General features: G+C 40.6%; 1 protein-coding gene across 1 annotated transcript; it reads right to left on the reverse strand.

The window, feature by feature from the left end:
- Nucleotides 1–20,151: 20,151 nt before the first annotated feature.
- DCUN1D4 (defective in cullin neddylation 1 domain containing 4) lies at nt 20,152–118,072 on the reverse strand. The gene is given in 12 exon segments (XM_049886258.1): nt 20,152–22,030; nt 22,141–22,243; nt 24,373–24,477; nt 41,843–41,951; nt 49,618–49,709; nt 61,197–61,267; nt 69,875–69,966; nt 73,757–73,871; nt 88,362–88,401; nt 88,582–88,652; nt 117,929–118,000; nt 118,003–118,072. Coding segments are annotated over 12 exon segments (996 nt in total). The 3' UTR covers nt 20,152–21,974.
- Nucleotides 118,073–144,179: the final 26,107 nt, after the last annotated feature.

Genomic DNA, 144,179 nt, shown 5'->3' on the forward strand with positions numbered 1-144,179 from the left:
AACTCATGCTGGTAAGTAAAACTTGCTTAAGTTTTGAGTCTTCATAAAGTTGTTTCTTATAAATGGCCTTAATGATTTATTTTGTTGGGCTCTTGGCCCAGGGAAGCCATTTTAACTCTGGCCTCTATAAAATTTTAACAACCCTGGTGGCATAGTGGTTAAGAGCTACGTCTGCTAACCAAAAGGTTGGGAGTTCGAATCTACCAGGTGCTCCTTGGAAACTCTATGGGGCAGTTCTATTCTGTCCTATAGGGTCACTATGAGTCGGAATAGACTCTACGACAACAGTTTTGTTTTTTTGGTTTGTTTATAGTAGATCCTACACAAACACATTATGAACTTGAGTCTCTGTCATGGATTAAACTGCATCCCCCTCAAAATGTGTCATCTTGGGTAGTCCGTGATTCCCAGTATTGTGTGACTGTCCACCATTTTGTCATCTGATGTAATTTTTCTACGTGTTGTAAAGCCTGCCTCTATGATGTTAATGAGGTGGAATTAATGGCAGTTATGTTAATTAGGCAGGACTCAATCTATAAGATTTGGTTGTGTTTTAAGTCAATATCTTTTGAGATATAAAAGAGAGAAGCAACCAGAGACACGGGGACCTCTTACCATTAAGAAACAAGAACCTGGAGAATAGCAGGTCCTTTGGACCTGGTGCCCCTGCACCCTAGAAACTCCTAGACCAGGGGAAGATTGATTACAAGGACCTTCCTCCAGAGCTGACAGAGAGCTTCCCTTGCAGCTGGCACCCTGAATTCAGACTTAGACTATGACAGAATAAATTTCTCCTTGTTAAAGCCATTCGCTTTTGGTATTTCTGTTATAGCAGCACTAGGTGACTAGGACAGTCTCTGAAAATCTGTTGGCAGGTGAATTTAGTTCCTGCTTTCCTAGAACTGTCCAGCATGAGTCCTATCTTCTGTATCTCAGCCCAGCTTGCACCTGTCTTGCCCCACTAGGGGCCCCCCTCCACTAAATCTCATTCTCCGTGTAATACTGACTGACCCTTCTCACATGCCAGCACCTTGCCTTCCCACTCCTTCAGAATCTTTGGAGTCTTCCTCCCACGGGCTGTCTTCCTCTCTTACTTCCAATATGCCTGACAGCTGGGCCTGGAGATGTTTCTTGAAAACTGGCCTGCATTCACTCAGCCCTGTGGTGAACGTGCTGGAGTGTTCTGTGCCCATTACTTCCATGGTAAGTGGGCAGGCTTATGGCCAAAGTATCCAGACAGCAGCAGAAGGTACACTCCCCCCCCACCCCCACCGTAAGAAGTGTAAAAAGACCATCTCATTCCGGGTGCAATCCTCATACAGCGTGGGTGGCTTCATCCCCTAGTCGAACGTCTCCATAATGAACTGTGGGTATCTGGGAGCAGTTCTGTTGCTGAACTTGGGAAGGTGGTTCCTTGTCTGGCACCTCAGACTTGCCACTGATCTGGACACCGGTCTTTGAGAAAGTGACTTTATGGCAATGCGCAGAGCATGGAGCCAGGAGGAAATTCCTCAGATCTGACTCCTCGAGCTATGGAAAGCAGGGCTTATATGTGATTTGTGCAGCAAGATGGCAGCCATGCAGGCATACCAGGGAGTGTAAATTCTAGAAGGAATTCATAGGGAAGACTTTGTAGGAATTATAGTGGCCAGGAAATAGGAGGTGACGTGGTTCTTGTTGGGGCTTTTGCTTCGGAATGGGTCCAGGTGATGATTTTCCTTCTGATTCGTTCCACCTGTTGCTGCATCCTCTGTTGAGGTCAATTAACGGTCACAGCTAGACCTGCTGCTCACGAGAGGCAGGCCAAATCTGGCTTGGGCTAGTTTAAGGCAGTTGTCTTAGTCATCTAGTGCTGCCATAACAGAAATACCACAAGTGGATGGCTTTAACAAAGAGAAATCTATTTTCTCACATCTAGTAGATTTCAAGTCCAAATTCAGGGTGTCAGCTCCAGGCGAAGGCTTTCTCTCTCTGTCAGCTCTGGAAAAAGGCTCCCACTGATCGAGGAGTTTCTCAAGTGGAGGGACCCCGTGTCCAAAGAACGTGCTCTGCTCCTGTTGCTGCTTTCTTGGTGGTATGAGGTCCCCAACTCTCCACTTGCTTCCCTTTCCTTTTATCTCTTGAGAGAGAAAAGGTAGTGCAGGCCACACCCCAGGGAAACTCCCTCTACCTTGGATCAGGGAGGTGACCTGAGTAAGAGTGGTATTACAATCGTACCGTAATCCTCTTAACATAACATTAAAATCACAAAGTGGCGGACAACCACACAATACTGGGAATCATGGCCTAACCAAGTTGACACACGTACTTTTGGGGGGACATATTTCAATCTGTGACAGCAGTCTTTTCTGATAGTGGAAATTTACCGGCATTCATAGGGTCAGGTTACAATTCCCCCTTGAGCTGTAGCAATTTCTTAATCTTAAGGGATAAGTGTTGGCAACTCACATGGCTACTTTCTGCAGACATGGGGTGGAGTTTCAGGAAACTAGGTTGAATTTTCCTGGGGGTAGCAGGTAAAGACAACTTCTACTAGCACAAAGAGGTACATGTGGGTCACTTACCAGTAAGTTGTCTTAAGTCTTCTAGAGCCTTGCACTCCCACTTTTATTTTAAGGGTTCTGGGAGTTGGCTGTCTTTGTGGTCCCATGAATAGTCTGCACTTTGGTGACCAATGCTGGTAGGTGAAATTTTACAGGGCTCGTCTGGAGCAGTGGGCATGTACTTCATCCTGGTGTAGTGGATCCAAGGCTAGAGTTCAGCTACCTTCACCAAGGAGTGAGTGACTAGAAGAACTTTGTAAGGACCAGTCCACTTGGGTTGAAGCTGGCTGTAAGGATGATGGTCACCTCACTTCTTGTTAAGGTGAAGAGGGATATGTGTGAGAAAGAACATATGACTGGAAGCAAATGGTTAACAACTTTCAGAGTTACACCTAGGAACCTAAGATACCTGGAAACACTAAGTTCCTGGACTATTTGAGGGTCATCTGAAGCATGACATCCCCAGGCTGCCTTAAGGAAAGGTCTCCCGTACAGCATTTCATAGGGGCTCAATTGGAGCCTGCTTCTAGGGGCCACCCAGACTCTCAACAGGGCAACGTGTAGCAGCTTGATCCAGGGCAGGTTAGTCTCTTGGGAGAGCAGCCTGTCTGTTTCCAGTTGACTGTGGCCTCCAGGAAGTGTGTAATTTCCACCGGATTCCTAAATGCCCTGAAACTTCTTGGGTAACCCTGGATACAAAAGCTTCTCCATTATTGCTTTGAATTGAGGACAGCTTTGGTTACCTCAGATGCATTTTGTGTTCAGCAGTGGAAGACTTCTAGCCACCCAGTGAAGGTATCTACAAACTAAAAGATACTTGAAACCTCCTGTAGCCATTGGCACAACTGAAGTCCACTTGCTAGTCTTCTCTGGGTCTGGTCCCATGGACTTGTAGCCCAGGCATAGGAGGTGGTGGGTCTGTTTTTGGATTGTTCTTGGCACAGGTGACACATTGTTGCACTACTTTCTGGATAGTCTTTTGCATATTAGGCCCTTTAATTATATTGGTCAGCCAGTGGAACATAGCATCTCTACCATAATGTGTGTTCTCATGAGCTGCCTTTATCATTTATTATTATTATCATTTATTATTCTGGCACTAGCACCTGTCATTGGGAATTGTACAACCATTCATCCATCTTTCGACATGTCATTGTTTAAAAACTCCATTCACCAGGTCTGTTCATATCACACTCAGTGTACTTAGGGTTTCAAGCATGGCAGGTGGCAGGGGTTTTTGTCCTGGTGGCTTGTTTGACCACCTAATCCTTTAATTATGTGAGACTGTCCTATCTGGTGTCCAGGGCAGTGTATAACTGCCACTTCTGTTGGTAAATTTACTGCTTCTAGAAGGGCTAGAACCTCCTCTACACGTTTTTGTTCTTACCTGAAGTTAGGAGCCCTCTTTCTTTCCACATGGCTCTATATGCATGAAGTACTGAATCGGTAGACCTGGAAACTGTATATATATTGTTTGGAGCTCAATTGGAGGGCTTGGGTTAAAGCAATGAGTTCTGCCTTTTGAGCGGAGGTTCCAGGGGCAGCGCCTTGCCTTCCTTGGTCTCACGAAGAGTGACCACAGCATAGCCAGCTTTTTGAACTCCTTGTTCTACAAAGCTGCTTCCATTGGTAAACAGCTCCGAATCAGAGTCAGTGAGGGGCTGGTCAGACAGGTCAGGCCTGCTGGAATACACTTAGTCAACCTGCTGAGAAGGTGACTTGCCCAAAATGGGAATAGGGCATTCAGATACATACAGAAAGCTGGGAGTCAGTTCTGCACCTCTGACTTGACAGCCCATAAGTTGTTTACTGGCAGGTTTTCCAGACATTTCAGTAATACTCATGTTTCTTTTAGAACAAGGACACTTCAGGATGGTTAAAACCAATTAGGTTGCACCTGGGACCACTAAAAACTCAGTAAATTGTCCGCTGACAGTCACTGTAACCCGGAGCTCCTCATGGGAGATGGGGGTTGGCTGAGCAGGCTACAGGGGAGCTGTTGGGGCCCATCAATCCCAGTCATTGGCTGACGGCTGTGGGAGCTGTGTCATAGATTTCTTCTTTAGTTCCTGCTCGGATTAGGTTGGCCTCGAGGGGTGCTCCTGTTTCCAGTGCCCCTCTTGTTTGCAGTAGGCACACGGCCTGGGGCCTAGCTTTTAGGGACCTTGGGTTGGCCCACGAGGACTTACCCCGCATGAGGTCTGCCTGGGTGTCAGGTTACCTCTGAGAGCTGCTGCCCAGGGAATGCAGCCAGTTGTTGTTTCATTTTTTTATTTTCCTTTTTTTCTTGTACCTGGTCCCAATTATTGAAGGCCTTAAAGGCAATCTCAACAAACTGTGAAGTATTTATTCCTAGACCTCCAACTTTGAAGTTTCCGCCTGATGTTGGGGGCGCTTTGGCTGATGAAAGTCCTATTGATCAACCTAGCATTCTCTGGGTCTTCTGGGTTTTATCAGTAAACTGATGGTATGCTTCCTATACCCATTCTAGGAAGCTGGAGGGGTTTTCCTTGAGGCCTTGTTGTATATCCTGAACTTTTCTAAGGCCCTTCTGTTTTGGTACCCCTTGGTGTAAACCAACAATCAAACAGTTTTTATAGTGTTCTAACTGTCTGCCCCAAGCCTATCATTTGGGTCCCAGTGTGGATCTATGGCAGGTACAGCTTGGGCTGCAAGGAGCCTAATACCATTCTTTTTTTTTTTTTTTAGTTGTACTTTAGGTGAAGGTTTACAGAACAAACTAGTTTCTTATCAAACAGCCAGTATACACATTGTTCTATGACATTGGTTAACAACCCCAAAACATGTCAACACTCTCCCTTCTCCACCCTGGGTTCCCCATTACCAGCTTTCCTGTTCCCTCCTGCCTTCTAGTCTTTGCCCCTGGACAGTTGTAACCCCTTTAGTCTAGTTTTGTTTTATGGGCCTCTTCAATTTTTGGCTGAAGGGTGAACCTCAGGAGTGACCTCATTACTGAGCTGAAAGAGTGTCTGGGGGCCATACTCTCAGGGTTTCTCCAATCTCTGTCAGGCTAGCAATTCTAGTCTTTCTTTTTGAGTTAGAATGTTGTTCTACATTGTTCTCCAGCTCTGTCCAGGACCCTCTCTTGTGATCCCTAGTCATAGCAGTCAGTTGTGTTAGCTGGGCATCATCTTGTTGTTCTGGACTCAGTCTGGTGGAAGCTGTGGTAGATGTGATCCATTAGTCCTTTGGACTAATCTTTCCCTTGTATCTTTAGTTTTCTTCATTCTTTCTTGCTCCCAAAGGGGCGAGACCAGCGGAGTACTCTAGATGGCTGCTCACAGTCTTTTGAGATCCCAGACGCTACTCACTAAAGTAGAATGTAGAAGATATTCTTTATGAACTCTGTTATGCCAACTGAGCTAGATGTTCTCCGAGACCATGGTCCCCACAGCCCTCAGCCCAGCAATTCCGTCCCTCAGGGAGTTTGGATGTGTCAACAGAGCTGCCGTGACCTTGCCTTGTACATGTTGTGCTGGCTTCCCCAGTATTGTGTACTGTCTTACCCTTCACCAAATTTTCCCCTTATCTATTGTCTAGTAAGTGTTTTTCCATCCCCACCCCTGCCCTATCTCATAACCATCAAACATTGTTTTCTTTTTGTATGTAAACATTTTCATGAGTGTTTAGAGTAGTGGTCTCATACAATATTTGTCCTTTTGTGACTAACTTATTTCATTCAGCATAATGTCCTCCAGATGCATCCATGTTATGCTTCACAGATTCATCATTGTTCTTTATCATTGCATAATACTCCATTGTGTGTATGTACTACAGTTTGTTTACCCATTCATCTGTTGATGGGCATCTAGGCTGTCTCCATCTTTTTGCTATCATGAACAATGCTGCAGTGAACATGGGTGTGCATGTGTCTGTGTGACGATTCTTATTTCTCTAGGATATATTCCTAGGAGTGGGATTGCTGGATCACATGGTATTTCTATTTCTAGCTTTCTAAGGAAGCGCCATATTGTTTTCCAATAAGGTTGTATCATTTTGCATTCCCACCAGCAGTGCACAAGAGTTCCGATCTCCCCGCAGCCTCTCCAACATGTTGTGTCCTATTTTACTGATCCGTGCCAGTAACACCAGGATGAGATGGTATCTCATTGTGGTTTTGATTTGCATTTCTCTAACGGCTAGAGATCGTGAGCATTTCCTCCACCCATTTTTTAATTGTATTATTTGTCTTTTGTTCTAGAGGTGTTGGATTTTCTTGTACATATTAGAGATTAGACCTTTGTCTGATTTGTAATAGCCAAATTTTTTTTCCCAGTCTGTAGGTTCTTTTTTTACTCTTTTGGTGAAGTCCTTTGATGGGCATAAGTGTTTAATTTTCAGAAGATCCCAGTTATCTAGCTTATCTTCTGGAGTTTGCGTGTTGTTGGTTGCGGTTTGTATCATGTTAATGCTGTGTATTAGGGCCTCTAGCATTGATCCTATTTTTTCTTCTATGAACTTCACGGTTTTTGGCTTTATATTTAGGTCTTTGATCCATTTTGAGTTAGTTTTTGTATATGGTATGAGGTATGGGTCCTGTTTCATTTTTCTGCAGATGGACATCCAGTTTTGCCAGTACTATACATTAAAAAGACTGTCTTTTCCCCCATTTGATGGACTTTGGGCCCTTGTCGAAGATCAGGTGACCACAGGTGGCTGGATTTACATCTGGGTTCTTAATTCTGTTCCATTGGTCAATGTATCTGTCGTTTTACCAGTACCAGGCTGTTTTCACTACCATAGCTGTATAGTAGGTGCTGAGGTCAGGTAGTGCAAGTCCAGCTTTATTATTCTTCTTCAATAGTGCTTTACTTATCTGGGGCCTCTTCCCTTTCCCTATAAAGTTAATGATAATTTTTTCCATCTCTTTAAAGAATGTTGTTGGTATTTGGATTGGTATTGCATTGTATTTGTAAATCGCTTTGGGTAGAATTGTCATTTTCACAATGTTGAGTCTACCTATTCATGAGCATGGCATGTTTTTCCTTTTATGTAGATATTTTTTGGTTTCTTGCAGTAGTGTTTTATAGCTTTCTTTGTATAGGACTTTTACATCCCTGGTTAGATTTATTTAATTTTTTTTAGGGGCTATTTTAAATGGTATTGTTTTCCTGATTTCCTTTTCATTGTTCTCTTTATTGGTTTATAGGAATCCAACTGGTTTTTGTATGTTTATCTTGTATCCTGCTAATCTGTTGAATCTATTAGTTCCAGTAGTTTTCCTGTGGAGTCTTTTGGGTTTTCTATGTATAGCATATCATCTGTAAATAAGGAGAGTTTAACTTCTTCATTACCAATTTGGATGCCCTTTATTTCTGTTTCTTGCCTTACTACTCTAGCTAGGGCTTCCAATACAATGTTAAATAGGAGTGGTGATAACGGGCATCCTTGTCTTGTTCCTGTTCTCAAGGGGAATGTTTTCAGCCTCTCTCCATTAAGAATGATGTTGGCCATTGGTTTTACGTAGATGCCCTTTATTATGCTGAGAAACTTTTCTTCTACGCATATTTTATTGAGAGTTCCTATCAGGAATGGGTGTTGGACTTTGTTGAATGCCTTTTCTGCATTGATTGAGATGATCATGTGATTCTTTTCATTTATGTGGTGGATTACATTGATTGGTTTTCTAGTGTTGAACCATCCTTGCATAAAAAAAAATTTTTTTGTATGAATCCTACTTGGTCGTGGTGTATTATTTTTTTGTAATTTCTACTTTGATGGCATTGTGGTCAGAGGAGATAACTTTATTATCTCAATGTTTTAGATTTTCTTGAGGGTTGCTCTGTGGCCTAAGATGTGGTCTGTTCTGGAGAACTTTCCATGTGCACTGGAAAAGAATGTGTACTTTGCAGCGGTTGGGTGGAGTGTTCTATATATGTCTATGAGGTCAAGTTGGCTAATTGTGCTCTTTAGTTCTTCTGCATCTTTGCTGAGTTTCTTTCTAGATGTTCTGTCCTTTACCGAGAGTGGTGTGTTGAAGTCTCCTACTATTATTGTGGGACTGTCAATTTCTCTTTTCAGTGCTGTTAGAGTTTGTTTTATGTATCTTAGAGCCCTGTCACTGGGTGCGTAGATGTTTATTGTGGTTACATCTTCATGATGGACTGTGACTTTAGTCATTGTATAGTGCCCTTCTTTGTCTTTTACGGTGGATTTTGTTTTAAAGTCTATTTTGTCTGAGATTAGTATTGCCACTTCTGCTCTTTTTTGGTAGTTATTTGCTTGATATATATTTTTAATAAATTTGTGTCTTTGTTTTTGGTTTTTGATTGTTAATAAATTTGCATCTTTGATTTTTAATAAATTTGCGTCTTTGATTTTTAATAAATTTGCGTCTTTGTTTCTAAGGTGTGCCTCTTGTAGACAGCATATTAATGGATCCTTTTTTTTTTTATCCACTTTGTCACTCTGTGTCTCTTTATGGGTGCGTTTAGGCCATTTACATTCAGTGTAATTATTAATAGGTGTGAGTTTACTGCTGTCACTTTGTAGCGCTTTTTTTTTGTGGGGGCTAATGTTTTCTTTGTTCCTCTTATTACTCTCCTGTGCTGAGTTCCTTTTGTTTGTGGATTTCTTCTTCATTTCTTTTGTTTTTATTGAGACTTTATGTTTTTCCTCTTTATTTTGATAAGTAAGTTTGTTAACTTTCTTTGTGGTTACCTTGCAATTTACCCTAGGTTTGAACCAGCCTATTATTACTTGATATTGCCTTGCCTTCCTCTCCAGTAGAAAGTTCTACTGTTTATTCCCTCTTTTATTGTCCTAACGTTGTTTTCATTTACAGATTAACCTCTCTGGTTCCCTGGTGCAATTCTTTTGGTTTTAAATAGTCCTTGAGAGTTCATTTCCTACGTTGATATCTGGCTGGTGCAATCTTGCATCCTAGATTCAGGCTGTGGTCTGATGTTGTTTGTTCTCAGACCAAAGGACTCCCTTTAATAATTCTCGTACATTTGGTTTGGTAGTTACTGTTAATCTGGAAATGTCCTAATTTCACCATTGTATTTGAACGAAAGTTTTGCCAGGTATATTATTTGTGGTTGGCAATGTTTTTTTTTCAAGGTTTTATATATATCATCCCATTGCCTTCTTGACTGCATGGTTTCTGCCAAATAATCAGAGCTTAGTCTTATTGCTTCTCCTCTGTATGTGACTTTTTGTTTTTCTCGAGCTGCTTGCAGGATTTCCTGTCTTTGGGTTTTAGTGAATGTGATTATGATATGCCTAGGTGTTTTTCTTTTGGGGTCTATCCTGTATGGGTTTTGTTGAGCTTCTTAGATGGTCAGCTTTTCACTATCCATGATATTAGGGAAGTTTTCTGTTAGTAATTCTTTAATGATCCTCTCTGTGTTTTCCATTTTCTCTCCCTGTTCTGGAACTCTGGTCACTTGAAAATTTTTGCTTTTGATTGTACCCCACATAATTGTCAGGGTTTCCTCATTTTTCTGCGTTCTCTTTTCTGATTTCTCCTCAAACAGGGTTGTAGCCAAGTGTTTGTCTTCAATTTCACTGAATCTGTCTTCCATCATTTCAGACCTGCTCCTCAGCCCTTCTATGACACTGTCCATTTCTGAAATCTTGTTTAACTTTTGGATTTCTAATTGTTGTTTTTTTATGATTTCTAGTTGTCAATTTATTTTGTCATTTTGTTCCTATATTATTTTCCTGAATTCTTCCATTTTGTTGTACTTTCCATGAATTTGTGTGCCTTTTCCATAAATGTGTCTATTTTTCTCTCATTTTTGTCTGCTTTTTGCTTCAACTCTTGGATAGCTCTGAATGTTAGAGATTTGAATTCCCCGTTAGGTAGTTGTAGTGCCTTTTCTTCTACTGGAAAGTCATCTGGTGTTTTATTTTGGATGCCTACTGGAACCATCCTCTCCCATCTTTTTTTTTTTTAATATGTTTTGACATTGTTGTCTTCAGGACATTCAGTAGTTATTTTGTTTCTTGATTGTAGATTTGTTTCATCCTGGTTTTTTTGTTTTATTTGGTTATGTCTGAGCAGGCGGGCTGTGCATTCATTGTTGTTTGCTTGTCTGAAGTCACAATACTTTTCACCTCCTTGTCCAGTGGGCTGGGCCAGTCACTCACCTATAGTGCAGTAGGGCAGGTCCAGCTGAAGGGGAGGGGCTGGGATGGGTTGTCTGTGGCACATACTAGGGCCGAAAGGGCAGGCCAGGAATCAGTGCCAGGCAGGTTCCAGTAGGCCATGCCTGTGTTGCTCAAAAGTATGATGCTCAGTGCATGGTGCAGTTAGGCTGGCAAGAGGGAGGAGGTTTGATATATGGAACTAGTATGGGAGTAAGACAAAAGAGAAACAGGAGCCAAAAACAAAGAAAGGAAAACAACACCCCTGCCTCACACAAAAAAAAAAAAGAGTGCAAAGGGACCTTGCCCTTTGAGTGGAGAGATGAGAATACAAAAAGTGGGGAGAAGCAAAAAGGAAGAAGAAAAAAAAATTAGGTACAAATTTGGAAAAGAAAAAAAAAGTAGAAAAGAAAAGCCCCCAAAGGTCCCACCAGTGCAGCTGCGAAGACCAGGGAAGTCTCCCAGGTTGCACAGTATAGCCCGGCTAGAGAGGGTATAGATATCACCCAGCACCAGGTATTCAGAAGACTGGAAAAGAAGGTAGATACAGACAGATGAGAACTGAGAAATGAAGAATGACAAAAAGGGAAAAAGAGAGAAGTAAGAAAAAGAAAGGAAAAAAAAAAGAAATATCCCCAGGGATCCCACCTATGTGGCTGCGCAGATTGGGGGCGTGGCTCCTAGGCCATGCAGTGTAGCCTGGCTAGAAGGAGCTCTCAAGTGCGAAAAGAGAAAGAAAACAAACAAACAAAAGAGAACAAAGCAAAACAAAACAAGAAAAAAAAAAAAGCCCCAGGGATCCCACCAGCACGGTATCATGGGCCAGGGGAGTGGATCCCCAGTCGAGCAGGACTTTACAGCCTTTCAAGAAGAAGCAAAGATGGCACACGGAGCCAGGTGTTCGAGAGAAAGGAGGAGGAGGTGGTGGGAGGCACGGGAGAAACCAAAAGAGACAGAAAGAAACTTCACCAGCTCAGGGACCTGGCTGGTGTGGATGGGATGAATCCAAGCAGCCTGGAGCGGAAGCAGTTGCCTCCTGGCTAAGAGACTGTGGCTGGTGGGAAGCAGAGGAGGCCAAAGGGGGAGGGGAAGAAGGTCAGAGGCTAGGAGAGCGTCTATCACTTGTTACCAGGTGCTCCATCTCCTGCTGGGGACTTCGTGAAGCTGCTTTCCCATACTCCCTGTCCACTGATCTGCAATGTGAGTGGGATGAATCCAAGTGGCACGGCCGCTGCACTTCTGGCCAGCTGAGCCATTCCAGCCAGCCAGGAAACTCAGAGGTAGAGCAGCAGGAAGACGATGGGGGGTGGGAAAGCACGTATTGCTGGTTACCGGGTGCTCTGTCTCTTGCCGGAAGTTCTGTGAAGCTGCTTTCCCAAGTTCCCTGTCAGCTGATCTCTGACAGGAGTCCAAGATGGCGAATCCCTGCTGTGTTAGCTGATAAGGAACCTCGGCAAGTATCTCTCCTATGCTCTCAGTCCTCTGTCAGTTTCTTATCCCATTTGGGGTTTGGCTGAGTTTTTTATCTCTTCTTTTGACACTTCGAGTATCAGGAATAATGTCTGTCTCTGTTTTACTTAGTTTTTAGGGTCTTTGCTGTGGAGGGACGGCGTGGTGCTTCTATAGCGCCATGTTGGCTGGAAGTCTCTAGTACCATTCTGAAGATTGAGGTTATGCAACCTGTTGCTCCTTGGCATGCCTTTTCTAAGACCATCTCTCCGTTCCTCTGGAGTTAAAAGAATATTTAGGAGTGACTGACAATCAGCTCAATTAGGGTGATGTGTGGCAAAGATGGACACAAACAAAGTTTCTGTGCTTTTTGGGTTATCTTTATATGCTGGGAGATTCTTCTTACAATTATACAGGTCAGAGGTGGAGAATGGCATAAGGGCCTAGATAGGTTGGCCGTTGTGATCCAGTTCGGCAGGCGTTTGTCTCAGCAGAAATTTCCCTGGGGAGACTTGGGTGGATCCCTGGCCAAACTGCACCCCACTACAGGTGTGTGCTGGGGAAGATTATTCCAGGGCAGGACCAGGAGTTTCGGACTCATTAGGGGCTGGCGAGCAATTCGTCGCATGGGTGGTGGAGGGTTCCACCAAAGGGGTAGCAGCTGCCACTGCTGCAGTGGGCACAAGGGGTGCCAGGGTCGGCGGACCCTCCAGGTGGACCAACCTAAGCCCCCACTCTATACACAGGGCTACTGGCTTGAAACAAAAAGCCTGTGTTTCTCCCATGCAAATCCTAGTTCCCCTTCTAGCATATCCAATTAAGTATTGGCTGATGCCAGTTACACGCTCTCTGTAATCTATAATACCTGATATTTATTTCTGTCATACATTTAGGTCTGAAACATTCAATATCCATAATAAAACCCCAAAAACACCCAATGCCGTCGACTCAATTCCGACTCATAGCGACCCTATATGCCAGAACATTCAGATAAATGTATAATACTAAACACATAACCCTTTTAAAACATTCCAGTTTAGTCTTCCCTACACCTTAACTATCTTTCCATTCATATGCATATGGCCTTGGACCTCTGGCTGGATGGAACTGGAAGACCCTGACCCCCCATGCATCATTTTGCTTATCTGGCCTGGCTTTGGCCCCAGGCCTTTCCAGGTGGGCCTTTTCTCCCCTACCTTTTTCCCCTACTGCCAGCACCATTCCAAAAAAAAAAAAAAAAAAGCCCAGTGTGGTCGAGTCCATTCTGACTCATAGCGACCCTATAGGACAGAGTAGAACTGCCCATACAGTTTCCAAGGAGCACCTGGTGGATTCGAACTGCCGACCCTTGGGTTAGCAGTCGTAGCACTTAACCACCATGCCACCGGCCTGCACCATTAGCTTACACTATTTTTGTAGGTTTTTATTTTGCCAGAGAGATATAGGGATTTCATCCCATTTTCCCTCTCTTTTGCAAAACAGATCTAACTGTAAGATGGTCCTGGGGCCAGGAAGTATTACGAAAGGAAATACAGTTGTCTTTCTTCATAGCCTCGTAACTAAAGCAGGACCAGTTTTTAAGTATGCAACCTAAGGGAAACTTTTGGGGACACTTTAGTTCCCCTTAACTCTCTCTCACACACACTCTAACTCAGGACCAGAACCAGAACCTAAACCTGACCAAGGTCAACCAGAAACGACGGTGCCCATTCTCTGCTGTTGGCTAAGGGGGAGTGTCGGGGCAAGTAAGGAGGATGTACAAGCAGGGCTTCAATCCTTGTTAATGGGGATGTCTTAGTCTTACTTTCAATCCTCCAGATACCTCCCCACCTCCAAATTTCACTCACACATGCTGACTTAGCAGCTGGGGGGGCGGGGTGGCGGAGCAAGTAATGAGGGTGCTTTAGCAGGGCTTCAATCTCCCTTAGTCCTACTTTCAACCCTCCAGATACCGCCCCACCTCCAATCCCAAGCACTTGTACTTAAAGATAGAGTGGTGGGGCAAAAAAGGAGGATGTCTTACAGGTCTTTAATCCCCCTTAATGGGGATGTCTTAGTCCTACTTTCAATCTTCCAGGTATCTCCCCACCTCAGAACCAGAACCTGGACCATGGTCAAACAGAAACTAGGGTGCCCATTCTCTGCTGTCGGCTAGGGGGAGTGGTGGAGCAAGTAACAAAGATGTCTTAGAAGGGCTTCAGTCCCCCTTAATGGGGATGTCATAGTCCTATTTTCAATCCTCCAGATACCTCCCCATCTCCAATCCCAAGCACTTAACGTTTAAAACGAAAAATTTCGAGGGCACTTACCTCGTGGACTTCCATACCCAAGTTAGTTTCTCTAATTCTCAAAGTAAAAGCACCTTGGGCTGGTTGCCACCTCGGTTGTGGTTAGGAGACCCATCCGATCCTCCCAAACAAGAGGCTCAGTGTGCGCTAAGGGTCGGTAGAGGTTCTGCTCACAGTTCAGGGGTGCCGGGGCTCCAGATGGAGGGCCTGTGCAACTCTCAAGCCCCGTGTTTGGGTGCCAAAATTGTTGCCGAACCCGGAAGGTGAATCCTTGTCCTGCACACTCAGACTTGGCATTGATCTGGACACCAGTCTTTGAGTAAGAGAAAGTAACTTTATTGCAATGCACAGTGCAAGTAGCCAGGAGGAAGTACTTCAGATCCAACTCCCGAGGCTACAGGGAAGCAGGGCTTGTCTGTGATTTGGGCAGCAAGAGGGCGACTGCGCAAGCATACCAGGGAGGGAAAATTCTAAAAGAAATACGTAAGGATGTTGCAGGAATTACGGCAGCCAGGAAACAGGAGGTGATGTGGTTCTTTTTGCTTCAGAATGGGGTTGGTTAATGATTTTCATTCTGATTGGTTCTACCTGTTGCTCCGTTCGCTGTTGAGGGCAATTAATGGTCACAGCTGGCCCTTCTGTACGTGCAGAGTGGACCAAATCTGGCTGGGGCTAGTTTAAGGCAGTCTTTTCTGACTAATGGAAATTTACTTGCATTCGCTGGGTCAGGTTACAGTTCCTCCACCGGGGAGCATGCTTTGTTACCTCCTGCATTATGGAGATGCCTCAATACTTTATGGTATCTTTTATCATTACGGTTTCTATTCTTTGCGTTGGCATCTTTTTAATCAATTACATCACTGTCTCTTGGTAACAACCACACACTCTTCTACCCCAGAAGTCTGACCACTTTGCCTCCTCTGGAAACCTTGGTGGTGTAGTGGTTAAGTGCTACCACTGCTAACCAAAAGGTTGGCAGTTCGAATCTGCCAGGCGGTCCTTAGAAACTCTACGGGGCAGTTCTACTTTGTCCTATAGGGTCATTAAGTCGGAATCGACTTAATGGGTTTTTTGGATTGCTACCCTTGCCTACACTGCTAGACCTCGCTAATGAAAGCCCTACACTAACCCAACCTATGACTTTAGTGCCTGACTCTCCACAAAGAACTCTCAGCTCCAAGAGAGTTACTTTCTGGTTCATCATTTATAAGCAGCATAAGACCAATGGGTATAAGACCACCCTTAGCCAGAGGCCCCTTCTGGTTCTTCATCTGTTGATTTTCTTTCCATTCATCTGTCCTCTCTGCACGTTAATAATGTTAACGCCTGTGTTACCAATCTCACTTAGGAATTCTGCCTAACACACATGGTTTGTTAATACAGGCAATGATTATACGGACTCTGAAAATCAATCTTGATGTAGGTGGAATAAGGACACGAAGGATATATGGGCATTTGGAGACATACAGAATAGGTTGCTAAAAGGCATTTGTTATTTTATTCAATGATTTTGGGAGTATCTGTAAGAGGATTATAGTCCTTGTTCAGTTCCTACTCTCAAGATGGAATACGTCAGAGCTACCACAGGTAATGAAGCAAAACTAACAACGAAGTAGAGACAAAGAAAATGCAGCCCAAAATTTTTTAGTGAGTTAGTTCCCTGGTAATGAGTACAGCTGCAGCTCTGTCACCATACATTTATCCCAAGATTCTAGAGAACACTGGTTTGCCATTTCAGATATATGCAAATTTAGGGAGTTCTGAGCTGTCTTGGCTGGAAAGTGTCAGAGGAGAAAACAGTCTTCAGCTTGCTCTCTTCACAGCCCAAATTCTTCACAATCCACATTCTTCACACAGTGATTGCAAAGGAATTTCTTCCAAAGGACTGAATAAATTTCTTCATAAAAGAGATTTACATTTTAAATGTTTTTAAAATTTCCATTTAACCACTATAAACCATTTGTTTTTCAGTTTCTAATTATTCTCTGCAAGCCTACTTACTTACTCACCATGATTTCTAAGCAAGTACATCCATATATTGGATGATTTTATTTTTGTTAAAGCAACTGGAGATAAATACTAAGAACAAATTCAGGAGAAAAAATATGTATGTGTGAACATGCCTTATTTTGGATCACCTTTTTTTTTTTATGCCCTAAAAACCTACCTAGCTTGACAGGGCTGGAAAGCTTGATGAATTTCCCCACTTGGCAGCCACCTCCCCTTCCCCCTCCACAGTGTAACTAAAGGTTATTCTTCACACAAAAATTTGGGGGATGGTGTTCAAATTAGTCATTTTGGTATACTGTAACACACTTTATGGGGCCCTGGTGGTAAAGTGGTTAAGAGCTCAGCTACTAGAGCTACTTGGAAGCCCCATGGCGCAGCTCTACTCTGTTCTATAGGGTTGCTACGAGTTGAAATCGACTTGACGGCAACAGGTTTGGTTTTCTGGTTTTAACACACTTTAGAGCAACCATGCAAAGTTTCCAAACTTTGTGTTGGTTCAGACAAATCAAGAAAATTGTCATCCAGAGGTAGCTCGTTATTAATTTTCCTCATTTTGGTGGTCCTGGGACTGACCTAATAATCTCCCATTTTTTCTGTGGATAACATTCTTCATTTTTTCAGTTCACTTTCCTCTCCACCCCATTATTTCAAATAGCTATTTTTAAAAATGCCCTTTCTTTAAGGTAATCTTCTTTTTTTTCCTTCGTGGGTGTGTCTGCAACATACCTCAGCTGGATTTTCATCGTGTTTTTTAGGCACTAGTGATTTATTCTTATCCCTAGTCTATCTTGTTTCCAAGTACACTGCCGTAGATCTTTATTTCAATTACCGTTTATTTACATGTTAACTACTAGTATTGCCCAGTAGAGCGCATCGTCTTCCTACTTTCTATTACTGGATAAGGTGCTTCAAGACTTTCTACTGTTTGCCAGTGTCCCAGTTTAAGAATTCCCTGTTCTAAGGTTTGTTACCACCCACTCCTTTCCATCAATTTAGACTTAAGTTTTTCATTTCCACCCACCACCCCCTCTCTTTCTGGGTGTTAGGAAGAATAGGTATTTTCTTGGTTTGAGCCTCAGCTTTTGGCCCAAATTACAGTTGAGAGAACCATCTATAAGATCAATTTAAACAGTGTGTACCTGGATTCTGGGTTTGCTTTTTAGGCATCTTGTTTTCTATCCCCTCTCGTTTTCAAGCATATCCCAAAAATCTTAAAATCTGTCAGTTCTTCCTGGATTCTCTAATCTTAACATGAGGTTACGTCTTGACAGCTCTTGCCCTACAGTGGGAACTCAGTTCCTTGCTTTCGTCTACATACATTTATTGAGCATCCACTCTGTGCTGTACATCCTGCCCTCAAAGAGCTGACATTCTAGTTTAAGATGGTTTTGGAGTGGTAACCTGGGCTGATAGAGGCTGTTACAGCATAACTCTGTGGGACCCTCGGGGGTAATAAAAATGGTAACTTCTGCTTGGCTTCTGGCATATAGTAGGCATTCAATTATTAGCTGAGTGTTTAGAAAAATACACATCATATGCTAGTGACTTTTTTAAAATGATCATTTGGCTGAGTAGTGTTTGCATTGTCTTTAATCAAAACATTTAAAATACTGTATCTTAGACCATTCTAAATTAAAAGGGACTAAAGAGGCATCGCAACTAAATACAATGCTTACATCTGGAATAAAAATAAAATAGCTGTTAAGGAAATCATTGGTACAAATTAGGAAATTTTAATTTGGACTGCAGACACCCTGGGCGGTGCAATCAGTTAAGTGCTCGACTAACCAAAAGGTTGGCAGTTTGAACCCACCAAGAAGTGCCTGGGAAGAAAGGCCCAGGGTCTGCTTAGGAAAGGTCCCAGCCTTGAAAACCTGTGGAGCATAGTTCTGCTCTGCAACATTGGGTCACCATGAGTTAGAACAGGGTTGACGGCAATTGGTTTGTTTTTTTGGTATGCTAGAGAATAGTACTGCCTAATTCCTAGTACGATCATTTTATCATGGTTATTGCAGAATGTCCCTGTTTTGAAATACTAGGTTTTAAGTGTTATGATGTTGTGATTTACTCTCAAATGATTCAGGAAGAAGTTAATCTATAGAAAGAAGTATGCACACACACATGGACACACACACTTGGTCGGGAGGTAAACATGGCAAAATGGTAACAAGTAGAAAATCTAGGTGGTAGGTAGGTATAGTCTTGCATTTTTTTCCCCGTAGCTTTGAAATTTTGCAATAAAGTGGGGAAAAATAAAAAAGGACAAAAAATATAAGATACCATAAAGACCACCTGGGATGGTTTTTGAAGAAAAAGAAAGAATTCACAAATCAGTTCTGAAACCAAACACAATACTTTTTATTTGTGGGATATCATTTTACATCAATTCCATTAATTAAAACCTAAAACCAGTTTGCTGTACTCAAGTTAGGTGGCATAACAGTATTTTAGTTAAGCTGGGAGTCACAGGACTTGCATACTTTTATGGATGTAATGCAAATACTGACGACATGAAGCATTCACAGTTACAGGTTAGTTGCTGTTCATTTAACAGTAACCCCGAATAGAAATTATTGTATGAAAAAAAGCAACCCATGTTTTGGTCTCATTTACAGACACCCAACATTTTAGTTGGTCAATGAAGTCTATACATTTATTATACAACATTTGAAAGGATAAAGGATAAGGCTTACAGAGGTATTTCAGCAGTTGTAAGAATTAAAATCAAGGGAACAAACTAATCTTTAAAGCTTTTGGGTATAAACTTCAAAAGTTCTGTTAAAATGGAGACAGAGGCAACAGAAATCTGTTATTGAACCAGAATCTAGAGATCTGTCTACTCAGATTTATAAAACCTTAATTCATAGTTCATGCTTCAAAAAAGATGCACGTAACATTAGCGGGTGCTTGTGGCAAATCAAATAATGAGATTTCTGACCTACCGCAGCAGTAAACATCTAAGAATGGTATTCTGTTATCACAGAGTATTGCAACGTGGAGTTCAAAATACAAGGGAAGGGGAGAAAAAGGGAGGTGACTTAGCTCGGTACTAAAGAAAACGCAGACGAAGGGATCCTAACGTATTTAACATTAGCCAGTAAATAAATGCTTGATGATTGTTCACCAATTCTGTGTAACAAGGAGACAGTTTTAAGAAAAATTATAATTGTCTGATCCCTTTTTTCTCCCTTTAAAGTTAACTACACAAAATCAAGAAAACCAAAGGCAAACACTCTGTAACCCAGTAGTCACAGAGCTTAATTTAAGGGAGTTTAAAGATTATCTGAAGTTTTCTAAGGATGCAAGATTACCCCTCTGGAATACTTCATCTTATGCACCATGAAACAGTTTTTACTTGGGTTTTCTACTCTATCATCAAAACGCTGATTGTGTATGAAATGCAACATCTCCCCTTGCAACAATCCTTTTATTTGAGAATTAACTCTGCTTAGTGTTTCAAAAATTCACTTGTTAAACAATTTCATCTCTGATTTCTATTTGCCTTAAGCAAAACTGCAGTTGATCAAATTTAAGAACTGCTGCTTTGAAAGTGTGATTTGTTAACTTTGTTAACTTTATGGGATCCGTCTGAAAAATGAATTAAGTTCTCCACATGTCCAAGTCCGCCTCTGGCCAATCACCACTCGAATCCATACACATCCATGGAGCCCCTTTCAACACAGTGGTCTTAATAACTGCTGCTGGCTGTAAACATTTTCCATTCTTTTCAGATAGTAATTTGTACAAACTAGTATTAATCTGTAAGGTGGGTCTACAAGCAAGGAATGATTAAGTATGCTTAGTCACTACAGAGCATTTGAAACGTCCTATTTCACAGCAAACCAAACCTTTCTACTTGGTTTGAAGAAAGGAAGTAGTTGCATTCTGCCATACCATGATTTTGCTTATGCACACACACTCTATCTACATACAAAAGCTCTGTCTTTGGTGGTTCAGTGAGGAAAAAAATAAGCTGAAAACCTGAACACTGTTCACAAAGCAACTGTGAAATAATGGTCAGGGGTAGCATTGTGTGCTTTACTCACGGAATGCCATTTAAAGGTTCACATTTAATCTACAGGACTTTTGGGGCAGATTTCTAAATAATCCAATCCTCTTCCAATCCTTACATGTTCAATCATGCATCGTGTTCACAACTATAGCTTTCACTTGTTCAAATGCATCGTTAGCTTTTTACTTGGTTAAATCATTAGATTTTTGTGTTTTCACAAAACTTTAGGGACTGGAATAGTCATTCAATAGCACCAGATAGTTGGGGGAAAAAACATGTTATCTATAGATCTTCTAAAGAAGAATAAGGAAAAAAAAAAAAGACATAAAATACAAGCCTAAAAATATCAACATGCTTCCTCATTCACATAAATAATGGCTATAACCTTTCTGCACAAATTACTCAGGTAATGACAAGCGGCCCCTCCCCAAAAAGGTCCTATCGTCTATTAGACTTAACTCAATGCTGGTGGTTTCGTGTCCACTGCCTGCAATGGACATTCTGGCAGGAGAAGCCTAGCATGAGAGAGACAAACAAGAAAAAAAAAAAAGGAAAACAAAAATCTCTCACTTATGGTATATTTCTTTTTCCAAAAAACCTAGGAAATTAGACATCATGGAAGTTTAACTAAAAATTCAATCCACAACTAAAAGTGCTCTGTAGTTACAAATTGCCTGCAAACCATTAGGTTTTCACGGGGGAAGCAAAATAAATTTTACTTAGAATGGCATAGAAAGCAACAGTAGACCAAACACTGACTAGAAGAATGCAAAAGGAAAAAAAAAAAACAAAACAAAAACCGCTAAGGACATTTTAGAATTTAAACCCTGTTAAGGAAAAAAAAAAAAGGTGCAATTTTAATTTGTTCATCTGTACCTGTATCCAAACTACTATAGTTTTAACATTACAAAATAAAAAACTGTACCTTGCAGAGTGGAAATGATTTATATAGCATGGTACACATCTCTGTGTTCAAATAATTACAGCTCTCATCATTTTACTTTTGTTAAGAAAACCAAATGACATTTGGCATATGCTGCTGAGAAGTTATAACTCCCTCCTCCCTCCAAAAATTGGCCTCTTAAAGCAATAAGGTTAATTCTGGCAATGTTTGCTCACGGTAACAGTTGTTTTGTCTTTTCTTCTGAAATGCTACATTTGAGACCAAATAAAATATAACAGGTTCATTTGAAAAAAGGGACTAGAAATATGCCACAAAATTATTTTTACAATTCATTTTTGCAGAAATAATCTCTAGGTGAAGCATTTTCTTTTTATACACATATACAAAATTTAAACAGCAATATACACATAATCACAGTGAGGACGTTGGCAAATTCACCATCTGTAGTGTAAATACAAACTGCAAAGCAGCCTTCCAAGAGAACAATGCCACACAGCAAGCAGAGCTGGCCCATTCAATAGCAAACACCAAAACGTCCCTACAAAAGGGAGACAGTGCAAGAAAAGCCGCATGCGCTTTGATACAAACAGCAATTTATGGCTAATGGTTGACAGAACTGTGGTAACAGTGACTCTCTCGCTGCTATGCATAAAGTCCTATGACATCTGCTTGTCTTTATACCATTCCACAAACTCGTCCAACAAAACTGGCCCTGAAGAGAAAGAGAGAAAACATCGTGGCTGTGAGGCTTTTCCTGAGGAGCAGGATGTGTGACCGCACACAGATGGGGAGGACTGAGCGACGCCCAGCACCGGTACTTACATGCTCCATCTTCGTCGTAGTTGCTGAGGTCAAGATTAATTGTTCTGCTGAACTCCAGCACATTGCACCACTGGTCTTTGTTAATGACTTTATATTTTGATTGCTGATGGAGGAAAAAGTAGTATGAATTACTGACACTTAAAATCAACGAATGGGAGGGTTTCAAGCACTGTATGAATCAAAACTTAATCAAGTTCATGTAAGGTTGACTCTTCCATTGAAGGTGTGCTAAGCACCAAGTGAGGAGGATGGTGAGGGACAGCAAGAGCAGAATTTAAGATGACAATGTGTCATTACAATAATTTTATGGGGACTCAAAATAAAATGGCAAGCACATCAAAGAAACATGATTTTATGTCCTTACAAGTGAAAGTTTTAGGCTGCAAAAGCCTTATGGGGATAATATCTACTTCATAGAGGTTGCAAGGATTAAAACAGATCATTTATGTAATTTATGTAAAGCACTTCATTCAGTGTTTGGTGCGAAGTGAGTTCTAAATAAAGGATAGCTCCCATCCATAATCCCCGATGTGATTAGCACTGCTCACTGCTGAGTCGTCAGCTTCAGGTAAGCGCCGCAGAGGGTCATTCGACAGGAAATCACTAAGCGGTGCGAGTGGTCTCAGAACCTGGTGCTCTTGCCATGGAAGAAAATTACTGTTCTAATAATTCAAGACTTGAATCTGATCATAAAAGAAACCAGAATTGCCACAACGTAGTTCTTCTATTCCTCTCAGAGAAGAAATATGCAATATGTATATTTTAAAATACAATATCCCTGGACAAAAATTTAAAAATAAAATTCAGAACTAACAATTTTTAAACCCTCAAATCACTAAAATCAGGAACATAATAAAACAGTACAAGTACATGAAAAGCAAAGAGAGTTGAGCCAATGGTTTTCAGGATGCAAACAAGGAAAAGCTGAAATCAAGAAGCTAAAGGATTACTGTCCCCTTTTAAAAGAAAAATGCAAACTAACATAAGTAACTAGAAAGAGAAAGAGAACAAAGCACAGATCACAAGTTTAATTTTCTAAGCAACTAAATGCAAAAACCAATAATTGAAACAGTCAACGATGCTCCTGAATTGTGCGAAGTCAAATTTGCTCAAGGCAAGGCCTTTCCACCAAAGAACCCTCCATACTCAAATCCTGCTAAACTCTGAGAATAAGAATCTATTTTCAAATAGAGCTCACATACCTCATGGGCTTCTCAGAGACACTGGAACAGTTCATTTTCATTTTTAGATATGGACTATCGTGTATGTAAATACTTATATTAAGGCTGGTTTTTATGCCTTTCCTGAGAAGTCCCAGTTAGTAACGTTAAAAGCAAGTTCTAATAACAGTCCTCAAAGAATCAGATTTGTTGTCAGTTTTTCTAGACCATTACTTAAATAGTAAAGTTTATTTCAAGAGTGAAGCTGGAGTCAAGGTAGGGCCCAGGATCTTCCAAAGACCCAACACCTTCATCCTTGCAAGCAAAGGACATTATTAAAAAAGGGTTCGAGACGGGGGAGGGCAATGAGGATGCCACATATGATAACCCAAGTAAATCAAACTTACGTCTGAAATACTTCCAGTGTTACATTTCATCAAAAACAGCTGCTAATAACCAGTGGCTCGAAAGTTTTGATCGTCAGTGCTTAAAGCAACCAACCAACCAACAATGACGGAATAAAGTATTGGGCTGTTTCCAATACAGATCCGAAAAAAAGTTAAGCTGAAGGATATACTGCCATTTTGCCTAATATTTAAATTGATAGAAGGTCTCCAAGTCAGTTGGAGATAAGAGTCAGTAAGAGTAGATTATAAACTTGTAACACCCTATAATAACGTCAGTAACAAGGCAGATGGCTCTTTTTTTTGTTTTTAACTTTTGCTTAATAAAAATGGAAATTCATCTAAAGCCACAAGAGAAAAGAAATCTATTGCTATAAAGAGCAGTAAATTTCAACAAAAGTAAAGCTCTTAAAATGGGAAGGAGAAAGGACAGAAAGGACACAGCTGTGGCTGTTTCTGAAGCGTCTAACACAGAATGATGTAACACAATGTAAAACACATACGCAGACATACTCAGAAAACAGGTAGCTGCTCACTGACCACTCTGTCGCCATAATTCCTACAGGCAGAAAAGTACAGCAAACGAAAATTGTATAATATGGTTAAATAAATATATTTGGTAGTTCTAAGCAAACAAACATACATTTCATAAAATAACAATTTGGTACCTCTAAGAATTGGTGAAAAACTGGAAAAAGGGGCCAGATTTTTCCTAATAACAGTCCCAACATGCACTTGGCAGTGTTTATGTCTAGGCTGCGCTGGTCCTTTTCCTGTTTAATAAACAAAAACAAGGATGAGCCGGATGCCCCCAAATAATAAATTCCAGTAATCCAAATTTTGTATTTAACTTCAATGACAAATTAGTAAATAGCTCATTTATCATATACCATAAAAACTCTGAATTGGGACTAAGGCCAGGAGAGGGGAGGTAGCCAAAGACAATGGAAGGTCCCATCATTTTAGATACTATATAAATTCACTGTGGGAAAGACTTATGTCAATTGAATGATCACCCTAACACAAAATCAATTAATTATATAGCAGCAGTATCCAAAGTATTTCATGGTATAAGTCAAAATCTGTAACTCAATCGCTTGCTTATTTGACATTTACGATAATTATCAAAATCATAATTGTTGACCCCAAAGCCTGTAACTTAACTCAATGGAGTTTAAAAGACTTCAATTTCCATGCTTAGGAGTCAAGTTTCCTTAGTAAGAGCCACTTTTCAACAATTCTACTTCATTAGTAAATATTTTTCTTATACCGAAACATGTTGAAATTAAATTTGGCTCAAGATAAAATCTTGGAGCTCTGGATTATCCCTCCAAATAAGAGGATGCATTCGTCCACCCTCTTTGTGGGAAAGTAGCGTGTCTATCTCTGCAGTCCTCCTTACCTTAGATTTGTTAGACGTGAATCTCCTAGCAGAATAGTCCTGACTAGTAGCCAAGTGAAAGACAACACTCCACAAGGAAATCAGAAAAGAGATAGTACGTGAACTTGAATATGAGAAGATTACGTTCATTCCCACTATATTTGCAGTCGAGGATCCTAATTTCTCATTCCTATCCTTCTGATAGGTTTTCACTCTGGAACTGTAAGTGGTAATCTTACATAGTCAAAGCTAGCCTCCATGTGGTATCTTTAACTATAGTGGGAATTTGCAAAAGTGCTTTTCTACAAAGGGAGAAAATGCCTGACATATCCAGTTTTGGGCGGAACATAAATGTTTACCAAGTCAAGGGACGATGCTGTGACTACCACTGTCAGTCACATATGCAGCCATACACATACCTCCTGAAAAGTAACGTTACCTCCATGGCTCTAACAGAGAAGTGCTCTTTAGAACATAAAGAATTTCTGATCATGGCACTGAATCTAAAAGCGTAGGAGTTAATACTCAACAACAGCAAACAAAGTAGATGAAGATATGGAAACTTGCTGCGAAGGAAGATGTGCAATAGGTCTGTTTTTTGGTCCCAGCCATAAAACAAGCATTCATGAAGAGACCAGGCTAGATGGCTCCATGTCACCCTTCTCCGTTAAAGGCCACACAACTTAAGTCTGATGATGGTGGGGGTGGGGGGTGAGGGTGGGAACTCCAATTCCACAGCTCTATGCAATCAGACCCAGTGGTAAGAGCTTGGCTGCTAACCAAAAGATTGGCAGTTTGAATCCACCAGGTGCTCCCTGGAAACCCTAAGGAGCAGTTTTACTCTGTCCTATAGCATTGCATGAGTTGGAATCGACTGGACAGCAACAGATTATGCAAACAGGTGGGGCCTTCTTTCCACAGCGTTCTATTTGCTTGTCCCCTGGCCATGTATAGCATGCTGCTCAGGGCTGCAGCACCCACTCCCGGTGGAGAAGAGGATGGTACAAAAGGTGCTGTAGCAATCGTCCACCTTTCACCAACTCAACCTCATTGGTTTGTTGTATTTCAAGGGCTTACGCTTCTGCAATACACTGTGCAAGCAAATGGAAAACTTCCTCTTACCCTGTATCGTAAGTGTGACAGACAGCAACAGCACATCACACTATGAAGCAATCCAAAAGAAAAATGAGTAAACTGTTGAGAAACACATGTGGCCCTGCAGAACTGGGCCACAGTCCATTTGTTGAACAACAGATCTGCAGCACTAGGCTGACAACACTGTTGCTCTGGAACAGTTTTCCCTCTGGGGAGTTTGAATCATTCACTGAACCCAAAATATCTAGTCTTGCCTTGATATATATTGTGCCTTGTTTCAACATCATCAATGCCTATGTCCCCATCACAATGGACATACACTAAGGTGACAAAAAAAAAAAAAAAAGGTACAAAGGACCTGGACAGACTCTTTGCAACAATATAATCATCTGACAAACTGATGATCATGAAGGATTTCAATGCATGTGTTTGGCAGTGGTGCCAAAACATGGAGGAAAGGCATTAGACTCACAGGGTTGGAAAGCTGAACAGCACTCACTTACTCCTGCTCTGCAAAGGTGCCAGACAGCAGCTCGCAATCACTAACACCATCTTCTGCCTAGCAAACAAGAGAAAGATATTATAGATGCACTCACAATCCGAATAGTGGCATCTCAACTGATCACCAACATTGCCTGTAGGTGGACTTGAGGCTATGTGCAAACGAGCAAAACCAGAAACACTCAAAATTCCTGGGAGCCACACAGTCAGAAACACCACAGCAAACATCTGCTACACATCAAAGTAGAGACACTCTCAGACGGCTCCCTGACAATGACCATAATAGCATTCTCTGCAAAGGGATCCCCAGTTAAAAATGAAACAAGTTCCCAGATTGCTATATGGTAGCCATCAACGTTATGGGCTTTTTTTTTTTCCCCTTAATAATCACCTTAACAAATTCTAGGAGTACAGCAAAGACACTCAGAAGCTCCTGGCAAGGGATTTAATAGTACAATGTCAACACCGACCACTCCTGTGACCCTCTGCCCATGGAGTGCCAAGGAGCAGGGGCAGACCAATAGATTCCTGTGTCCTAAGGTTGGAATCTAAGCAGAAGTACCTTGAGATGGCCTGTCAAGGGGTCAACCAGCATCCCCAGAAGGCTTGTCAAAATTTAAGGAGAAAGAAATGGGAACTGTCCTACCTGTCCATTTCCTATCCCAAGATGAGTAGGTATGCATAAACTTTAAAGTTAATTTTGTTTTATTTTCAAATAATAGAAGCTGAATAGGTTCTATACAACAAGGATGTACCCACCCCACACAGTACACAACTAGAATCTACCTCCTTAAATATAGATTAAAAACAGCAGTTACAGAACAAAATCAGGCCTCTAATAATACAGCTGCAAAACCAAAAGATCTTATTGCAAATGTTCCAGGAAGTTAGGTTTTACATATAGCATAAATGCATTCCCTAAACAGGTAATATACAGTAGAGAAGAACAGCAGTTTTATTAAGGACTGATTTGGAGTCCTAACATCAAAGGAGTTTTTGTTTATGTAAGACTGTTACAGTATACATCTTCCCATTAAAATGTGAAAAGTATTTTTTCTTGTGACACAAAACAATTAGGTAGTTAACCAACATGTAAATATGATTATTACAAAGTAAGTTTTCAAACACCTAGGTATTAGATATGGTTTATCAGAGGCCCCCAACTGTTTCCAATTTCCATGAAGTATTAATAGCTCAGGAGTTGTATGTGAAGAGCAATCTTGAATTATTAAACTTACAAAGAAAAATATTTTTAACAGGGGGGAAAAATTATGAGGATTTTCAAGAGATTAGTCAGGACTCAAGAAACAACACACAAGCAACCACGATTCACAAACGTAAATGGCGACAGTCGAGTCAGAAGTCGGTGTGTGAAATAAAAAGGCCTAAACTGAAGACCTGTAACATATATCACATCATCTGAGACCACAGGCATTACAAAAACGGATAAAAAGAAAAGGCAGTCAGTCCTCTCTAACATAGCTACCCAAGTAAAAAGAACACAGGATAGAGAACTCAAATCTTAAACATCGTGGTTCAGATTAGGAAGCTGAAAATATAGGAAATAAGTTTTCTGAATGAGGATTTAAAAAAAAAAAAACACACATTAAAAAAGCAAAGTCAGAAAACTCGAGAGTGCCATCACATTGGGAAAAACAAACCTGAAATAATTATGCTCTTAGAACCCAGCCAGCATTAGTTTACAGATAACAATGTTTACAAACCAATTACTTAAGCTCAACTCTTGACAATTCCTTTAAAACAAAAAGGGGGAAAAAAAATCTGCACCGTAGTCACAGTTCTTCCTTGTCATTTTATATGGCACAATCATATTCTATCACCGTAAGCACTATTCTCAGGAAATAAGCCATTATTTCAAACTTGAGGTTTATAGACACCTAAGTAATGTCAGCAAAGAATGGTTCAATTATGTATTCTGAACCAGGAACTGAGAATCATGACCCAGCCAAGCTGACATACAACCATAACCATAACCATCCCAATGTTCAAGGTAGACGTTTCTTACCAGTTAAGCTAAACTATTGTTTGGTTTTAAGAAAACTTCAGGTTTAAAGTTTAAAGATTGTATCAGGGAGATAGTTTCAGTAGTTCATTCAACCTTCACGGCTCCAGGAAGTCTGGAGTCCATGAGAATTTGAAATTTTGTTCTACACTTTCCCCCTTTTGATTAGTGCTCTCCTATAGAATTTTTGATTAAAATGTTCAGTAATAGTAGCTGGGCACCATCCAGTTTTTCTTATCTTATGGTAAAGGAGACAGTTGTTCATGGAGGCAATTAGCCACACATTCCATATCCTCCTGTCCCTAACTCTGTTGTTCCAAGTGAATAAAGACCAATTGTGCCTTGGATGGCCAGCTTGTAAGCTTTTAAGACCCAAGACGCTACACATCGAACTAGGAGGTAGAACAGAGGTACTAAGCTGGTTATTAAGCCAATTAACCAGGATGTCCAAGCCAAGAAATCAAATCCCACGAAGTTTTTGGTTGTACATAATCAGCCTCAGCAGCTACTCTTTCTTTTTTCTGTCATTGTTGTAAATATAGCTATCACACAACTTTTGCAGTCCAACTTTTTATGGGTGTACAACTTACTGACAGCAATTAAAATAATCAGCGGTGCAACTCTACCCTCAATCAACGCATTATCTCCATCACCGTTAACCCCCCCCCTTCCTCCCCTGGTAACCACCAATAAACTTTGTTCTGCATTGTTGTTGTTGTTAGGTGCTGTCGAGTTGGTTCCAACTCACAGCAACCTTATGTACAACAGAATGAAACACTGCCCAGTCCTGCGCCACCCTCACAATCGTTACTATGTTTGAGCCCACTGTTGTAGCCACTGTGTCAATCCATCTCCCTGAGGGTCTTCCTCTTTTTCACTGACCATCTATATTACCAAGTATGATGTCCTTTCCCAGGGAGCGGCCCCTCCTAATAACATGTCCAAGTACGTGAGACAAAATCTCACCATCCTCGCTTCGAAGGAGCACTCTGGATGTACTTCTTCCAAGACTCATTTGTTCTTCCAGCAGTTCATGGTATATTTGATATTCTCTACACACTTGTCTTTTTTTTTTGTAAGTGAGGTCATACAGTATTTGTCCTTTTGCGACTTACTTCACTCATCATAATGTCTTCCAACTCCATTCATAACGTGGCATGTATCAAGGCTTCATTTCTCCTACTGACTAAGTAGTATTCCATTATATGCATGTACCACATTTTGTTTACCCATTCATCTGCTGATGAGCATGTAAGTTGTTTCTACCTTTTTGCTGTTGTGAATAATGCTGCAATGAACACTGGTGAGTCAGTCTCTATTTGAGTCTCTGCTTTCAAGTCTTTTGGATGCGTACCTAGGAATGAAATTGCTGGATCATATACCATGAGTTGGAATCGACTTGACGGCCCCGGGTTTGGTTGTTTGGTTTATGGTAGTTCTGGAAACCTTGGTGGCATAGTGGTTAAGAGCTACAGCTGCTAACCAAATGGTTAGCAGTTCAAATCCACCAGGTGCTCCTTGGAAACCCTATGGGGGCAGTTCTAGTCTGTGCTATAGGATTGCTATGAGTCAGAATCAACTCGATGGCAACAGGTTTGGTTTTTGGTTTGGATGGTAGTTCTATTTTTAGTTTTTTTGAGGAACCACTAAACTGTTTTCCACAATGGCTATACCATTTAGCATTCCCACCAGCAATGGGTAAGGGTTTCAATTTCTCCACATCTTTGCCAACATTTGCTATTTTCTGGTTTTTTTTTTTTTTTAATCTATTTTAGTCATCCTAGTGGGAGTGAAATGGTGTCTCATTGTGGTTTTGATTGGCAACTCTCCAGTGGCTAATGACACTGAGCATCTTTTCATGTGTTTGGTGGCCATTTGAATGTCCTCTTTGGTAAAGATGCCTATGCAAGTCCTTCACCCATTTTACGATTGGGTTATTTGTCTTTTTGTTGTTAAGCTGCCCAAGTTTTATATGTATTTTGGCTATTAGGTTCTTGTTGGCTATATGGTTTCTGAAGATATTCTCCTCCAGTAGGTAGCTTGTCTTTTCATTTTTTTTGGTGAAGTCTTTTGATGAACTAAAGTTTTTAATTTTTATTAGGTCCCATTTATTTATTTTGTCTTTTGCGGTATGTGCTTGTTATATTAGCTAATCCATTGTTAAAGGCTAGGCCTGACTGACAGCGTTGTCCCTGCTTTTCCTTCTAAGAATTTTATTGTTTTAGTTCACATATTTAGGTCCTTAATTCATTTTGAATTTGTTTTTGTGCATGGTGTGAGGAATGGATCCTATTTTATTTTTCTAATCTGGAAATCCAATTTTCCCAGCATCGTTTATTGAAGACTCTTCTTTCAATGGACTTAGCACTCTTGTCAAAAATCAAATGACTCATTACAACTTCTTAAAGGTTTATTTTTTAAGTAGGAATGCAAGGGTTTTTTTCTCCCCTCAGAGAAACCTCTCATTCTGACCTTGAAGGTTTCCCTTTCCCTCTTTCTAGCAACTTTTCTCTAACTTCATGTCCTTCCCAAGTCCATCTGGAATCACATCAGTCCCTCTAGGACAGCTCCTCTCAGTTACCTTCTGTCCTCTCAGCCCATAAACTTCTCACTCTGAATCTGTCCCACTGTATTAATCTCTTTTTTTTTCTGCATCAAGACTGAAACTTTGTGTTAGAAAAAATCCTACTGCTAAGGAGAACAGCAACACTGTCAATTCAGCCTCCACTCCCAGCAAGGCCCTCAAGGCTGTTGCTGATCAGTGCTTCGCTTATCCCAATCTTTTCTTAAATTCTAAGTGTCAACTCTCTACATGACCTTCAGCGTAATAGCTTGCCTCTACCAGAGAGAATGTAGAAAAATCGTATTTATTGATATTTAGTAACTATTCTCAGATGTGTGGAAAAATTAGTGTATTTAGTCTTTTACACCCATTGCCGTCGAGTCGATTCCAACTCATAGTGACCGGAGAGGACAGAGTAGAACTGCCCCATAGAGTTTCCAACTAGCGCCTGATGGATTCGAACTGCCAACCTCGTTTGCAAGACGTAGCTCCTAACCACTACACCACCAGGGTTTCCTTAGTCTTTTATACCATTCTCTTTATCTAATTGTATTGTTCTCACTAGGCCCTTTTTAAAAGAGGAATTAAAAAAAGGCTATTATATTTAAAGTAATCCAGATAATATTATTTGCTTTTACAATAAATAAAAATTGCATTGGGAAAAAAATTCCCTATGCATAAAAATGCTGTTGTTGCTGTCAGGTGACGTCAAGTTGGTTCCAACTTGAGCAACCCTGTACCACAAAGCGAAACGCTGCCTGGTCCTGTGCGATCCTCACAATTATCATTATGTTTGAGCCCACTGTTGCAGCCACTGTGTCAGTCCATCTTGTTGAGGGTCTTCCTCTTTTTTGATGACACTCTACCAAGCACGATGTCCTTCTCCAGGGACTGGTCTCTCCTGATAACATGTCCAAAGTATGTGAGATATAGTCTTGCCACCCTCACTTCTAATGAGCTTTCTGTCTGTACTTCTTCAAAGACAGATTATTCATTCTTCTGGCAGTCCATGCTATGTCCAATATTCTTTGCCAACACTGTAATTCAAAGGTATCAATTCTTCTTCTGTCTTCCTTATTCACTGTCCAGCTTTCACACACAAATGAAGTGACTGAAAACACCACAGCTCGGGGTCAGGTGCACCTTAGTCCCTAAAGTGACATCTTTACTTTCTGACACTTTAAAGAGGTCTTTTGGAGCAGGTTTGTCTACTGCAATGTGTTGCTTGATTTCTTGACTGCTGCTTCTGTGTGTGCTGACTGTGGATCCAAGTAAAAGGAAATCCTTTACAACTTCAATACACTGAAATACTGAGACAAAATCCACTTGTATGAGAGAATCGGCTGTGGTTTACACATTAATACCTTACCAACTTCCTCTAAAGGAGCTCAGGTGGCGCAGTTCGAACCCACCTGATGCTCCATGGGAGAAGGATGTGGCAGTATGCTTCCGTAAAGACTGGAAACCCTATAGGGTAGTTCTACTCTGTCCTATAGGGTCACTATAAGTCAGAATTGACTCAACGGCGACGGATTTAGCTTCAAGAAGATGCCATAGGATGGTGATGGTCAGGGAAAATGGTGTGACTCTGTAGAGAGGACACTGGCCTGCAAAACCCTGGGGTCTCATGCTGCCTCAACCTCTCTTGCTCTCAGTTTCATCCTCTGCATAATGACAAGACCAAAGACTAGACCAGATGGCCTCTTAAGGTTTCTTTCAGCCCTTAAGTTCCATGACTCTATGATATCTGTAAAACTGTAAGTTCAAGTCAAAGAAACACTAGGAGAAAAATAATAGAACTTTATAGCCAAATACTACTTTTAATTGACTACAAGGCTGGAAGATGGGGAATGAAACTGTCACACCCTTGGGACTGCAATTTCTGTTGAGAGATGCTATAGGAACTATTTTACCTTTATTTCTGGTATTGTATTATAATTTATTTCCTGATATATTGTGATGGGCAAGGTTGTGTGTCAACTTGGCTGGTCCATGATTCTGAGTGGTTTGGCAGTTATGATGTAGTTTGGCAGTAGTATGATGTTGTGATCATTTCCATGATGAGATTTCATATAACATGATCACCTCTATGATGGGATCTGCTATGAGTAGCCATTCAGTTGCAAGGGAGTTTCACTGGGCATGTGGCCTGCACTGAATATAAGCAGGCATTCTGGCAAGGTTCATGGGCTTTTGCTTGCTCTGGATCCTACAGCTGGCTCCTGTTTGTCTGACCTCAGGCTCTTGGGACTTGAGCTAGCAGCTTGCCTGCAGTCTTGCCTGTCGATCTTGGGATCTGTCAATCTTCACAGCCTGTGAGCAAGAGCCCTCTCTGACCTGCTGATCTTGGGTTCACAGGCCCCTGTAGCTACATGGATCAGGAGGAGCCTCTATCGTGACCCATGGACGTTTTAGCCTCTACAACCACATGAGCCATTTCCTTGATGGAAATGTCTCTCTGTATGTATTTATATGCTTGGTTGGTTTTGTTTCTCTGAAGAACCCAGACTAAGGCATATATTAAAGTATAACTCAGAATACTGAATGCACTACATGCCACTGTTATTTGGGATATAATACTTAGGATATTACAATTGTATGAGGAAATTTAATGTCTATTAAAAGTGTGATTTTACATTCTTTGATGGTTACGAGGGAGGGGAGGGAGGAAGAGGGGTATTCTCTAACTAGACGGTAGATAAGAATTACCTTAGGTGAAGGGAAAGAGAGCACACAATACAGTGGGAGTCACCACAACTGGACTAAACCCAAAGCTAAGAAGTTTCCTGAATATAACCAAACACTTTGAAGGACAGAGTAGCAGGGGTGGAAGTATGGGGACCACAGTTTCAGAAGACATCCAGGTCAATTGGCATGACAAAGTTGATTAAGGAAATGTTCTGCATCCCACTTTGAAGAGTGGCGTCTGGGGTCTTAAAAGGTAGTGAGTGGCCATCTAAGATACATCGATTGGTCCCAACCCATCTGGAGCAAAGGAGAATGAAGAACACCAAAGACACAAGGAAAATATTAGCCTAAGAAATAGAAAGAACCACATAAACTAGAGACTCCATCAGCCTGAGACTAGAACTAAATGGTGTCCAGCTACCACCAATGACTGCCCTAACAGGGAACACAACAGAGGGTGCCTGATGGAGCAGGAGACAAGTGGGGTGCAGAACTCAAATTCTAGTAAGAAGACCAGACTTAACAGTCTGACTAAGACTGGAGGGTCCCCAGAAGATATAGCACCTAGACTCTGTTAGCCCAGGACTGAAACCATTTCCAAAGCCAACTCTTTAGACAAAGATTAGACTTGACTGTAAGACATGAGATGATACTTGTGAAGAGAATGCTTCTTAGCTCAAGTAGATACGTAAGACTAAATGGGCAGCTCCTATCCAGAGGCAAGATGAGAAGGCAAAAAGGGACAGGAGCTGGTTGAATGGACACAGAAAATCCGGGGCAGAAAGGAGGAGTATGCTGTCACATTACAGGGAGAGCGACTAGGGTCACGTAACTGTGTGTAGATCTTTGCATGCGAAACTAACTCGAACTATAAACTTTCACTTAAAGCACAGTTAAAAAAAAAAAAAAAGGTGATTTTAACAGGTCTGCTGTGTTAATATATTATCACCAAGAGCTTCTGTAGTAGAAAAAATAAGAGTTGAATAAAAGGGGGAGGGGGAGGCCGGATATGCCCTTTTGCTTCCCATAATCAGAAAACTGGACAAAATATGTGAAATGATGGTTTTCACACACTGCACCACAGGCAATGGAGGACCGTGATCCCTGAGAGAAGGGAAAAAGAGAGTCCTATGATCATACCGCTTACTGCGTGGAGGCAGTTTTCAGACTATCGCACAGACAGAAGGAACCCAAACAGAGCCCAGCTAAGTTGAAGGGGAACAGAGTTTGGAGTTTGGAGAGGTTATAATTTGTGGGGCAAAATACCAGCAAGGAGAAAGCTGCACAGAGGACGAACTGGAGATCTGTGAATGGTCTACTCAAGTCTTTGGTTGAATATTTATCTGTACATGAGGCTACTACCCGAGTCAGAAAAGAAATGAAAATAAATAAGCAGAAATTCCCCAAGCCTATACAGGGCTGGGAATAATCTGTACTCCCGAAAGCCAGAGTGGAGAGATCCCTTAATACACAGGACGCTGGGTAAAACTCTAAATTTGTTTCAAAGAATCGAACTGATTCCAGGTAATTTTATGTACCAGGAAAAAATCCAACACTATTTAAGGGAATACAACAAGATCAAGCAAACAACAAAATAAAATTCACAATATCCAATATCTAATAAAAGAAACTACTAGGCATGCAAAGCAGCTGGATAATACGATGGAACTAGAAGCCAACACTGTTAAAATACCTATTATAAACATGGTCTAGATGTTCAAGGAGGTGGAAGAAAACATCACTATGAGAAAAGAGTGGAAGAAATAAGAGAGACCCAAATGGACCTTCCAGGGATGAAAAATACAGTATCTAAAATGAAAAATATACTGACTGGGAATAACAGTAGATTAGATGCTACAAAGGAAAAGATTAAATTTGAAAATAGTAAATAGAAACTACCTATGAAACAGAGAGGTGAAAAAAAGTTTGGTTTAAAAAAAACCAAAAAACACAGCATCAGTGACTTGCGGGACAATACCAAACAGGCTAACAAATATAACTGTAGTGCCAGAAGGAGAACAGAGGGGGAAAGAAAAAAATATTTGATGAAATAAAAGCTGAAAAATTTTCAAATTTAATATAAACTATAGGGAGCCCTGGTAGCGCAGTGCTTAAGAGCCTGGCTGCTAACCAAAAGGTTAGCAGTTTGCATCCACCAGCTGCTCCTTGGAAACCCTATGGGGCGGTTCTACTCTGTCCCATAGGGTTGCTATGAGTAGGAATCAACTCAACGGCAATGGGTTTGGTTTGGTTTTTGGTTATATACCTACAAATCTAAAAAGCTCAGTTAACTCCAAGCAGAATAAAACATAAGCGAAATTATGCCAAGCCACATCATAATCAACTGAATGGAAAAGAGAATAAAAGCAGTCAGAAAACATAACAAAACAAAAAGACATTATAATAATAGGAAAAAAAAAAAAAAAAGATATAAGTATGACATCAGACTTACCAAAAACTACACAAGACAGAAAACAATGAAGACATTAAAAGTACTGTAAGAATAAACTATCAATCTACAATTGTTTACCCAGAGAAATATCTTTCTAAATAAAAAGCAAAATAAAAGCTTAAGAGAATTCATCACTAGCAGATCTGAATGGTAAGAAATGTTAAATGAAATTTTTTAGGCAGAAGGAAAATGATACCTCATGGAAAACTGGATCTAACCAAAAGGAAACACAGAAATGATAAATATTTAAGTAAATATATAAAGGCATTTTGCTTACATTTTAATCTCCTTAAAAGAGATTTTTTTTAATTTCATGTAAATAATGATAACGATTCTTTGTGAGATTTATAGCATATGCAGAAGTCACATGTATAACAAAAATAGTATAAAAGATGAGAAGAAAAAATGAACGTATACTGTTGTAAAAAGGTTTCTGGAGCATACATAAAGTGGTATAATATTACTGAAGTGAGATTATGAAAATTTAAAGATGTATACTGTAAAGCCTAGAGCAACAACTAGAAAAATAAAACAGATATAGCTAATCAGGCAATAGTGGAAATAAAACGGAATCATTTAAAACAAAAACAAAACCTCAATCCAAAAGAAGATATGAGGAGAGGAAAAAGAAACAAATTGCAGATGGAATAGGTGGAAAAAAAAAAAAAAGAAAGATAGATGTAAACCTAACCATATCATTATATTAAATTTAAATGGTTTAAGCAACTCAAGACAGATATTGTGAGACTCAATTATATGCTATGTACAAAAAACCCACTTTAAATATAAAGACACAAATAGGTTAAAATTAAAAGCGTGGGAAAAGATACCCTGCAGAATTTAATTAAAAGAAAGCTGGAGTGGCTCTATATCAAACAAAGGAGACTACAGAACAAGTAATATTATCAGGGATAAAGAGGCATTTCAAAATGTTAAAAGGGTCAGTTCATCAAGCGGACATTACAATACTAAAATGTGTACAAAACTAGTATCAGAGCTTCAAAATACATGAAATAAGAACTGATAGAAGTGACAGGATAAGTAACTATAGCTGGAGAGTTCAACGTTCCTCTCTCAGTAATTGATAGAACAAGCAGAAAGAAAATCAATAAGGAGATGGAAGACCTGAACTCACTATCAACCAACTTGACCTAACTGACATTTACTGAACTCTCCAGCAAACAAGACCAGAATATTCATTTTCTTCAAGTGTAAAACGAGATTCACAGCAGACCACATTCTGGAGTGAAGCCTCCATAAATTTAAGTAGACTGAAATTATACAGGGTATGTTCTCTGATCACAACAGAATTAAACTAGTTATAGATAAAAGAGATATCTGGAAAATCCACAAATACTTGAAAAATAAACAACATACTTTTAAAAAACCAATGTGCCAAAAAAAGAAGCCACAATGTGGAAAATATTTTGAACTGAATGTAAACAGAAATACAACATATCAAAATTTGTGAGAGCTGAGGAAGGATTCACTAAACAAACCCCTAGCAGAGTTTAGCTGAACCAAATCTATTTGGTCATTAAATAATGATTAAATATGGTGGTTGTTATTCATCATTACAGAAAAATGCTTCATTTACCAACATTTATTGAGACCCTCCTTAACAGCAAAGAACTGTGCTGGCTACTATTGAGGCTAAGAAGAAAGAAAAGGCATACTCCGTTTATCTGCCAGGTAAAATTAAGGCCTGTACCCAAACGTCAAAGCCGAGATGGAGGAGATACCAAGGCTATGTAAGTGAGGGCAGCAAGATCCCTCTCAGACAGGATAATCCCAGGAGGCGGCCTGAAAGAGGAAGCATCTGGCCTGGGCCCAGAAGCTGGCAGTGGATAGAGCTATGAGAGTAGAAATAGGGTTCCAGACAGGGATACAGTTTGAGCAAAGGCAGAAAGGACAAAAGAGCAGGTGGCAAGTTTAGGGAAAAATAGCTAATTCAGTTTCACCATAACACAGAAGACACGTGGGTCAGGAAGCTGGGGACTCCACTGTGAGGGCTTGGAGTGACTTGCAGACTGGACTTGGAGTCAGAAGATGTAGGTTTGAGACCTGGATCTACAAAACAGTAGATGTGACCATGGTCAAATTTCTCCATTTCTCTAAGGCCCATTTTATTCCCTTGTAAAGCAGGCTGAAACCATCCCTGTCTGCCATTCAGCTGCTATGGAAGCAACTGCACTATACATACCATGAAGCGCCATATTAACATAAAGGCGATGGAAGGTACTTAAGGCTCTGGTGAGCAGAGAGGTGACCAAGGGGCACAGGGACTGAAGGAAGATGACACCATAATGATGTGAATGTCAGAGAAGTAAAATAATGTGGAAAAAAGGTTACTATAAGAGTGCACACGAAGAATTAACAAGGGACTCAGCCAGTGTGCTGCAGTGGCAGCCAAAGGAACCCTTGTGAGATGAGACAGGTGACTAATGGGAATGGGGTAATCAGGGAGGATAAAATGGAACAAGATGTGAAATGGGGTATCAGGAAAATTCCAACCCCTGAACAGAGAAGTGAGAAAACAGGGATGATTTTGGTGTAGAAGGTACAATGCTTCTAAATGAATTTTATCCACACTACAGCTGACTTTTAGGAGGAAAAGCTGCCATGTAATAAAATATTTAATGATAGAAACTATGCATCTATTCTAAAAGCATCTGCCACGTAACTTCTACATACTATTACACAAATGCTAATCAGTAAAACACTGCATCTGAATTTTGCCTTATCATTTCTATAATATTTTACAAAGTACTATAATGAAATGTGCAAAAACCTAGAGTTGGAAAAACAAAAGGGAAGAACATGCTCAGCATTTCTCAAGCTGAAAGAACTGAAGAAAAAATTCAAGCCTCAAGTTGCAATATTAAAGGATCTTATGGATAAAATATTGAACGATGCAGAAAACATCAAAAGAAGATGGAAGGAATACAGAGTCACTGAAACAAAAAGAACTGGTCGATGTTCAACCATTTCAGGAGGGAGTATATGATCAAGAGCCGATGATACTGAACGTGGAAGTCCAAACTGCACTAAAGGCTTCAGGAATTGATGGAATACCAACTGACACGTTTCAACAAATAGATGCAATGCTGGACGTGCTATCTCATCTATGTCAAGAAATTTGGAAGACAGCTACCTGGCCAACCAACTGGAAGAGATCAATATTTGCGCTCGTTCCACAAGAAGGTGATCCGATAGAATGCGGAAATTATCAAACAATATCATTAATACCACACGCAAGTAAAATTCTGCTGAAGATCATTCAAGTACGGTGTAGCAGTACATCAACAGGAACTGCCAGAAATTCAAACCAGATTCAGAAGTGGACCTGGAACAAGGAGTATCATTGCTGATGTCCGATGGATCTTTGCTGAAACTAAAGAATGCCTGAAAGATGTTTACCTGTCTTTTATTGACTATGCAAAGGCATTCAACTGTGTGGATCATAACAAATTATGGATAGCATTGCAAAGAATGGGAATTCTGGAACACTTAATTGTGCTCATGTGGATCCTGTACATAGACCAAGAAGCAGTTGTTTGAACAAAACAAAGGGATATTGAGTGGTTTAAAATCAGGAAAGGTGTACATTAGGAGGGTTGTATCCTTTCACCATATTTACTCAATCTGTATGCTGAACAAATAATCTGAGAAGCTGGACTATATGATGAAGAACACAGCATTCGGTCTGGAGGAAGACTCATTAACAACCTGCGTTATGCAGATGACACAACCTTTCTTGCTGAAAGTGAAGAGCGCTTGAAGCACTTACTGACGAGGATCAAAGACTACAGCTTTCAGTATGGATTATACCTCAAAATAAAGAAAACAAAAATCCTCACAACTGAACCAACAAGCAACGCCATGATAAATGGAGAAAAGACTGAAGTTGTTACGTGTTTCATCTTACTTGGATCCGCAATCAACGCCCACCAAAGCAGCAGTCAAGAAATCAAAGGATATACTGCACTGGACAAATCTGTGCAGAAGACCTCTTTAAAGTGTTAAAAAGCAAAGATGTTACTTTGAGGACTATGGTACACTTTACCCAAGCCATGGTATTTTCAGTTGCCTCATATGCATGATAAAGCTTTGAATTATGGTGTTGGCGAAGAACACTGAATATACTATGGACTGTCAGAAGAACAAACAAATCTATCTTTAAAGAAGTATAGCCAGAATGCTCCTTAGAAGTGAGGACAGTAAGACTTCGTCTCACTTACTTTTTGACATGTTATCAGGAGAGACCAAACTCTAGAAAAGGACGCATGCTCGGTAATGCAGAGGGTCAACAAAAGCAGACGACCTTCAATGAGATGGACTGACACAGTGGCTGCAACAATGGGCTCAAACATAGCAACGACTGTGAGGATGGCGCAAGACTGGGCAGTGTTTTGTTCTGTTGTACACAGGGTCGGAACCTAAGTCTTTATGCATGTTTGTTTTTATTACAAGGTTGCAATAATGCAAAAAACATGAAGGAGGGCACTACTGAAAACTGCTACTGTGTTCTTGCAGATGCATTAGAATTCATCACCAAATACATCTCTGGGGCTGAACCGGCAGAGCCAAAGGGGGTAAAAAAGTAAAAAAGATCAGTATGATGGCAGGAAAAAAGAAAAGAATCATTTATCACCTAGTTCCCTGTTTTTTTTTTTAAAAAAAAAAACATTAAAAATGCAGTCCTTTTAAGAAAGCTTAGTCACCTGACTCCACCAGGCTTGCGGACAAAATAGAAAACACCATTCCTGAATAAAGTATAATTGTATGGGCTGTGACTTGTGTTTGGATGAATACAATGCCAACTGCTGTTTCAGAGTTCACTACCTATGACGATCAGGCTGAAAAGTAAGACTTATTTCAGTCGGATATAACCACTCTCCTGTACTTGGGCCTGGCTCGCTATGGGACAAACAGATGACCACATTTCAAAATGATGATTAGAAGAATACATTTGAATAATGTTAACTACAACTGGCTTAAATTTGAAATTTAAATGATTTCCAAATACAGTGATAATACTTAATGTGAACCTGAACTAGCATGTTTAGCTTATTCCAATAAACTCAGTTGGCAAAGGTTTGTTTTGTGTGAACTGAAACAGCAAAACCTTTCCAAGTTGATCTAACAGACATTTATTTAGAACAGTATCTATCACATGCCCATTTATAAGCTACTTTTAAGCCAATCACAAGAGCTATTAGATATCTTCCACTACAGCTTTGTGCTACCATACTAAATTTTTGCCCAGAACCAGGGTTAGTTTAAAAGTGTACATGTAGGAAGAAATGCTAACTAGCAACCTGGGAGTAACTGATTCAACTTTTTTGCTGTGGAATGAAAAAACAAACCTCAAAAGGCAATAAAAAGACGAGTGGGGGAGGAGGGAATAGCTGGATAGGCTCCAGAGAACTCACCCGTGCAAAGTCAAATGCATATCTGTAAATAAGTTTAAAGTTTGTAGAATCATTTAATAATGATCTTAAGTAATCCAAAGTATTTCTTAGCTTTTCTGTTGTATCACATCTAGAAAAACAGAATAAAGGCAAATTATAACCTGAGTTTTTTCTTAATTGGGACAGTAATATATAAAACACAATAGCAAAAGGAAAGAATAAAAACCCTAAAATTGGAACACATCCATGCTAACCCGTTTTTCTACACTTAAATTTTTTTCAAATATACAGAAGAGCTAAAATAGTAAATAAGCACCCATATACCCAACCCCTCGATCACCCAAGGAACATTCTGTCACATTTGTGTCCACTTTCTCTCATATATATGTGCTAATTTTTCTCAACTATTTGGAAGTTGAAGACATTATGACACTTCATTCCTCAACACTTTAACACCCCCAAATACAAAGGTGTTTTCCTACTTAATCACAATAGTAGCATCACTCTTAAAAAGTGTCCTAATGTTGACTTTCTTATCTAACGTACAATCCATACACCAATTTCCCAACTGTCCCCAAAATTTCCTTTATAGTCATTTCTTTTCAATCCAGGATCTAATCAAAGATCACACATTGCTTTTGAGCTGTCCTATCTCATCACAGAAGAATGTCTCCTCTTTATCTTTCTTGATATGGAAATTTTTTGAAGGGTACAGACCAGGTGCTTTGTAGAATCTCATTTTGCCAGATGAATTTCCCATGACCATATTTAGGTTACACCCTTTTCATAGGAACACTACATGTGATGGTGTGTCCTTCTCAGTGCATCCCATCAGGAGGCTCATGACATCAGTCTATTCCATTATTGGTAATAGTATGTTGGCTCATTTGGTTCAGGTGGTGCCCACCAGATCCCCCATTTTAAACGTACTTGTTCCCCCTTTGAAAAAAGTAAGTAAACTGTGGGATGGCATCTTGAGAATGTGAATGTGCTGTTCCTCAATGACTTTTCATACCCAAAGGTTTTAGCATCCACTGATGATATCTGCCCAATTACTACATTGGTAATGCAAAATGGTGATTTCCAAATTCTAATATCCCTTCAACATTTATTAGCTGGAATTATTTTGTGAAGAGTTCTGTCCACCACCTTTTTTATTTCCTGGATTTTAGTTTTTAATTCAGTATGTTATAATCTGTTACTGTATAATACTTTTTTGATGTACAAACTGTCCCAATTTGTGCTGTGGTCCTTCAAGCTGGCTCCAGTGTCCTTCTGACATGTCCCCGTCAGTCTTTACGTAATTCCTTGCTTTCTGGAATGAGATGTTCCTGCTCACTTTATACTTTCTCTGCCCCCGATTTGAGATTAGCCATTTCTCCAGGGAGCCATGGTGATGCTAACCTATTTTTAACAGTAAATGACACATTGTTTACTTTTTATAAGGAAGTAGGCTAACTGGTTATTTTTACAAATTAGTTTTCTGTTTGCAGTATCTAGCCCTTAAAAATAAGTACCAAGAGTCACCATTTTTGCGAACAATATGAAAGGCTTTCCAATGATGGATCTTCCCTCATGTTCCCCTGTAGAGCGTTTACTTACTAAGTATAGATAATACATATTGCAAGTAAAATCAACATAAATATAACTTATAAACTAAGATATTATTCATAATAAAGTACACTGGCTTATTTTTCAGCAATAAAGTTGTGAAAAGCTCCTTTTTTTGTATCTAACTACAAATAAGTTCCCGTGATCTCTCTACTGAGATGAGAAACCACTTAGAAGCCTGAAAGTAAACATTTAATTTCTATGGGTCCAGAACAGTTTACAACGTTCTTTATTTCCTTCTGATGTGTAATAATAAAAAAGATAAGTCAGAAACGGTTTCTTCAAGGAATGACACATAAGCTGAGAACTGGAAGGTAAGTATAGATTCTGGGGGAGGAAGAAGGGTTATCCAGATATAAGATGCAGCACTGCAAAGGACCAGTGGCAGAAGGGAGCATGGCCAAGTCCAAAGGACTAAAGAAAACCATTATGGCTAGAGTGGAAAAAATAAGAAGAAAAGTGAAAGATGAGACTGAGAGGGAGCTGGGCCCAGGCCATAAAGCGCTTCTGCGGTCCACCGTTAAAAACAAACCCGTTGCCGTTGAGTCGGTTCTGACTCATAGTGACCCTATAGGACAGAACAGAACTGCCCCATAGGGTTTCCAAGGAGTGCCTGGTGGATTGGAATTGCCGATCTTCTGGTTAGCAACTGTTATGCCACATGGTTTTTCCACCCAGGTTTTGTGGTCCACAGAGAGTGATTTTTTTATTGAATCCTAGAAACAATGGAAGCCGTTTCCCATTGCAGGAGAAAACGTGATCGGACTTGCATCTTGAAAAGCTCTCTCTGGCTCTCCGTGGAGAAGGGCTTGGCAAAGAAGAGATTCCAACAGCCCAGTTACAGACCTAGTGACAAAACCCAAATGACACACATAAAATGACGAGTGGGAGTCTGGGAGGCAGGAATGGGAGCAGGGCTTACTTTCCATTCGGTGTGCTACTGTATTTTTTTTTTTTAACCATGTGTGTATAAGTAATTAATAATAATAATTATTAATAATAACGATGATGGGAGAGGGTCAACGAAGAGGGAAATCAACTAATCCCAAAACACATAAAGCCCAGTTCCTTGCCCTTCACTGGAAAGGAAGGTCAAGACTAAAGTCACAGTAAATCTGCCAGATTTTGGCTAAGGTTTAGCTTAATTCTGCCTAGTGAGGGGAAGAAGAGCAGATGTTTGTTTTAATAGATTCAGGAGTAGAAACCACCCATTAAGAGAACTACTGTATCCAAACCAAAAAAACCAAACCCAGTGCCATCGAGTCGATTTCAACTCATAGCGACCCTATAGGACAGAGTAGAACTGCCTCATAGAGTTTCCAAGGAGCGCCTGGCAGATTCAAACTGCCGACCCTTTGATTAGCAGCCGTAGCACTTAACTACTATGCCACCAGGGTTTCCAACTACTGTATAATAAATAAATAAATAAAGTAGCTGCGAGTCTTTGGGCAGAGCGTCAAGGCCCAATGGGAAATTCTGCAGCATGTCTGGGAGCAAGTCCAGCCACCCTGGCAAAAAAGATGTCCCTATGATTGAAAGATACCCTAGAGGCCTTCGCCACAGTGCAGAAAACTAACAGTTCTCTTATTTTAAGTATAAAATGCACAATGTACTACTGCCATTTCATTTATTAAGGATGGTTACATGGGTCTGAGCTAATATTGTCAATATAGAGTTTAATCTGCTTTAACTGGACCTTGTCCCACAGAGCCTCTGGACTAACCTCCATTAGGGAAACAGGCTGAGTCACCGGATCAGGAAGGAGCCACAGGCTGCCATCTAGTGGCCTCTCCACAAGAACGTTGGCTACCACTACTATCAACTGCTGTTAAGTCGATTCTGACTCGTAGCAACCCTATAGGACAGAGTAGAACTGCCCCACAGGGTTTCCAAGGCTGTAAATCTTCATGGAAGCAGGCTGCCACATCTTTCTTCTACAGAGCGGCTGATGGGTTTGAACCACCAACCTTCCAGTCAGCAGCCGAGTGCTTAACCGCTGTGCCACTAGGGCTCAGAATGTTTTCAGAGGAACTCAATGTTGGTGGCGCAGTGGTTAAGAGCTCAGACTGCTAACCAAAAGGTCAGCAGTTCAAATCCACCAGTCACTCCTTGGAAACCCTGTGGGGCAGCTCTACTCTTAACCTGTAGGGTAGCTATGAGTCGGAATTGACTCAACTGGCAATGAATTTGGTTTTTGGGGTTTTTTTTTTTTGGCTTTGCGACGAAACAGGCTTGGGAAGTTCAAGTAACTAACTTAAGACTTATTACAAAGTAGCCATATCTTAAACCCCAGTTTCTCCCCATGGTAATGTGCAATAGAACTCGTCACAGACTAACAGTGCCATACCTCTCAGAAGCATCACTTCCCAAAACTAGGCACATAATGTGAAATCGTTTGAGTTTTGCAATTGTAACAGATTCAGAAGTGACAACAATCCCCAAAGGTTATAAAATCAGACCCCTACACATTAGCAAAGTCAACTTACTGTTAGGCATTTTATGTCAAACTTTTTCAGCTTTATGCCTTTGAGGCTCGCAAGAACTGCCTTTATATAATTCCCACACAGTGACAGTTGTTGCTCCTGACAGACCACCAGGCAGCACGCGGAAAGGAGGAAGCGCGTTAGTGAAACTGAGCTCTGAGGTAGCACTCCTCCATTACCAGGGGAACGGCCTTGGTCCTGTCACTCAGTCAACCCAAGGGTATTTTTGCAGTCTATCATCAGTTCTATGCAAAGTTAGCTACAACTCTAACACATCTTTTATTTTCAGCTTCAACATCTCTATTAGCTTAATTCATCAGGATAACCTGAAACCTGAGTGGTGGAATAGGCAACAAATAAAACAGTCAATCAAAATAAGAGCTGTGTGTTCTCTGACAGAAATGGATCCAGGGACCTTCAGGATGGATGTTCCCTAGCGGCTGTTCTCATTTCTCCCAATACTCCCACAAAACAGTGCCTGTTCCAGACTGATGGGCCTTATGGAGACCATGTACACAGTTCCTCTGGAGAGTATCAAGGAGATGAATTTCTGAGTACCCAGGTGTGAGCCCCATTTCATCACTTAGCCTATGGAGACACTCAGTGGCAGACACTAAGCAAGTGGCAGAACTAATTCAAAACCCTCTCTGGTTCCAAAACCCACGGACTTTCTATTTCTGGAACACTCCCACCGTACAGTAACAATTTTTTTAACTTTGCATTTTGACTAAATATATTAATATATATAAATACAGGTTTTGTCATATAACGCTTACTCCAATTTGAGTTCAAAACATTTCATTGGACAGGTTTAATAAAACTAAAAATGAGCAGGGGAAAAAAATCCAAAATAGGAGACAAAGCAGATTCATAAAAAAGACAGACTCCTTTCATCTTTAGAGCATGTAAATAATTCTCCTGAGTTTTCTTATTTACTGAGTGTATAAACCTTAAAAATATAGTACTAAGTAGTTAATTTAAATGGCATGAAGAGAAGAGTCTTATGACTTTTAGATCTTTTACTTGAACATGTTTTCCAAGTCCCTACCCTTCATGGACTTGATCTTGGTCATGGCTTGTTTTCCCAGGACCTGGAATACTGTGCTTGGCACATTACCGTCATTTCAATATTTATTGAACAAATGACTAATCTAGGGAGGATGGAAAGGAATGTCTTAAAACTTGAAATTGAACTATTCTGAACTACAGAAGAACCTTAAAGATTATTTTGATGAAGAAACCAACCTCAGGGCCTCATGTCACAAAAAGAACTGCAAAAACCAAGCAGTAGCATTTTATAGGAATCTACTCGCCCTGCCTATGTCACATGCAAAATGGCCAGCAGAGTTCCCAACGAAGAGCCTCATGGAGCTCCTCCTCCCACCCAGCTCTTAGACTGCTTCTAGAAAATTACCGCTCACTTCTCAGGAGAATGTGACCCTCAAGACATAAAACACATGGGCAAGGCTTGGCATCCTGGAACATTACTATGTAAAAACAAAAAACCCAGTGCTGTCGATTCGAAAAGCACCTAGAACTGTACAAAATGTATACTACAACATTTTAGGACAAATTAAAGTGTGCCTAAAAAAAGGTTGGAAACCCTGGTGGCGTAGTGGTTAAGTGCTACAGTGGCGAACCAAAGGGTCGGCAGTTCGAATCCACCAGGTGCTCCTTGGAAACTATATGGGGCAGTTCTACTCTGTCCTATAGGGTCACTATGAGTCGGAATCGACTCAACAGCACTGGGTTTGGTTTTTGTTTCTGAAAAAAAAAAAAAAAAACGATGGTATCCTGTTCTTCGACATTGAAATAAAATACTGCTATTGCCATGCGTTCATCATCACAGGGAAACTTAAACTAGAGCAGCCACCATAGGTTTTATTTGGAAATCAACAAAGAAAGGCAGCAAGGAGAATAACGCAAGAACCAGTAGGCTTAAAAATATAAAGAGATGTTCCCCAAAATGACAAACACAATTTTAAAGAGACTCTAGACTTAACCTGAGAATTCTAGAGCATGGCAAAAGGAAAGTGTATTTGTGAAAGAATGCTTTGGCTTTTACTTAAAACTCATTTGCCATGAGGCAACAGGTGTTAAAGGAACATGACTTAAGGATCAGAAGCCTTGAGTTTCTACTTTCACAAGTCATGTCTCCCCTCTAAGCCTTGGTTTTCTCATCTGTAAAACGTGCAAGATAAAGCCTGATCTGTCTTCCTCACAAAGCAGGTGTGAGGCACAAATGGAAGAACGGTGAAAAGCCTTCATAAACTACTAAAGCACAACGCAAATAATGCACTGTTAATCATACCGAATGGATGATGACATTAATTGACAAACTTCAAAATTTCTTAAATAAAAGCACAAACTCATTTCTACTCCAATTTCAATCTAGTGAAAACTAAAGTTTATTATTCCTAAAGTAAAAAATGAAAAGTTATTCCAAGTACTTAAGATCAAAGTTACACTGTTAAGAAATAGCACTGTAACTTTCAATGCCATTTCACATGTCTAGTCACTCACCTCAACTGAATTTTTCAATGTATAATATGGAATAACAATTTGTTTACTTGAGAGAAACTCAGCAAACACACACACACATGCACAAACACACACAAACTGAACATACAAAGCCACTGATGTTTTTCTTATTCTGGACCAAGTAACACAAGCAGAGTAGCAGTATTTTTCAATCACTAGAGCAATGAAGTTCTATTTTACCCAAAGTTAAAATCAGGATACATAAACTAGCATACATCAAATATTTTCACTTATGAGTTATTCGTTACTCCAAACTTTTTCTCACTGACTGTAAACCAGATGCTAATTAATGAACCTTTTTTTTTTATTGTACTTTAGATCATGGTTTATAGAACAAACTAGCTTCTCATGAGCCTTCGCGCTTTTTTAAACTCTGTACTTACGCTATCCAAATTGACAGCTACTAGGCACGTGTGAAGGAGCCCTGGCGGCTGCTAATCAAAAAGCCGGCAGTTCGAACCCACCAGCTGCTCCTTGGGAGAAAGATGTGGCAGTCTGCTTCCGTAAAATTTACAGCCTTGGAAAGCCTATGCGGCAGTTCTACTCTGTCCTGTAGGGTCGCCATGAGTCGGAATCGACTCGACGGCAGTGGGTTTGGTTTTAGTTTAGTAGGTATAGGTGACTATGAGCACCTGAAATGTGGCTAATGTGAGCTAAGTGTGCCCTAAGTGTGAAACACACATCAGATTTTGAAGACTCAGTATGAACTAAAGAAGGTAAAATATTTCATTAATAGTTTTTTATATTACATGTCAAAATGATATTTTGCCTGTATTAAGTTTTTAAAATATATTATTAAAACTAAATCCACTTGTTTCTTTTCCTTTTTGAATGCAGCTATTTTTTAGTAAAATCACATATGTGGCTCACATATGTGAGAAGAGGTTGGTCTGCTTCTATTTGACAGAGTTGCTCTAGAAGAAATTCATGAAATAAACAATACACATACACATTGTATGAAAACTTCCACTGATAAAAATTCATCCATAATAGTTCTCCTCATCACATAAAAACAGGCTGTGGTCTTTACATCTTTGGACACTTGCCCCAACCACCTGATTTTCTTCCACTCACCCAACCCAGGCTCCCTGAGATCCCAGGGAGGAGGCAACCACCACCTGGAGAGAGCAGCGCCCCCATTAGTGCAGCCTCAGGACTTACTGGAGAGAAGTCATTCCTTTTAACCATTCCTGTAGAGTAAAATAACCCATGTTTTGTGCATCCAATTTCCAGGCTAGGACAAGCATAACTACCTGTTTGGGGGGGTGAGAAGGAAAGGGGGGAAAGACAGATCAGATCGGAATAACAACTCTCAGCAATTGAAACATGATAAATACGTGAACATCTTGCCAAATCTGTTCATGGGAGTTTAGTTACTGAAATATGAACACAGTAAATCTTCAGAAATAGGCTTCAGTTTGGCAAACATCTAAAAGTCTGATGATACACTCTGCTGACAAGGGTCTGGAGAAACATGAACACTTACTATGTACGATGGTACAAGTATACAGTTCATAACCTCTCCACAGGGCAATCTGGCAGTATCTATCAAAACTAAGGAAACCCTGGTGGCACAGTGGTTAAATGCTATGGCTGCTAACCAAAAGGTCGGCAGTTCAAATCCACAAGACACTCCTTGGAAACCCTATGGGGCAGTTCTACCCTGTCCTATAGGGTTGCTATGAGTCGGAATCGACTCAATGGCAAAGGGTTTGGTTTTTTTCAGGGTTTTATCAAAACTAAAAGCAGGTATTGACTCAGAAATTCCACCTATGGAAAGTTGTCTTATAAACACATTTGTACATGTACACAAAGATAAATATACAACAGTATTTACTGCAGCACTATTTGTAATGGCAAAAAATGAGACAACCAAGAATAAGGGAATAGCTAATACTTCTTTGCTGAATACACTCTGTACAAAGGAACACTATGCCAACAATTAAACAAAATACAACTCTTTGTACAAATATGGAACAATCTCTAAGATTTATTATGTGAAAAAAGCAAGGTACAGATCAGTGTATAAAATATAGAAAGACAGGTGCTAGGAGATACACAGTGGAGTTGTATCTCATGTATATCAACATTTGTGAATTTAACTACATACACTGAGGGGAAATTATTTTAAAGTAACCAAACATTCCATTTAAATAATGCTGTGCCTGGAATGAGACCGGGATGAGTGTCATAGGGGTCTGTACTCCAACACGTATTTTGGGGGGACACAATTCAATCCATAATATTCTACTCTTCGCCCCCCCCCCCCAAAATTCATGTCCTTCCCACATGCAAAACACTCGCCCTATCACATCATCTCAAAAGTCTTATCCCAGCCCAGCCTCAACTCTAAGCCCAAAATTCATCTTCTGAAGATCTAAATCAAGTATAACTCTGGGTATGTTCTATCCTGGGGCAAAATTCCTCTCCATCTGTGAGCCTGTAAAACCTAAAATACAAATTATCTGCTTCCAAAGTACAACGGTGGAACAGGTACAAAGTAGACATTTCCATCACAAATGGGAGAAATGCCAGAGTGCTCCTTGGAAGCGAGGACGGCAAGGATTCATCTCACGTACTTTGGATGTGTTATCAGGAGGGACCAGTTCCTGGAGAAGGACACCATGCTTGGTAAGGTAGACGAAGACCCTCAGGGAGAGATGGATTGATACAGTGGCTCCAACGATGGGCTCAAACATAGCAATAATTATGAGGATGGTGTGGGATCAGGCAGTGTTTAGTTCTATTGTACACAGGGTCACTATGAATTGGAACAACCGACTCGACAGCACCTAACAACAAGAAGCAAGTCCACAATCCAGAAGAGCAAATTTCATTAGCGCTCAAGGATTGAAAATAATCCTCTCTTCTCCAGAACCATCTGGGCAATGTGGCTCCGTCCTCCAGACTCTGGGTATTGGCCATGGTCTCTGGATTCTGGAGGCACCTCGGCCCAGGGAGTCGGCCCTGCTTTTCAGGCTCACCGGGATGGCAACCCCGCTCCACTGGCTTTCAGCATCCCATTCTCCAGGTCTATTTGAGTTGTGACCCCACTGCCTCAGCCCCCTGTGGCTCCATTTTCCCCACTCCCTCAGCTTTGGGCAGCAGCCCTATACTCTTGGCCCACATGTATAGCAGGCCCACTCCAGCACAGAGGTGGTGGAGAGCTGACTCTGAAACCTAGGAGGTGGTTTTTCTGCCCCTTGAATCGGAGGAGGTGGTTCCACCCATGAAGACAGCCTTGCCTGCTACGGTCCCTCCAACAGTTTTGCCAATCTCCAAACTGTTCCTGGGATGGTACCCTCCCTTCCCCGAAGGACAACGGGTGTTTGCAACCAAGTTGCTCCACTGGCCCATTTCCTGCCAGTACGAATCCAGGAGGTGAGCAACTTTCCTTCATTTTGTATTCTTTTTCTCTTTCAGACAGAATCTCTGCTGCAGTGATTGATTACATCTATCAGGCACAGGCTTCATCTCTTGAACAAAAAGACTGAACAGCCACTCCCTTGGTGAACATTCTCCCAGGCCACGTTTCCTTAGTCTGTACAACAGAATTTTCCAAGTTTTAAAATTCTGGTTTCCTTTGGCACAGTTCATTTTAAGTCTATCTCTTTCCTCTTGTATTTTACTATTAGCAGCAAGAAGAAGTCATACAGCCCCCTCGAGGTTTTACTTAGAAATCTCCTCAGCCAAACATCCAAGTTCATCGCTTTTAAGTTCTACATTCCACAAAACATTTGAACATAATTCAGACAAGTTCTTTGCCACTGCATAAAAAACATCACCTTCCTTTCCGTGTCCAATAACATGTTCACCATTTCTTTTGAAAGCCTCGCCAGAAGCACATTGATCATTCATACTTCCAGCAACGTTCTGTTCACCACAATAGAAGCTTTCATCACAGCTCAGTTTTCTGAGCTCTCTCAGAATTGCCCCTAAGGTCCATAATTCTACCAAGAGTCTCTTCAAGGCAAACTAGGGATTTACTATGAAGCACATCAAAATTCCTTCAGATTCTACACATTACCTAATTCTAAAACCACTTCCACATTTTAGTACTTGTTAGAGCAGCGTCCCCAATTCTCAGTACCAATTTGTCTTAGTTTCTTAGTGCTGCTATAACAGAAATATCCTAAGTGGGTAGCTTTAATGAATAGGAATTATTTTCTCATATGCACTCCTTGGAAACCATATGGGGCAGTTCTACTCTGCCCTATAGGGTCGTTATGAGTCAGAATTGACTCGACAGCAATGGGTTTGGTTTTTTGGTTTAGTTTAGGAAGCTAGAAGTCTAAATCCAGGGCACCAGCTCTACATAAACGCTTTCTCTCTCTGTCAGCTCTGGGGTAAGGTCCTTGTCTTTTTTCAGCTTCCATTCCTCGGTTCCTTGGTGATCTTCATGTGGTGTGGCATCTATCTCCCCCATCTGTTCTTTTTATATCTCCAAAGTAATTGGGTTTAAGGCACACCCTACACTGATATGGCTTCATTAATATAACAAAGAAAATTCTATTCCCAAATGGGCTTATATCCACAGGTAGAGGGGCTAGATTCCAATACATATTTTGGGGACACAGAATTCAGTCCATGACGTGTGCCAACTTCTGAACCGAACTTTGTTCACTGTGTGTTATCTGGGGGAGCTTAGGGGGCTATAAAATAAAGTAAAATAGGTGCATAAATAAAATAAACGACAGTCTGAGAATGTCTTGCACATAACCATTTCAAAGATGAGTCCAGAGCACCTGTGAAGACTATTAACAAATAGTCAATTTACCAACTAGCTGCATGTTAAGAGTCCATTTGCCAAGAGGTTATTGTTTTTATGAAAAAATACATTCTAATGTTTAAAATGATGACTGTTGCTAGATCATCCCACAATAGGATGATTAATTTAAAATGTAGTATTATATACTAAGAAGAGCCAAAGCACTGAGCCCAAGACACAAGAACTGAGTGGAACAAAGGGAACCAACACAAAGCCATTCGGCACTGAGCCAGGTGCCAGCGATACACCCTATCCGTGTTCTCATAGAACTCAAAATCTGGCTGGGGCCACAGATGTTGAATAAATAAAAATAATTTCATATAAATGTTTTCAGGAAAGGGAAGGCTGCAGGCAGACTGAATAACAGGGACATGGGGGAAAGAGGTATCACAGAACCCTCTGGTGAAGCAGCAACATTTAAGCTGACGGGTAAAGAATAAGTAGGAGTTGTCCAGGTGAAAAAGATCGCCGGATGAGTCCAAAAAAGCTTTACTATCAGCATGTTGGAGAAAAAGAGTGCCTGGGAGCAGAGGTTGAGGGGGGACCCCAGCCAGAAGAGGAAGTAAGTAGAGGCTATTCACAAATGGTCATTTTAACATGAAGACAACAAGGGTTTATAAGTTAGCAAGAGTCTACGTGATCCATTTACTCACTGATTCCTGATCTCATTTCGAAATTAAGCACGGTAGCATTACCTTGACTTACATTTTCATATTAAAAAAAAAAAACTTGACATTTTTTCCTAAACTGAGCGTTCCCTACTCTACTCTGTTAGAGGCTCTTTGTAAATAAAGTAGCAGGAATGCACAGCACCAAAGGAAACATAAGAAGCGAACAAATGTCTACTTTTCTACAAAAACTTTGAAACACCTGTACTTGACAAGAATTGTGGTTGTAAGATACTTTTAATATAAAAAAAACTATAATTATGAACAGAAAAACAGGACCCCCCCAAAAAAAAAGACCTAACAAAAATGAGAATAAAGAATCAAATGTTGATAAAGCATCAGGTCCTGCCACTATTCTGTTTTATTAACCTTTTTTCCTCCTTAATAACCAAAGCAAAATGCCACTGACAAGATGTCAAACTAATGGCTATTAGTGTTGGACCTGAAAGTTTTGATTTCTGAAGTTTAATTTTATTTCTCTCATAGTATAGACTAAAAAAGTTGAAACATATATAAAAACAAAGTACCTGTTTCTTTTTTTAACGATGAAGTCTGCTATCATGAAAGAAAGAGAAACTACCTTTCAGGGATGCTGTGCTAACCTCTATATAGTGTCTGCCAAAAGAAGAACGAGTAATAGTAGTATCTGAAATGGGCAAACAGTTTTTCAGATTTACCAATATCCATCAGACCCCGCTCCATTATGAAGCCCCATATTGACATTTATAAAAAATGCCTACATGTTAATTGCTTTCATTGGATCCCTACTAATACAGGGTTCCACCAAAATCTAAAAATAATTTAAACACTTAGTGCTAAGGTAGCATTTTAAGTAATAGCTGATTAAAGGTAACTTTTTTCTTTCCAATAGAAGCACATCATCAAAACATTTCATTCTGTGTATACACAGCTAGCCATTCCACCTTGTTAACGATATTATTCAAATCCTCTGTGTCCTTATTTCTGGTCTCTTGAACCATCTTAATGCTCAGCTGTCAGTGATACTTGAGCCAGGATGTGCTTGAAATGTAGAGTTTGGTAACCTTACTCACCAAGCCCTCCCACAGTCTCTATACTGAATTCATGTCCACTAATTTACGAGCGATGAGAACACTCCTTGAGAAAAAAAGTAAGTAAAACTAGAACTGTACATGTCTGGAACTAGGAAGGTCTAGAACTAGGAAGGCTCAGCAGAAGACAAATTTCAAGGACGAATTGAAAGGCTCCTTGCAAGAGAATTCACTCCAAAAGAAAAAAAGTCAGGTAAGAACAAAAAGCACAGGGGCTGGGGGTGGGAGCGTGGGCACTGTGTAGGCATGGATACTTCAACCTCTTCCACCCCAGGCCCCTGAAGAATGTTTCTGCGGTAGCCTGGTTTCCAAAACAGCGGGCAGCTCGCTTAGCAGTAGCCGGGATGAGCATGAAACTTACACCAGGATGAGGGAAACAGTAGAGGATGGAAAAAGCTCGGGGTTTGGAATCAGACACTCTTTAAATATGAAATCTAGAAATTCTGCTCAAACCAGCTTTTTGACTTTTCTGTAAATTAATGAAATTTTCTGAGTTTTGCTGTTCTCATCTATAAAATAGGGGTAAAAATACCTCCCTCTCAGAGTTACGAAAATAAGTGAAACTAAATGAAAATGCAATTAGGAGCTAAGTTGATATTTGTTACTTTCTTTTTTTAAATTCTTCTTTATGAAAGCTATACTGTATCTTAAAGAATTCAAACAGAAAAATACTTTAGGAAGTATCAGGAGAGAAACTATGACAACTGGTTTATGCCGCTGCTTCTCACTTTTTCATTTAGCTGCTTTGGAGAAAAGATGGCACAGATATACCAAAGGTGAGTTGTAATAAATACCTGAAGGTATGAAGATAAATGTACATTTCAAAAGCATGTCCAGCCTCAAGCTATCCAGGGCCTTGCACAGGGACAGACTGAAGCCATACAGGACTGGGGGGAGAGGAAGAAAGCTTCCCTCACAACTACCTCAAAGATTCAAGATGCGGAGCCAAAGTAACTAAAAAGGAAAAGTATGTCAGTCCTAGAAAGGCAAAGAAAAAGGAAAAAACCAACAGCATTGAGGGGCAGGGCCTTCCTAAGACTACCCTGCTACTCTGCAGGGCTAGCTGTCACTGGACAGTCACTCATACATAAACCCACTGCTGTTGAGTTGATTCTGACTCATAGTGACCCTGTAGGACAGTGCACAACTGCCCCATAGGGTTTCCAATCTTTATGGAAGCAGACTACCACATCTTTAACTGCCGACCTTTTGTTTAGCAGCTGAGTGCTTTAACCACTGTACCACCAAGTTCCTTATTCATATATAAGGAACACACAAGTCCTTTTTGGGGATCATGCATACACTGTTGATGTGCTCAGCTTCATTTGTTATAACAAAAAAATGCAGTGGGAAGAAAATAAAAGGTGTTTCTATACTACATGTGGCCCAGGAGTAGCATACCAGCCACATTTGGCAGTTAATTTTGACTTTTTTTAAACACAGGACCTAAGGCTTCATTTCAGCTACTATAAAAACTGTCGAACCATCCATATGCCCAACCGGATCAGATGATGGTGATGAAAGGAACTGGGATATATAAACATGAAATAATGAGGCAACCAATCACTTAGAAATCATTTTAAATGTTTTAATGAGCCTCCCAGAACCAAACCATACACTAAAAACTCCCAGTCAAGAGTATTTAGGAGTTCAGGTTTGTCCTCCTTTTATCTGTTTGCCAATAAGCTAAACTGCAGACTACAAATTACCAGCTTTGCCTAATTTATAAGGTAAGTGTGAATGAAAAGCTTTTGCCTTGAAGCTAACTCCATCACTTCAGAAATGAACATCTGGGAAAACCCACTCAATTTTTAGGACCTTTCATCAAATATCAATTAAATCAGTGCATACCTATTTTTTTTTAAAAAGTCGTTAAGTTTTTTAGATTTAAAAAAAAAAGCTAGATTACTAGGAAGATTACTAGAACTGATCAGTAAACCAATTTTTCTACATATTATACACATTATCACAAAATAAGATTATTAAAACAGGTTAAAATTGGTGACTTAGAGACCAATGAACTACTAAGAAAAACTTCCCAAACTGAAGGGGTTCATGTTCCTCAAACTATTCACATATTAGTGGACTTTCCCCATCTCATACCTCTGCCTTTCTTAGAATTCTGACTCCTGTATGTCCATTTACCAATAAATGAATTGTGAACTAACCCACAATTTTTAATGCAAACTATGTACGTGTGTTCCTCAAAACCTATCTATACTCATTTGTCTGTTGTTGTTGTTGCTGTTGTTAGATGCTGTCGAGTCGGTTCCAACTCATAGCAACCCTGCGCATAACAGAACAAAACACTGCCCAGTCCTGAGCCATCCTCACAACCATTGTTATGCTTGAGCTCATTGTTGCAGCCACTGTGTCAATCCACCTCGTTGAGGGTCTTCCTCTTCTCCACTGACCCTGTACTCTGCCAAGCATGATGTCCTTCTCCAGGGACTGATCCCTCCTGACAACAAGTCCAAAGGACGTAAGACACAGTCTCACCATCCTTGCCTCTAAGGAGCATTCTGGCTGTACTTCTTCCAAGACAGATTTGTTCGTTCTTTTGGCAGTCCATGGTATATTCAATATTCTTCGCCAACACCACAATTCAAAGATGTCAATTCTTTTTCAGTCTTCCTTATTTATTGTCCAGCTTTCGCATGCATATTATGCGATTGAAAATACTACGGCTTGGGTCAGGCACACCTTAGTCTTCGAGGTGACATCTTTGCTCTTCAACACTTTGAAGAGGTCCTTTGCAGCAGATTTACCCAATGCAATGCATCTTTTGATCTCTTGACTGCTGCTTCCACGGCTGTTGATTATGGATCCAAGTAAAATGAAATCCTTGACAACTTCGATCTTTTCTCCAGTTATCATGATGTTGCTCACTGGTCCAGTTGTGAGGATTTTTGTTTTCTTTATGTTGAGGTGCAATCCATACTGAAGGCTGTGGTCTTTGATCTTTATTAGTAAGTGCTTCAAGTCCTCTTCACTTCAAGGAAGTACGGTTGTGTCATCTGCATAACGCAGGTTGTTAATGAGTCTTCCTCCAATCCTGTTGCCCTCTTCTTCTTCATACAGTCCAGCTTCTCGGATTATTTTCTCAGCATACAGATTGGGTATGGTGAAAGAATACAACCCTGACACACACCTTTCCTGACCTTAAACCAATCAGTATCCCCTTGTTCTGTCCGAACAACTGCCTCTTGATCTATGCAAAGGTTCCTCATGAGCACAATTAAGTGTTCTGGAATTCCCGTTCTCCGCAATGTTATCCATAATTTGTTATGATCCACACAGTAGAATGCCTTTGCATAATCAATAAAACACAGGTAAACATCCTTCTGCTATTCTCTGCTTTCAGCCAGGATCCATCTGACATCAGCATTGATATCCCTGGTTCCACGTCCTCTTCTGAAACCGGCCTGAATTTCTGGCAATTCCCTGTCAATATGCTGCTGCAGCCGTTTTTGAATGATCTTCAGCAAAATTTTGCTTGTGTGTGATATTACTGATATTATTCTATAATTTCCACATTCAGTTGGATCACCTTTCTTGAGTATAGGCATAAATATGGATCTCTTCCAGTCAGTTGGCCAGGAAGCTGTCTTCCATATTTCTTGGCATAGACAAGTGAGCACCTCCACCACTGCATCCATTTGTTGAAACATCTCCATTGATATTCCATCAATTCCTAGAGCCTTGTTTTTCACCAATGTCTTCAGAGCAGCTTGGACTTCTTCCTTCAGTACCATCGGTTCCTGATCATATGCCACCTCTCAAAATGGTTGAACATCGACTAATTCTTTTTGGTATAATGACTCTGTGTATTCCTTCCATTGTCTTTTGATGCTTCCTGCATCGTTTAATACCTTCCCCATAGAATCCTTCACTACTGCAATTCGAGGCTTGAATTTTTTCTTCAGTTCTTTCAGCTTGAGAAATGCCGAGCGTGTCCTTCACTTTTGGTTTTCCATCTCCAGCTCTTTCCACATGTTATTATAATAGTATACTTTGTCTTCTCGAGATGCCCTTTGAAATCTTCTGCTCAGTTCTTTTATTTCATCAATTCTTCCTTTTGCTTTAGCTGCTCGACACTCGAAAGCAAGTTTCAGAGTCTCCTCTGACATCCATTTGGTCTTTTCTTTCTTTCCTGTCTTTTCAATGACCTCTTGCTTTCTTCATGGATGATGTCCTTGATGTCATTCCACAACTCGTCTGGTCTTCGGTCACTAGTGTTCAATGCATCAAATCTATTCTTCAGATGGTCTCTAAATTCAGATGGGATATACTCAAGGTCATATTTTGGCTCTCGTGGACTTGCTCTGATTTTCTTCAGTGTCAACTTGAACTTGCATATGAGCAACTGATGGTGTGTTCCACAGTTGGCCCCTGGCCTTGTTCTGACTAATGATATTGAGCTTTTCCATCGTCTCTTTCCACAGACAAGTTAAAGATGCCACATACTTATTAAAAAAAAAAAAAAGATGATTTAGACAAAGGAAACCATGATGGTGTAGTGCGTAAGTGCTACGGCTGCTAACCAAAAGGTGAGCAATTCGAATCCACCAGGCGCTCCTTGGAAATCCTATGGGGCAGTTCTACTCTGTCTTATAGGGTCACTACGAATTGGAATCGACTTGACAGCAATGGGTTTGGGTTTTTTTGGTTATATGTATATTATATATACACATATGAAAAAAGTCCATGTAAGAAGTTAGAAGATATTCCAAAGACTCATTAGAAAATTTAAAGTGTATGGGGGAGGGGTACAAAGGCCCAGAAATGGTAAGCATAAGAAAATTTAAAGAAAACAGTGTTAAGTCTCAATTCCTAGTATTCTTCAAAGGCATGACACGTGCACGTGTATCAGATGACTTGGAAACAGGCTGAACGAAGGGAAAGAACTCTTGAGATCGCTTCCAGGTCATAAATTCACTAGGGATCTAGGACAATCTTGTTAAATTAGTGGCTAACGTAATATTAAACTGCATAGTTAATGAGCCAGATCACTTGTATGGGCATAATTTTTCATCTTAGCATTACAAGAGACATGTGAATGGGGAAAAAAATTCAACAATAACAAGGTGCTAAGAATTAAGCAAAAATAATTAAGCTATATAAAATAGCTTCTAGTTTTTTTTTTAAAGGAAATAGTATCTACACTAAAGAGTAATCACTTTTGAAGCTACAGGCAAATGAAAGCAAAAGAGGTATGAAAAATTCTTGATAACTACAACTCAAAGCCCTCATGTATAATTATTCAAAGTCCTGGACAAACTCTGCATTCAGCTCAAACAACTACTGAGGGAGACAAAGTTAAACAGGACACTGTGACTCGGTCCCCCCAGCTGATCTGTCACTGTAGGTACACATATCCAAAGTACTTTTTAAATACCTAGTTTAATTACTTTATCCTGCACCATTGCTTTCTTTTCCTTTTAGATATAAGAAGTAAAACGAGAGAAGAAATGACTGTAGTTATACCACCCAATCACAAAATATTTTGCTTACAAATCAAATTATAATTAGGACTTATTTTGTAGACTGCCTCATAAAAACTAACACTCTTTCACTTCTTCATTATTGCTTTATTTGTCAAGGGACAAAAGATCTAAGGAAAAAAAAAAAAAGAACCGATTCACCAATTTGTTCTTTTTATATTTACTTTTATAACAAATGAACATCCACTATTATCTTGCAATTAAGAATTTAACCCTTTCAGAGTCCTTACAGGAAAATTCTGAAACTCACCAAATCTTACATCCCAAACATATTATTTAATTGTACGCAATATTAAAAACCGAAAGAATTAGAAAAGTTTTCTTGTCGTAAAAAAGTAATCCCACCAAGAAATATATTCCATAAAACAAAATCCATCAAGAGATTGATGCATTTTCTAAAAGCACTCCTCTCCTCAGAATTGAAAAATTAGTATGTCATGTCATTCTAGCATAATACTCTGTATTAAAAAAAAAAAAAAAAACTTTCGATGCCTTCACATTTGAAAGATGTGTGCCAAAGTGGCAAATGACTTTGTTTAAACCTACTATAGATGAGAAATTATGCAGACCAAATGTAAATAAAAAAACATCTATTACTATATACCTTGTCACATTTTCTAAGAGTTCATTAGTTTGACATTAGAGCTTTTAATACTTGGTTAGGTGATAAAAACCATGTACTCATTTCATTGTTGAAGCTTAAGCAAAAATTGTTTTAAATTAGACTTACATTTTCTGGTTCAACACCAATGTCTTCACAAAATTTCTCCATGCCTTCAGGACCTACAACATCATCAGTACCTGCAAATGAAATGCCATTTTACATCAGTCAAGTCCAACCATGTACACTGTACTGTGATAGCCTTATACTGTCAAAATACTTATTATCAAACTAAAACCAAGTAAAACTTAAAGGCCATAACTCCTTTTATTATCTTCTTGAGGTAAAAAATATATAACACTTGCTATTTAATCATTTTAAGTGTATAATTCAATGACATTGTATTCACAATGTAGTGCAATAATCACCACTATTTATTTCCAAAACTTTTTCATCACCCCAAATAGAAACTCTGTACGTTTTAAGCAGCAACTTCCCATTTTTCACCCCCTCCCCCAGTACCTGATAATCTCTAATCTACTTCCTGTTTCTATGAAAGATTTAAGAAGAATCATACAATAGCTGTCCTTTTGTGTCAGGTTTATTTTACTTAGCATAATGTTTTCAAGGTTCATCCACGTTGTAGCATGTATCAGGACTTCATTTCTCTTTACGGCTGAGTAATGTTCCATTGTAGGTATGTACCACATTTTGTTTGTCCATTCATGTCAACAGGCACTTGAATTGTTTCCACTTTTTGGCTATTGTGAATAATACTGCAATGAACATTGGTGTACAAGTATCTGTTTGAGTCCCTGTTTTCAGTTCTTTGAGTATATATCTAGGAGTGGAATTGCTGGTCATATGGTCAATTCTATGTTCAACTTTTTGAAGAACTGTCAAAATGTTTTCCACTGAGGCTGAACCATTTTTCATTCCCATCAGCAATGCATGAGGGTTCAAATTTTTCTCCACATCCTCCCTAACACTTGGTATTTTCCTTTTTTTTTTTTTTAAATAATAGCCACCCTAGCAGGTGTGAAGTGTATCTCACTGTGGTTTTGAGTTGCATTTCCCTAATAACTAATGATGCTGAACATCTTTCCATGTGCTTATCAGCCATTTGTGTATCTTCTTTGGAGAAATATCTATTCAAGTCCTTTGTAGAGACCATAATTCCTTTCTGAAGAAAAAAATCCACACTTCAAGTATAAATGGAAAAATATTCCAGAATTTCAGTTATATTTTTTTAAGTATTCTATTCTGCTCATTTAAAGGAATACATAGGTATGTGCTTCAACCTCTGGACGTGGGATATACATCTTATCATTTATGCCCAAAACTAAGGCTACCTAAATTCAATTCCTGCTTTTTAAAGTGGATTAAAGCTCTATTTTTATTTTGGTAGTAATTTCAATACATACATTAATTTTTGGAAATATGGTCAGCAAAGAACCACATAATATTCTTTATAAAATTAGGAAATAACATAAATATTTCTTTTACATGGAAAAAATTCAAATAGTGTTTTTGTTCTTGATAAAGATAATAAACCCTGCTTCTTCCTGCTCTGGCTTTAGCTCTGTTTCTTCCTGAAAGAACTGTCGAAAAGTTTTGTCTCTGCTTTACCTCCCATTCATTCTTCACCCACTCCGATTTGGTTCGTTCCTATCTCTCCATTGAAACTCGTCTTGCCAAAGTCACCAATAGCTTCCTAATTGTCAAATCTATTAGACATGTTCAGTCCTTATTTTATTTGACCTCTCTGGGACATTTGAAAATCTGAAGCAAGTCTTTCTTCATAAAAATGTTTCCCCTCATGGCTTCTGGAAACACCCTCTTTCATCTGGTTTTCCTATCTCTACTCTTTTGGCTTCTTAATGGGTCCCTTTCCTTCCTCCAACTCCTTAAATTTCATGTGCAGAGTTCCATCCTTAATCCTCTTCTAGTCCATTCTATATACTCTCCTAATGATATTTCAACCATACGCAAAGCTTCAGACACTACCCAGATCTTTTTCTAGTCCATATTTTCCCCCTTACTTTTGGACTGTCTACCACACATCACCACCTGGCTATCCCACTTGCCACCTCCTGTTCAACTGCCATAACTAAACTTATCTTCTGCTCCAAACCTACTACTGCATTTCACATGTTCAAACTCCACCTCACAAAAACTGAGTCAATCATTTCTCCATGCCAAGCCTGCATATCCTCCTGTAGTCCTAACTGGTGGTGCCACCAGAAATAAAAACCTAGAAGTCACCCTGGATTCTCCCTTCTCCAGCAATCCAACAGCTAGTCAATCATCAGGTGTGCTACCAACTTTACCTTCTAAATATTTCTTAACTGAGTCTTACATTTCTTGACTGCGTCAACAAATGTTTGCTGAATGAATATACATTAAAGAAATGCCTACTTACCTGTGGTTTTGCTCCACACACACATCCTAAGACATATCCAACACCATATTACTCTGTGGCCTCCGATGATCTTCCTCTCATTCCCTTCCACATCCTCTTCCCCATCTTACCTGGCTAACTCCCTCTGAAACCAGACAGTGTACCAGACAGGAAATCCTCCCAATCTCCCACCCCATCTGCAGAGGCTGGGTCAGGCATCCCTTCTCCATAACTCCACTAAATGCTAGGAACGGTTCTCTCGCATATAGCACGCTGCCTTAAAATTTCCTCTAAGCTCCTAAAGTGAAAGAGCCAATGTCCTCCTACAACCTCAGCATACCATCTGGCAAGAGTAGTTGCTCAATAAAGGTTTACTGAATGAGTGAACAAATACTAGAATACAGAAATTACTCAACAATCTTCCCATAGCTTCTGGACCCAGCAAGTTGCCAAGTCCAGCAGAATCCACCTTGATACATTTACTCAACACATCCCTGGGACTACACATGGGGGTAGTTTCCAAGGGTACAAAACCAAACCCAAACCAAACCCAGTGCTGTCGAGTCAATTCCGACTCATAGCGACCCTACAGGACAGAGTAGAACTGGCCCATGGAGTTTCCAAGGAGCGCCTGGCGAATATGAACTGCCGACCTTTTGGTTAGCAGCCGTAGCACTTAACTGCTACACCACCAGGGTTTCCCCAAAGGGTACAAAGATGAATAAAATATGGTCTCTGTCTGCCATGAGCTTACGGTCTCAGAAAGAGAGCTAATGCATACAAGTGATAATAGCACTATAAAAGCATGTATAAGGTAGCTGTTCACCTGAAAAGCTTGTTTGAAAGTCTTATGTCACATCTCTGCTTCAAACCCTTTAATTATATATTAGATATATAATGGCTCCCCTAAAGTCACCCAACTCATGCCCTTCCTCATAATCTAGCCAAAGCCATTAAAAAAAAAATTCCTTTTAATCACAAGTGTGTTATATAAAGTGCTTTGTTTTATATATTCAAATATAAATATATACATATATGTATAAGTAGTCTAGGATTTCTTTTTCCCCTTTTATCTTCTTGGACTTTTTTCCTGTTTATTCCTATTTTTCTTAACCTGATTCTTTTTTTTAGGGAGAAATAAATTTTTTTTTTTAATTTAGTCGTTTTTTTGCTATATTAATGTATGAACATGATAAAAAATTTTCATTTAAAAGTAGAAGTAAATAAATGTTTTGGAAAGCGAATGTTCCCCTCTAACTCATCCCCTACTTCCAAAGACAACTATTTATAAAGATCTTTAAGTATCCTTCCCCAAATATTCCATCTATAGAATCCCTAAATATGGAATATATATATATTTACTTAGGGTTTCTAAGTTTGTCCAGGTAATGCTCTTTGGTTTTACAGGTATACAATCACTTTTAATCATTTCATTTTCATGCAATGATCATCTTTGTCTCCTGCTTTCCAATATTTACGCCCCTTATTTCTTTCTCTTGTCTAACAGCAACGGCAACAAGAGGAGTGAGAATGGGCACCCTCATCTCATTCCTCACTCAAATGAGAATGCATTTAGCACTTCATCATTTGTTATGTCGCTAGCTTTGGGTCTGACAGTGCACATAGCCACACGTGCATAGGCAAGTATATCACCCGAGCAATACAATAATATAGTCTCATTGCAAATAATTCTAAAATACAGAAGGTGTAGGGTAAAATAAACAGTAAAACGGAAGAAAACCCTCCTTCTCCCTTTTCTTACCAGTTACGCATGTATTTTCCCTGATCTTTTTTGCTATGTATATATGTATATGCAAATATATAATGAAAGGCAGTTTATTTGTTTACACACATGGGTTCATGCTGAACCTATAACTCTATACCTTGTTTTTTCACTTAAGGTATTGACTAATCTTCCAGTGAGAGCGCCTATACATCTACTTTATTCTTTTTAATTGATACATTTTACATTACTGTATGCACATATACATGTGTATACATGCATGTACCTGCATGTACCATGGTTCTTTTCCCCATTCCACTACTATAAGGTATTTAAATTGTGATATTAAAAAGTAATTACTCTGATAAGGAAATATCCAATTATTCCTATTCTGCTAAGAGGTTTTGTTTGTTTTTAAAATCAGGAACAGACAGCTTTTTGCTATCTACTGATATAACTCACTGGATGTGGTTGCATAGAGCTGGAGAAAAAAAGTTACTTTATCATTTTTTTTTGATTCTTCTGTAGTTGGTTTCTAGCCTTCCTGATTTAATAAGGCTCTTTCTCTACACCCTATACTTGAGCGTACCAAACCACGTGGCTTCCTCATGCCTTTGCCCACAGCTTGGTTGTCTCCCAGCTTGCTCTTCCCTCTCGCACTCTCTAACCTGGCTACTGCCTCCCTTTTCTTACAATATCCATTGTAAGATGCTTCTTGATTTATATGTGAGTTTGCCATGCCAGATAATGAACTCTGAGCATAGTGACTCTGTTGTCTACATTCCAGAGCCTGGCACATAGTGAGCCCTCAAGAAAGGTTTACTGAAATACACTTTGCAGTGGTAACATTAAGTTATCCATTTTTTTTCCTTCTTCCAAATTCTGTACAATGATGTTATTATATTATGTATACAAACACCCATGTGTGTTCGTAGAGTATGATTTGCAATGGCATTGCTCTACCAAAAGTAATATTTCATTCTCAAAATGGTAAAATATAGCTTGCTTATAAACCTTATTTAAAAGTTACCCATAATCCCTCCACCTAACACAACTTTTTCTTTTTTTTTCATTACCTTTTCCACGCACACATTTAGATCTAGTTGTAATATACCGTTTGTTTGGATTTTGATTGTATTTACATTAAATTGATTCCCTTGCAAAATTCAGACAATAAACTTTGTCAAGCAAGATAACAAATACACCACTAGGTAACACAAAGTATTAGTCCCTAAAGTCCAAAATCAGGTCCTTCCTCACAAGCTAGCCAAAGCAAATACTTTTTCCTCATGCCCATTATTTTCCTTTTAACCACAAATGTGCTAAACAAAATGCTTTGTTTTATACATTCAAATATAAATATATACATGTGTGTGCACTCCAGAATGTTTGCATGCTCGAATGTGTTAAGAGAAGGCTGCAGAGGAGGGCTGTAGTTAACTGGTCAGACAGAAGCTGGAGCTTGAGGGAGACAGTTTTGCAAAACAAAACACAACAAATTTACCTAAAATAATAAGCTATGGAACGTCCAGGATGACAAGGTACTGGAGCTACACTTGGAAACACAGCTATACCGACATCTACCATCTTAAGCAGAAGCCCCTAACTAAACATGTTTAACCTTTTCATGGTGGCCCACGAACCTCACACTAAAGTTTCCAGAATTACATTGTACTGCGTCACTGAAGCAAATGGGCCCCCACATTGTCTCCTGTGGTAGTCTTTTAATACCTTTTCCCTCACTGTCTATTTTGTCACCTTTTGTAACTGTCCATGCCTAACTCCAGCACCTGTTCCTGGTCCCTAATCTGATTGTGGGAAACCAAGGAACAATTCTGTTATATAACTGAATCCAAAAGAAAGAGTAAGGACCTACAGCCATGGCTTGTGGAACTCTTACGACCTATGAATATGAGCTTTAGCGCAGTAACTCTGTGAAATCAATTTTGGCACCTACGTGGCTGAATTCCTTACTCTTAGATATATTTCAGAAAGTGGGAATCATTAAATTATTTATGTAAAACTGATTATTTAATGCTAAGTGAAAAGAAATGGGATTCCACTTTCAGGTGGAAGTCTAAATGACACATCTGACTCTTGTCCTTTCTAAATCACAGAGAACTATAAGTGCCAAAAAGAAGTAAACCTATAACCACAAAGAACAGGAGGAAGAGCCCCCAAAGTAGGAAGTTTTATTTATTAAATTTCTGGGAGTCAGAATTTGAGTTGGCAGGGATAAAAAAAAAAAAAAAAAAAAGGTGAGAGGCTGCATTTTAGAATGTGCTATGAGAAGGCTGCAAAGGAGGCCTGTAGTTAACTGGTCAGACAGAAGCTGGGGAAGAGCTGGGCTCAGGCAGCAGATGCCATGGAGAGCAGACAGCAGGAGAGAGAGGTGAAACTGAAAACCCTGGGAAAAACCAAAGCTCCATCCATCTGAAACCAGACCCCTACTCCCTCCTGCCCCCACTCCAGATTAAAGCATGGGCAGTCAACATTTATACTGAGCAAAGACCAGGTGGCTTTCTCCTAGGGAGGATGAACACACCGCAGCTACTGAGTGGGTGTTAAAGCCCTCCTCACTCTAGTATCTAGGGGGCCTGTGGCCTCACAGCCTACTCCCAAGGACTCATCCTATAGCACAACCTGTCAGTCGCCCTGGTTCTTCTCACATTTAGTTTTCCTGATTAATGCTGACCTACAAGTTTTGATTCATGTGGTTGGGATATTCAAAATGACAGCAGATACCAGTTGGGACCTTCAGTTATAACCAGTTTCAAGCCATTTTCCTTCCTGATGAAAATACACGAAAAGTATGCACAAAAAGTGGGGAGGAGGAAAAAATGGGGAAAGCCAGACAAACTCCTTGCAGGTATGAATTACAAGGAACCAGCCAGCAGGGATCTTGAAGAACCTAAATCATGTGGCTTAATCTTTATTCCCAAAACGTCATCTTTTGCCCAAGAGGGTCAAACAAGTTGGAAAATTGTACCCTGCTGTCTTAAAAAACAAAAACTGTGGCTTATACTATGGAAAAACTTATGTTTGCTTATAGAGGAAGACACACACACACATCAAAACAGCTGTTTTATGATCACAGAATTAAATGTATTTTTCTCTGTTTAGAATTTACTTTTTATAATATTATTACTGTAATAATAAATGTGAACCAATATAGAAAAGCAGAAGATCACCATAATCAAAGCGATAAGAATATGATAAACTCCTCATTCATTCAGCACCTGTTTACTAAACACCTGGTAAAGTGCCAACCACTTTTGCTAGGAAGTAGGAATACAAAACATCTTCAAGAGAAATACACTCTAATGAAGTAGACATGAAAACAAACTCTAATACTATATAAGTGTTTGTTCTAGTGTCCATGGCCTGTGAACAAAATCCAGTGCAAACTAGCTAAAGGAAGGATAGTTCATTAGAAAGACAGTGAGGTGGCTTACACAGCTCCAGAGAACTGCTGAATTAGGATAGCATCCTTTCAACCCCACCACCAGAAAGGGAAGATGCTCTTCTCCCAACTTCAATCTGAAAGCCCCCAGAGATTTTGTCTCACTGGTCTGGCCTGGGTTACCTGCCAGCCCCTTGGACCAATCTCTGGGACCAAAGGGGCAAGGCTGTTATTAGAAGGGGGGTGGGGGGGAGAGCAAAATCAGGACACAGGGGTAATCCTAGTTTTGAGACTCAATAAGAAGGTACCAAAACAAGGTATAAACACTGTCCTGTGGGAGTACAATGAGGACTATTAAGTTAACTAAGGTGCTTAAGAAATACATGGCAGCTTATCAGACGGAAAAGTAAAGAAAAGTACTCCAGACAAAGGGACAGCAAGTTAGTTGTCCTTTTATCCTCTAGGTAGCAGAGATTTTAAAGCTGGGGGAGGGGACAGTGGATTATTAGGAATGATATGACCTGTTTTGTGTGTTTTATTAAAGGAAGATAACAGGAGGCACATGAAACCTGGTTGAGAATAGAGAGAGACGGACGGCAGGAAAATTGTTTCAAAGGGTGTGGAATACTCAAGTTCATATGTTGTGGAAGGGCCTGAAATAAGGAGGGGAAGAGAAAAGGTAAAAAGAGAAAAGAGCCTTTAGCTCAAACTTAGGTGAAAATTTTTCTTTCCTTTTTTTTTGTACACCACGCACAGCCACAATAACATCCAACCAACTATAATTAGGTTGCAAAAATGGGACAGAATTTAAGACATTTTAAATGACAAAACAAGCCTTCTCTGCCAAATATCAAAAGAGGCACTTAATTAAAAAAAAAAAAATCCCATTGTGCTACGTACGGGTTCAAAACAGCAAAGCTTATTTTAACTTTAGTACTTAAACCAAATAATCACTCATTATCGGCATTCTAAATAGGTTTCCTAGCAATCCAAAGTATTTTTCTTCCAAGTGCATTTCATCTTTTCAGTTTCCTTCTAGTGTTCCAAATTCTTTGGCTTAGCTTCTGGCTATAAATAGGACATTTGATGATTTGTTTCAACCATGCCCCCACCCTCTTCTCTTCCTTACACAGGGACACAAACACACATATATACACACACATGCACATACCAAACTCTAAAAGTACATATTCATTCATTCTTTAATCTCCTCTAAGGTACTCCTTGATTTTCATAAAAATCGGTCTTGGATGATATAAATGAGTAAAAAAAAAACCTACCTGCATATTCATAGAACCACTCTAAGCATCGCTTGCTTGAAAAGGCTTCTTCTTCAGTCTTTATTCTAGTTGAATCATATTTTCTATACATGCTAGAAATGGAGAAGGCAGTTTTGTTATTTAAAATACAGGTACTGAGTCCTTTTAAGTAGCAGATAATTCTTATTCTTTTACTTATACCAGACATCTATTCAATCACCATTTTAAGTATAAACATTTTATTTCCTGCATTTGGAAGTCTCTGCTTTTATAACTACAGTTTTTAAAAACAGTCACACCTAATATAGAATTAAATGGTAAGCACTTAACATGAGTTATTCTCTGATTAACAAATGATCAGTAAGAACTGAACAGAACAGGTATTTGAAGTACTCCCTTCTACTTCACTAGCCCGAACAAATATGGCCCTAGAGGCATTGCTCATGCCTCTCCATTAAGCTCTCCTGGCTTCTGTGTCTTACGTGTCAGGCTGGACACAGAGCACAGTCTATGGAAGAGCTTGTCAATACTGGATAACTGAGGAGAACATTAAGCAAATGAAAAGAAACATCAAATCATGCCTAACCTTCTAGGAAAAAAATAAAGCCAGCTGTAAGGTTGATGAGAGAAAGCCCCTTGGAGGGTTTCTTGATTAGTAAAACCTTAAAAACCTAAGGGAAGAGAAGTACAGAGAAGTCCTGGCTTCTGCCATTCTCTTGAAATTTCGGCACAAGCTGGAGAAGTGACTCAGCAAGCAGAGCCACTCCTCCTGCCACACTGATCTCCTGCAGAAATTCCTTATTTCATGGTAACCAGGGCTGACGACCAAGGTATTGTTCACATGGGGAGGGGAGAGGAGGCATTATCTTTAAAATGTGATTAAAAAAAAAAAACTTGTTGCCATTGAGTTGATTCCAACTCATAGCAACCCTATAGAACAGAGTAGAACTGCCCCACAGGGTTTCCAAGGAGCCGCTAGTGGATTTGAATTGCTGACCTTCGGGTTAGCAGCCACAGGTCTTAACCACTGTGCAACCAGGGCTCCAAAATGATGATAAGCATATAAAAATTATGAGCATACACATTTTATATCCCTTATTTATATATGTAAGATCCCTGAATGGCGTAAATGGCTTGCACTTGACTACTAACCTAAAGGTTGGCAGTTTGAATCCACCCAGCTGCACTGCGGAAAGTCTGCCGATTGCTTCTGTAAAGATTATAGCCAAGAAAACCCTATATAGCATTTCTACTCTGTAACACATGGGGTCACCATGAGTCAGAATCGACTTGATGGCAATGGGTTGTTGGGTTTTTATTTACATACATATAAACTGCCTATATTGTTATCCCACCTATATTGTTATGCATATAAATATTTATGAGTATGGTTTTTACTTACATAAATTAAAATACAGTGTATAGGATATAAGAATATAAAAATCATATGTAATTTTTTTTAAGGAGCATTTTTTCATGACCTAAACATTCACCAGAATATCTGCATAAACCTCTGATTGGAGGTCCTGGGTTTTAAGACCAAAAAAGATCACAGTTACAGGGTGCTGAGGTATTGACATTGCAAGCCATCAGTTTTGTATTTCTCCTATAGAAAGTACCATACCAAAACCAAAACCAAACCCACTGCCGTCGAGTCCATTCCAACTCATACCGGCCCTACAGGACAGAGCAGAACTGCCCCATAGAGTTTCCAAGGAGCGCCTGGCAGATTTGAACTGCCGACCTCTTAGTTAGCAGCCAAAGCACTTAACCACTACGCCACCAGGGTTTCCTACTGGCTGGAAATGAAGACGAGTATGGTCCCAAGCATTCAGATACACTCTAATCCTGGCACACACACGCCCTTCTCAGCTCACAGTCTAATTGGTCAATAATCTGCAGACTTACATGTGACACTGAAAAATCTGAATTACTTAAAAATAATCTACATAAAAAAGGACAAAGACCATACAATGGAGTACTATTCAACAATAGAAGGTAACAAAATACTTACACATACTACTGTATTAATGAACCTCAAAATCATTATGCTAAGTGAAAGAAGCCCAAGACCACACAAATGGCAATAAAAAGAAATGAAATACTGATACATACTACTATATGAATGAACCTCAAAATCATTATGCTTAGTGAAAGAAGACCCTGTACATGAAATGTTCAGAAAAAGCAAATCTACAGAGACAGATAGTGGTTGCCTGGGATGGGAACAGGGATTGAATGTAAATGTAAACGGGCACCAGAAATCTAATTAGAGTGATGGCGATATTCTAAAACTGATTTGTGATGGTTGGCAAATTTAACGAAAATCACTGAATCATACACCTAAAATGCGTAAACTTTGTGATGTATAAATAAAGTCATATGGGGAAAAAAAAAAGACCAAGAATGATAGCTCAGAAAATGTTATGGCTCTCCATCCCTTATATGACTACTGAAATGCTACCAATTAGGGTACCTCATCCTTTTGCAACTCAATGGCCAGTTTTTAAATTGGCTTCACATACTAAACTGCAGTGAAAAAACAGTAAATGCTATAAAGTCACAAAATGCTATGTGATGATTAGCATTTAACAATTCCCTGATGATAACATCTATACCAAAGTGGCCTATCATCTGCTATCTTCTAAATTAGGAGGCCTGGTGGTACAATGGTTAAGAGCTAGAGCTGCTAACCAAAAGGTCAGCAGTTCAAATCCACCAGCAGCTCCTTGGAAACCCTACGGGGCAGTTCTGCTGTCCTTTAGGATCGCTATGAGTTGGAATTGGCTCGATGGCAATGGGCTTGGTTTTTTTTTTTTTTTTATCTCCTAACTTGTGTATGTCTTCTTTTAGCTAGTATTTTCTATTCATTTGAGATGTAAACAGCAATGCTATTTTCATATTCTGCCCCTTCTGTCCCTCCAACTGAGTTGTGGCACATGAAGTATCACAGCAAGAAACAGAAAAATCTCATCCAATCCCCTGGATCTACAGGTGTGGAAATTCAGACCCATTAGTGAAGTGACCTGCAGAGCCAGAAGGGGAAAGGTAGAATAAGGCAGAAAAGATTTAACTGCAACGTTTGCTCATTGACAAAATCAGTGTGAAACAACAGAGAGGCCTAAAACAAACAAATTCAATCTTTGGAGTTACCAAAGTTAACAGTTCACTTGTCTGACAGAGAAGTGGTTTAAACGGTCTTTTTTTTTTCTTCAAGTTTTCTAACAAATTCTCACCCATTAGAATAAATGTCAGCACAGCTGATACTCCATGCAGGCTTACAGCGTTCAGTACAGGAAGCTCTCTCCAACCATTTGGCCCAGGTCCCTTACAAGGGCAATTACAGAACTCCCCGTGGCTGTATTAGTGAGTGAGACACTCTTAAAGAACAGATACTAATTCTGTGGTCCTCAACAGGTACAGATGACAAAACTTTAAAATGAAAGAAAGAAACTCTATACCAGTGTTGGCGGATCAGTGGACTAAGGCAGAATTTTAATTTCTAAGAACTCCAATTAGCTAATTTGTTTTTTATGCTTTATAAACCTAGACATAAAGTTAAAAAAAAAGAAACCCAAACCCATTGCCACTGAGTCAATTCTGACTCATAGCAACCCTACAGGACACAGCAGAATTGCCCCATACGGTTTTCAAAGAGCCACTGGTAGATTCGAACTGCTGACCTTTTAGTCAGCAGCCAAGCTCTTAACCTCTGCACCACCAGGGTTCCTAGGCATAAAATAAGTATCATTAAGTAATTACACTTTGAAAGATCATCTGGCAGAACCAAAACAGTATTCAAGTTAGCATACGCAGACTTATAAGACCCATAATGGACTGGGTAGAAACCTGCATCTTCGATGTGTATGCCAATGATTTTGATCGACTGTCTCTACAACATACCTATCATGCCTACTTTTCTTGGCAGACAAATCATCTCCAGAAGCAGGTCTTCTCTTTTTCCTTGGTGGCATCACTTTACTAAAGCAGTCCGAAGAACTGCAAGACCGCAGACTTCCTATAAAACAAATAGCCAAAGAGCACAAAATTAAGGTAATACACATTAAAACACTTCCAAAGAATATTATCACTAAGTTACAAACATACATGGCTTTGTATTACAAAGGGTTTTGAGATTATCTGTAAATTCTATAAAGTGAGAAAATGGTTTTCGGGTCCTCTTTGAGAAAAAGTTATAGTCAAGAAACAAACCTAAAAATGGCACAAGTTAATACTTTCTCCTCAAAATCATCCCAGAAATCGAAGTTCAATTTAGTCTTCAAAAATACTAATATAAATCATCTAAGCTTTCAGCTACTCCTACGTATCAATGTTCTTTCAAAAGGAATTGCAGTGGTATCTCATTTCTGCATTTCTGGCACTGGCCGGCTAAACTAGTAACCATGAGTCAAAAATACACACAAGCAAAGTAGTCCCAACACTCTTAAGCTTTAAAGGATATGTGATAAAAAACAGGATTTGGATTTTTGAAAACAGAAGTCTGACGTGACCTTGAACAAAATTTCCATAATACTTCTTTCTGCCGCTTGAAGAAGATTCTGCTACTTTCAGTCAGGGTTTTCAGAAGCGTAACTTTCATTTGGTAAAAGATACTAAACTGTAATAACAGACAAGGGTAACATCAAACACTTTTTGAGAGGTTTTTGTGCAGCAGGTCCTGTTCTGAACCCTTGCATGTATTCATTTAACCTCATAACAAGGCTCTGAAAAAAAGAATCATCATTATTGCCTTTTACTGATGAGAAAATGGAGGCAGAGAGGCTAGATAAGTGGCTAAACAGGGATTCAAACCCAGTCTTTCGCTTCAGACTCCCTTAAACCATTATATATTACAAAACAATTATATAGGCATTATAATGCCCCATCTGTAGTATCTACCTCTCAGGATTTTTATGAGGAAAAAACAACCATTTAATAAGTGCTTGAGTGCCAAGCATTGTACTTAGAACACTGGGGATACAAAGGAACATGCTCCCAGTGTCATAATGGAAGTACCTATACTGTGCTCATGCTTGTCCACCATGTCCATTCAATCCCCACAACAACCCTGATGCAGGTATTGCTATTCCCCTCATTTTTACTAATGAGGAAACTGAAGCAGAGAGAGATTAAGTAACAGCTGGAAAGCAGTACATGAAGCCAAGGTTCAAACCCAAGCAGGCCAGAAGCAAAGCCCAAGCTCTCAGCCCCTGTCTGCTGTTGAATCTCTACAAGCTGAGGCTATAAAAGGGTGCATACACTGAAAACTGGGTTCTGGGTACACCGAAAACCAGAAACTAAGGACAGAGCCCTATAAAGCATCAATACTCAAGGGGCTGAGAAAAAGGTAAAAACCAGGGCCAGGAGAAAACCTAGGACAATGTGATGTCCTAGAAGCCAAGGAGGAGAGAGTGTTTCCAGGAGGGAGTGGTTAACTGCAGCAAATGAGGCACAGAGGTCAACTAAGGTAAGGAGTTGAGGCCCATGCTGGATTTAGCAACCAAGTGCATCAGTGGGGGTGGAAGCCAGACTGCAGGGAGCTGGGGATGGATGTGAAGTGAGGAAGCGGACACAGTCAATGTACACAGCTCATTCAAGAAACCAGCTCTAAAGGAAGGGAGAGAGTTGTAAGTGGCTAGTTGCCACTACCTGGGAAGAGCAATGATGAGAACTGGAACCCAAATCCCAATTCCTTATTTAGCACTCTACCACTGTACCAAATTCCCAGGGAGATGTGCTTCAGGAAAATACCAGTCAAAAGTACCATCTCGGTTATTAACCAGGACTATATACGGTTGCTATGAGTCAGAATCTGTTTGACAGCAATGGTTGGGTTTTTTTTTTTTAAGTGGTGCAACTGGTTAATGCACTTGGCTGCTAATCAAAAGGTTGGACGGTTTAAGTCCATTAATGGTGCCTAGGAAGAAAGGCCTGGTGATCTACTTCTGAAAAATCAGCCATTAAAATCCTATGAAGCACAGTTTTACTCTGACACACATGGCTGCACCATGAGTCAAAATCGAATCCAGCACAACTGTACTTTTTTTACAGCCTAAATCAGCCTTCTGCTTGGTGCCCAATACTAGAAAACTCCTAAGTTCAAAGATCCTGCTGACCCCTTTAGCACAGAGCTAGACTCCAAAAAGGCCTAAACAGATGGCTCTCAGCCACCTTATCTCAGGGCCCAGCCTGATCCTGTCCTTCTAAGGGTGGGAGTAGAGGGTTCTGTAGGGACACACGGCACACCTACACCTCCCTTCCCACTGTATTAGAGAGAACTGAGGGGAGAAAGAAAGAGTCAGAGAAAGTGCTGCCCCCCAGCACGCACAATTTATTTGTCTTCCTTGTACAATATCGTTGTTAGGTGCTGACCAGTCAGTTCCGACTCACAGCAATCCCATCCACGTACAACAAAATGAAACACTGCCTGGTCCTGCACCATCCTCACTATCATTGCTCTGTTTCAGCACATTGTTGCAGCCACTGTGTCATTCCGCCTCACTGAGGGTCCTCCTCTTTTTTGCGGGCCCTCCACTTTACCAAGGATGATGTTCCTCTCCAGGGACTGGACCCTTTCTGATAACATGTCCAAAGTATGGGAGACGAAATCTCGCTATTCCGGCTGTACTTCTTCCAAGACAGATCTGTTTGTTCTTGTGGCAGTCCATGGTATACACAATATTCTTCACTACCACCATAATTCAAAGGCATCAATTCTTCTTCGATGTTTCCTATTCATTGTCCGGCTTTTGCATGCATATGGGGTGATTGAAAATGCGGCTTGGTCAGGTGAGCCTTAGCCCTCAAGGTGACTCTTCTGCTTTTTAACACTTTAAAGAGGTCTTCTGCAGTACATTTGCCCAAGGCAAGAAATACATCTTTGAAATCCCTGACAACTTCAATATTTCCTCTGTTTATCATGATGCTGCTTATTGGTCCAAGTGAGGATTTTTGTTTTCTTTATGTTGAGGTGTTATCCACACTGAAGGCTGAAGTCTTTGATCTTCATCAGTAAGTGCTTCAAGTCCTCTTCACTTTTAGCAAGCAAGGTTGTGTCATGTGCACAGCACAGGTTGTTAATGAGTCTTTCTCCGATTCTGATGACCCATTCTTCCTCATATAGTCCAGATTCTTGGGTTTGCTCAGCATACAGATGGAATATGTATGGTGAAAGGATACAGCCCTGACGCACACCTTTCTTGACTTTAAACCATGCCGTATCCCCTTGTTCTGTTCGAACAACTGCCTCTTCATCTATGTGCAGTTTCTGCATGAATACAATTAAGTATTCTGGAATTTCCATTTTTCACGTTATTCATAATTTGCATAGTCAGTAAAAGACAGGTAAACGCCTTTCTGGTATTCTCTGCTTTCAGTCATGATCCATCTGACATCAGCAATGCTACCCTCATTCTACATCCTCTTCTGAATCTGTCTTAAATTTCTGGCAGTTCCCTGGGAATGTACTGCTAAAACCATTTTTTAATTTCTTTACCGTAACTTTACTTGCATGTGATATTAATGCTATTGTCCAGTAATTTCCACATTCTGTTGGATCACCTTTCTTTGGAATGGGCTCAAATACAGATCTCTTCCAATCAGTTGGCCAGGTAGCTGTTTTCCAAATATCTTGGCAAAGACGAGTGAGCGCTTCCAGCATTTCATCTATTTGTTGAAACATCTCAGTCGACATTCTGTCAATTCCTGAAGGTTTGTTTTTCACCAATGTCCTCAGTGCAGCTTGGACTTTTTCCTTTAGTACCATCAGTTCTTGATCATATGTGACTTCCTGAAATGGTTTAATGTCAACCAGTTCTTTTTGGTACAGTGGCTGTGTATTCCTTCCATCTTCTTTTGTTTTTTCCTGTCATTCAATTTTTTGTCCACAGGATCCTGCAATATTGCAACTTGAGGCTTGAATTTTTACTTCAGTTCTTTCAGGTTGAGAAACGTCGAGCATGTTCTTCCCTTTTGGTTTTCTAACTCCAGGTCTTTGCACATTTCATTATAATACCTTACTTTTTCTTCTCTAGCTGCCTTTTGAAATCTTCTGTTCAGCTCTTTTACTTCATCATTTCTTCCATTTGCTTTAGCTACTCTATGTCCAAGAACAAATTTCAGAGTCTCTTCTGACATCCATTTTGGTCTTTTCTTTCTTTCCTGTCTTTTTAATGACCTTTTGCTTTCTTCATTTACGATGGCCTTGATGTCATTCCACGACTCGCCTAGTCTTCGATCATTAGTGTTCAAATGTGTCAAATTTATTCTTAACGTAGTCTCTAGATTTAGATGGGATATACTCAAGGTCGTACCTTGGCTGTCGTGGACTTGCTCTAATTTTCTTCACCTTCAACTTGAACTTGTATATGAGCAAGTGGCCTTTTCCTCAGTCAGCACCCAGGCCTTGTTCTGACTGATGGTACTGAGCTTTTCCATCGTTTCTTTCCACAGATGCAGTCAATTTGATTCCTGTGTATTCCACCTGATGAGATCCATGTGTATAGTCACCTTTTATGTTGGCGAAAAAAGGTATTTCTTATGAATAAGTCATTAGTCTTGTAATCTCCCACATTGTTTCTATCACCGAGGCCATTACCTTCCAACTACCGATTCTTCTGTGTCCAACTTTTGCATTCCAATCACCAGTAATCATCACCACATCTTGACTGCACGTCTGATCAATTTCAAACTGCAGAAGTTGGTAAAAATCTTCAATTTCTTCATCTTTGGCATAAGTGGTTGGTTCATAAATTCGAATAATAGTCATATTAACTGGTCTTCCTGGTAGGCGTATGGATATTATCCTATCACTAACAGTGTTGTACTTCAGGATAGATCTTCAAATGCTCACTTTGACCATGAATGCAACCCCATTCCTCTTCAATCTGTTATTTCCAGGGCAGCACACCATATGTTGTTGGATTCACATGGCCAATACCAGTCCATTTCAGCACATTAATGCCTAGGATATCAATCTTCAAGTATTCCATTTTCGGCAACTTCCAGTTTTCCTAGATTCATACTTAGTACATTCCATGCTCCGATTATTAATGGATATTTGTAGCCGTTTCTTCTCATTCTGAGTCTTGCCACATCAGCAAATCAAAGTCCCAAAAGCTTGACTTTGAGGAGGCAGTGGTTTCTCAGTAGTATTTTGAGTGCCTTCCAACCTGAGGGAAACCCTGGTGTTGTAGTGGTTAAGTACTATGACTGCTAACCAAGAGGTCAGCAGTTCGAATCCGCTAGGCGCTCCTTGGAAACTCTGTGGGGCAGTTCTACTCTGACCTATAGAGTCGCTATGAGTCGGAATCGACTCGACAGCAGTGGGTTCCAACCTGAAGGGCTCATCCTCTGGCACTATATCACAGAAGGTTCTGCTGCAATCCATACGGTTTTCACTGCCCAATTTTTTAGAAGTAGATTGCCAGGTTCCTTCTTCCCAGTCTGTCTTGGTTTGGAAGCTCCACTGAAACCTGTCTACCATGGGTGACCCTGCTGGTTTGTGAAATACCAGTGTCATAGCTTTCAGCATCACAACACCATGCAAGCTCCCACAGTATGACAAACTGACAGACAGGTACAAGTCACCTTGTACAAATGGTAGCTCTCTTTACAAACAACACTAAAACACAGAAAAAGGTCCAGAGTTGCACTGTGCCAACATACAAGAAAAAGATCTATTAATGCCTTGAGGTGGGGCTTGCAGAGCAAAAATGCATGCCCTGCCTAGTTATAAAGCTTGCCACACTGCTCAGAAATGAAAAAGTCAACTCCATCTCAAATCTCAACAGTTGTTTTTCTTGTGTATGTGTGAAGGAAAAGCACTTTGTTTCAATAATGGCCGTGGTTTGGTTCTGAGCATTTGGTCTGCCGGTAACCACTGCCTTTCACGAGTGCTTGCAGAACATAGCAACAAAGGCACCCGTCTCTGCAGCCACAGGGCATCACATGCTAGAAGTAACACTGTTTACAATAACGTCTTCACCAATAAGGCTAATTCACTAGCTCCTCTACTACCTGCTGCTTCACAGAAACACTAAGTGTTTCTACTGAATCCTACTTTTCAAGAGAGCATGCTTTTGGTAAACATACAAATAGGAGTTAACCTACTTTTTTAACTTTCCATTATGCTTTTTTTTTTTCTCATCGATAAATGCTTTCTGCTAAAAGTTTTGCAAATCATTTCTTCTTGCTTCTGATAGAATTTATTTACATTTGAGACCCAAGCCATCCCAAATTTGACATTTTATTCTTTCATTTACTCAAAATGCTTACTTTGTAGCTGAGGGCCATGCGTTTCTTTAAATATCTCCACTCTAATCACTAGCAAGCGACTCTTATGGGGCCACTTTTCACCGCGTCTAGTCACTTATGTTCATTACAGTTCAGGTACTCACCGACTCACAAGAAGAATGCATCCAACTCATAATGCAATGAAATTATAAAGGACTTTAGATTATGGCCCAAAACAACACAACATAGTTCTGCAGGTAGAATCTTAGACCCATGAAGGAAAAACGCGAAGTCACAACTACTATAGTCACCTTGGCTACTGAATACCTAGATGCTAGGTTCATTAAGGCAGAAGACATGGCTGATATCCCAACTCTCCCTGTTAAGTCCTGCCAGACAAATGGCCAAGGAACATCCTGGCCAAATGAACACTTTATTAAAAGTTAGAATACCTGCTCCTGATACGACCTAAATTCCTACTCTGATGAACTGGGCATTATAACATATGAAATTCACATACCCCTCTCACCCTGTGGCAGGTAATAGAGCAAGGTCTCTTACATGACCATGATGCAGTAAAACCATGAAATACATAAGCATGTAGCTGTGTAATACCAAGAATTTCCTCATGTGGTGGCAGGCAAGCCCCTGAGTGGTGACAAGGCCCCACCCCTGGCCGTACTGTATAAAAGTTAACAAGTCTGTGGCTCTGAGCCTCACTGAGCTTCCATTTTCCAGGTACTCCTTGGGAGGAGCAGGGGACTACTGGGGAGGTGTATCCACCTACATGCCTGTTACCATTATCTCATATTCATCCTCTACACTGCAATTCTCAGCGATCTTTGAACCCAGACAGACCAGCCCCTTGTGATCTGCCGTAGCTCAGCCCCTTGGATTCAATACCTATACTCGAAGGCAAATCTAGAAAGCCCATACCCACATTCCCTTGAGCACTCCCTTGGTTCTACCCTGGCTTCCTGCATGGGCTGGCAGGCTCTTCTGGCAGCAACTTCTGGTTGCCTCCTAACATCTGTTCTCTTCTTCCTGAACAGTACAGAATCTCAACTTTTATCTGTATAAACAGCTTTCCACCTTAAGAGCATATTTCCCTGTCTCCCCTGTAGCCTAACGGAACCATATAACTAAGCCCTAGCCAAAAATATTTAAGCAGAAATGTTGTTAACGGTTTGTGCTCAACTACTAGTCTGAATATTGATCGTTCAAACCCACCCAGAGGAGTCACTGAAGAAAGGCCTGGTAATCTGCTCCATGAAGAGCACAGCCAAGAAGACACTATGCAACAGTTCTACTCTGTAACAGGTGGGGCTGTCGTGAGTCAGAATCAACTCGATGGCAACAGGCTTGTGTTTTTGGGGGGGTCGTAAGGTACTTTCAGGTCACTCCCTCTTAAAAGGGAAGAGCCCCACCATTCTTCTACAGCTACAGCCCCCTCCTCCATCCTGCTGCCTGTAACGCGGCTGCAGCTTCACAGTAACCTTCACAGTAACCTTCACGGTAATCTAAGACCATAACCGTAGTGGCCGCACCCTAGCGAGAGTGGGGTGGAGCCCAAGTTTCCAGCAATTTTGTCGAGTTGCCAAATCCTGCCTTGGGTTACCTACCTCTAGGCTTTTTTATGAGAAAAGTCAAATAATTTGGGGTTTTCTGTTATATGGAGCCAAACCTGATCCTAACATAGCTCCTAAGCAAGAGACTCCTCCAGGACAATCAAGCCATGAACAAGACTGAAACTGAAAAAAGAAGTGAACCAAGGAGAAGGGCTAAAAGTGAGGAAATACAGGACGATGGTTTTCTGATTATACTCCCTTTGTTCATTCCTCTAAAGGTTTGTGCCCTCCCCTGTAATGACCCTATTTTGTATCTTTACGGAAACCCTTTTCCCCTTAGTCTACGTATGACAGAGAAGCCTTAATGAATTCCTTTACAGCAGTGGTTCTTAACTTTGCTTTAGGGACCTCTCTGAGTACTTGATAAAAGCTCTGAATCCTCTCCTTCTGAGAAACAGTCAACCTTGCCCCTGACATTTTGCATACAGTTGTGGGGAGGGGGGAAGGGCAGCTGGTTGTAGACCCCCTGAAGGCCATCAATAGATCTCTAGACGCAGACATGTGCAACAAACAGTAATTTGAGGTTAGAGGGGAATACTGGGGAGGAAGGGCAGAGTTAAAGATAATCATGTCAAGGACAAAGCAGATACTCAACACATTGGTTTTCTTTCCAGCAATCTTTTAAACCAAAAGACCTCCTTCACTATCAACAAATGCTTTAGATAATGACACAATCACGACAGTAGTGAAAGGTTTTAGGCTACATAAAAATATTTTTTTTTACTGTACTTTAGATGAAGGTTTACAGAGCAAATTAGTTTCTCATTAAACAATCAATATACATACTGCTTTGTGACACTGGCTGCCGACCCCACGACATGTCAACACCCTCCCCTTCTTGACCTTGGGTTCCCCATTACCAGCTTTCCTGTCCCCTCCTGCCTTCTTGTCCTTGCCCCTGGGCTGGTGTGCCCATTTAGTCTCATTTTGAAAAATACATTTTTTAATGTTGAGAAAAAGTTTACTTAAAATGATAATTTGTCAAATCCTCAAAATAGAGAGAGTACATGACTCAAAGTTGTTTGTCCCAAACTTGATCCACCAACATAGCTCCTGGCATCCTGAGTAACAGCAACAACTTGGATTTTTCAAATGGGCATACAAAGATATTCCTTCATTTAAAGAGCCCTGCACGGTTCATCTATACGTAAAAAAAATTTAAAAATGTTTAAAAACATTACTGTCACATAAATTCCAACTCTTGACAACCCCATGTGTTAGAGAGTAGAACTGCTCCATAGGGCTTTCTTCAGCAGATCATCAGGCCTTCCACAGCACCGCTGGGTAGGTTCAAACTGCCAACCCTTAGGTTAGTAGTCTAGGGCAAATCGCTTGTACCACTCAGGGACCTTCACCTGTGCATACTCAGTAGCTAATACAGTATCTGGCTTACAGTAGATGCTCAATAAATATCTGTTAAATTAATGTGCTCCTAAAACGTGTAAATCAAGTTCTGCTAAATAAAGCAGTAAATTTCCAGAGTTAAAAATTAACACTTAAGAATAAACAATATACCCTCACTTCAGATTTTTGTTTTCAATTTGCCAGTAAGACAAACACTTGGCTTTAAGTTTCTCGACAGGTAGGCTATTTTTTTTTTAATACAAATATTCTAAGATTTGTTTGCTTCTTAAAATAACTCTATAGTAAGTCTTTTTGTAATAAAAATACTTAAATCTAAATAATGTTTTACAATGATGTATTTATTTGTATCACTAAATTTGGACTTCAATGGCTCAGAACCTGTATCATTTAATCCACTTCAATTAAACTTTATCTTTAAACTAAGAGGGAAAAAAACTTAATACACAAATAATATAAATAAAAATGCTATGGAATATTTCCCTGCTTCAGAGAATGAACTATTTTAATCCTTTAAAAGTGCCTACTTAGATGAAAACAATAAGACATAAGTACAGGCAAAATATTAAAGGTGCTGTGTTAATATATTAATAACTACAAAGCACTTTCATAATTATCTCATTTATCTTTGTAAATCTAAAAGTTGTTATTACTGTTCCAATTATACAGATAAGAAAACGAACTGATAATATTAAGCACCTGACAGTCCTAGCTCAATAAATGTTTACAAATAAAAGTGACTCTCTAATGAACGTTAAGAAACCCAACTGCAAATTTTCATTCTTTGCCAATCACCCAAGAAAAAGCAGTAATGAAAAAGATTTCAGGGATCCATCTTAAATCTCATTACAAATGTTTTGCAGGTATATAAGAAAGAGGAAAAGCCTTTTTATAATAATAATAATAAAGAAAGGCAAAGGAAGGGGTAGAGAAAAAGACTCTCAACCAGTAATCCCAAGTGTAAGTAATTCTCCTTAGTATTACATTGGCTGCTGTTCCAGTGTCCAGTCTAAGCATTTCTATGTTAGATGAATAGTGGATCTGAAGTCAGTCCTTCCACCATTAGATGGTCTTCCTTAGTGTGGTATTTATACGACCCTTAGAATCGCAATAAAAATTGTATGTCATTTTTACAAGGGCTATGATATGACCTTAGGCTTATTTCTTTTTGGCTATAATCAGTGTTTAAAGAGAACAAATTATTCTATTAACTGATCGTATTTTCAAATACATCAGAAAGTCAATACAGCTTTTTCTTCCCACATTAAAGAATTAGAAATACACTATTCTGTAAACACTTTTCAACAAGTCTATCCCAATATTTGCTCTAGAAAATCAATTTAAAAAGCAACTTGAGTTCACCTGCATCAGATCAAAAGCCATTTAATGTCTATCCAGCTTGTTGTTTTCACAATAATTTAACTAAGCAACTTATTGCAAATAATTTTTTCAGTAGGTGCTTCACTACCCCCACCCCCACCCCCACTCCCCCAACCAAGTCTTTTTGCTTTGTGGGCCTCAAGTAAAAAAAAGTCTTGTCATTATTCATTTCCTGTAAGACATATCAAATTGTATAGCCAATTTCTAGTCATCCCCAAACTAGATGTCTACGAACAAGAGAATTTTTCTTACTTTTCCAAACTTAGTACAAATGCAAGTTCTAATACAAAAATCTCACTGTCGTATTTTTCATACAAAAGAGTTTGCTGTATTATAGCCTTTGTTACACTTAAAGACATTTTACATGATTTGCTCTTAACTGGTAGCACTTTCAAGCCACTTCAGTGCTTTTTATACAGCTGTTTCACCTCATTATTTTACTGAACAATGTCACAAAGATACAGTAAGGTATGTTACTAAATAATATTGCATTTTAAGACATCTTCTTACCTGTACTTAATATTTTATTTCATGTCCTTGAACGGATCGTTAAACTACTTGCATGCCTGGATAAAACTATTAGTTTCTAAATGTACAGTTTTTATTCTACTATGCAAGACAAGAAATTTCCTTTCTTTTCTCTCTAAATAATATTGACTTAAGATATCTATCATCTTCTTTCTCGTTTCTTTTTTTTTGTCTCTCAGTTTGGCTTTTTACAATATACCCTATTTTGGGACACGCCTCCAAAATCAACCACTCATTCATTCTCTCTTTTTTTGGTGGGGGGAGGAAGGTTGGGAGCACAAAAGAAAATGTTACAGGCTGAAGACAGCAGCCTCTTTTGCACTAGGTTCAGCTCCTCCACATAAAGATGTTGACATTATTCTTGTAATACTCTTGTAGACTATTGTTGCGCCAAGAAACAAGCACTACAGTAATTAAACCTTCTCGGAAGATTTCCAAACACGATAGATATTATGTAGTTTAATTTTTAAATGTACTCTGCAGATACAGTAACCACAAGGGGATGCTATAACCAGATGGGGAAATAGTAGTAAAATGTACTACTCCAAGAAGTTACTAACACTAATTGACACCAGACACTTGCGAGGTACCAGGCACTGCACTTGCATTTCATATACCAAACATCAGACACATCTCCTGTCCCTAAAGGCAAGAGAGAAGTCATGAGGCCAAATAGATTTCTCTCTTTCTTTTTCCTTATAGTGCACAGATATTAAATCACCAAATTTCGAGTTAAATATTTAGATGGGAAATTACTACAACAACAAAAATAACTTAAATCAGAAGTTTAAAATTAATGTATGGAATTCAGAGTCTCTGGGTGATATAAATGGTTAACATGCTCAGCTCCTATTCAAAAGGTGGCCGTTCAAGTACTCCCAGAGGCACCTTGGAAGAAAGGTCTGGCGACCTACTTATGAAAAATCAGCCACTGAAAACTCTGTGCAGCACAGCTTTATCCTGACCCACATGGGCTAGCCACAACTCAGAGTTGATGCAACAGCAATTGGTTTGCATGGGATTCACAGGTAAGAAACAGAACCTCAGAGCCTTACAAACACAAAAATCAGTTCTGATAATACTACACCAATTCTTATATTTAAAAAATCCATAAAGCTCACCAACACAGTGTTCCAGAATAAGAGAGAAATGTGTTGTTAATTCTTAACTATTAAACCTGGCCTTGAAATTTTTATTTCAGCATTATTACCCACAGTCCTTGCTGTTGAGTTGATTCCAACTCATAGCAACCCCACAGAACAGAGAAGAACTGCCCCATAGGGTTTCCAAGGCTGTAATCTTTAAGGAAGCAGACTGCCACATCCTTCTCCCGCTCAGCATTATTGGCAGTAGCTAATAGTTAAACACACTTAAACGTGTATCAGTAGGAGACTGGAGAAACACAGATCCAAGAATTTGAAAATTATGCAGCCACTGAAGAAGAAAGCAGATTCTTTATAAATGTGTAGGGACCCTATAAGACTGAGGAGAACTGCCCCACAGGGTTAGGAAAAGATCTCCAAGATTTACTGAGTGACAAAAACAAGTGGCACATACAAGTGTAAAATATAGTAATAATTGTTATCACTATTATTATCATCATCTTCGGGAAACAAATATAAGAAACTTAAGAGCTACCTCTGGAGAGTCAAATGTGGAGTTACTAGCAGGAGAAGGGGCTAGGGATTATAGAATGGGACGACATTCATCTTCACATTTTGCTTTATACCTTTTTAATACTTTTTTTTTTTAACCACGTGCATTCATCACTTTTTAAGCCATTAAACAAATTGTTTTTAACTGCCACAGAAAGATCAGGCTCGGAACACTCCTGGCCTTGGTCTCTGTCCCCTACTCACACTCCTCCCCGTTGGAAAGAAGACTGTCAAACCGGAGATCCAGGGAGAAGGAACTGAGCAGAGGGGCCCAGCCCCTTCTGAACTCTTTCAGCTCTGCCTGACACTAAAGGAGCTCAGGCATGTCCACTGCCATATACAGAGCGTGAGGGAGGGACAGCAGGTATGCTGGCCTGTGCTTATCCAGTTGTGGCAGTGACTGGGTATAAGGCTATCTAATTCAGGGGAAATACTGAGAAGTCTTGCTGCATATCTAAGCCATATTTTCCAACAAAACTGTTACTTTAATCTCCATCTGATTCTTGTGCCTAATTCCCAACTGGTTCTGAACCAATCTGGAGAGGAGGGTGGGGAAAGTCCTAAATTCCAACAGTCTCCAAGATATATCCAATGAAAAATGAAAAGATTCTATATAATATGTACAGTAAATCACACTGATGCAAAATAAAAAAAATAAACACCATTATAAAACATATACGTGTATAAAAATGTCTGAAAGAAACATAATTAAGTATTGAACTGTGGAGAAAGTGGCAGGGTTGGGAGACCAGCTGTGAAGAACTGCCGCTTTTTATTCTCTTTACTTTTGTGCTATTCAAAATTCTCTAGCAAGCATGTATTGATATACTACCGTCATAATTTTCAAAAAATGTTAAATGTATTTTAATAATGCTTGCTGGAAGTTAGTAGCTATAAATCAAATACAAGTTTCTGAACTTCATGATTATCAACAGGTTCCCAAAGTGTGGTTCCCTGATCAGATGCAGGGGCATCACCTGGGAGCCTGTTAGAAATGCAAAGTCCAGGGCCCCACCCCAAACTCAGAAAATCAGAAACTCTGGGGGTAGAATCTAGCAATCTGTGTTTTAAAAAGCCCTTCCCGGGTGGTTATAATGCCAGCTAAAGTTTGAGAACCACAAGGATAGAGAAAAATTTACAATAACCAGACGTCAACTTCCCCGTTCATAAATCCTCAAGGCCTGTACAACGCACATATTCATGCGCACATGCACACAACTATCAAATCATTTTTCAGCTCATTCAACAAACATTTATGAATACCTTGCAAACTACATTACTTTTAAACTGCATTACCATAGCACCTTTTTGTATAAACCGTTTCAGTAGAGAAATGCTATCTTGAAACCACTAAAGAGAATCCCCAGCCCCTTTCAAGGCATCAAACAAAGTGCTCTGTCATAAACCAGGGCACCAGAACAGACTTCCTACTGGGAAGGAGCTGTAACATGGCCGCCTCTACTACACTCTGGAAAACATCTTCTACCAAGGAACAACTTGTAACAGAATGTAGCACGAATGTAGAGCATTCTTAGCTAGTATTTCTCCTTCAGAACTTTATATTAGAGCATTTATTTAAAATTAGTGTTAGAGAAAGGTAGTAGCTGCATAACATTATAAATATAGTAAATGCCACTGAACTGTTCACTTTAAAGTGGATAGTTTTATCTTAAGTGAATTCCACCTCAATTAAAAAAAATTAATGCTAACATATAAGAATACCTGTTTGGTGATCGTCTTGGCCAACGTCTTCTGTTAGGTTCTGCAAGAAATATGTTCATTATTACCAAGAAATCACATACCGTACAGCAAAGTTTTAAATTCAGTGGTTTCATAAACAGCTAATATCTTAATATCCATTATCTAAATTTTTATCATATACACTTATACAAAACAACTACTTTAAACAGTTGGTAGTTTTGTCTTTAAGAGACTGACTTACTAGCTTATTAAGGGTGTGGTAGATCTTATGAATATTTGCCAGTGTTGACAGATGAGAGTTCAGTTGAAAGTCTTTAAAAGAAAAAGAAGAAAATTTAGCATTATTTATTTCCCATACTACAAAAATACTGTAAATGAACAGAAAGTTTAGAGGTAAAGATAACAAATACTTTGATACAAGTGAACAGTATCTCAATTAATTTATTACTTAGTAAATAAAAAACATAAAATTAACCCATCTCCTAGAAAGAAAATCTGCAAAGTTAAATTCCCAAACAAATGTTAAAATTAATGAAATTTTCATGTGAATTCTAAGGAAAAACAAAAAATATTTCAGTGGCTGTAAAATTCTGTCAGCAGTGAACTTGAACTTAGCAGAAAAATATCAATAATGTTACCAAATTAAACAAATCACACAAATAGAAAACTGATTTCCTGAGTGAAACATTATCTTTTCCTCCCCCCAAAATCACTGGTATGTTAAGCAAGCTCCTGGAAAGATAACAATGGAGAAAAAAAATGTATCAACCATTGGGCATTTCTCACAATATATTTTGTTGACTCAAATACAACAGCAAGAATGTGACCTAAGCCCCTCCCCCTCCCAGTAAACAGACAAGTCAAAGAACTATCCTGCACACTCCAAGTCTGAAGGGCTGGGGCTCAGTGGTATGTCTACAAAGTTACTTGCAAGCATGGCAATATTAAAGCACATCACAAAACCAGAAACACAGAAGCAGAAATTACCCACATTAAGAACCATAAAGAAACACTCCAAATCAAAGAATGTATCCATGTATCCTCTCCAATAATTTCAGAATTACACACTAAATCCCACATACAAGATTAAATTACTCCATCTTAGAATCCTGTACAACATAAAACTCTAAATTAAATTGTGAGGCTTTTGAATCTCTAATTTCAAATTTATAAAAAGTATACTTTTTTATACTTGCATACATATTAGTTATTCAAATATAAGCTAAAAATATAGGAATAATTTCACATTTGAATAAGCATCAATAGAAGTATTTTTGTAAAACATCAGAATTTACATTAGTCTCTTTTCTTCCCTATCATAAAGGTTAGTAAAGGTTAGTCTGGAAGTAACCTTGAAATGATAGCTCATTACTGTAACTTTCCAAGTTACGCTATTCTGGGGAAAAAAAAAAAAAATCACCCTTCAATGGAATGTTCAATTTGGGGCACGCATCAGATCCAAACAGCAGATGCTACAATGTAAGTTCTCTGTGCTGGGACTGGACTCTCTGGGCTGCTACTGTGAATCCTGAAAGCCAGCTAACTTCCCTGCCAGTATTTATAAAGCTTTATTTTTACTTCTAAAACATGCTGGGAATCTAGTTCTGGTCAGGCCTGAGGGGCAGAGGGGCCAGCAGGGAACAGAGCCCCTGGATATTCACATATTAACTGATAGGAAAACATACACACACACAGGGCTCCAGCACACACACCCACACACACAAACACACCCTCCAGCCTGCCTGGCAGCAGTCACTGGCCTGAAACTACAATCCCATCCTTCAAAGGACCAGGGCCAGGGTTTTTGGCTCAAAAACACAAGAGCAGGGCCTCAGGCTCTAAATGGGCCTAAGATAAAGACGCATGTTATTGTTTGGTACCTGAATGGTTCAGCCATGCCTGAGGTAAATGACATAGTAATGCGGCACAGAGTCTGGCTTTTCCCTCTTAATTCGTGCAATTGCACAGAAAAGGTCAGAAAAGCATTTGAGGCATATGAATGCATGTATGTGTGTATTTATTTGCTTTTTTTAATAAACATGGAGAGGGGTCTCTAAAGCTAGAAGAGACAGTCCTCTCAGGACACACAAGAGGCTGTGGGGAGCTTGAACTCTTATGCCTGCCCGCACCAAAAAATAAAAACTAAGGAAACTTTAGGCTCCAGATTCTCTTCTCACTGAGGCCACAAAGGACAGAATCTCATTCTTTTTTCACCAAAGCCAGAGAGGAGCAAAGAAATAAAGGGGCTTGTCAAAGACCATTCAGGCAATGAGGTTTCCTGACCCCATGCTGTGCTTTTGTCATTTCACCACCCTGCTGTTGTTGACTCAACTGTCGAAATTCACATAGAGAATCTAAACAAATTAAAATAGCTAAATCCTTCTCCCTCCTTTACATGAATATGGAGGAAGAAGAAAAGATGGTAAACACAAGATGTCCTCAAGCTGGAACTCCAGAACTTTCATGAACTGGGCCAGACCCATCCTTCCAAACTTTTTTCACCACACTATTCCGCAAAACCTTCCCTACCCACAACAGTGAGACACACACACATACACACTTGCCCGCGCACACACATACACACGCACACACACAGTTCCTGCCGAAATACTACTGCGCTTCACCACCTGATTCTGGAGTCTTACAGCTGGCTCAATTCTCGGATCTATCAGTTATTTAACCTAAATCTTAGTTTCTTCACCTATAAAATAAGGGTGAGAACTTAAAAACAAAAAGACAAACAACCCAATCAAAAAAATGGCCAAAGAACTTAGACATTTCACCAAAGAAAATACACAAAATGGCCAACAAATAAATACTCAGTATCATTAGCCACTGAAAAGCAAACCTGTTGCCGTCAAGCCAATTCCAACTCATAGCGACCCTGTAGGACAGAGTAGACTGCTCCACTGGGTTTCCAAGGAGCAGCTGGTGGATTCGAACTACAGATCTTTTTGTTAGCAGTTCGTTAGCAGCCGAGCTCTTAACCACTACACCACCAGGGCTCTACCTTAGCCATTAGGGAAATGCAATTCAAAACTACAATGAGATACCATTTTACCCTGACTTTTTTTTTTTTTTTAGGAAAGCTAAGGTTAAAATAAAAAAAAACAAAACCATACACACAGAAAACAACAAATGCTGCCAAGGATGTGGGACCCTCATTCATTGCTGGTGAGAATGCAAACTGGTACAACTGCTATGGAAAACAGATTGGTGATTCCTCAGAAGGCTAAACATAGAACTGCCATATGACCCAGCAGCTCTACCACTTGATATATACCCAAGATACTTGAAAGCAGAGACTCAAAGAGAAACCTGTACACTAATGTTCACTGCAGCACTTTTCACAATATCCAAAGGGTAGAAACCACCTAAATGTCCATCAGCAGATGTATGGTTTAACAAAAAGTGGTATATACATGCAATGGACACAGGTAGTGGATGCACAACATGTGTAATTAATGTCACTGAATTTTACGTGTAAAAATGTTGAATTGGCAAATGTGTTATATTTACCAAAATAAAATAATAAAACTTAAAATGAAATGAAGATAAATTCTCAGTGTTGTTATAAGGATGGAAATAAAAGTATCAGACACCCATCACAATGCCGGACGCACAGTGTTTAATAAAAGAAATAATCACTGTATTTGTTTATACCACTCTTCATACAGCCATCTAAAATGGTCTCTACTTTCCCTAGATCCAGCACAAGCCCCATACCAAAGACCCCCAAACTGGAGATCATCTGTGATTGAGGTGTATGGTCTAAGATACATCTCTATAGCCTACAAGGGCACTGCTGTATTTATATGCCACCAACAGATGTTCATAATGATGGTTGCAGATAATCCAAACACACTGAAAAACACATACAGGAGTGTTTAAGAACACATTTGACATATTAAGTTTCACTTTACAGGCAATGTGAGAAAAACGCTCATTTTACCAACCACATAATATTTATCAGCAATTCTCCATTTCCACACCTAATCCCTACTACTACTACCATCACCCCATCAACACTGTACCTCCTCACCCCTCAAAGAAAGAAAAGATACCAGTAGTGTAATTTTTCTTCAGTTTCACCAGAGTAACGAGAAGCTAAGGAGGAGACACTAAATCAGGGAAAACCTACAAAAATGGTCTTAAAAGATAAATTCGAAGGGTTAACACATATTGGATCTACGGTTCATCTGTTCAGTGCTCAGAGCAAGTAATAGGCCTTGAAATCTAAAACAGATTTCAAATCCTTAAGGCATAGCTGTTAAGGGTAAAGATCTAATGCTTTACAGAGAGCATATTTAGGAAAGTACTAACTGATTCATAAAAATCTCCTTCTGCTCATATTTCAGTTCCAAAGGATAGATGCTAGGTTAAGTCGACTCTCTTCCACGATCAAATGGCTCTCCACAGAAAGCACTGACTGGACACAACGCTCCTGTGTGACATGCAAAATATATCCTGTATTAAAAGCAACAGATGGCTCTGCAAAAAGGCACAGTAGGCCTGGTAAATAGCTTGCCTACCTGACTTCTGATTATTCTTAAATCAACAAATGCTGACTGGTCATGCAATTTTTTTTTTTTTTTTGTCATTACCATTTGCTGTGGTCTACATAATATAAACTCACCCACCCAGTGCCATAAAGTTCATTCCGACCCATAGCAACCCCGTAGTGTTTCCAATGCTGTAAATCTCTATGGAAGCAGAATGCCACATCTTTTTCCCACAAAGCTGCCAGTGGTTTCGAACAGCCGACCTTTTGGTTAGCAGTCAATCATTTTAACCATTACGCCATCAGGGCTCCTTATAAAAGGAAGGCAAAAAAAACTGCAACTTAGGGAGTCAAGGCCCATTCCCCTCAAACTACCCTAGGTGAAGAGTCCCACAATACAGGCAGAGATATAAATATTAGAAATAAAACAATTATCAGTAAGTTTAGGCAATGACTGTCATCTAAAAGAATCAAATTTAAAAATTAACAGTCCTAAATAGGTGTTTACTCCAATAAGGGGATCTGATACAGCATTTAAAAGGAGAAAAACCACAAGCTTCCTTTTATACCAGAAACAACCACCTGTAAAATGTAGTTGGGAAAAAATTTCAATTACAATAGCAACAAAAAGTAATATCCTACATACAGGAATAAACTTAAGAAATATGTAAGATACACATGAAATAAAAGCTTATCGAAAGACATAAATGTAGAGACATATTTCTGGAACGGAAAGACTCAACAGTATAAAGCTATCACTTCTCCCTCAACTAAACTACAAATTAAATGCAATCAAGTTCCTACTTCCCCTGCCCCCTAGTTCCTCACCCCAGAAAAGGTGTGGGGAAAAGGAAAGGAGTCAGGCAAGATTGGCAGATTGATTCTAAAGTTTCTCTGGAAGAAAAATATGGTAGACTTCCCAAGAAATTGTTGAAAAAGAAGAATGAGAATGAACTTGCCCTAACAGCATAAGGCAGACATTGACAAGCTTTTTCTGTAAAGGGTCAGAGAGTAAATATTTTAGGTTTTGTGAGCCATATAATCTGTTGCAACTACTCTATTATAGCTCAAAAGCAACCAAAAACAATACATAAAAGAATAAGTATGGTTCGTCCCAATAAAATTTTATTTACAGAAAGTAGGAGGTGCACCTGACTTGGTCCATGGGCCATAGTTTACCAATCTCTGGTAAGGTACAGAATTAAAACAGGATGGTACATGTTCAAGAAGATAATGAAAGAAACTTAATAAACATAATGTGTTATTATGTATGTAGAAACACACATATATTTGATAAAAATGGAATTTCAAATCAATGGGAAAGAGGTAAGATTATTCAGTAAACCAAGGGGCAACTAGCTAGCAATTGAAAGAAAATAAAGTTAATACCAACCTCACTCATCTACAGATAAACGGGGAAGGCATTTAAGGCAAAAGGAAAGTTCTTATCATGGTTCTGGGCCCTGCACACTGTGCCTCCTACCAATCTCTCCAACTTCATCTCCTACCCTTCTTCCCTGCACTCACTCCGCTCAGTCACAGTGGTCTTTCTGCTGTTCCATGAATACTCCCAGCACACTCCTTCCCCCAACCCCAGGGCCTCTGCATATACTGTTCCCTTTACCCTGAACCCTATTCCCCAATTACTGCATGGCTTGCCCTGACATTTTATGAGGTTGCCGTTTAAATATCACCTCACAACTTTGCATGACCAGCAAACAGAACCCCTTCTCATTTATCACCTTTTGGTGCAATGGATCGCTTTTATATGGTCTTTCTAGCCACGGTCTGGTAACGCCCACCAAGTCCCTGGCAGGAATGTGCAAATAAGGTGTATGGAACTCTTAACGTGGGAACCGGTCAGTTTTGTCATCCTGCTAGGCTTAAAAGGAACTGTCCTAGAGATGGACAGGAGGGACTTGACTACCACAAAGACAGAGAAGGGAGCAGAACATGACCTTTGGACTCCAGGTCCCTGTGTTGAGAACCTCCTAGACCCAGGAGACAGAGAGAGAGAGAGCTGTACTACCAGAGATGGCGGGAAGCAGTGGCAGAGAAACAGTGGCAGCAAAGGCAGCAGAACCAGGAGGACAGCAGGAGACGGCACGGTGGGCTTCCTGGCTCACAGAGCAAGAAAGCTGAGCATCTTCTGATAAGAGGCTCGCTGGCAGAGTGGGGTGTATCTGGTCACTTGCGGGAGCTAGGCTCACTGTAACACAGAGTGAAAGAGCTGAGGGCCTTCAGGCAGGAGGCTTGCTGGCAGATTGGGGTACCTCTGGGCACTTGGGGGAGCTAGGCTCACCGAAGCAGAGAACAGGAGAGCTGAGCACCTTTGGGTAGGAGGCTTGCTGGCGGAGCGTGGTGCCTCTGGGCATTTGGGAAAGCTGGACTCGCCAAAGCACAGAGCGAAAGACCTAAGTGCCTTTGGGCAGGAGGCTGGTTGGTGGAGTGGGTTGCCTCCAGGCACTCGGCAGAGTCAGGCTTCTTGATCCACAGAGCGAGAGAGCTGAGTGTCTTCAGGCAGGAGGCTTACTGGCTCCTATCAGTGAAGCTAAAGAGCTTTGTAACACTTGCCTGAGCAGGGCAGAGGCTGAGCTGAGAGGCTGAGGACCAGAAAGAGGCCTGCCTATGGGCACGGAAGAGAAGAGGCTGTCATGATCAAAGAACTGTATCCTCAATTATAACCTGTTACTTCCCTAATAATCAATAACTCTAAGTACAGTTTGTGGGTTCTGTATGGCCATTGCAATGACTCATCAAGCCCAGCAGGGAAGTACAGAGTGCCATGGGAGAGATAACTGGTATCAGAAGTGGTAAAAAGGTTGGAGAGAGGAGGTATGCCTGACTTCGACATCATAGGAATCTGCCTTAGGCTCTTGATCTTGACCCTCCTTCCCCCTATGCGAAGTGAGATGAGGAGGTCGGACAACACTGCCACCACATCATTTTTACACACCTCAACATGCTTTACCTTCTTTACAGTAGTTAGCACTAGCTGACATTGTATCACGTATTTGTTTGCCATCTTCCTCTCCCATTAGAATTGTGAGCTCCGCCAAGGCCAGAACTTGGTCTTGTTCACTGCTGCAACCCCAGCACCTATAACAACACTTGGTACAATTACCAAAAAAACCAAACCCATTGCCATTGAGTCGATTCCGACTCATAGCAACCCTATAAGGCAGAGTAAAACTGCCCCATAGAGCTTCCAAGGAGTGTCTGGTAGATTCTAACTGCTGACCTCTTGGTTAGCAGCCGTAGCACTTAACCACTATGCCACCAGGCTTTCTGGTACGCATTAGGTGCTCAATAAATATTCAAGGAATGAACAAATGCAGACGCAAAGGCACCAACATTTATAATTTGATATGTTTAGGGAATTTCAAGTGCTTCCACATTGTTAGATACTCAAATGTGAGGAGTGGCATGGCAAAAGAGGAAGAAGCTCAAAAGGAAAGCAAAGGTCAGAAAATGAAGAACTTGTGAATCCTGTTAGAGTTTAATCTCCTGAAGGTGTATATATCCAAGTGGGTCACCAGAGAGTACATAAATGTAACAGATCAACATGGGACATTTAAGCAATATCAATTCCCCTCAACAGTAATTCATCTAAAACAGTTTTTCCTGAAAACAAACACCATTATGACACAAGACTTTAAAGAATTGTCACTGCTTTGAACTATGCTCCCAGCACCCTGAGAGCTTCACCAGCCTCTGGCCCAGCAAAATGTTGGCAAAGAAATTTGAGAAGAACTGCTGTGAGAGTCTGGGTGCCACAAAAGTGTCTTAATCAGCAAAGTAGTTTCAAAAGATCACTCTAGGGTACGTGTGTAGCACAGTGATGGGTGGCCTGGATTTGGAAGAGCCAGTTACGCAAATCAAAGATGCACCGCACTGGGCATATCCGCTGCAAAACATCTCTTTAAAAGTATTAGAAAGCAAAGATGTCACCTTGAAGACTAAGGTGCTCCTGACCCGAGCCATGCACATGAAACTGGATGAATAAGAAGATCAAAGAAGAACTGACACCTCTGAATTGTGGCATTGATGAAGAATACTGAATATACCATGGGCTGCCAAAAGAACGAACAAATCCGTCTTGGAAGAAGTACAGCCAGAATACTCCTTAGAAGCATGGATGGAGAGACAATGTCTCACGTACTTTGAACACGTTATCAGGATGGATCAGTCCCTGGAGGACATCATGCTTGGTAAAGTAGAGGGTCAGTGAAAAAGAGGAAGACCTTCAATGAGATAGGCTGACACAATGGCTGCAACAATGGGCTCAAGCATAACAATGATTGTGAGGATGGCGCAGGATCGGGCAGTGTTTCGTTCTGTTGTACACAGGTTCACTATCAGTTGGCACCAACTCAACGTCACCTAACAACGACAACAGTTACACAACTACTGGAAGCCACTGAGGTGGGAAATGATTAGGTGAGACAGTAGCAGTATGGGTTAAGAAGAGACATCCTGAGTACAATGGAGTTGCAGCAAGTCCTTATTTAACTCACACAAATTCAGCTTTATTCATGAGGAGGGGGGGAAAGAGAGAAAAAGGAAATTTCAGTTGTTCAGGCAACTGTCTTCCCTTCTACTTAATGAGCACAAGACAGGAAACAGGAATCCACTAGACCCTTGGTTGGTTTCAGTTTCCATGTGCCAATCACACGTTGCACATCTCACAATACTATATGAGTTTCATATTTAAACGTATGTCTTTTTCATAAAACATGCCCCCTAAACGCAAGCCAGCTGTTTCAACTGGTGATCAACTGAACAGCTAGGGATCTGTTCCAATGCTGGAGGAAAGAACTGGCTTTGCTGGATTTATCTGAGACACATCTTCAACAGGGTACCTTCTGAAAGTACTTCCAAGGGTATTTTAATAGAGGTGACTTTCACCTTACAAGCAGACTTTAGAATCCAACCTCTATATAAAATATTATTGTACTAAAAGTAAAAACCTTAAGGACTGCCTGCAGGAGATGAGATGGGAGGAGGAGCTAGATATTTCATATCCTTTTGTCCAATTTTCCCCAAGTAGGTAAAGTGACTTCCCAGGGCCGGACAGCTAGCTGTGGCCAAGCTGGGAATAACCCACATCTTCTAATTCCTAGGCAAAAAATAGCAATCTATCGTCATGCTCCAAAAAAGAAAAAAAACAGCAGCATTTTCCACACAAACTTCTTAGTAATCAAGCATACAAATTTAAAGTAATTAAATATTAAAGAAAAAATATTGAAACTCGTTAAATTTAAAACAATCTACCAACTTTTTTTTTTTAAGAGAAAAGATGGTCCAGAAAAGATACAAAACATTCAGCATTATTTCTATTTCATTTCAGTCTTCTGGTTAATAAAGATTCATAAAAGTATTTCATTATTAGATAAACTCCAGACAGCCAAAGTGTGAGTGATGTTCTCATGTATAAAAGTTTTTATTCCAGCACTATGCACAGATACGCATTTAATAAATGCTTTTTGATGACAATGAAAATGATGAAATAAATCTGTAAAGGCTCTTCAGGGACAGGAGGAGGGTTTGCACTCAACTACTAACCTAAAGGTTGGTGGTTCAAACCCAGCCAGTGGCACTACAGAAAAAACTGTAGAAGCCTGACGATCCGCTTCTATAAAGGTCACAGAAAACCCTACGGAGTTCAGTTCTCTACTCTATAACACATGGGGTCACCACGAATCAGAATCAACTCAACAGCAATGGGTTGGTTTTTTGTTGTTGTTGTTGTTGTTCTGGTATTGCCAAAAAAGGGTGAAGCAAATATTGGACAAATTTAAAGGTTGTCAAAAGTCAGTATCTACCCTAAATCCTAGACTGAGGGTGTAGCATGCAGACTCCTGCAAATCTGCAAAGTGCATGTATTAAACTTAGATTTCAACCACTGAGGTTGGGGGGTTGTTTGTTACTGCAGCATAGCTTAGGAAAAAATCCAAGTCCTTAACAAGTCACCACAAGGTCCTACATGAACTGACCTGAGTGCACAAGCCCTGACAGTTAACTTCATTCAAATATCTAATCAAATGTCACCTCATCACCTCCCTATCCAAACAGCGTCTCCATCCTCCAACCTGATTTAGATTTCTCCATAGCGCTCATCACTTTCTGGTGTATTTTTAAACAGCTTTATTGAGATATAATTCACATACCATACAATTCACCTATTTAGTGTACAATTTTCAGCATATTCACAGAGCTGAGCAACGAGCACTGCGATCTAATTTTAGAACATTTTTATTACCCCATTAGCAGTCACTCCCCATTTCTCCCCTCGTTCCTTTGGCATTAGGTAACCACTAATCTACTCTTCACTATAGATTAGCCTATTCTGCACATTTCGTATCAATGAAATCACACAATGTGGTCTTCTGTGACTCTGATATTATATTTTATATATATTTACTTTTTGTCATCCCCTATAGAGCTCAAGATCCCTGAAGAAAGGAACCTTTGTTTTGCTTTGTTCACTGCTGCTTCCCCATTACCTAGAACAGCACAAGCCTGGCACCAATTAACAGCTGAATAAATGCTTTGAAAATACTCTCTGGATTTAGCAGCACGGAGGTTACTCTATGACCTCAGCGAAGCATGAGATGACAAAATTGAGGCCAGAATGAAGTGGGCTGAAGATGGAGCAGGAAGCAAAGAAACAGACTATCAAGCACAGACATGTTCAAGAAGTGTAGCTGTGAAGGGAACAAGGAAGGTAGCAGATCGCAGTGCACGTGTGATTGAGACAGTGTTTAGTTTGGGTTTTATGATGGTGAGACTTGAGCATGTTTAAAATGCTAATATTAGGTTTGCTTAGTATCCTGGATGTTACTGAAACCAGAGAATAAAGAGGTAGGTCAGACCGTAAGTCTATACAGAGCCATATATGAGCTCAGAGATACATACTGCGTGTGATTTTTAAGAATACAAAATGCAATTTTAAGTAAAAAAGCTAACATTAAAATGGGTTCTACCTCAAAATGACTAGGCATGTAAGACCTATCACATAGTAAAACACACTTTTTGTTCAAACTATAAAAAGTAGTGGGATACAAGGAAAATATGACCCCAAGAGACAGAAATGGCCACATAAACCAGAGACTCCATCAGCCTGAGACGAGAAGAACTAGATGGTGCCCGGCTACCACCAATGACCATCCTGTCAGGGAACACAACAGAGACTCCCTGACAGTGCAGGAGAAAAGTAGGGTGCAAAACTCAAATTCTAGTAAAAAGAGCAGACTTAATGGTCTGACTGAGGCTGGAGGGACCCCAGAAGACACAGCCCCCGGACTCTCTGTTAGGCCAAAACTAAAACCATTCCTGAAGCCAACTCTTCAGACAAAGATTAGACTGGACTATAAGACATTAAATGATACTTGTGAAGAATGTGCTTCTTAGCTCAAGTACATACATGAGACTAAATGGGCAGCTCCCGTCCAGAGGTGAGATGAGAAGGCAGAAAGGGACAAGAGTTGGTTGAATGGACATGGGAAATACAGGTTGGGAAGGGAGGAGTGTGCTGTCACATTATAGGGAGAGCAACTAGGGTCACATAACAATGTGTATAAATTTTTTTATGAGAAACTAACTTGAACTGTAAACCTTCACTTAAAGCACAATTTAAAAAAAAAAAGTGTTTTAAAGTTACATCAATTTAAAATTGTGCCTAGCCACTGATAGTCACTAGCTATAAATGGCACAGGTCTTCATTTCATTTGTAAAAATAAATATATTCAGAGCTAAGGACAAATTACTAAACCACAAAGATATGCAATAAGTTTTCCATATCCTAAAATGAGGAAAAATCAAAAGCTACATTTGTGGGTCTACTACGTACTAAATGCTCCTCACTGCTAAAACTAGAAATTGCTTTATCTATAAAATAGGTAATAACAGCACCTGCCTCATATAGATGTTAAACCAAAACAAACCCATCACTGTCGAGTAATCCCAACTCACAGCGACCCTACAGGACAGAGTAGAACTGCTCCATAGGGTTTTTCCAAGGCTATAATCTTTACAGAAGCAGACTGCCACATCTTTCTCCCACAGAGCAGCTGGTAGACTCTAACTGCCAATCTTTTTCTCGGTTAGCACCCAAACGCATTAACCACTACACCACCAGGGCTCCTTCATAAGGATGTTAAACCAACCCAAATCTGTTGCAGTCGAGTTGATTTCGACTCATAATGACTCTATAGGATAGAGCAGTACCGCTCCATAGGATTTCCAAGAAGCAGCTGGTGGATTCAAACTGCCAACCTTTTGGTGAGCCGCTGAGCTCTTAACCACTGCGCCACCAGGGAGGATTAACTTAGTTAATGCTGCCATGCACTTGGAACAGTGCCTGGCACACAGTAAGCACTACCTATGTGTTGGGTATTATGTCACATACTGAGCCCCAAAGGTCTGTGAGACCCGTCCAGCATGGGCCCATGGAACCTTTTGAGTCCTCCCATCCAGCCAAAACTAAACTCAGCTCACTACTTTATTACTTTAATGTCAACATAAAACAAAAACCCTCACAAGCAGACCAATAAGCAACATCATGATAAACGATGAAAAGATTTAAGTGTCAAGGATTTCATCTTATTTGGATCCACAATCAACACCCATGGAAGCAGCAGTTAAGAAATCAAAAGACACTGCATTGGACAAACCTGCTCCAAAAGACCTCTTTAAAGTGTTAAAAAGCGAAGATGTCATCTTGAACACCCCAGCCATGGTATTTTCAATCGCCTCATATGCATGTGAACAGTGAACAATGAATAAGGTAGATCAAAGAAGAACTGACGTCTTTGAACTGTGTTGTTGGGGAAAAATATTGAATATACCAAAAGAATGAACAAATCTGTCTTGGAAGACACAGAACCAGAATGCTCCTCAGAAGCAGGAATGGCGAGACTACTTCTCACTTACTTTGGACATATCATCAGGAGCGATCAGTCCCTGGAGGAATACATCAAGCTTGGTAAAGGGTCAGCGAAAAACAGGAAGACCCTTAATGAGATGGACTGACACAGGGGCTACAGCTATGGGCTAAAGCATAGCAAAGAATGTAAGGATGGCGCAGGACTGGGCAGTGTTTCTGTTGCATGTAGGGTTGCCATGAGTCTGAACTGACTCGACGGCACCTAATATCAACAAATGGTAGTACGGTGGTTAAAGCACATGGCTGCTAACCAAAAGGTGTGCATTTCGAACCTACCAGCTGCTCTGCAGAAGAAAGATGTGGCAGTCTGCTCCCGTAAAGATTTAAAGCCTGAGAACCCTATGGGGCAGTTCTACTCTGTGCTAAATGGTTGCCATGAGTTGGAACCGACTTGAATGCAATGGGTATACTAATCCAGTGGCTGCACATTAGAATCATCTGGGCAGCTTGAAAAAATGCTGCCGCCAGGGCCCCAATCCAAACCATTAAATAAAAATGGGAGTAGAAACATCAATCCTTTCTCAAGCTGCCCTTAAGTGATTCTAATGTGCAACCAGAAAACCCAAATGCTATTCCCACCCATGATTCAATTCCAACCTGCCAGCAGCCAACCTACTTCTCCAACAACCTAAGCATAGACCAGACAGGAAGGCTAACTCACTCAGAGAAACTGCATCAGCAGGAGGAAAAAAGATCAAGATCCAGGGAAAAGATCACAGGGCTGAAAAGCCAGGTGAAAATGAAAAGACAAACAAAAGTAGGAGGTGAGGAAGGTGTTAACATTATTCTCCTCACCAATAAATATTTGCTATTTACAAGGCACAAAAGCCAAAACGGTGAGTCGCGGAGAGGGGAAAATAGATAACGGGTGAGAAGCAGGTCATCTTAGGTGACTCAGCATTTTCACTGATCATAATAAGATCCAAACATTAAAGCTGCCCAGGCAAACTGCTGCTGGCTTCTTTCTCCTAACTCTCACAGGACCCATAAAAGAGGCTTGGAGAAACCAGCCACCCAAGGGAAACAGCATGCCACCTAGCACCCATTACCCACCCGCACCGCTTGGGCCCACTGGTGCCATCTCAAAGAAGTTAGCCACCTTGAGACACCTGATCTGGCTGCACAAGCAATGTGACAAGGTACAAGAGGCCCAATTCATTCTCTTCCCACCACCCCACCCACTGAAGAACACAGGGCCACTTGGTAGTTCAGAACAAAAAATATCCTTTAGTCTCACTCATCTTATAACATGTCCCACTTCAGAAGGCTATTGTAAGGACTAAATGAGATGGTGCACGTAAAGCACTTAGCGCAGTGCTGACACGTACTATATACCAATACAGGTTTATTATTTTTATCCTTATTGTTATTAGAACACAGAAGAGATTAAGACCTACAGGAGCAAAAAATAAAGACAGAGTGGAAAGGGTGACAAGGTGACAGGTCTTTAAAACTATTTTATCAATAGCCAGGTACTTGGGCTTCACTGTAGGACCATCCATCTCAGTTGAATTAAAAAACAAGTATTCTGTAGTCTAACTTTGGGAATGACATCTTTAGAAGAGATATTAAAGGGCAAAAATACTTGACCCTAATTTCTAGAAACACACTACCTATCCAAACTAATACAAAAGGATGTTGAAAATCTGAATAGACCCATAACAAGAGAAGAGATTGAAAAGGTAATAAAAAAAAAAAACTCTCAACAAAAAAAAAATCCCTGGCCCAAACGGCTTCACTGGAGGATTCTACCAAACATTCAGAGAGGAAATTACACTAGTACTACTCAAACAATTTCAGAACACAGGAAAGGAAGGATACTTCCAAATTCATTCTACGAAGCCAGAATAACCCTAATACCAAATCCAGGCAAAGACATCAAAAAAAAAAGAAAGAAAGAAAATTACAGACCAATTTCTCTCATGAATATAGATGCAAATATTCACAACAAAATTGTAGCCAACAATTCGACACCTTATCAAACAAATAATACACCACGACTAAGTAGGATTCCTAACAAGTATGCAAAGATGGTACAACATCAGAAAATCAATCAACGTAATCCACCACATAAATAAAAGAATCACATGATCATCTCAATTGATGCAGAAAAGGCATGCAACAAAGTCCAACACCCATTCCTCATAAAAACTCTCAACAAAATAGGTGCAGAAGGGGAATTCCTCAAAATTATAAAGGGCATCTATACAGGGTCACTGTGAGTCAGAATCGACTTGACAGCAACGGGTTTGGTTTGGTTTGGTTTACACAAAACCAACAACCAACATCATTCTTAACGGAGAGAGGCTGAAAACATTCCCCTTGAGAACAGGAACGAGACAAGGATGCCCTTTAACACCACTCCTATTTCACACTGTGCTGGAAGTCCTAGCTAGAGCAATAAGGCAAGAAAAAGAAATAAAGGGCATCCAAATTGGTAATGAAGAAGTAAAACTGTCCCTATTTGCAGATGGTATGATCCTATACATAGAAAACCCAAAAGACTCCACGAGGAAACTACTGTAACAGAAAGATTAAACAGAGTTTACAAGATAATCACAAAAATCAATTGGATTCCTACACACCAATAAAGAGAACGATGAAAAGGAAATCAAGAAAATAATACCATTTATAGTAGCCCTTAAAAAAATAAAATACTTAGGAATAAATGTAACCAGGGATGTAAAAGACCCATATAAAAAAAACTACAAAACACTACTGCCAGAAACAAAAAGAGATCTACATAAATGAAAAAGCATATGATGCTCATGAACGAGTAGACTCAACATTGTGAAAATGACAATTCTACCCAAAGCGATTTACAAACACAATGCAATCCCAATCCAAATACCGACAATATTCTTTAAAGAGATGGAAAAACTAATTGTTAACTTTATATAAAAAGGGAAGATGCCTCAGATAAGTAAAGCACTACTGAAGAAAAATAAAATAGGAGGACTCATACTACCTGACCTCAGAACCTACAATACAGCCACTGTAGTCAAAACACCTGGTACTGGTACAACCACATACGCACTGACCAAAGGAACAGAATTGAGAACCCAGATGTAAATCCATCCACCTATGGTCACCTGATCTTCGATAAGGGTCCAAAGTCCATCAAATGGGGAAAAGACAGTCTGTTTAACAAATGCTGCCAGCAAAGCTGGATGTCCACCTGTAAAAAAAAAATGAAAAAGGACTCACAGCTCACACCATACACAAAAACTAACTAAAAATGGATCAAAGACCTAAATATAAAGCCAAAAACTATAAAGTTCATAGAAGAAAAGATCAACGCTAGAGGCCCTAATACACGGCATTAATAGGATATAAACCATAACTAACAACACACAAACCCAGAAGATAAGCTAGATAACTGGGATCTTCTAAAAACTAAACACTTACGCTCATCAAGAGATTTTTACCAAAAGAGTAAAAAAAGAATATACAGAATGGGAAAATTTTTTGGCTATTACAAATCCGAAAAAGGTCTAATCTCTAAAATCTACAGGAAGATCCAATACCTTTACAACAAAAAGACAAATAATCCAGTAAAAAATGGGTAAAGGAAATGAATAGGACTTCACCAAAGAAGACATTCAAGCAGCTGACACATGAGGAAATGCTGGTGATCACTAGTCATTAAAAAAAAAAATAAAAACATTAGAGAAATGCAAATCAAAACCACAATGAGATACCATCTCACCCCCACATTACTAGCATGAATCAGAAAAACAGGAAATAAAATGTTAGAGAGTCTACGGGGAGATTGGAACTCCTAAGCACTGCTGTTGGGAATGAAAAATGATACCACCATTTTGGAAAACGACGTGGAGCTTCTTTAGAAAGCTAGAAATAGAAACGCCATACGATCCAGCAATCCCACATATCCTAAAGAAATAAGAGCCATCACACTGCAGCATTGTTCACAACAGCAAAAAAACTGAAACAAACTAGATGCCTATCAACAGATGAATGGATAAACGAACTATGATACATACACTCGATGGAGTACTACACAACAATAAAGAACAATGATGAATCTGCAAAGCATCTCACAACGTGGATGAATCTGCTGAATGAAATAAGTCAATCACAATAGGACAAACATTGCATGAGACCACTGCTATAAAGACTCATGAAAAGGTTTACACACAAAAGGAAACAATCTTTGATGGTTACGAGGAACGGGAAGGGTGGGGATGGAAAAACACTAAATAGACAATAGATAAGTGGTAACTTTGGTGATGGTAGGACAGTACATGATACTGGGGAAGCCAGCACAACTTGTACAAGGCTAGGTCATGGAAGCTCCATAAAACAAAAAAACCAAACCCACTGCCGTCGAGTCGATTCTGACTCATAGCGACCCTATCGGACAGAGTAGAACTGCCCCATAGAGTTTCCAAGGAGCGCCTGGCGGATCTGAACTGCTGACCTCTTGGTTAGCAGCCATAGCACTTAACTACTATGCCACCACGGTTTCCGGAAGCTCCACAGACACAGCCAAACTCCCTGACGGATCGAATTGTTGGCCTGAGGGCTATGGGGTCCAAAAGAACAAACAAATTTGTCTTGGAAGTACAACCAGAATGCTCCTTAGAAGCAAGGATGGCGAGACTATGTCTCACATACTTTGGACATGTTATCAGGAGGGATCAGTCCTTGGAGGACAGCATGCCTGGTAAAGTGAGGGTCAGCGAAAAAGAGGAAGACCCTCAATGAAATGGATTGACACAGTGGCTACAACAATGGGCTCAAGTATAACAACGATTATGAGGATGGCACAGGGCCAGGCAGTGTTTCCTTCCGTTGTACACAGGGTTGCTATGAGTCGGAACTGACTTGACAGCACCTAACAACAGCAACAACTAAGATGGTAGAATTATAAGTAAATTTCATGTTTCTAGGCTTTTCTGCAATGTTCTTATATTTGAAGATAATAAGTTTTTAGAAAGTATTTAATACACATCTATTTAAAATAAATAAAATCTAAAAGGACTAAAAATAACTATTCCTTTAGTGAGTTAAGGAAAAGTATGGAAGTATTTTTCTTTGCCACAATTCTTCAGTTGCCCAATTAGAATCAGTTTTTAAATGTCTACTGTCATTGTGATCAAGTCTACAGAAATGAAAGAGGAAAGAAGAGGAGTGCAAAAATCAAGGATTCAGAAATCCTAATCTTACTGGGACTCATTCCAAGAAGAAAAGAACCAAAAGCAAACCAGAGGTAATCTTATCAACTGGCTCTGCTGTTATCATTCATAGGCCAGTGACAAAAAAACGGAATTCCAATACAGTTGCAGGGTTACCATAGGATTAAATGAAAAGCACAAATGCTGAGTATTAATTCACTGGCAGTGATAAGGCACCCAGACCCTGAAGCCTGAATGCCTGAGTTAGAACCTCTATTCGTTATTTACAAACTGTGTAGCCTTGAGAAAGGTACTTAACCTTTTGGCACTTCAGCTTCTTCATCTGTTTAATGTGAATAACAATACCACCAACCATACTTCAGAGAGTTGCTATGAGGATCAAATGAGTAAATGCAGGCAAGGCACTTACAACAGATCCTGGAATAGAGTCAGCACTGTATACATGTTAGTACCTGCCCCTCTTCACTTCTCCTTTCTTCCTGTGCCCCACCTCCTTGACCTCTCTCTTTCCTTCTTTCATTTCTTTTCCACCCCTAAACTCTCCCTGGTGCCTTTTTTCAGCACTTCCCCATCTGGCTCCTGCCTACCCTCTCTCACCCTCCCCTTCACTCTGACCAACCAAACACCCATTCTACTGCCACAGTCCTCTGTATCCCCACCCATGCTGTTCTGACTGCTTAGAAAGCAACCCTTCCACACCACTACCACCAAGCACCTACAAGTATTCAAACACAGATTCTTTTCTTCACATAGCTAAACCCACATGACAATTCCTCATTCTCACCTAAAGTCTAATTTTATGGTTTCCCCTATGTTCCCAAAGCAACTGGGGTCTCCATCTAACCTACCAGTCATCATCCCATATTTGCACTGTTCATTACATCTCTGCCTCCACCCCTGAACTAACTGGAAGAAGTTCCTTGAACACAGAGATTCCGGCTCAGTCCTATTTGTAGCAGCAGTGCCTGAAAAAGAAAGATCTCAAGCATTTGCTGAATGGCTGAGTGAGGGAATGGCTCACTTGGTTCTTCTCTTTCCTACATAAATGTCTAATGAGAAAACTGTTATTACACAATAATCATTAACAACAACAAAAAAAGTGCCAAGCATTTTTCTAAATACCTCATGTGTTTTACTTCATTTTTTAATCCTCAGGACCACTTTTTTTTTTTTTAATTGTGGTGAAAATACACACACCAAAACCATTTGCCAGTTCAAGAATATCTACATGTAAAATTCAGTGACATTACATTTTTCATATTGCACAATCTTTTCCCTCAGGATCACTTTGGATCTCTCCTCCTACTTTCTTCCCCTCTACCCACTCAACTCTACTCCAGGCACATAAGCCTCCTTACTGTTCCTCAAATGCAGGGGTGCTTCCCCCTCAGCACGTCTTCATTTGTGTTTGCTCTGCCTGGAATGCTCCCTCACCTCCATGTTTTAACTTAAAAACTTGGTGAGGTCCGACCTATATGCTTTCATTAAAATTACAACACCCTGTGTTGCCTCCTTTTTCCTCTACCCACAAAGGCGTATCAGTGTTCTTCCTGTTCCCTGTTATTTTTCTCTGATAAGCTACACGATTACTTGTTTACTAACTGTCTTCTTCAAACTAGAATGAAAACTTCAAGATTTGTCTCTTCTGTTCACCTCAGCACCTAGAACAGGGTGTGCTACACAGTAATTGCAATAATGAACACTTGCTGACTGAACAACCCCATACCCTGCAGTAAGCACTTTTATACACGAGAGCTCTGAAGCCCACAGAAGGAACACAGAAAACTTAAGCAACTTACCCAAGGTCATAAACTAATAGATAGGAGATCAAGGACTTGAACCCCAGACATTTTGACTGCAGGGCCCACACCTAACAACTATGCTTTGCTGCTTCCCAACCTGACCCAGATAGAAACCCTAGCATTGTATGTCTTTGGGCCACAGAAAAGCAGGGAAAGTCATCCCACTGGAAAACCTTTCAACAGAATAAGTCATCTAACATGAAACTAATTTCCTGGGGTAAAGTACTGATTATCAGTATTATAATGAATACAGCACTGATAGTTTCTCTTTGGATTTAAAAGCTCAAGTTTAAAAAAAAAAAAAACTGAAGTATTTGTCGTGCCCATAAACACCAAAATGACAAGTCATTAACTGACACAGCAAAGGCCTAAGATGAACATATTTTACAAGTGAAAAGTAGTGAAGGGGAGACATACTAACTGTAAGAAAACAGGAGAGAATTTTTTAGGGTAATAAAAATGTCATGTATCTCAACTGTAACAGTGGTTATACCAGTATATGTATTTATCAAAATTCATTTAACTATACACTTAAAATTGGTACATTTGTACAGTATGTGAATTATGTCTCAACAAAGTTGACTAAAACGCCATAAGGACTATCAGATATGATATTTGGCTAAATAAAATAAGCAAATATTCCACACAAAAAAAGTCAAGAACAATACTTTCATAGCTAATACTCTTAGATCCAAAGAAATAAACAAGAAGTTGTACATCAGCTCCTTAAGCATCACACCTCTCAAAGTTATTTGTTAAGGGACAAAGAGGTAACTGGCAATTGAAATGTTTCAACAAACAGATGCAATGCTGGGAGCACTCACTTATCTATGCTAAGAAATTTGGAAGAGAGCTACCTGGCCAACCAACTGGAAAAGATCCATATTTGTGCCCATTCTAAAGAAAGGTGATCCAAAAGAATGCGGAAATTATTAAACGATATTATTAATATCACATGCAAGTAAAATTTTGCTGAAGATTATTCAAAAGCAGTTGTAGCAGTACAACAGGGAACTACCAGAAACTGAAGCCAGATTCAGAAGAGAACATGGAACAAGGGATTATCACTGCTGATTTCAGATGAATCCCGGCTGAAAACAAAAAATACCAGAAAGATGTTTACCTGTGTTTAATTGGTTATGCAAAGGCATTAGACAGTGTGGACCGTAACAAATTATGGATAACATTGTGAAGAACGGGAATTCCAGAACACCTCATTATGCTCACGTAGAACCTGTACATAGACCAAGAGGCAGTCATATGAACAGAACCATAATTTAAAATTAGGAGAGGTGTGTGTCAGAGTTGTGTCCTTTCACCATACTTACTCAATCTCTATACTGACCAAATAATCCAAGAAGTTGGACTATATGAAGAAAAACAGGGCATCAGGATTGGATGAAGATTCATTAATAACCTGCGTTATGTAGATGACACACTCTTGCTTGCTGAAAATGAAGAGGACTTGAAGCACTTACTGATGAAGATCAAAGACTATAGTCTCCAGTACGAATTACACCTCAACATAAAGAAAAAAAAATCCTCACAACTGGACCAATAAGCAACATCTTGATAAACGGAGAAAGTACTGAAGTTGTCAAGGATTTCCTTTTACTTGGATCAACAATCAATGCCCATGAAAGCAGTAGTCAAGAAATCAAAAGACACACTGAATTGGGCAAATATGCTGTAAAAGACCTCTTCAAAGTGTTAAAAGGCAAAGATGTCACCTTGAAAACGAAGGTGCACCTGATCCAAGCCATGGTGTCTTCAAATGCCTCATACGCATGCGAAAGGTGGACAATGAATAAGGAAGACGGAAGAAGAACTGACACCTCTGAATTATGGTGCTGGCAAAGAATACTGAATAATAAAATGGACTGCCAGTAGAACAAACAAATATGTTTTAAGAAGTACAGCCAGAATGCTCCTTAGACACAAGCATGGAGAGATGCCATCTCATGTATTTTGGACATGTTATCAGGAGGGATCAGTCTCCGGAGAAGGACATCATGTTTTGTACAGGGTCAGCGAAAAAGAGGAAGACCCTCAACAAGACGGACTGACACGGTGGCTGCAACAGTGGGCTCAAACATAGCAACGATTGTGAGGAGGGCACAGACTAGGCAGTGGTTTATTCTGTTATCCATTTGGTTGCTATGAGTCGGAATGGACTTGAGGGCACCTAACAACAAGCAAAGGCAGCAGTAAAAAACCGCAGAGGATGAAATGCAGTGGGGTGGCTGATGTATATGATTCACAAGCCCACCTGACCATGGGCAAAGGTAACGCCAACAAACTGCAATCGACATCACCTGTTCCCTCCTTCAGTCCTTTGGGTCACCTCCAACCAGACCAGAGCGCACAGGCAACCAGGGTGAAATGGCAGATCAGCGCTCTTCTCTACAAAGGCTTCTACCGAGTATTTGATTAGTGACAGGTCTTGGCATTGAACGTGTCAGAATTCTTAGTTGCAAGCATCAGAAAGTAACTCTAGCTAATTAAAAGAAAAAAGACATTTTTAAAAAAGAGCTAGTAGATAGTTCACAGAATCACTAGGAAATCCAGAGTACCACTAAGCCTAACACCCATCCAACCAGAACAAAGCCCAAAGGCACACAACAGAGAGTACCACTGACACAGCCAGACCTGACTGGCTACCAGGATGGCAGCGTCTGTGTCCTCTAGAAACAGCACAGCTGCCACCCCGTTGCCATCCTCTCCCAAATGACTGCAATGTGCTGCCAGCTTCTTTCCATCACTTCTTCAGGCTTCAGATTCACACCCTGGAGTGGGTGTGTCTGCACAGTTCTGCCTCCTAAAGTAGAAATTTCCCAGTCAAAGTGGGGGGGGGGATAAGACTGTTACAGACACAAATGGATTATTCTGTCTCCATAAATACTACAGGCCAGCAAGTAACAAAAGGTTTCCAAACAAATATTCACAAGTATCCTCAAAGATGGAACTAAAAAAAATCATACCTAGAGGTACCGCTATTTGGGAAGAGAAGGGGTCTTTTTCATATCACTAAATGACTATTTTATTCAGTATGTGAGTTTCAAAAACTATAAGCCTACCAGATTGAAAACAATTTATTAACACAATTTTCTAATTAAAAGAAAAATATTTCTGAAGTAGCAGATACTTTATATGCAAGAACGCTGGGCACTACAGAAAAAGATCCTTAGATTTAAAATATTCATACAAAATACATAACACTAAAAATGTACTTTAATACATATTTCTACTTAAAACACATTCTGAAAATGCATGTTCTACTTAAAAGAACAAGTCTCAAGAGGAACTTCTAACCTGAATTTCAAAATAAGAAAAAGCTATGAAAAGCTATTAACATTAATTTCAAGTTAACAAACTATGAAAAGATATCAGCATTAATGTCAGATTCACCTCAAAAAATTCATCTCCAACTCACAGACACTATACTTTCTAAATGCAGAAAGCCTTTTAGCCATCTTAAAGCATTGTTAAAAGAAGCCCCGATGGCACAGTAGTTAAAGCACTCAGCTGCTAACTGGAACATCGGCGGTTCAAACCCACTGGCCGCTCCACAGAAGAAAGATGTGGCACTCTGCTTCCATAAAAATTTGCAGCCTTGGGAGCCCTATAGGGCAGTTCTACTCTGTCCTGTATGAGTCGAAATCAACTCAACAGTAATGGGGTTTTTGTTTGTTTTTGGAATGTGTTGTTAACACGAAGGTTATCAATCCTTAGGACTAGAATCTGTTCAAGAAACAAAAAGAGCAAAAAGCAGAAACACTCCAGATTCCCTTAACATCAGGCCTGTCAGCCCCTGCCTTAACCTTCTCCACAGCTCTGTATACAGCAGCTCTGTAATGACATGTCCACATCTGCGAACACACTCCTCTGCTCCTTCGGCATGTCAACAGCATTTTACCCTCTCCTTGAGAAATTCTCCATGCCACACACATTCTTCAAAACTAGTATCTGCATGAATTTAAAAAGAAATACTATTAAATTAGTCTGCATATGGCTGACTTTGTCACACATACAAAAAAAGATAGAGAATAAATAAATCGAAGTTTGCATTCCTTGAAGAAAAGTCTAAAGATAATCAAAGCTGGACTCAGATGCATGCTGGATGGCTGGAGGAAGAATTATAAATTTCCAGATAATCTACTAATTATTCAAGAGTTGACCATTTACAGTCAATTCAATACATGTTTCAGGACCTAAGGAAGGCATCAAGCTGGACTCTAAAGTACATACTAAGGAAAACATGATCCAGATCTCAAGGGGTTATAATCTAACGGGGGAGTGAGTAAATAAGTAAAAAAGCAGCTACTATTAAATAGGAGTCCCTGGTTAGTGCGATTGGTTAATGTCATTCACCTTAACTGAAAAATCGGCAATTCAAGTCCACTCAGAGGCATCTTGGAAGGAAGGCCTGGTGATCTACTTTCAAAAAATCAGTCACTGAAAACCCTACGGGGCACACATGGGGTTGCCTGTGACAGCTGGAGTCAATCTGACAGCAAATGGTCTGGAGTATTATTAAATAAGGTAAAATTAAATAATAAAACTAGACAGTACTTTGGAGCTTCAACGGAAGGAGAGAGGGTTTGCTGGAGAGGGAACACAATGAAGAAAAGTTCCACAGAAGCAGAATTGAGGACAGTGGGGGAGGAGGTAGCATTCTAAGGAGAAGAAAATGAACTTGAACTACAGAAGCTATTCAATTCTAGGTCTTGGGGAGTCTATATTTGTAAGCAACTAGGAGCTCTCAAGGTCTTTGGGTGAAGATTCAACTGGTGATAAAGAAGACAAAGTTAGAGTAGGTGAGATCAGCAAAAGGATTACTGGTTATTACAACAATACACAAAAGGCTGGATCAGATCTGTTGTTGCTTGCCATTGAGTTGATTCCAATTCCAACTCATAGTGACTTTATACAACAGAGTAGAATGGCCTCATAGGGTTTCCTAAGCTGTAATCTTTACAGGAGCAGACTGTCTGATCTTTTTTCCCATTGGGTGGATTCGAACCACTGCCCCTTTGGTTAACAGCCAAGCGTTTAACCCTTGTGCCACTAGGACTCTTTGGATCAGGCATAGTATATGGCAATAGGTACCAGAAAGCAAGGTCAGGAAGGGAAGAGCTGTAGCCGCTCCCTCTCACTGCTGACCCGGGAAAGAGAAGATGAGAAATGTCTAAGATTCCAGTGTGGGTTATTAGAATAACTGCAGTTTCATTAACCAAATAAATAAAATCAATTGTTTTTATTTTCCTTTTTGTTTTTGCTACTAGGAAACTCAGAGCCAAATATTTCCAGTATTTCTAACATATGGCAAACATTTCTGTGCACCTTGTCTATAATTTATTTCCTATATAATAACATGTATTAAAGTACACTTTTAGAATTATATATTTTAACAACCTCTGCATAATTATTTTAAATCTAAGTATTTTTTTCTGTAGTGCCCAGTGTTCCAGTAGATAAAGTAGCCACTGCTTCAGAAATATTTTTCTTTAAATTAGGGTCTGGAAAAAGCTCTCTGGAAAAGAGGAAATTGAAAGGAAATAAGCCTCCTTCCCTCTCTACTTTCTTACATTAGCATGATGTCTGGTGCCGCAGCAACCCTAATGCAAACATGAGGCAATAAACATGAGGATCAAAAACCAAAATACTTAAAGAGAAGGATGCAAAAAACCTGTTTTTCATGTCATAATTAAGCCCCTGCACCAGGTTAGAACCACCTATCTCCATACTTCTTGTTACTGGACAAAAATAAGCCCTATTATTTAAACCAAGGAGGCCTGATGGTACAATGGTTATGTGCTCAGCTGCTAACCAAAAGGTCAGCAGTTCAAACCCATCAGCTGTTCCACAGGAGAAAAGGTCTGGCAGTCTGATCCTGTAAAGATTATAGCCAAGGAAATCCTATGAGGCAGTTTTACCCTGTCACATAGGGTCACTATGAGTCGGAGTCAACAGCAAATAACAATAGTTATTTAAATTATTTTTAGTTGAATATTGTCACTTGCCAAAAACATCCTAAATATACAACGGAGGTCATGAGATCAGTTTCTTATCTGCAGGTTTTTTACACCACTGAGTTAACAGGATTATTGCTATTGAGATAGGAAAAATACAAATGTATTTATAGTGAGGAAGAAGGCCATAAAATAATAAGAGCTGCTGGGAGCAGCCAAAGATAAAAAAAGAACAGATAATGATAAAGCGTGAAATAATCGTGATCAAGTGCTATGTAGGGATACTTCTCGTAGACAGCAACAAAGAAAAGGATAGGTATACAGAAGTTCTCCAGGTTAAAAAATCACGGCAGAACTTCTTTGCTGGCAATGTTACAGGGAAGATAACCTAAAAATCCCTGCCAGTATAAAATACCCAGAAATTCTGAGCGAAGTGTTAAAAAAACCCGTTTAAATGCATGACTTCATTCACAAGACAATAAAGGGAACTCTCCAAGGACCAAAAATTAAAAAGAAACCTAAAAACCAGAGCAGAAAAGTGTAACCTGATATTGTGTAGGAGCCTAGGGCTTGTTGGGGGCAGCGGGGGGAGGAAACTGTGTACATAAAAGGCACCTGCCCTTTAGGATGTAAGAGTAAAAATAAAAGAGAAAAGGGAAGAGATATGACTGGCCTAATATTTTGTTTAAAAACAACATCCTGAAGACAATCGTAGCTTTTATATATTTTTAAATCACCTTGCTTTAACTACCCTTTGGAAAAGCAAATTCCAGAATAGAAATTTTTTTAAATGTCCACATTACATACTTACATATTACAAAGGGTTTTCTGGATATTTCAACACAAGCTAAGTAAAATATGACAGATATAAATCTTTTCCCCAAATCATCACACGTTGTCCAATTTTTCAACCATTATGAAAAGAACCACCACGCAATCGAGTATTCAAGTTCAGTAACCATACCCAAAAGGTTTCCAGATTTTAGCTCTTCTTAGTAAAATTTTTATCATTAGGTTAGTGACTATGCTAGCAATAATTTCATAATTCCTTATGTATCACATGAAACTAATCTTTTACGGCCTTCTGCATTACGATTTCAGAGTCACAGGGTATAACCGGCAAAGGGAAAAGGTAATGGATGTGACGTTTGAGGTGTCTACAGACTAACACAAGAGTTTCTCACATTAAAGAAGCACAGAGAATTACAGCCTGTAGCTTAAAACAAAACAAAAATCTCCTAAGGTCTGCTTTTTATATAGCTCGCCTCCCTCTAGTCTCATTTGCTCCTCACACTTTACCGAAAACTGAAAATATCATATATTCCCTTTGCTCACCCTCACGTTTTTTATGCTGGCTTTACAAACGGAGCTAATTTCCATCCTAAATTCCATTAAACTGTCTCCATCACTCAGTTCAAGACAATCTTCTTTCAAAAAGTCCCCTTATCCTTGGACAATCCAAACAGCCTAAGAAATAAAAATGCATAGTTTATACTATCTTCCCACGCATTACATTTGTCTCTACTTCCTTTCCAGATTTACATAAGGATAACCTTTTAACCAAGTGTTTTACACACACGGGATGCCACAATAAATACATGATCCTGAACGCTGCCTTGCCGGCTGGGTGTAAAAAATGGCTAAGCACTGGACTACCACTAGCAAAGGTTGGTGGTTCCAACCCACCCAGAGGCACCTAGGAAGACAGGCCTGGCGATCTGATTCTAAAGGTCACAGCCTTGAAAACCCTATGGAGCAGTTCTGCTCATAGGCTCGCCATGAGTCTGAATCTTCACAGCAACTAACAACAAACGCTGCTTTAGATTATGTTGCAACTTGACTATGTTTCCATAATCTACGTGCGATATGACTGATTGAAGACTAAGCACTCAGTCTACAAATTAGTCAATCAAATGTAGAGGAAACCAATTAACTCATGGATCAAGAACTCAAGAGTGAAAGGACAGAGCCCGTGCTTGAGTTCCGCTCCCCGGTTGATACAGGCAGAAGGTCTACTGTATGACTTCAGCACAGTGAACAGGAGCGCCTCCCGGGAGCGCGCTCCGGTCAGTCGGGGAATAAAGCAGGAGTTAGAACGGAGAGGCTCCGAGGGGCGCGCTGCCTTCTGGGACTCGTTTCCACAGTTACCCACGTGCACCCAACCCAACCGCAGCCCGGCGCGGCCCAGACTACAAGTCCCAGAATTCCGCGGGACCGCCTTTACCCTTCACACCCGGCAACTAGAGCCAGGCGCTAAAGGAAACCCCTAAAGCGTCCTCCTCGCGCTCCGAGGAGAGGTCGCGCCCCCCAAGCAATGCATGGAGCCTCCGGGCCGGCCCTCCCCGCAGGGAAGCGGGCCCTGAGGCACCAGCCTCCACACCTGCCGGCCAGAAATTAGACAACTGCGTCACAGTCTCTGCCAAACCCCCGAACGGCCAGGGGATCCCTACACCTCCCCTGCGCTAACCCCCCACCTGGCCGCCAGGGCCAGTCCCCCGGCTCCCGCCGCGGAAAACGCGCAGCCCGCACCCCTGCCCCGCCTCTCAGTCTCACAGCCGGAGCCCGCGCCAGCGCTGACCTCGCTTCCCGCCGCTCTGGGGAAACCGCGGCCAGCTCCAACCTCGGGGCACCTCCCCGCCCCCTACCTCAGCCCCGCCCTCTGCTCTCCCCGCACCCCGGAGCTGTGGGCTGCCTCCTCCAAGGACCCTGGTTTGATTGAGACGGGGGAGGGAGCACCTTGCCCAAACACAACCCGACATCCCCCAAGCCCCGTGCCGGACCCAATCCGGACGTGACAGTCCTCCCGCTGCTCCAGCCCCTCCCACCCTCCTCTTCCTCCCTAACTAGCCCGCCACCCCCATTGCATCTCCTGCTCCCATCCTGCCACCCCAAACTCTCCCCACTATCTTCCTCTCCTCTTACTCCCAACTACCCTCTTCCTAACACCTGCCCCATCTTATCGCCCCAACATCTTCCCCCATTACCAACCTTCCTATACCCCACCCGCCTGCCAGACTCCCCAACTGTCCCATCACACCACAATCCCTCCGACATCTCGCTCTCCCGTTACCTCAGCCCTCGTCCCCTTGGCCGCGCTCCTGCCCCGCTTGACCGCGGCCCCCGTCCCCCCACCCTATTGTTCCCCCCACTCCAGCCATCCAACCCTTCTTCCTATTGTCCCCGCCCCCGCGTTCCCCTCGCACTCACCCGCCTTTCTCCCGGAGCCGCCAGCACCGCTCAGCCCCTTGAAAACCCTCACCCCTGCGCCCCGCTTGCTCCTTCCCTCCCTCTCGCCGCCGGTACCACCTCCTGGCCCTGCCTGCAAGAACCCGCCGCCGCCTCCACCTCCATTCACCCCGGACACTCGGGTCCGGGCCCTTCATCACACGTCCCGCCCCCCCTTCCCCCAACACTCAAATGGAGCCAGTCCCCACCCCCCACACCTCCGCCCGCCCCCGGCAGGCCGTCCCCCTCCCCCACACCCGCCCCCGCCCCGCGCAGCCCGCAGCGTCACCGCCCGCCCCGGCCCCGGGAGGGAAAGGGGTGGCTCCGGGGCAGGGGCTCCTGGCACGTTTCGGGACAGGAGGCGCGGGGCGGGGACTGCGGGAACCGAGTGGAGAGTGTTGGCAGCCGCCCGGCCCGGACCCAGCTTGATCGCTCCCCGTTACTCACTGACAGCGGCGGCATCCGAGTGCATTTTCGGACAGCTCACACCCCACTCGCCGCCCAGTCTCCCGCGCTAGCTTCGCGGTCCCCCCACCGGCTCTCAGCACCTCAGCTTGGAGCTGAGGACCCGCCGCCAGGCACTCCCGACACGCCCACCTCGCCTTCTCCATTGGTTGGACCTCGGATAAGGGGCCGCCCCTCCGAGTCTCTGATTTGACAAAATGAGTGACGATAGAACGGTTCTGTAGCTGGCGAAGAGGCCCCGCCCCTAAGATCCAAGGCGATTGGTTCTGACGCCTCGTCCTCGCAACGCCCCTAGCGGAGACCACGATCTGGAGTAGCAGGTTGGGCGCGCCTGCTGTCAGTCACCCCCGGGGGTCCGAAAGCGCGTGTAGGGGCGAGGCTGGGGAATTGGTCTACCTTGACCCTGAAGCCCCGCCCCGTCAGGGGCCGGATTGGTGGAGTCGGAGACCAACCGAAAAAGATGGGTCGGCGTCGGAAACAAAGCAAGAGAAGGGATACCCGAAGAGCGTAGACAAGGGAGCGCAGTTGGGGAAGCTTGTACTTCCCCGGGGAGCTCAGCCCCTCCCTAGCTCCTGAGTCTCAGCGTCCAGGTCTCCCAGCCACTTGTCTCGCATGCTTCAAAGCGGCTCTCTTCACAAGCCCAGTGCGCGCGGAACTTGGACTGGGACTTTTCGGTCGTCTGTTTCCTACAAGAATTGCCGCGTCTTCATGTCTAGCAAACCCTCTGGTTTGCTAGACATGAAAATGGGAGCAAATTCCCATTTCTTGTACAACAATCCATCTTCTCCCCGCTTTCAAAATGTATTTTTCCAGAATTAACACCCTTTTATCAACTATAGGCTGTTCTACAGTGTTTGAAATACTACAGGCATAGACGTCTGTATGCCCCCAAACAGCATATAGGAAGGAAATTCAGGGTCACGCTCTGACCGTGGGGTCAGTCTGGCACGTCGGCAGTCCAGGGATCAGGTGGCCAGCCCACAAAGGGCAAGTAGCGTAAATTAAAATGACCAACGTCTTTAACGCTGAAGAGTCTATACAGAAATGAAACTGGCTGCCATTTGGTAAAAAAGGAGGGCGTAAATTTAGGCGAATTCTTCTGATCCTTGAGTTTCCTAAATCGAGAATTCGCACCATTTTCTAGAGTTACCACCTTGTTTTTCCATTGCTTTCAAACCAACTCATTACACCCACCATATTATTGTAGAGGAATAATATTTTAAGATATTAACGGAGGATCTCCTCCCTCCCCACCCCCATCACCTACAATCCCAACAGCAACACTCAGACACCACTTCCCTGTATTCCAAAGCCCTTCCTCAGCCCTGCAGCCAAGACATTCCACAGATCTTGCCACACAGAAGGAATGACACCACAAACGGGTAACAAAACGATCAGTCATTTTGGTTTTAGATTTCTACAACCAAGGCTTTTGAATTTCAGGGTTTTGAAATTTAGGGTTCAAATCAGGGCATAAATGTTACACCAAAAAGGAAATAATTGAAAGAACAGGGAATGAGACAAGCCACTTCCTGTGCACCATAACCAAAACCAAATCAAACCAGTTGCCGTTGAGTTGATTCTGACTCATAGCGACCCTACAGGACAGAGTAGAACTACCCCATAGGGTTTTCAAGAAGTGGCTGGTGGATTCCAACTGCCAACCTTTTGGTTAGCAGCAAAGCTCTTAAACACTGCACCACCTGGGCTTCATAAACATCCCCCTTAATCCCTAACTTCTCCTTAAATAACATCCTTAAAATTTTTTTCTATCAATCGTGTCTATCATTCAAGCATTTATGAACCACATCATGCAGTCATACAAATGTCAGAACTGTACCTCAAGTTGTCCACTGCAAGCTCCTTCTCAAAGCGAGAATCTCTCATAAAGCGTCCCTACTGATCACCCTTACCCTGACAGAGCCTCAGCTGGGTCTGACACAGATGGGTAGTACCGCCTAGATTCTTTGAGATAGGCAATTCCTTGTTGCGCAGATCTAGTTGTAAGAAAGTCTCATTATGCTGAGCAGAAAAGCTGCTCCTGCACTTTATCCCATTTCTGTTTTCAGCGTATTCTATATCTAAGACCAAAATCAGTAGACACAGAGCTAATTCTGACTCATGGTGACCCCATGTGTGACAGAATAGAACTGTGCTCCATAGGATTGAAATTTTTTGGCTAATTTTTTGAAAGCAGATCACCAGGCCTTTCTTTTGAGGCACCTCTGGGTGGACTGGAACCTTAAACTTCCTCGTAGCAGCCAAGCACACTGTTTGTAACACCCAAGGACTCCTGGTCTACTTGTAGAATAAGGAAGATGGAAGAAGAACTGATGCCTTCAAATTATGGTGGTGGTGAAAAATATTGAGTATACCATGGACTACCAGAAGAACAAACAAATCTGTCTTGGAAGAAGTACAGCCAGGATGCTCCTTAGGAGCAAGGATGGTGAGACTTCATCTCATGTACTTTGGACATGTTATTAGGAGGGACCAGTCCCTGGAGAAGGATATTATGCTTAGTAAAGTCCAAGAGTGAGGTGTTTTAGCTAGCTATTTGCCATGCTCATTTATTTGCAAAGCGAACTGAATGTGGACTGTAACATGAAATTTTAGATCTCAAAGGAATCTTGTTGACCAAATCTCACTTCCTCATTTTAATGATATGACACTTGAGGTCCAAAGGAGTTAAATGTCTAATCCAAGTCACTCAACTGGTTAATAACAAAGCAGTAGTTTGATTCAAGTTTCCCAACTCCTAGTCCAGGTCTTTTCCCCTCTCCACACCATTCAATATCTGAATTTCAAATTTTAAAAATGTAGAAACCACTCTTCCTTCACATTTGGAAGTGATTATATAAATCTAATACAAATTCTATAGTTCATATTTGGAATATAGCCTTCATTTTTTATGAATCTCAGTAAATAATTTTTTCAATATATAACACAATATTTCAATTTTTCTCATCGGTAGCATTCCCAAATAACGTGATTCCTGTGGGAATGTTTACTGAGATAATAATCTTACACTTCTGTGTATTTATATTCAAATCCTTGGAGAAAAAATTAATAATGGAGTGTCTTGGGACTGGTATGAATAAAGCAATATTTGGAGATGCAGTCTTATGCCATTTCACTTCATCTAGTTACTGCTTTAAGCTAGCATTAGAGCAAGCTACCTTGTGTCAACTATATCATTGGAATTTTTCTATTTTATTATTTGTGCACTATTAATTTTAATCAGATATATTTTGAAATAACTTAAGCCTAGATTAGGAGTCCCTAGGTGGCACAAATGGTTAAGCGCTTAGCTACTAACTGAAAGGTTGGTGGTTCCAATTCACCTAGAGGCACCTTGGAAGAAAGTCCTGGCTATCTACTTCCAAAAGATTACAGCCATTTGAAAACTCTATGGAGCACAGTTCTACTCTGAAACACATGGGGTTGCCATGAGTAGGAACTGATGCCACATCAACTGCTTTTGGTTAAGCCTAGGTTAGAATTTAATAAGGCAAAGTCCAGTGAGAAAAGCAGTACAGTAAATTTAATTAAATTTTAAATCTTTCCCCCATTTGCAAATATTACACTGTAGTGTGCTTTTCCTACATGTATTGGGGAGCAGGGGTGCAGAATGCAGAATGACGTAGTCCTCAAGACTGGAATTGGTTGAGCCTGCTCAGACAAGGAGATGAATGTGCCCGTGGTAAGATTTGAAGAGAATGAGAAAGAACACGTGCAGGGAGAAATTAATTTGCCTTTAAATTACTGTGAGAGAGAGTATGTGGGACGCTACTATTTACAAAAAGCCAGGCTAAGTGGGTTTCCAAGATGTGGATGAAATAAAAATTTTAAAAAGTAAATCCATCCTTAGTATGTAGGGTAGTTTATTTTTCCAAACTCATAACCAGCTAGCAGTTCGCTGTCCCAGATAGTAACAACTTAATTTAGTGCTTCCCATTTTTTTATATATATAATAATTTTTTATTTTTTTATGTATATGGTAGGCACTACTCTAATAGTGCTTTACTTTTCATAAGTTGGAAGCCCTGGTGGCGTAGTGGTTAAGTGCTGCACCTGCTACCCAAAAGGCTGGTAGTTCAAATGTAACAGGTGTTCCTCGGAAACTATGGGGCAGGGTCCCTATGAGTTGGAATCGACTCAGTGGCAATGGGTTGTTTTGTTTTTTTCTTTTAATAAATTATTCTATCTAACTTCACAACAATCCAATGAGGTAAAGAAAGTACTAGTATTATCCCCAATTTACAGATAAATTAACCAAGGCTTAGAGAGCTTCAATAATTTGCCAGCCAGCTAGTAAGTGATAGTGCTGCTAAGTAGCCAGGCTTCTGTGCTATAACGTGCCCACGCTCGACTTCACTTCCTTCTCTATTTAATCAGGTTAATATGTGTCCTGCATACTTCAGAGATTTATTTATAAGGATACAATAATATGGATGTGACTGTGCTTTTAAAAGAGAATGAAACCAGGCCTCTTTCTAGAGTTGAACAGCTAGCCATTCAAGCTGCCTTTGTAGGTATATATTATGGAAAATATGAGTCAGATTTATTTCCAGGTTGCTACATGCTTCTTATCTATTTTACCTATTTGACCTTATTTCAACAGCAACTCTCTACTTCATGCTATATTCTTAATAAGATTTATTTATCCTGAGTACCTAATGAGGTTCTACTGAATATAATAAATTCACCACATTGATGTATCACTGAGAGGGCAGTCTCTTTAGCCTTACTGGAATTAACCAACATGGCCTGTGTTATTGGGAACCAGCTTCATCTCCCAAGCTTTTACTTATTTAAGAATGTCTTTGTAGCATATGTCACTTTTCACACATGTACACAGAACAGTTTTGCAAATAGCCACTTACCAGATGTTTTGAGAGTAATAAAAATGTTGGTTTCATTTTCAATACCTCCGTACAGTCAGGTCCCAGTTATCAGGATAATGGAGAAAGCTTAGATAGAAGATACTTTCCTCATTATGACCAAAGAAGACAGCCTCTCTTCAAACTAGTGGTCATTAACAAGCTGAAAAAATGGCACTATTTGCCATCTATTGCTTTTTAGTATATTTTTTCCTGTCAGCTTTCTTTTCCTCTGCCTATCTTATGCGAGGAGCCCTGGCGGTGCAATGGTTAAGCACTGGGCTGCTCACTCAAAGGTCAGAAGTTCAAACTCACTAGAGGCTCCCTCCATGATAGAACAGACCTGATGATCTGCTCCTGTAAAGATTACAGCCTAGGAAACGGTATGGGGCAGCTCTACTCTGTCATACAGTATCACGATGAGTCAGAATTGACTCTAAGGCACCTAACCACAGTAACATCTTACACTAGAGGTCAGAAGACTGAATTTTAGAACACAACATGTGACCTCTTTATAATCAGTCTGGGTTGCTTTATAGAATTGATACGCTCCTGTCATGTGGGCCTATAGGGTACATTGAAGGGACTTCCATATTTTCACCAGCCTCACTGAAGCTATAATGTGTCCCCCATAATTAAAAACCCTACCAGATGGAATTGAACACTTCTGACAGGAACTTTCAGGACTCTCCCCAAAACTCTAAGAGCACTTTTGTCATTTTTTGGGGAAACAGTCATAGGCTTTCTGGAGCCACACAGCCTGAATTAAAATTTCATTGGCTCCACCACTTAACAGGGCAAATTACTTCATGTCTCTTTGACTTGGTTTCCTCATGTGTAAAACTGAAATACTAGGACCTGCTTTATAGGGATGATGTGAGGGTTAAATAAATGAACATAAGTAAAGCACTTACAACATGGCCTGGCACCAGTGACGTCATTAGGGTTGGTGTCACCCAGTGTAGTAACTCATAGTGTCACCCACCCCATGGATCTCATCCTGTACCAGACCATACAGAATCTTTACTAATGTTTTTTGTACTAATGTTACCTGTAAATCTTAACTCCCATATATCACTTCTACTTTTCCTTTAATTACTATTTCATTCTCAAAAAAGTTATTGATTTAGGTTCACAAATACTAATTACCACAATATTATAGCTAAAGCACCAGAAAATTTGACAAAATCAGGGACTATAAAAACACTGGAAGTATAGAAAACAATAGCACATGATTCGAAGATGAAACCACGTGATTTGAAGTGTCACTGTAATTGGGTAATAATGATAGCTCTGAGTGGAGTGCATTAGAAAATTCAAAAAGTAAATTAACAGAATTTTAGCCTTGTAGGTATATTGATACATGCAATTACGCTGGGCTTATGAAAAATGTTTTGTCGTTATAACTAAGTACAGGGATTTTTTTATAGACAGTCATTTTGGTGTCATCCCCTCTGACAGTAATACCCCCCGCATCTCCCTTGTGATGCCACTGCCTGGCACACAGTAACCAACAACAACCAATCCATTGCCATGGAGTTGATTCCAAGTCATGGTGATCCCATGTGTGACAAAGTGAAACGATGCTCCATAGGATTTTCCATGGCTGTGACCTTTCAGAAGTAGATTACCAGGCATTTCTCCCAAGAAGTCTCTGGGTGGATTAGAACTGGCAACCTTTCGGTTAGTTATTGTTTTTATTAATTGCCCTTGAGTTAATTTCGACTCATGACAACAGAGCGTATGCAGAGTAGAACTGCTCTGTAGGGTTTTCAAGGCTGTGACCTTTTGGAAGCACAATTTCCGGCCTGTCTCCTGAGGTGCCTCTGGGATTCTAACTGCCAACCTTTCAGGTAGTTACCAAATGCTTAATCATTTGCACCAGAAAAACCCAACACCAAACACTGCCATCAAGTCAGTTCTGACTCATAGGGAACCTAGAGGACGGAGTAGAACTGTCCCATAGCATTTCCAACAGGAGCAGACTACCACATCTTTCTCCTGTAGAGCAGCTGGTGAGTTCAAACCACTGACCTTCTGGTTAACAGCCACCCACTTAACCGCCGCACCACCAGGGCTCCTTATTTGCACCACACCACATAGTAAATGCTCGATAAAGGTTAGCTGTTGTTGTCATCATTGTTGTAACACTCTGCATGGGCATCACACTCCAGAATGAATCCTTTCCCATCACATCCAGTGTCTCACCCCAAATCTTTTTCTTTTTCTCTAAACTAGTCCCTGACTCTACAGTGACTGTGTGTTGGCGCTTGGCTTCCTTCCTCCATTCTAAAGTTTACGGTGTAAATTAATTGAGTTAGGACGCAAAAACGTCCTTCACCAGACCATGCAACCAATACGACTTAGCCTAGTTTTTTAAACTGATATTTGAGGCTGTACATATTTCCATAAAGAAAAAAAATAAAGAACCCAATAGCAATGTTACATCACTCAAACTCTTTGAAAACTAGCTTTTTGAAAATTAATACCAGGAGTTCAAAAGGACATAGGAAATTTCTGTGAATATAGAAGTTGTTCATGTTGTTTTGTTAGCTGCCATGAAGTCAGCCCCTGACTCATGACAACCGCATGCACAACAGAATGAAACACTGCCCAGTCTGGTGCCATCCCCACGGTTGACTGCTGATTGGATTGTTGTCATCCACAGGGTTTTCACTGACTGATTTTCAGAAGTAGGTCACCAGGTCTTTCCTCCTAGTTCGCCTTAGTCTGGAAGCTCCACTGAAACCTGTTCAGCCTCATAATAACATGCAAACCTCCACTTGATGGATGTGTGGGGGCTACACATGAGGTGCACTGGCCAGGAATTAAACCCAGGTCTCCCTCACGGATGGCAAAAATTGTACCACTGAACCACCAATGCACGCCTGAATATAGAAGACGGCTTCCTAAACAAGTAAACAGATTGTAATAAATTATAAAGGATTCTACATGAATAGAGATAAGTATTGTGTTCCAGAATGAATATTTTTTTTTACTTATATATACTTTTAAGTGATATAACCCTTCCCTGAGCAAAAGCTCACTAACTAAAAGGTTGTCAGTTTGAACACACCCAGAGGTGCCTCAGGAGAAAGGCCTGGAGATCTGCTTCCGACAAGTCACAACATTGAAAATGCTATGAAATGCAGTTCTATTGTGCAATACATGGAGTTACCATGAGTTGGTATTGACTTAACAACAACTGGTTTTTTGAAATTTGTTTGTACCCTTCCCTGAGAGCCACAGTTATTGGTAAAAAACATTCTTATCTGCCATACCACAGCAAAGGCCAAGTGCTTTAAGGATTACCCTTGGACCAGCCTGAATTAAGATTCACATCCTACCACTTACAGTCCTTGAACGAGGCATCAGACTTGCTGGGGCCTCAGTTTCTTCATCTGTGAAAATGGGGTAATATCTTCAAGGGATGCATGAAGGTTAAACAAGATCAAATGTGTAAAAAGTACTTATAAAAGTAGGAGAGCGAAGCAGGAATGAAGGTGTGAGCACCAATTATGCGATGCTGAGGCTTCCTTGTGAAGCTAGCACAACCTCATGGGGTACAGTTGGGTCATTGTTCTTCTTGGAGGATATTTTAAGTAAAAACGAGTTCATATTTTTAATTTTTCTAGAAAATCCTGGTTTCTGCCGTTTTCAGCAGCTAGCTTAGGAATCTCTTAGAAAAACTAAGAATTTTCCAATTATATTGCGATTTGACCTTAGTATTTCAATTTTAATTTCATTTAGCAATGACTTTTTTTTTGCCCTCGCCTAGATATAGAGAAAATTGCATTTATTTTTAAAACTGCTTCTAACTTCCAAGATTTCTTGAAACGTGACTATTAGGATAGCATTAATAAGCCTTTTTTGCGAATCCTTTTCTCCAGCACAGTTATACGATACTTAAACTGACTTCTTTTTAGGCAGGACCCTCTATTTATGGAAATCACACCTACCTAGGGAATTAACGGTATTTGAATAAAAATGTATTCATTCATTACCACATGTTCTTCTCTGAATTGGGTAGTTTCACCTCACTCCCGCATTGAGCTAATCAAGCTCTAATGAGGCTGCATTAAATTCGATCTCAGAAGGTATAATTTTCCAGTTGAATCTAAACAATGCATGACCTCTATGGTGACTTCCATAAATATAGCATAACTTCAATTACTCCAGCTAGCAGAAGATGGACAGAAAGAATAACCATTTTACTTAGACAATGGCTTCTGTGTTTTGTCAGGCTCTTCATTTCTCCTCGCCTTTCCTAGCCTGATTCCATGAATACAATGTCTTTTTAACATCCTTCTCAGGGTAGTACTGGAGACCCCATCCATCTCCAGGCATCGGTGGCTGCATCGTAGCCGAGCATCTCATTATCTCAAAGTGAAGCATTGTGGGAGGTTGGAGAAGGCAGGCAGCAATAGGAATGGGGGAGAGAAGAAGAGGAAGGGAGCTGTAAAAAAATGTATGTTCATTTCCTTGGTGACGATAATATGTTATGGAAGTAATACCTTCCTGTTCTAGAAAGGAAGAAGACATAGGATGTCGAAAACACATGACTAAGCAGATTCCAGACCTTATAACTGGTTATACCCGCCTCAGCCCCATCCCCCTCCCCAACACTCATACCTAAACTCACAGGAGCCATGTTGGTGAGTGGAAAGCAATGAACCAAGCATTTAAGAAAAAACTATGGTTCCAAAATAGAAAAAGAAACCACACACACACACACAATCACTACTTTATCCATTTGAAAATATTTCCTTCCAACTAACCTGAATGCACACATTTTACTTTGTTGCACTACCTTAGCCAAAATAGATGAAAGCAATTGCCTTTAACATTTTAGAGGTCACAAACCCCTTTAAGAATCTTTTAAAATGATGACTCCTTATCAAAGGCCTGAAACCCACACATATCCACTTCAAAACCACACCAAACCCATTGCCGTTGAATGATTCCAACTCATGACAACTCCATGTGTGACTGCTCCATAAGGTTTTTTTGGCTACCACTTTTACGGAAGCAGATTGCCAGGCCTTTCTTTAGTTGTGCCACTGAGTAGATTCGAACCACTAACCTTTAGGTTAGTAGTTAAGTGCTCAACTGTTTTGCACCACCCGGGTACCTTATGCTCACCGCAAACCCATTGCCATTAAGTTGACTCCAAGTCATTACAACCCTATAAGACAAAGTAGAACTGTCCCGTAGGGTTTCCGAGGCTGTAATCTTTACAGAAGCAGACTGCCACATCTTTCTCCCATGGGACAGCTGGTGGGTTCAAACCACCAACTTTGTGGTTAGCAACCAAGTACTGTAACAACTATGCCACCAGGGCTCCTTATGCTCATTTTCTCAAATCAAACCCCTTTGCTGTTGAGTCGAGTCCGACTCATAGCTATGCTATAGCTACCCTATTGGACAGTGTAGAACTGCCCCATAGGGTTTCCAAGGCTGTAATCTTTATGCAAGCAGACTGCCACATCTTTCTCCAGTGGAGCATCTGGTGGATTCAAGCTGAAGACCTTTGGGTAAACAACCAAGTGCATAACCACTGCACTACCGGGGCACCTTATGCCTACCCCAACCCTTCCTAAATTAAGAATTCCTAGATTAGACATTCATTTCAGTTTATAAGTATTTCGTTTTTAAAATCCAGGGTCTTTAGGAAAGAGTCAGTGGCTATCAGTAATTTTGTTAGTGGGTGATTAGTTTTAACCTGTTAGTTTGCCTCTGAAGTCTGGCTGACATCTGAGCCTGTGTTTAAAATATAGAAACTTTATTTCTAAACATTGAGCAGGTGGACAGGAGGGAAAGCTTAGTTCTGGAGGCATTTTCAGAGTGGTATATAAAGGTATTGGACATTGAACAAGAGGTGAGAAGTGCTCTGTGGAGAGGAGATGCCAAAAATAAACTTCCTCTCTTTCCAAATTTTGCTGATCTCCAGTTCCAAACTCGGTTCTAGTCAAACTGCTTTTCTGCAGCCACCCATACCCAGACTCTGAAGCCTACCCTGCCAGCAAAGTCCCTTTGCCTTCTCTCTCATCTTGCTTCGTCTCAGCCCCGACCTTCCTGAGCTCACAAACAGCAACTCCCACAGCCCTCTGCAAGCCCCAGCTGTTCCTGCACCCACTCCCACAGGCAGGTCAGTTTATACTGAAAGCCTGACCTCAAGCCTCCACCCAAAACCAAGCCAAACCAGTTGCTGTGGAGTTGATTCCAACTCATGACAACCCCGTGAATTTCACAATAATGGTCTTCCGGAAGTAGATCACTGGGACTTTCTTTCAAAGCCTCTGGGTGGATTCAAACTATCAACCTTTCAGTTAGCACCAACCTATTGATTTGTACTACCCAGGGACTCTGTGAGTCCCCATTGCTGCTTTCTTTTTATTCTTCAATCTCACAATCACTTTTTCTGGCTTCGAAGCTCTAGCAATGCAAACCTCCATTCACATTTTGTAACTTTAGCTTTGAGAAACATATTTCAAATTCACGGACAGTAGACTAAGGAATATAAATATTGGCAAACACTTTAGTGCCGATGTTGCACCAGGTATTATTTTAAGTGCTTGTATTACCTCATTTAATCCTCCCAGTGATGCCAAGAGGTAAATACTTTTGTTAAATCCATTTTGCGGGTAAGGAGACTAAGGCACAGATAGGTAAAATAGCTTGCCCAAGGTCACACAGCCAGTATATGGTTGTCTTAGGTTTAGCTTTCTAGAGAAGCAAAACCAGTGAAGCATAGAGAGAGAGAGAGAGAGAGAGAGATTTATCCCTAGGAAATGCCTCATGTGGTTGTAGAGGTTGGCAAGTCCCAAGTCTGTGGGTCAGGCATCAAGCTGGAGGCTTCTCCTGACTCACCTAGCTGCAGGGGCTGAGGAACCCAGGATTAGCCGGTCAGATGGCAGGCAGCTGGCTCACAGGCTATGGAAGCTAATGAATCCCAAGATCAGCAGGCATTATGGCAGGCCGCAGGCTCAAAGCCCAAGAACCAGAGGTCAGATGATGATGAACCTGATGCAGGATTCAGAGCAAGCAAGCAAGAAAGCTTTGCCAGAACCTACATGTATACATTGGATGAAAGCCACACCTCCAAGGAAACTGCCTTTATAACTAACTGATTGGCTAATCACATCAAACCACGTCATGAAAGACAACCATATCATTACAAACCTGTTAAAACCAAACCTGTTGCCGTCGAGTCAATTCCAACTCATAGCGACCCTATAGGGTAGAATAGAGCTGGTGGATTTGAACTGCTAACCTTTTGATTTGCAGCTGAGCTCTTAACCACTGCACCACCAGGGCTCCACATCATTACATAACTGCCAAATTACATCATTACATAACTGCCAAACCACTGAGAATTATGGTCCAGCCAAGTTAACACAAGTTGGAATTGGAAAAATTAAACCCAAGTAGACTGGCTCCTAATCTGTACTCCTAATCACTGTGATATGTTGCTTCTCTGCATAGCATTTTACAGAGGGTTGCTTGTCCACCTGCAACCCAACACACACTCCAAGTCCTTTATTGTGAAAGTGGCACCTATTTTTCTAGCACCAGTAGGCAGCTGTACCTAGTGTAGTCCTTGGGGGCCAGGACAAATCTGTGTTCTCTCTGCCTATCATTAGAAGCAACATGAAGCACGGTTTCCCCAATTCCAGCGTCTGGGCCTTTATTCTCTTCCTTGTTAAACAGACCAGAAGGCCAGACTTCAGGGCTGCATATTGGGGTATGGAAAAGTAAGGCTCAAAGCAGCAGAGATTTGTTACAGGCAACACAACTTTAAAGGACTGCCATTGTTCACTGGTCAAAACTGCACCACTTCCTCACATCCTCCCACTTCTCCTTCCACCTTCCTGTTCCAGTGCCCAGAGCTCCTCATTGTGGTACCTGGTGGGTGGCCACTTAGACAGACTACCCCCATTTTCAGGACAAGACTCATCATTAGCAAGTGAAGGCAAACCTCACAGTTCCCTAACCTTTGTAATCATAATTGACTGGAGAAGAGTGAAATGAGCTTGAACAACATCCTTGAGGAGAGCCACAGAAGGGTACCTTGAGGAACTGGAAGAGGAAGGAACAAGCACAGAGGTTATTGTACCTTAATGATCACGGGCGGGATTTAGCACCAATCGTGTGTGTAAGAGCCTCACGCCTTCTTAACTTTGTGAAACGAAGACCCTTCTCTCTTACCTGCTCCTCTGAATCACTCTCCCCATACTGGAGCCCAAACTTCTCCCCCTCCTGGCCCCACTCCCCAACACACATACAAGGTGTAGGCCCCAAAGTGATCAGCTTAATTCCTACACCCCAGAGATACTTGTATTCAGGACCTATTTTTAGTTAAGTTGGCCTTATAAAACTTACAAAACTTACCTGTCCAATGTCTCATTCCCTCAGATCCTTGTGGATGACCAGCTTGCTGTTCTCTGATAAGCTAATTCAGAAGAAAATATAGATGAGTTAAACTATTGCCCCTTACAAAAGTATTTACATTTGAAAAAAATCCTAACAAACAGATGGCACAACACTAACACTTAACCCCAACGTTAAAAGTGTGTCCTCCCTCCTCTCCCCTTACACAATGCTCCCTCAGCCTTTACAACTCAGCTAAAATTCACCTCCTGCATTAAGCCTTCCTTGACTAAGGCTGCCCACACTCATGTCTTTCTCCACTTAATGCCTACAGCACTAGAACAGAATTCAGCAGGAGGAAACAGAAGTAGAACTAGAACCAGAACAAAAGGGAATAGAATGTTGGGGCCGGGTGATCTCAGGGGTGAGTTTGGCACATACTCTCATTTCACAAATGAGGAAATGAAGGCACAGAAATGACCAGCACAGAGCAAGACAGTGGCTGTTGTCAAGGCCACTGGAGTTGTTTCTGTCCAACCTACCCCTTGTTTCTTGGGAAGAGCCCTTTCTTCTTTTGGGAAACACTCACCCCACTATTTATCAAACAAAGCTCTGATAGGGGTTTCCAGTCAGGGTAGCTCCCGCTCCCAGTGAATATGTGATCTCGGCTGGGCCAGTTAGCATTCTTCCCTGGAATTTTTAAAATCAGAATGAAAGAGAAGCAGCTTTCCCTGTGTGTAAGCCCAGGAGCAGCTAGCAATCATGGCTCCCACCTCACAGAAAAGGCCAATGCAAGAGAAATGGATAAACAGAAACACTGGCTTTCTTGTTCATTCATTTATTAATGAAATGACCATTATTTATCAATGGTCATCTGTTATGGATTGAATTATGTCCCCCCCCAAAAAATTTGTGTGTCAACTTAGCTAGTCCAAGATTCCCAGTACTGTGTGATTGTCCACCATTTTGTCATCTGATGTGATTTTCCTATGTGTTATAAATCCTACCTCTATAATAAATGAGGCAGGGCTCAATCCACAAGATTAGGTTGTGTCTTGAGTCAATCTCTTTTGAGATATAAAAGAGAAAAGTAAGCAGAATGACATGGGGGACCTCATACAACTAAGAAAGTAGTGCCAGGAGCAGAGCGTGTCCTTTGGACTCAGGATCCCTGCACTGAGAAGCACCTAGACCAGTGGAAGATTGATGACAAGGACCTTCTTCCAGAGCCGACACAGAAAGAAAGCCTCCCCCTGGAGCTGGCACCCTGAATTTGGACTTCCAGCCTACTAAATTGTGAGAGAATAAGCTTCTGTTTGTTAAGGTCATCCACTTGTGGTATTTCTGTTATAGCAGCACTAGATAACCAAGGCACGATCTATGTGCTAGACACCATGCTGGGCTCCAGGAATAAAACGTTGAGCAAAAACAGACCCAATCGCTGCCCTTGTGGAACTAATCAGTTTGCAAGGGAGATATTCTTTAAATAATAAATTAATTAATAATAATAAATATTAATAATGTATAATACTATATTAGGTATACTCTAATGACTAACAATAAGTATTAATAATAAAATGCATTAATTCCTTAATTAATAATAATAACAAGCAAAGTAAAACTGCCATTTTGACAAGTATAGTAAAACCTGCAAAAGCTGGAACCTGTGTATACATAGGGTCACTATGAGTCGGAATCAACCCAATGGCAATGGGTTTGGTTTTGGTTTTTTATGTAAGGTGAAAACCTGTCAAGAAGAAAAACTCAAATATTTTCCACTAAAACAAGTGATAGAAAAGTGGTAAAACTGCACCCTGTCAAAGGTGGAAAACTTGTGAGACCTGGAAAAATGAGACAATCGCATCAAGTTCCGGCTCTCACAGGTTTCACTGTAGTTTATGTATTGAATTATACCCCCAAACAGAAATTTTGAAGCCCTAACCTCTAGTACCTGTGAATGTGACTTTGTTTGGAAATAGGGTCTTTGAAGATATTATCAGTTAACATAAAGTTATATACTGGAATTGGGTGAGTCCTAATCTCTTCCAAGTGTCTCTTATAAAAGAGGAGAACAGACAGGGAGAGCTGGAGGAAGAACCTCCATCTGATGTTGGAGGCAGACACAGCTGCAAGCCAATGAACCCCAGGGTTTACCGGGAGCCACCAGAAGCTAAGAGAGAGGCATGGGATAATTTCTTTCTCAGAGCCCTCAGAAGGAACCTACACGGCCAATACTCTGATTCGGACTTCTAGCCTCCGAAACAGTGAGATAATAAATTTCTGTTGTTAAAAGCTACCCAATTTGTGATATTTTATAATAGCAGCCCTAGGAAATGAAGACAGAAAGGTATTGTGTGCTTCTGAGAACATACAATAGGGGATCTGGCTCAGCTGCCCTGCACAGTTGTTCAGTTTGTGCACTGCACAAAGGAGCCCAGCAAGGGGGCAACTGGGAGCTTACAAGTCGTAAAACTCATGGTATGAAACTTTGTCTGCCTAGAGGAAGGGGCACCTTGTTCTTCAAACACTATCACTGTCCAACCAAAGGGGGAAATTTTTTCTAATTTGCCCCAAAGTCTCGAATAGGCCAGCCAGGACTCTGGGTGTGATCTAGGCAGAGAGACAGGGGATGTAGAAGAAAGGTAGGAGGCTTCCCTGAGGAGGTGACTGTTGCTGAATGATGAGTAGGAAGTAAACTAAGTGGGGAGAAAGAGCTTTCCAGACATAGGGATAGCATGTGCAATGGCCTTGTCTTGATGGACCTCTAGTCCTTGGTTCCAGTCACTCCTGAGACCAGGTCAACCCCTGCTCTTCCAGGGAATTGGTGTTATGACAATACACTCTCCTTTTGTAGTTCAAGTTAGGTTTTTGTAACCTGCGATCAGGAGAGTCCTGGCTCACAGAGCAGGGCTGGTCCAGCTCTCCTGCTTCCCTAGTCCAGTGAACCTCCATAATCTGTGCCAGGACCCACCACCCTTCCACGTGTTAGAAATCTTCACTCGGCATAGTCTCCTCACCTGGCAGTCTAGCTTCTTCAGAGTAGAAGCTGTATAGTTGATGGTCTAACATTATCTCTAGCACATAACAGAAACTCAATAAACATTTCATGAATCAAGAGTTGACTGACTTTACTGGTGGTCACTTTGTCCACCATGACTGGGTGAACTGGGAAAGTCTTTGGAGACAGAGTGGCTTTCTGCATCCACTCATCACCCACCAAGTTCATCCACGGCCTCCACTAGCCCTGAACTTACAGTCTCCAGCTTATACTTATGTTAATAGATGGTTCTGATTTGCCTAGAGTTTGGCTGTGGATAGCTAGACAGGTTGGTTTACTCTCTGTGTGTTTGCTGAGTCCCACTGGGCTGACTTTAAGATGAAGCTTTTTCTAGATCTGAAAGTCTATAGCTGAATATTAAAGACAGCTTTCACCACTTAATATCCATTAAAGCTCTGTCTAAGGGTGTCAGGGAACTTGAAATCCTCCACAGTTTTGTCAGCCAGGAACAGTCTGCTTTCCCATTGGTCTTTGTATTATTCCCAAATAAAGGGCAATCACTCCTCTGAGAATTCCTTCCCCCCAACTCCAGGGCCTGAGGAATTTCAGCTTCATGCTGCTCTCATGCTGCTGCTGCCACTTGCTACTAGTTTTGTTTAAAAAGCTGGTGTCTGAGGCTTTGTGAGACTCATGCCTCCTTATAATAAGCCTGCCCACTCTCTTGGCTTGAGACTCAGACTGTCCTTTGGAGGCTGCTGAAAAAGCCAATATCTGGGAAGAAGAATCACAGAATTAGGCTGATTTTCTTCACAGTATCTTGGGATCCAAGGGTTTCAAGAAACTCTGCTATTCTTTCCTCAATTCCTCAGACAACAGGAGAAACACAAAGATGAGACATCCATCAGATCTTGTCTATGCTTTCTTCACCAAGACTCCAGAACCAGCAAGCCTATTGAAAGCAGGTGTTAAGGGTACAAAAAGCTAACAAACCCAGATTTCGGAATGAAGAAGCCAAGGATTGAACACTGGCTCTTCTACTCACCATAGGATGAATTATTTGACCTCTCTGTGAATCAGTTTCTTTGTCTTTAAAATGGGTACAATAACACCATCTACCTCATAAGAGAGCTGTGAGGACTAAATCAGATAATGTATGTGTGGTAGACAGGATTAAAAAACCAAACCCATTGCAATTGAGTCAATTCTGACTCATAGTGACCCTATAGGACAGAGTAGAACTACCCCATAAAGTTTCAGAGTAGCGGCTGGTGGATTTGAACTGCTGACCTTTTGGTTAGCAGCCGAGCTCTTAACTACTGTGCCACCAGGGCTCCAGACAGAATAATGCCCCCCCCCAAAAAATGATGATGTGTTAATCCTCAGGGACTGTGAATATGTTACTTTACATAGCAAAAGGGACTTTGCAGGTATGATTAAGAATTTGAGATGGAGAGATTATCCTTGGTTATCCAGGTGGATCCAATGTAATCATAAGGGTCCCTATAAGTGAAAGAGAGAGGCAGGAGAGTCTGAGTCAGAGAATGAGGTCTGGCAAGGTTGGAGTGAGGCAATTTCTTGCTTTGAAGATGGAAGGTGAACACAAACCAAGGAATGCAGGCAGCCTCTAGAAGCTGGAAAAGTCAAGGAAAGGGATTCTCCCTTAGAGCCTCCAGAAGGAATGCAACCCTGATGATGCCTTGATTTTAGCCCCCATGAGGCGCTTTTAAACCTCTGACCTCCAGAACTGTAAGAGAATAAATTCATGTTGTTTTAAGCTACTAAATTTATGGTAATCTGTTACAGCAGCAATAGGAAACTAATAAAGTATGTAAAGCACTTACCCCACTCCCAGGTAAACATTCCATAAATTGTTGTGGCTGTTATTTTTTATTTTTGTTTCCTTTAGTCAGAATTCTTTTGTTGTAAATGGCAGGAATCCATCCAATGTGGACTTTGTTGACTCACATAATCGAAACAAGGCAAAGCTGGCTTTTGGTTGCACACAGCAAAGCTGGCTCTGTTTAACTTGTACAAATGAGGAATTCAGTGGGAGAGCATCGGGGAACTCACAGAATGCACGGGAAGGCTGAAAGCCCTAGCTCAAGCAAGAACCAAGGGGAGCAGAGAATAACTCAGATCCTGCCATAGAAATGGTCTGCGGATGAAGCTGCCATGTTCTTCATACATGCAATACGCAGATGACACAACTTCACTTGGCGAAAATGAGGATGACACGAAGCACTTACCGATGAAGGTCAAAGACTACAGCCTTTAGTATGGACTGTTATACCAGAACATGAAGAAAATGAAAATCCTCATAACTGAACCAATAAGTAACATCATGATAAATGGAGAAAAAATTGAAGTTGTCAAGGCTTTCATTGTACTTGGATCAATAATAGGGGCAAATATTTATTGACCACTGACCCTAGCACTGAGGGAGGGGGCTCTGGTGGCTGGCCTAGGGGCACATAACTAAAGCAGATGCTCCTGCCCTAGACTTGCATCTTAAGGGATTGGTGCAAAGGCACAGGGTCAATTTAGAGATAGTCTTTTGACGGGGACAAAGTTGAAAGTCCAGGGCAAAGCAGAGAGCTCAGAAATCAGAGTCCAGCATCATGTTGCAGGTGTCTGGGGATCATGGTGCCAATGACAGCATCTCGTTGTTGTTGTTAGTTGCCATTGAGGCAACTCCAGCCCATGGCAACCTTATGTATAACAGAACGAAACGTTACCCAGCCCTCCAGCGTTTTCATCATCTTCGATATCCTTGAGTCTATTGTCGTGGTTATTGTGTCAGTCCATCTCATTGGGTTTCTCTTGTTTTTGCTAACTCTCTATTTTACCAAACATGATGTCTTTTTCTAGTGATTGGTCTTTCCTGATGATGTGTCCAAAGTAAGCAAGACAAAATTTTGTAAATCTAAGGAACATTCTGGTTGCATTTCTTCTAAGACTGATTTGTTCATTCCTCTGTCAGTCCACAGTACATTCAATATTCTTCACCAACAGCACAATTCAAATGCATCAATGTTTCCTCTGTCTTCTTTTTTCATTGTTCAGCTTTTGCATGCCTATGAGATGTTTGAAAAGATCATGGCTTGGGTCAGGCACACCTTAGTCATCAAAATGACAGTTTTGCCATTTAGAACTATTAAGAAGTCTTTTGCAGCATATTTGGCTGATGCAATAGATCATTTGATTTATTGACTTCTGCTTCTCTGGGCATTAATTATTGATCCAAGTAAAATGAAAGCCTTTACAACTTCAATTTTTTCTCCATTTATCATGATGTCACTTATTGGTCCAGTTGCAAGAATTTTCATTTTCTTCATGTTCAGGTGTAATCCATACTGAAGGCTGTAGTCTTTGGCCTTTATCAGTAAGTGCTTCCTGTCATCTTCATTTTCAGGAAGCAAGGCTGTGTCATTTGCATGTTGCATATATTAAGAACACGGTGGCATCATAGCCGGACCATTTCCTTTTTTTTAAATAATTTTTATTGTGCTTTAAGTGAAAGTTTACAAATCAAGTCAGTCTCTCCCACAAAAACGCATATACACCTTGCTACACACTCCCAATTACTCTCCCCCTCGTGAGACAGCCCACTCTCTCCCTCCACTCTTTTTGTGTCCATTTCGTCAGCTTCTAACCCCCTCTACCTTCTTATCTCCCCTCCAGGCAGGAGATACCAACGTAATCTCAAGTGTCCACCTGATCCAAGAAGCTCACTCCTCACCAGCATCCCTCTCCAACCCATTGTCCAGTCCAGTCCATGTCTGAAGAGTTGGCTTTGGGAATGGTTCCTGTCCTGGAAGGCAGACATTTCTATGGCAGGATCTTGGTTATGCTCTGTCTCCCATGGTTCTTTCTTGAGCTCAAGTTCTTGCTTGAGTTTTCATCCTTCCCATGCATTCTTTGAGGTCCCCAGTACTCTCCCACTGAATTCCTCACCTGCACAAGTTAAACGGAGTGGGTTTTGTTGTGTGCAACCAGGGACCCTGCCAAATTCAGCAGAGATAGATCTCGCTTCAGGGTCACCTGGATCCAGGAACTAGAACTCAACAGGACTCTTTCCTCAACTCCCCATGTCTTGTTTGTACTTCTGTGTATGTGTTTGTCTCGTTTTTGTTGTGATGGTTCTTTTGTTTGTTTCTTGATTCGCAGGCTTCTATATTTTGTGAGGTACTGTTCTTCTACAGTTTGGGGCCACTCTTAAAAACTCGTGATCCCAGGAGAGAACTCTGATTGCAGAAGTTGAATCACAAGTTCGTACCTAAGCCTATCAGAGTAGCAGGAGATGGGGTGGGATTGGCCAGGCCTGAATCCTATGCCCTCTCCTGGATCTAGAGGTATGAGTGTTAGAGTTAGAAGGCCCAAAAGAACAACATGAAGTTAGTAAGGGGGCAGTTCACCAAAGAAAGCGTGAGTGCTGTTTTTGGAAGACAGAGAGAAAGGACGCTAATCATATTTAAAAAAAAAAAATGTCTATTTCATATATGTTGTTGTTTTAAGAGAATTTATTCATTTAATAAAATAGTACCCGTTTAGCATGTGCTATGTATCAAGCACTTTATTAGACTCAAGCACTTTATTAGACTGGAAAGCATAGCAATTAACAAAACAGATAAAAATTTATATATGGAAATTTAAGGAACTCAAAATAGCCAAAACATTCTTGAAAATAAAAAATCGGAGACTCACACTTCTCTATTTCAAAACATACTACAAAGAAAAAGTAATCAAGATAGCGTGGTACTGGCTTGATGGTAGATAACAATGAGATAGAATTGAAGGGTCCAGAAATAAACCGTTATATTTATGGTCAATTGATTTTTGACAAGTGCAGCTCAATGGGTTTCTCTCATATATGGCTTTTCGGGCCCTGGGTATGTAATTATCACAAAACGATTGGTCAGGCCACAATCTTGCAAGTGATTTTTCTGCTTGTCAGACACGCAAGCGGCTTGTAATCTTCCCAGTAGGACTGGGCATCTTGCAGTCTACCTAGGGAATTGGTTGGTTTGAGGTCCTGCAGGGTGGGCCAAACTTTGAGATTGCCTATATTAGCAGCCAATCTCACAGAGGTTTTGGGGGACTGCATGACATGTCAAGAGTATGAAGTGGAGTGTGTCCTTTGGACCTGGGGTCCCTGTGCTGAGAACCTCCTAGACCCAAATAAAGGAGCTATAGTACAGATCAAGGGCTGTAACACTGAAGACAGAGAAAGATGGTAGTCTAGTTGGTCCACAGATAGAAGTTGGGTACCCCCAGGCAGAGCTTGCTTTCAGAAGCTTTGAAGATCCTGTGCAGGGTCTTCCTACAGCAGGGCGAAGCTGATGATGCCAGGCCCAGCAAGGTCCAGTGGCAGAGCAGATTATGACCAGAGTTACTCCCCATCCTAAACCCTCTGCAGAAAGCCCCCTGGACAGCACTGATAGAACCACACTGCCCAGGTAGCAGCAGGGGCATGAACCCAGCATCTGACCTGAACCATGGCACACCTGCTGAGTGATATAAGTATAGACATGGGTAATTTGGGTAATCTGGAGTTCCCTCTTTGAAACATAAGCAGGTCCCTCTCCTACAAAGTGAGCTACATGTTGGGGAGTGGGGCCAGTTCACCATAAGTAATCTTTTCCTGTTGTTTACCAATTGCTTTCTATAAAAAAAAAAAAATTATAATAGTAATGGCTTTCACTTTGCCAACACTGTGTATGTGTCTCATGTGTAAGGCTCAAGCACACTGAACATAGCACCCATGGCGTGGTTGGTAACACTAGGTGAAGTCTTCATTCCTAGCAGTTTTATTGCTGCTTGAAAGTTTAAGCCACAGTCTGTCTGCACATGTAATGCAGATAGACAGACAACAAGGGTGCTAAGACAATTCAATGGAAAAAGAATAGTCTTTTCAACAAATGGTGCTGGGACAACAGATAAAAAACCAAAAACCAAACCCACTGCCATTGAGTCGATTCTGACACGTAGCGACTCTATAGGACAGAGTAGATCTGCTCCGTAGAGTTTCCAAGGAGCGCCTGGAGGATTTGAACTGCTGACCTTTTGGTTAGCAGCCGTAGCACTTAACCGCTATGCCGCCAGGGTTTCCAGGGACAACATGCAAAAAGATATCACACACCATACAAAAATTAACTCCAAGTGGATCAAAGACCTAAATGTAAGATCTAAAACTATAAACTCCTAGAAGAAAACATAGGTGCAGATCTTTGTGACCTTGGATTAGGCAATTATTTCTTAGATACGATGCTAAAAGCAAAAGTAACAAAAGAAAAAATAGATAAATTGGACTTCATCAAATTTTAAAACTTTTACACTTCAAAGGACACCATCAAGAAAATGAAGACTACCCACAGAATGGGACAAAGTATTTGCAAATCATATATCTGATAAGAGACTTGCACTCAGACTTTATAAAAAATACATCTCAATAATAAAAAAGGACATATGGTCCAATTCAAAAATGGGCAAAGGACTTGAATAGACATTCCTCCAGAGAAGATACACAAATGGTCATATGGGTATGAAATGAGGTTCAACATATTTAATCACCAGAGAAACACAAATCAAAACCTTGATGAGATACCATTTCCCACCCACTAGATGGTTATAATAAAAAAGACAGATAATAACAAGTATTGGCAAGGATGTGGAGAAATTGGAGCCCTCATACCCTGCTGGTGGGAATGTAAAATTGTATGACCACATTGGAAAACAGTGTGCCAGTTCCTCAAAATGTTATACATAGAGTTGCCATATCACCCAGCAATTCCACTCCTAGGTATGTACTCCAGAGAAATGAAAACATATATCCACACAAAAACCTTGGGAACATTATTCGTAGTAGCCAGAAAGTGGAAACCAGGCAAAAGTCCATCATCTAATGAATGGATAAATAAAATGTTATATATCCATATGGTGGAATATTATTTGGGAATAAAAAGTAATCAAGTACTGATACATGATACTACATGAACAAACCTTGAAAATACGGTGAGTGAAAGAAGCTAATCACCAAAGACCACATATTGTATGATTCCATTTATGTGAAATGCTGAGAACGAGCAAATCTATAGAGGCAGAAAGTAGATAAGAGGTTGCCTATGGCTAGGGTAAAGAGCCTTGATGGCACAGTTGTTAGAGCTACTGACTGCTAACCAAAGGGTTGGCGGTTGGAAATCACCAGTGGCTCTGCAGGAGAAAGATACGGCAGTTGGCTCCCATAGATCCTTATAGCCTTAGAAACCCTACGTGGTTGCTATGAGTCAGAATTGACACGATGGCAGTGGGGTTTTTTTCGGATGGCTGGGGTGGGACATGAGTGGTCAGGAGAGTGACTGCCAACGGGTACAAAGTTTTTTGTGGGGTGACGGAAACATTCTAAAGTTGATTGCAGTGACGGTTGCAGAAATCTCTGAAGGTACTAGAAACCACTGGATTGTACACTTTAAATAGGTGAATTGCATGATATGTGAATTATGCCTCAATAAAGCTGCTGAAACATTCATGCCCTAATGTAGCTCACATTCTAATGAGAGATAGGAAAAACAAACAGAAAAATAGAAATAAAAAAACATAGTTTTTTCAATGATGATAAAGCATATGGGGGATAGGAAGTTCCAGGGAGGGGCAGGGGCTAGAACTGCAGGCAGAGTGGTTAGGGATGGTATCCCGAAAAAGGATACACATGCTTAGAGACCTAAAGGAGGTGAGGTCGCAAGACGCATGTGCATCTGGGAAAGAGTGTTCCGGGCAAAGAAAACAGCAAGTGCAAAGGTTTTGGGGTAAGAGCATCCCAGGTATGTTTAAGGAAAAGCAAGAAAGTCAGTGTGGTTGAGGCCAAAGGAATGAAAGAAAGAAGAGAAGTTGAGGTCAAAGAATTGGTGAAGGGGCAGTGGGTACAGGTCATGTGGACTTTGTGGCCATTGTACAACTTTGACTTTTAAGCTGAGTGATATAGGAAGCCATTGGAGGGTTTTGACGTGTTGGGGGAGGGACATGATCTAACATATTTTTAACAGGATCACTGTGGCTTCTGAACTAAGAATAAACTGAAGGGAGGTGGGCAAGGTTAGAATCAGGGAGACCAATTAGGACTCTATTGAAGTAATCTAGACATGATGGTGGCACAGACCTGAGTGTCAGTGATGGTGGTGTGAAGTATTTGGATTCTGGTTATACTTTGAAGGTAGAATTGACTGGACTTCCTAAGTAATTGGATATAGTAATTGTGTAAGAAAAATTGAAAAGTCAAGAATGACTCCCAGATTTTGTCCTGAGCGACTGGGTGGAATTGCCATCAACTGAGGTGGGGAATGTTGCAGGTGAAATGTGTTTTTTTTTTTTTAAGGGGCTGGTAAAAGACAAGAAACTCAGTTTTAGACTAACTTTAAATTTGAGATTCCTTTTGGGCACCCGAGAAATGGAATTAAAACAAGACTCACCCCACACTTCAGTTGATTTCTGGCTGTTCCTTCTGTTGAGGAAGTAAAGCTTTCTTCTACAGGGCTCAATCAGCCAACCCTAGAACCAAAGTGGGCATACCCTTAAGTGGTGGCATTCCCAAGGCCAATCAGGATCCAATTGAGCATTCTGATAACACTTAATTTGGCCGCTTCTACAACACTGATCATGTACTACTTTGATTACAAATACTACATGTCTTTTCCTGCCTGTGGAGTCACTAAGTGATGCAAATGGTTAATGCCTTCAACTGCTAACCGAAAGGTTAGGGGTTCAAGTTCACCCAGAGGTACATCAGAAGAAAAGTCTGGGAATCTACTTCTGAAAAATCACCCACTGAAAACCCTATGGAGCACAGTTCCACTCTGACATACATGGGATCACCACGAGTCAGGATCGACTCCAAGGCAACTGGTTGGTTATTTGTTGTTTTCTTGCCTATTAGACTGCAATCTTCTTCAGTAGAAAGAATATGCCCTCTGGTTCAGTTCAGTTACTAAACATTTATTGAGCACCTACTGATTGCCCAAAACTGAGTTAGACATTGAAAACAAAGGGGAATAAGACGTAACATTTATTCTTGGTGAGCTTATGGTTTAGTGGGGAAGATAACTACATTTGATTTAAAAGGTCTTGTCTAAAGAACCCCTCAAAAGACATATGATAATCGAATCTCACTGACGGTGATGATGAGTGATGATGTTGTTACTGTAGATTCTGCAACGTGCTACTTCGATCCGGTCCACCGTCAGAGGGAGAGGACTTATCTCCCACCTGCTGTGAGTGCTGGAGTGGCAGGCAGTTCTCAACTATGAGCTCCCTTTGAGAGTTGCCAAGGATGAAGAGAGCTGCCTTGTCCAAGGTCAAGTTCACATCCCAGGTAGCCTGCATTGAACGACAGGTGGATGAGGAGATATAAACGCCCAGTCCCCTCACTCCAAGGGAGGACAACTCTGGAGGGTCATTCTGGTTTCAGAGCCAAGGCCTCCACTGAAACTACATTGTAACCCAGCTTCTCCTGCTGTTCAAGCCTACT

The sequence above is a fragment of the Elephas maximus genome, chromosome 5 (assembly GCF_024166365.1).
Source record: "Elephas maximus indicus isolate mEleMax1 chromosome 5, mEleMax1 primary haplotype, whole genome shotgun sequence".
Taxonomy (NCBI): domain Eukaryota; kingdom Metazoa; phylum Chordata; class Mammalia; order Proboscidea; family Elephantidae; genus Elephas; species Elephas maximus.